This window comes from Symphodus melops (assembly GCF_947650265.1).
Source record: "Symphodus melops genome assembly, chromosome: 16".
Lineage (NCBI taxonomy): Eukaryota > Metazoa > Chordata > Actinopteri > Labriformes > Labridae > Symphodus > Symphodus melops.
The window spans coordinates 2,661,593-2,802,189 of record NC_136706.1 but is presented as its reverse complement, the minus strand read 5'-3'; the positions used below and the strand labels follow the sequence as shown (position 1 = coordinate 2,802,189).

Sequence of the window (140,597 nt, the reverse complement as noted above, 5' to 3'; positions counted from 1 at the left end):
TATAAGACTAAATGAGAGAAGATAATAGTGCAGTGGAGAGGAGTGCAAAAGGATTGCTTCTTACTGAGAAACTAAGAAATTTTATCTGTCACACTTTAAATGAAGGTCACAATATTCTTTAACTATTCGCGCATTAGCATGCTAATTAGTAGCATATTGGCGTCTTATTTATTAAGCAGTTTTTGTAGCTTATTCAACATGAGCAGAGTCTATCGCTAACAGGTCGTTAACATCGAGTTTTCGCTACCTTCTAAATACTGCTTACTGATAGTAAGTTAGGAAGTTGTTAAACCTGAATTATGACCTAGCATGATTTAGAAAGTAGCATTTCCTTATTCGCTACGTCCACACCCACCACCCTCCCTTCTGTGCGTCCTTAAAAGCCACACCCCTCAATCCCCGTACATGCACGAGCGCCGTTGTTCCAGAAGCAGACTGGAGGAGGAACTCAACTTAAAAATGCTCAAGACAAGATCAGAAAAAGCACAAGAATGAACGCCCAACCATACGATCCTGACAGGAGCTTGAAGTTGCATATTTGCTTAATGGGGGGAGGGGGGAGTTGATCACAAGTTTCTGCTGCTACTTCTGAAATACAGACTTCAGGTGAGCGCAGCCTCTTCTTCAGTAAATGAATATGCAAACAAACGTCTCGTGTCAATCTCTGCTCACTCATGCAGAGTGAAGGCCAAACATTCAGAGGAAGTCACAATAACGACAACACACAACATGTCAGGGTTATTTTGGATTTTTCTTTCTGTAAAACAACAAAAGGTTCATCTTTCTGGCATTTTTTCCGACTCGCACAGAGAACTTTATTCACGCTCAATGCACACAGCAGCAAAAGGCAAAGAAAGACGGCTCCTTTCTCTTCTTGGCAGGTTGCAAAGAAGTTACCTTCCCGGGTCTCAGTTCAGTGGTTGTCTTTGTCATCCTCTTTATTAGGCGCTTGAAAGAGTTCAGCCGTACCGTCTTTCTCCTGTTGAATGCTTATAATACAGGGAAGAACCTTGAAGAATGTGACAACACAGATTTTAATATATTAGTCAAATTTTCGAAATTGAAGCTCGTGCTTTTTGTTCTGCATTTCTCTCCATTTATCACAAGGGGGCAGTAGAGAGACACAGAAACCACCACCAAGGGGCCTCTTTCTTAAAAAAAAATGTGTTTAGCCCTTTTTTGTAAATCTGCATACTATCATGAATGAAAGTGAGTCTGAAACAAATGAATATTGTAAACAAAGCATGCTCTCATTGACAAACACACAGACCGTGAACCTGCAGAGAGACAGAGACAGAGGCAGGCTGCAGGGCTTTATGTCGCTGCAGGTCTTTTATGTGGGCCGTTTGTCCTGTTTATGTGCTCCTGCCTCTCCTCTCTTCTCTACGCTCTGCATTGATGGCAGCGTGCCTGTAATTGATGGCACCTTATTGCTGTGGTGTAGCAGGTTTAATGGGGCTTGACAGAGCAAGGGAAAGCAGCATGCAACCAGGGGAGGGAACTTAACCCTTTCGCTTGGTCTCTGTATGACACCCTCGTCTTGTTTTCCTACATATCTCTCCCTCCCCCTGCGGTGCATGCAAACACAAATGGGAATACAAACCGGCCCTCTGTGATTGAGCTTGATTCCCACTGTTATCAGTGGTTTTTGCTAATGGCGGAAGGGACGGGAAAGCTAAGACACCCCTCTGACAACACTTCCCAAAATAAACACTTCCCAGCTGTTGGTGCTCGCTGCTGTTTTGCTTGGAGGGAACCTAAATGTGTTTGACAAAGCTAAACAGCTGGGAATTTATTCCTTCAAACTTGCAGCCAGACTGCAGTTCCGTGTGCGACCTCTAGGGGCCACTGTGGGTCCAAGCTTTTAAGGTCGGGCCTTGGTTGTTCCATAGGCATCCACTCCTGCAATTTTGGATGTGTTTATTTTATTATGAGGGAATTTCATAGCAAGTGTAGACTCCTCCATTAAAAGAGGCGGTGTTATCCTTCACTCATGTGGACGTGTGCGCGCATGTACACACTATACGCACCATTAATCAATAGAGACGATGAAATGATGCTATTGTGTGTGAGGCAAGGCACGGCACGTTGAATAATGAGCTAGTCAAAGCTGTTGGCAAATCATTAATGCAAGGTGTTGGTCTAAACCAAGTTCTCACACTCTCTCCCTGCAAGCTGTTCCCAGGTGACAAAAACCTGGGGAGAGACACTATTTTAGGCGGCGATATCACACTTCTCTTTCTCTCTTTAAAAAAAAAAAGAGAAAGAAAAGAAAGCCCTCATCACTGCATGTCTGTCTCTGTGAGAGCACTCGGGTGGAGGGATATCATCCTGTTTTCTTTCTTTCGTTCCCTCAGGTATTATCCTCTCCTCTGAACTCTTCCACACATTTCTCTCTAAATTTATAGGCCACTTTCCCTCACTTGTTGTCCTCCTTCCTCTCACCTCGCTCCCTCTCCATCATCACACCCTCCCTCCCCGTCCTCTCCTCCTCCTCCTCCCCCTTGCCATCACCCTCCTTGCCAGGGCTGGCTGCAGATTGGCTATTTCCTGCACGCGCTCAGTAGAGCCCTTATCAGAGGTAGAGTGCTGATTGTTGGTCTGTCTCTCAGGCTGACTGACAGTTGGGGCTGCGCTGCTGAAATGCCTGATTTGGTCAATGTTTGTCTGTGGGGCCTTATCTCCACACCTTATATTAACTGCCTTGACAGTATGTGCAGGCAGTCTCTCTCCATCTTGTTGCCCCTCAGCCCCCCCTCCTCCCTACTCCTCCCACCTCCCTCCATCCTCTGTCTCTATCTCCATTCACTCTCTCTGCTGCGCTCTGTAGTCTTTCAACCAGCAGCTAAACACTCCTCCTTCCTCTCCATCAGTCTTCCTCTTGTAGCTTGATCAGCATCTTTAACGCCATTTATTTTGTTATTTATTTCACAAACAGTCATGCAGCTAAGATCCTTCAGGGTCATTTAACCTCTATTGCTTCATATTTGCTGTTTGATGTACAACGTGAATACATTTTTTTTTTTTTTTTAAAACCATGTCTGAGATTTCAGCTCCTGCTTCAGTAAAATTCAGTTTTTGTTCATCAAACTTTAACCAAAGTCCTTTGATAAAAAAACAAAACAAAAAAATCACAAACAGCCATTGTTTCCAGAAACAATGTCTCAGTTACTCTGGATACACCACAGAAATAAAAAATAAACATTTTGATTGGAAATGCCTCCTGCTGAAGAAAAAAAGTCTGGTTTGCTGCATAATCTGCTGAACATCCTGAGTACAAAAAAAATCTATATACATGTTTATCTTGGATATTTTGTAACACTAGACTTCCTATTCTACAATTCTAGTAATGATCAAACTCTGTGGATGCTTGTTTTCTCAGACAGTGGTCATGTATGATTAACATGAGCCAGCAGAACCAAAAAGAAGTTCTATAAGCATGTCCCACATTTCACTTATACAGAAGCCTGTAGTGGACATGCATCCAAACATTACATTTGATTTTTGCATTTTTTTCTGTCATATGTCTACTTCAGTTTTCTCCCCTCATTTTTGTAAATATCTCGAGATGTCAGAGCTGGTTTTTCTCTCGTGTTAATGGGATCAATTTACAATCGGCTGGTCACTGTGAGAGGCGGGACCACAACATGCCACTCTCCCGTTGCCCTCATTAACTAGCTTAGTAAAGTCTATTTCTGTTTGATGTCAAGAAACCAACCAAATATGACAATTCATCAAAACAGAGTCAAGAATCTGTATTTAAAAGGTACGTACTTTCATTCAAGGTGCACGATGAGAGAAATGTAAAGATTCTTTAGTACATGTTCTTAACTCTGTACACAAACTGTCCTCAGAGGAAAATCTGCTCCCTGTAACACTGTTTGAAGATAAAATGCTACATGAGAAGTGATGGCCACAGTGAAAGCGTCACTCTCCTGGTATCCTTTTAGCTTCCCCTGGTCAACCCAGTTTTTTCGTTTATTTAGTAAGAAATTATACCAAATCTACATTGTGCACTTACCTTTAAGAGGATTACTATATTCTTCAGTAAACCAGATATCGTGATTTCTTTACCGTGGTTGTTTCGTATCGTGAGTTACCCTGCCACTCGCTTTCACACAACACAAAACTCCTGTAGAACTCCTGAAGTTTTCGGGGTTAGCATGTAGTGAGAGTGCTGATGCGAGAACGCAGCAGGATGTTATTACTCGAGCGGTGATGTTTTATTCTCTGCAGTGGCTGCACGTGCCTGTGGCTGTGTGCGTTATGAAACAGCTGCATTGTGTACGCTGATCACCAACATGTTCTTCTTCACCTTTTCGTTAATATCGTGATTCTTTCCAACTACACACAGCATCGATATCGATGTGAATAATCTTATTTTAGCGTCGTCTAGCCTCCTTGTCTTCCCTCAGAAGACCTCCAGCCCCCCTCCTGTCTCAACGGGATTGTCAACCACCTTTGAGGTGCACGTGTGGACAAACTAATCAGGAGGATTTCAGGGACAGTCCCACTGAAATTCTCCATCTGTATCTTTGAAAAGAGCTTCCTTCAATGATACACCTCTCTAAATGGGTGACATAAATGCAGAGTATTTTGCCTGTTTTCAGATGAATATCACCAGGAACACAGCATACATTAGATTATCGAAGCTACTTTAATCACTCAGGTTTATACATGACATCTACTAAAGAGAGTTAATCCACATGTATACAGAGATTTAGACCGCAAAAGGCTTCCCCTGCTTTTTTTTTGTTAAGTAGCTTTATCGACAGAGACACTGAGGAGGTAAACATAGCCTCTTAAGCGTTATTTATTTATTCACTTTATTAGCAAGAAGCTGTTCTTTCCGTCTGTTAATAGCAGCTGTGGGAGCAAATAGAGTTCACACTCACTTGGACCCCTATTGTGTGGCAGGCTGTCAGGTTACACATCTCTCACACACACGCACACACATACACGTATAAACACTGATACACAAAAGGCGAGACATTGTGCACAGCTGTCTTCGAGTTGTGTCTTGGATTAATTGTTTTGCGTTGCTTGCTGTGGCTCAGTGTTTTTTGCAGAAAGGTGCCTCTAAGCTGTGTCAACAGTCTGCACTCGCTAATAAAACTATGCAAGGTGTGACGCAGCTGTTTGACTCCTAATCTCACCTGTTTGATTCGGTTTCCTCACTTGATGTGTTTTAAATTCTTTGATTCAGACGTTTATACGTTTTATTTACAGCCTGTTCATTTTGCTTTCTAATTAATTTCCAATTTCCACAATTTTAAGAAGCACCATGCTCATAATTTAGCACTAGCTAACCTGTTGATCCTCTTGTGTCCAACGTGTTAAACAAAAAAAAAAGATGGTGACAGCCACAAGAATACAACATTTTTTACAAGTTTTTATTTTCATTTATGACATTGGGTCAAATTCTAATTTGTTTTAAATTAATTTTCACGTCTGTTTGTTAGCTTATTTGTTTTTGAAAATGGCCGTCAGGTGATTGTTGATTGTTCAGTCAGTTTCAAACTTCTTTTGTGCGATTCTTGAAAACTACAAGCAACACTTGTATGAAGATCCAGTTTATTAACTTCGGTGTTTTGGCTTGTAGCCTTCATCACGGTCATCAGGAGACACAGCGCAAGCTTAAATTAAAAAAAGGTTTAAAGAAATGAATGTATAGGACAATTTTAGCGAAGAGATAAGACGTCTTGCTTTGTCTAAAATCAACTCATCGGGGGAGTATCAAGCAGGAAGTTTAAGAAAAAACAAGCTCACAACTTTGTGATATTTTACAGACTGAAGTATGTAAGTACTTCAGTTATCGTTTATACTCATCATCATACATTTATATCTCAATAGCTGCCTTATATTTATCGCGTTTCCTGCTTCCAAGAAGCTGTTCAGGGATATTTTTACCCACTTTGATGAAGTCAATTTGAAAGCACATTGTTACTCCATAAAGAAAAATGGTGTGAAAGCAGTTAAAAGAAAGAGAGGTAACAATCACTTTGCTGTGTATTATTAGCTGCTAATTGTTGACTGGAGAACAAACAAGGTAAAAAAAAAGGATGACTTTAATCATTCCTCAATTAAGACACCTGCAAAGGTGTTTGTGTGCATGTGTGAGTTACACGGCTCCAAATTCCTTTTAATTAAGGCAGAGGTTGGAACCGTTTCTTTGTCTCAGCTGTTGACTCGTGAATTTTGCATTTCACTTTTTTTCCACTGCAAAGATTTTAATTGCCTTTAACAATGTGTTTTAATTAATACACCTTCAATTTGCAGAACTTACTGAACTTTCCAACCTGTTAAGTTGGAGTTGTTTTTTTTGCTTTCTGCTTTTGTATTTATTTCCGTGTACGACTCAAATCAATGGAAGAGCTATGTGTTTCCTTTTCTTATACATTCGTTCTCTTTTTTATTCTTTGATCGCGAAACATTATTGTACTAAAACCTCCTTGTTGAAGTTCATGTGTGTGCGTGCGTGCATGCAATAGTCTTACTGTGCGAAGCTTCATACTCATAAGGGATCCATCATGTGTCAGTCAGTAGTGTCATGTCATGTCACTGCCCTGACTCGAGTATTTTGCATACGTTAAGGTGGATTATGCACATGTCTCTGCCCTCTTGCATTCACCCTGGTTTCCATGCACGCATGCCTGTGCGTGTCTGCACGATGTCAGGTGTCCTGTGCATGTGTCGCCCCGTGCACCCCGACACGCTGCTGTGCATGCTTGCCCATTGTGTTGGCTCCAAACACACTGGCTCCCTGGAATAATGCCAACAACTTCCCCCATTGTACCCCCTCTGAAAAGCATAAAAGAGCTTTCTTCCAGACACATTCACCTGTCTGTCAAAGCACACGGCAGAAGCCCATACGATTACCCTGTAACATGCTGAATATTTACATACACTGCTGATCCCGTTAAGGTTAATGCTGTTTTCATTCAGCTCCTCATGTGCCTCAGTGATCTGACCGTGTCCGTGTCGATGCACCTGAACTTATAGAAGTTTGCAATTAATTTAAGCTCGACAGTTTATTAATGAAGGCAGGAGCAATAAAGTGAGTTAGAGGAACATTGTGACTCCTATCAGTCCTTCATTTACTAAGGAAACTTTGTGATCTCCGCATTTTCTGGATTAGCAGAGTAGAAGAGGAAACGTCATGGACACTAAACGCATGGCGGTGGGCGTATGTTTCAAGCTGACACAAGAAATTGTTTTGATGTGGACTTCATAGACTGTTCAATCATTAGCTGTTAAATGTGAAAGAGCGTTGGCCTCAGTTCTGCGGCTTCACTTCACTTCGGTCAGAATCCCTTCTGCTCGTGTCTTTCCTCCAAATGAAGTCAACAGATCAACATGTCGGCGCCTGTAGCTGGCCGATTTCTGCTTCCATGTTGTAAAACAGATGGAGTCAGAGACGTGTTGTCCATATTTATTTACAGTCTATGGTACAAACATGATGCATCTTACTTGCTGGATTATTTTGGAATTGCACCTGTGGGTCACATTACATTCATTCCTCCTGTAGAGTATGTGCAGCTCAGGTTGATGCTGGGAAAAGTAGGAAAAACAGCTTTTGCAAAAGTGTCAGCTTGATTTTGAAAACTTTCTGTTGCAAGACTTTCCTGTTAATTCTGCTCTGAATATAAATATAAAAAAAATCAGGTGTCACTTTCTATCACTGTTTTTTTTTTTGCATTTCTTCTTGTCTCCTCTGACTTTTTTTTTCTATAAACCTCCTTCCCTCCTGTCTTTTGCAGCCCGCTAGCACACTCATATTTTGTCTCACTCCCCCTATCTCTGCCCCCCCCCACCCCTCCTCACCCTTCCACTTCCCTCCCCTCCCTCCCCTCCCTCTCACTTTTCCCCTGGCAGGCTGGTGATTGACACTTACAAATTACCCGGCGGCAGTGGCATTGTGTGTGACCCCTCTCTCTCATCTCCAGCCCGCCGCCGTTTTGTCATCTAATTACTGTGAATCCCCGGCCTGCTCCCCACTGCTGCATTTTTAATATGCCTCCCTACCCCCTCCCCCTCCTCCCTCTCTCTCTCTCTCTCTATCACACACACAGTCCTCCCTCCTCCATTCACCTGCAGCATGCTTTACCTGCGTCTCTGTCCAATACTTGGAGTGCAACCATCGTCTCTATATCCCTTCCTCGACACCCCTCCGAGTGTTTTCTCTCCACTGCCTCCATTATCACACCATCACCTCTCCTGCCTCCTCTCTCCTCCTCTCTGTGGAGTGTCACTCCGTCCCACACACACTCACACACACACCCATCCATGTCACTGTCTCTGTTTGCGTTTCAGTTTTTCAGGAGTATCATTAAAGTGTTTGGTAAACATGTTGTTCTGTTTACATGATCAATACGCGCTAATGAATTCCACCAAAGCTGTTACATGATAACAGGTTTGGAAATGTTCCCCTCCTGCCTGCCATGTTTTTTTTCCTGCTGCATTGTGTTTCTTGTTTTCTACTCGTAAAGTTTAAGATGCCCATTTTGCTTTTGGCACACCTGCTCAATGAAAGATTTTCTGCTGATGTTTTCTGTGATGCTTGCAGGATTTCTCCTGCTTAAACTGCTAGTACTCTTTCCTTGTACTTCTTTGTGTGCATGTGATACAAAACATCTCAAAGTATTTTTCTTCACTATTTTGCACATGCAACGTACGCGTATAGTTTTTTAAAATCGAGTTCTACTGCATTTGACAAAACAGAACCGAACACATACACTCTCAATCTTTGAAACAAACACGTACCTTAACTTAAACTCTCCCTTTACAATTTGAACACTTTGATCTTTGTATCTATAAATCGTAACTTTAAAACTTTGTCTTGAACATAAATGACGAGCCTTCGTTTTTTAAACCGTACACATGAGGACTATTAGATCTGTTGATAAACACATACCCTGACCCTTACATCCAATTCTTATATATATTAAGAAAATGAGGACGAGTGTATCTTTTTTTTAACACACAAAGACCCTAAAACTTTTATAATGCAAATGTATTTCAACATTTTATCTCCGGGGAAGAATCCCTCAGCTTTGTTGTTTCTGCACACGCTTCGAAGAGGACTATTTGATCAGTCAATCAAAAACAAACCCACATCTACCCCTTACTCTTTAATGACTCGTTGAATAGGTGGACTATTGGATGTATTTAAACAAACCCTAACACTATTTTGATGCTCTCAATGAACTTGTTTTTGCTCACAATTAAAAAAAGAGGGCCGTTTGACTTTGAAAATAAATCATGAAATCATCATAAAAATGTTTGACCACAAAAAAGGAACTATTTGTTCAGTGAATACCAGCCATAGACTTTACACTTGTTTTTTAAACAGTAACTAAGAGATCAATTGGGACGCCTGTAGCCTGGTGGTTATGTTATGTATCTCATATACATGTCATCCCCCGCTCGCTCTCTCTCTCTCTCTTTTCAGCCGTCCTCACCAATAAAGGCAAAAATGGCCAAAAAATCAAAAGTAAAAAAAAAAAAAGATAAAACAAGAGAACAATTTGATTTGTGAAACTAAAACAAACGTTTGGCTTTATATTTATCCACAAGGAATCCTCAAATCACACAGAAGACAGAACAAACCAACAGAATATTTTGTCTTAAAAACTAAAACGGACTCCTTTACTTGTTTTTGTCTACTGTACCAAAAACCTATTATCCTCATCGTCCCTTTTCGTACCAATCAGTGGTCTATTCAAGCTTTCTGTGTAGATGTTTGGTACAATTCCTTCCTGCCTGGAAAAAAAATAAAAACGGCTCCAGATATTGACGTGTGCAAACGGCGTCTTTTCACAAACGGTGTCGTATCAAATCCACAGAACGCCAAAGAGAGCGATGTGTTCATCTCAAGGTGACACATTTATGACAACATGACATTTCTTTACTAACGGAGGCGGTTTTCTTTTCTGAAAAGAATCAAATATATGATAATAAATTGAAAAATGTGTTCAAGAAAAAAAAAATCAATGCTCACAAGTATGCAGATTAAAGACAGCTGTACTGTAAGTCGTAACTGTTGAAGCATTGCAAGGTGAAAATGTCCACAGAAACCTAAAACACAAAATTTCTCTCATACCTAACTTACACATTTTTTCTTTGTGTGTGTGTGTGTGTGTGTGTGTGTGTGTGTGTGTGTGTGTGTGTGTGTTGTCCATGGCTCAGCTGCCCACAGCCAGACTGAGCTCCCTCGCCAATCCCCATCTTCCAGCTAGAAATCAGCAGAGCATGGCAGACTGCTGCTCCAGCAGCTCCATAGGACGAAAGGGGGGAAGAAGGGAGATATGAACAAACAAAAACAGAGGAGAAGAATTTATTTTGTGCTCTTTATTTGTTTTGAGGTTTTTTTTGGCAAAATTGTGCAGATCAGAAGTTTTATTTAGCGTACAGATGACGGCATATGCCTCTCGGGGAAACAGACGTGCAGGCAGCCAGGCCAGGCCGGGCCAGGCGAGGGCAGACCGGCCCCTCCACCTTCTGATGTAGCTCCAGGGCGTGGTAGGATTTAGCATGGCCTCATTACCTTGTCAGGAGTTTGGAGAAATATGGGCCTCCTGAGAGAGACTCAGGGACGTGGACTGATGGAAAGAGAAAAGGAACGAGAGCTGACAGCATGGAGAACACGCAAACACACACTGAAAAACAGAGGGAGGAAAAAGAGAGAGAGAGAAGGAGGGTAATTGAGAGAGAAAGGGAGGAGAGATGTTGGCAGAGCTGGAGAAACGGAGAGAATACAGGGGAGTATGGCGGGGAGTGGCGAAACTAATGGTCCTGCCTGGAGAGATAGTAGTCAATCAATCATGTTTAAACAAAAGCAGCAGGCCCAGGAGAATATTTAAGAAGTGCTTATTTAATTAAAAGTCCCTTTGCTCATATTTATGGGCCATCCTCCCTTCAAATATTAACCTTCCAGCTCCTGGGAGGCCTCGGACGACTCAGCCCGGACAGTACAGAGCTGCTCTTGTAGAGAAGGAACAGATGTGTGCCATTCACAGCAACACTGACTGTACTCTACTGTAGTACTAATCACAATGTGTCCCACCCTACTTCTTCCCCCTACTGAATGCATCAATTGTATTATAGTGGAAACATTAAGTCTGTGCACAGGAGCAGAGAGAAGAACAATGCTTGGATCAATACAAAAATACAGTCAATACTCCATTGCTAAAAAAAAACCCCTCCTGCATCAAAAGTTTTAATTCATTACAACATTAGTGGCAGCATTTTAGATCAAGTATCACTCTTAACAATTCTCAGATTGTCTTTGATTGCTTCACATTTGTAGTTTATTTTATTTTTGTAAAACAGACAGTATTGATGCTTTGACTTGTAAATAAAAAAGCTGAATCCTCTGGTGTTAAAATATGAAGCCAATGCCAAAGTGCAAAAAATGTGCAGTTCCTGAAGTGGCCACTTGAGGCTCTCTGCAAAAGCCAAGCATATTAGGTCCCATATTGAAATAACAATGTGTCCTGCTGAAGTAGACCTGCTTGCTTCCTGGTAAAAAAACAAACAAACAAACGTGACAACAGTAGTTTTATCATCATGATCTGTTTATTTCCAGGTATTTTCTCATGATCTCAACTCTTTTTTTTTTTCTCTCCTTATTTCCAGATAACAGCGCTGGTTTGTGCCTCATAACGGAGGAATATATCTCATCTGGAGATAACAAACTGGTTTTCATGTGATAACAGGATACTTTTCTGGTGATCATGAAAACACAATACTAAAAGCTGGCCATCGTTATGGGCCAGACCACAACATGCCACACGGCCATTTACCACACTAATGAGGTAAAGACTATTTCTAGGTTCGTTTGGTGCAACTCTTGAGATACGAGATAAATGAGTGGAGATCTTGTAAAAACATTTTTTAAGAACTTTATCAGAAAAATGCTGAGTTTTTTTTCTCTCTTCTATCTGAAACAACTTGCTTGCCCACTTTTATCGCTGCAACACCTTTTTTTGCCTTTTGACTGGCAAACTGAGGGGCGTCCAAAATGGCTGTGTTGGTGTGCAGATACAAAAAAAAAAAAATCATACTAAGTTTTGTGTCTAAGAAACGTGACCCCTAAATTTGTCTGCGTATTTGCTGATACTTACCTTACCTTATGTAAATACATGCTGCTGTTTTTTTTTATCCTGCGCTACGAGCCAATGCAACTAAACTTCGTTCTTATCTGCACCGTGAAGTTCAAGTTTGAATGACAACAAAGAAAGTTTACGTCTAATAAATACATGTTGTGAGGTGTAAATAAACTGAACTTCCCTAATCTTTCACAGATATGCGACATGTCACAGTGTGGTATCCAGCGAACGTTTCCTGCGTGTTCTCACCCGTAGCGCCGAGGCTAACACATCGAGACGCTCACCTCTCCTGCAGCCTTCATCAGCATCATCTCCTTCTTCCTCTGATGTTTGGAGCTGCCATCCGACGGAGGAGGAACCGACGTCTTTCTCACACATTCATGCACATCTTTAGACTGCGGGGACTATCGACACTTCACAGTGTTCTCAGTTGCTAATGAGAATGAGATCACAGGTAATGTTCACTTAAGACCTTCAAAAACACTCCACTTCACATAACTGTTTTATGAACTGGTGCTCACTTTGTGGAAGCACCTCACTACGTTCAAGCACCCACATGGGGGAGAAGCTCGTTCATTACATTTGGTGATACTTAAACATTATGCCTGCATTACTTTGGCTCTACATTTTAGTCATTCTTCTGTCTTGAATCTATTTAATGTGCTAATCAGTAAGAAATGTTTCAACATTTCATCCACAGAGAGGAATCGAGGAAAAATGCAGCATTAAAAGTACTTTATTTAGCTTCTTTTTTTAGCATTAGCATGTCAAAAAGATGAGCTACATCCCTGTTTTCAGGAATAACACAGCGCCCCTTAGTGGACATTCATATAAAGGCATATTTATGGACAGAGTGCGTGTGCTCTCACCAGAGTTGTGACTTCCTGTGACCTTTCAGCGTGTTGTCTGTGCCTGCAGAGCCTGTAGCTAAGTGTATGTCGCTGGTTTATTTATTATGCTAATAGGTTATCTACTTTTTATAAATGAGTATGCCTCTGTACCAGGGGTGTGTCCAGACTTTTTTGACTGGGCCCATCTGGGGCGATGACTTACAGAAGGGTGGCCTAAAGTTTGTGGGTACATACAAATAACTTTCATGTATGTATGATATGTACTGCTCAGTAACACCATTTGCATAATACAAATGTTCTTAGCTTGATTCTTTCTGGACTCCAAAACAAAGGTGTGTGTGCAAAGTATCAAAAGAATTTATTAAAGTTTACAAAAAAGCTACAAGGTAAAGAGGTAAAGACGCACAAACAACGCTAGAATCAGAGGGACAGACAGACAGACAGAAAGACTGAAGGAAGAGGGAGGGAGGCAGCGAGAGAGAAAAAGCGATTGCACCAGATGAAATATTGTCCGTACCCAATTGTATTTCATTATTAATATATGTACTAAAAATTATGACAACGTGTCTGGACTAATTGCCATTTTCAGCAAGTTCCGGGGTCAGGCTCATCAGAAAACGATCTTTTTCCCATTATTAACGAGTACTTTACATACAGTGCAAAAACAACTCTCCAAGCTCAGGGAGGGATGGAGAGAAGAAGACAGGAGGAGAGAGAGAGAGAGAGAGAGAGAGAGAGAGAGAGAGAGATGTACCAGAAGATAGATCTGTGTTATTTCATTATATACATAATGTACCCGTAGCCTGCATGTTTAATTACTTCACTTAAAAAAAATAAAAAACATGTTTCCATTGGACCTAAAGAGTTTTGCCTTGAGAGTAATTTAATATCACAAACATCTTCCCTGGAATATTTTCAGAATAAAAGCAGTTTATACAAATGAAGGTAATGCTTTCACAGACACTACTACTTTATTTTTGTCTTTTTCTTCTCCTTGAATTTAAATTCTTTACGTCCTCCGTCTTCTTTCTTTTCCTCCCCTTCCTTTTTTAATTGTCTTCTCATCCTATTTTTCTGCTTCTTGTCGATTCTTCTTCCTGCCGTTTTCTCAATCTTTTCTGTTTCTGCTTCTCCTTGAATCTTCTTTTACTTAATTCATCCTTAGTTGCCTCTTTCTATTTTCTAATTTCCTCCCCATTCTCCCGTATTTTCTTCTTCTTCTTCTTCCTTTTCTGCTGCTCCTTGAATCTTCTTTTTTTTTGTTTTCCTGATTATCTTTCTTTGCCTCTTTCATCATCATCTTCTTTTCCTTAAACATAGCTGTTTTTAAATGTGTCCTTTTTTCATTTCCTTAGAGATAAGATTCTTTGATATTTGCTTTTTATCTCTTTACGGATTTCCTAACATTTTTTAAGGAATTGTAACTCCTTGTAAAATGTGGCTTCCTAATATGATAAATAAATCCAGCCAGTGTTCGTATGTAAACAGGTAAAACCACCTTTCATACATTTCCCTTTAGGGGACAGTAAAGTATTGTGTTGTGTTATTGCAGTGTCAGCTTGCTAAATATGTTTAACACAGTTACATATTTTATGCATGCAATTTTTTATTGTGTTAACTTTGCATTGCACATGTGCCAGAGGTGGCAATTCAAAAATGTATGTACAGAATAGGAGGCAGGAAAAAGAGAGTAAACATTCACAGATAGAGGGACAGAGAGAAATTGGACAGCGGGTATGTATAAGTATTTGTGTGTATTTGTGAGGTAGGGACGAATAGACAAGGGACAGACTCACACACATAGAGAGGGAGGGAGGTGATTGCTGGAAAGCGTGAAGACAATAATGCAAACTGACACTTCAGAAATGAGATACCGGTTTCCTTGGCAACAGGCCCTGGGCTAGGGGCTACCGGGATGGGGTGAGGATGGGTGAGGCAGAGTGAGAGTGAGCAGGGGCGAGGAGGGCTGCAAAGAGGGCTGAGATAGTGAGTAAATTATGTTTGATTAGAATCATTTGAAAAGAGCGGAGAGAGAAGCGTGTGTGTTTACGTGAGCAGCAGTCAGAGGACTGTTGTGTCTGAGGACAGTGACGCAGGTTATAGATTTCTGTAGGATCTAAAGCTCTTAGACGTCGGCTGAGCCTCTGAAGGGTTCTTGTCACTGCTGATGTTTCCCTGAAGAAGCACTACAGCACGTCTCAGGTCACAGAAAACAAACAGACTGGCCTTTAATTGTGTTGCAAAGTGTTTGCAGTGAGACATTACTGTAAAAGATGTGACTTAAAGCACCGCATTATGTTCATGACACAATACAACAAAATATGGCACGACGCGACAAAATCAGATTCTACCAGACCTGAAAGACTCAAAATTTTTCTAATAGGATAAATATTTGAAATGCTTAAGTTTAAAGAGGTTTCAAGACCGAAGCCGAGCTTAACACTTTAAGGAGTCCCATCTCAAACGTAAGGTTTACATAGTGCTCCTTTAAGTGTCTGAGCAAAGAGAATTTAGATTGACTTAAAGCTCCTGTGAGGAGTTTTTAAATAATACAGATGCTTCTGCGTGAACTTAAAAAACAAATGTGACCATGAGAGAGAAAATTGACTTTTTCTTTTGAGTAATTTTAAAAGCATGAAGCTGCTGGGGGTAGGTGTCAACAACATGCTGCAGAAATAAACTCTGTCTACATGTTTCATTGCAAAGATTGTCGATTAGTGTTAAATTGACTGTGAGAATATGGCAGGATCTTTTTTTGATTTAAAAGCCCTATATATACATCAGCAAAGAGATTAGGCATACTGCTTTGTCCACAGGGGGCGCCAGAGTCAACTCAAACCAAAAGTTTCACACAGGAGCTTTAATGCTGATTTCTTCAGGACGTATAAAAGCATGCTAGGCCATCAGCAACAAGAGGGATTATTTGATATTGTAGTGTTGAACACCTGAAACTGCTGCCCCGGGGATGTGTCAGAAAAACATGTATTTGTACTGTGGAAGGAAACCAGAGTACCCGGAGGGAACTCTGGTTTGCATGAGAGCATGCACACTCTGCACAGAGGGCCACCAGGAGCCTTTTTTTTCTTTCTGTGAGGCCACTACAGCACCAATTTAATTTGATACATACACACAACGCTGCACATGTGATATGTAGAATAAGTGTTGGACATTTTGAATTCTGACATTATGTGTTACCTGTGAGGCACCATGACGATGCTGTTGTCATCTTTTTTTTTACCTTTGAGGAAACACAAGTCGGCTGAAACGAGCAGCCAGTCAATTAAAATCTCTAATCCTTCATGAAGCCGGAACAGAAACAGAATGATCTTTGTTTTTCTTTCCTCCCCTTTTACAGCCATTCGAGCTGCTTTTCTGCACAAAGAATAATTTTCAGATGCCTTGTGTCGAGTTTGTATCTTGTAAAATAAAGTCTATTCAAGATATCAAAGATGTGATATGAAGATCTGAATAAACACAGAAATGCAACATGCAAACAACTCTGGCATCACTAGGCCAGTTTGTGACACGTGAAGCTGGTGTGGGAAGTGTTGAGACCGCGTGCACAAAGATTTCTTGCTGGTTAATAAAACTTATGTGAGTGCATAAAAACACTTCAAAGAAAATTCTTTCAATAGATTTACATCTTTTTTATTTTTTTATTTTTTAAAGCCCCACAGAGAGGCAGAGATCAAAAAACAGTGAGCCTCAAATGTTTGAGATATTAATTGACGTTTTCATCAAGGTCAGAAAAGTCAGAGCAGCATTTTATTAGCAGCAACAACAAAAAAAAACACCTAAATCTACTGACACTCAAACTCAACCTTTTCTCAAACCTGAACTCACCAGAACCATCAAATAATTAAATATAAAAAACAAGCATGTGGGTCATGTTTGCCTGATTCGAGCCTACATAACTTCACCGCTGCAGTGATAAAAACGTCTCTTCCTCAGGTCTGTTTCGCCCGTTTGTCAGTTTGTTTCTATCGGGGCAAACGCTGCAATGCTTCCTCCTTGCTGCATTGGTGGTTTCACACATACAAGATATCTTTCAGCCCGACTTTACCTAGAATTTTTCATGACAGTCCTTTAACGCCGTCCAAATGTCTGTGTGAAGTCTGGGTAAGCTGACGTGTGAACACAGCAGGAAATCTTCAGGACAAGTCACCAGGTTTAGGTGGGAGAAGGTGATGCCAACATGACCGGTGTGATTGTAATCATGCGCACAAACTACTTTACACTATTTTTTTTTGTGAGTATTATGTTCTCTCCCGCTCCTTAATGCTGCGTCTTTTTCAAATCTAGTTTTTCCTTCGAAGACCGCCCCCCCCCCCACCCGACCCACATGGAAAAACGAGCAAGCTGCCCTGAAATGTTTATAGAAATGTTCGAAAGTGTGTTTGAGGGAACAGCTTGAAAGAAAGACGAATGGCAACTCCTGATCTGCTGATATTGACACGTTAAAAATATATTCTACACAACAGTTGTGCAAAATAAATCTCAACGTGTGACAGGCATGCTGCACTGTCAAACTACTTAGCACTGTGTGAACATTCTGCAGGAGACGAGTCATTATGCAGCAGACAAACATTACACACCTGGACCATTTAAAACGCTGATAGCATGTTAGCATTGTGCTGTTTACTTCACAATACACATTCCAACAACAAGGGAACAAAAGGCAGACTAAACAAAAGGCTCATTTAAAAGTGGGTGACAATTCTTGCAACAAGCGATGAAACCGACTCGACCTGATTCAGGATGAGATCACATCCAACGACATAAAGTTCAGACAAAATGGAAGACACGCTCCTCTTTTATAACCTTTCAGAAGAGCGTACATGTATAAGACTGTTGGATCTCTAGACTATTGATCGCACTATAGTAAACCATTTACCTCACAATCAAAATGAAACCTTCAGGAAGTTCAATTACATCTTGCAAATAAACCTCGAAAGAAATGAATTAAAAGCAAACTAGGGACTACCAACATTTAAATTTAAAACATCACGTTTTGCATAAATTTGAGAGTAAATATTATCCTAATCATGTGTATGAAGTTTGTAATGAGTTTTGTGTTGCCTCCCCAAGTATGGTTTAGATGCACACACACACACAGACACACACACACACACACACGCATGCCACTATGTGTAACACACATGTACACAAACACATGGACACACACACACACACACGCACGCAGGCAGCAGAATTGAATGCGATAGGGAAGTGAAAAATGATTAACCCGGGGTCAGCTCTCAGCCTCAATCTCGGCAGCGCTCAAAGAACATCCTCGCCTGATTTACACTCGTCATGTTCCACAGCACACATTTGCATATATTTATTAAATTCACCACGCGTTGGAGGATAAAATATAACAGCGTGGAGGGAGGGTGGGAGCGTGAGGAAAGCAGTGGAGGAGGGGAATGAGGGAGGGGGTTATTTAAAGGAGGCGTGTTTCTGATAGATTTGCCTTTCATTCATATTCATTTTCTCTCTGGCTCTCTGTGTTTTGTTCATTAGCATGGAGGTCATCGCCGGCATCAGATGGGACTGCTTAACGCTTAGGGGGAAACATTGCTGTTGGTCAGCCATATTGAATTGACCTTGTTATCATTGTGACAGACTGTGTTATTTATCAGTTAGTTAGATAAGCCAGCATGTGGGATGGTGATAGTCTTCCACATGAAAATGAGTCTCGATAGTGAATCTGACAAAACACAGAAACACAGCCCCCGGGTGTTTTCACATGTGCTCACCTAACTCTGCGAATTACGCCATAAAAGTGTGAAAGTAAAAAGGCCTACCCGTTGTCTTTGAGAAAGCACTGAGATGTTGTATCCTGTTGTTGTCACACTTCTTTTATTCTTTGATATTTTATTTCTTGAGCATTTTGACCTGCCCGCTGTTGGTCCATTATTTTGATGAGGGCAATATCTTAAGAAAAAACATTGGTGTACCATTTGAGAGACATTATTAACTTTAAGTTAAAGGGAAGTCTGCAGGGTTGTCTAACACACATGTTCACAATGATTTTAACAAAGTAGAATTTAATTATTGTTACACACACACTTCCTCTACAAACAGTTTTTTTTGCATCTAGTTCTCCATTTGCATTATCATTCAAAGGTCCCCCATTATGACCTTTTGGGGTTCATATGTCTATTTTATATGTCTACTAAATAGAATAGAATAGAATAGTCCTTTAATGTCATTGTAACCAGTACAACGAAATTGACAATGCTCCAGTCAGTCCAGGGGAGCCTGGGCTTGCTACAACGAGCCAATAGGCTTGGATCAGTCTTGTGATATCACAAGACAATTTTCCAGCGAGGGGGGTTCAGGACCACGGCTTTTGCTACTGCTAACAGGAGAAGATAGGACAATCTGCGAACTTTGAATTTCTGCAAACAGATTTACCTAAAGATACACAAGACACGTGGAAAACCCACCAAAGAGCATCTAAAACCAGAAAAAGAAGAACATGGGGCCTTTCACACTTGTTTCTAGTTGAGATTTTGACAGTTCATGAACACAAAACATGTAAATGAATCACTGAAAGTTCACTAAAGTTCAAACCATCCAAGTGTGATAGCACCTTTAAAGCCCCCTGCACGCTCCCTTCTTACCCCCCTCACACCAGCTGAAGTGAGCAGCCGTGGCAGGTGAGATCAATAGGGCTGAAACCTGTCCAGAGCTTTAATCCATCAGTGGTTAGCTGGGAGAAAAGACAGGGCAAGGAAGCCATCAGTCACACACAGACCCCGGCCCCCTCTCCAGCTCAGCCTGCTAAATGGACATCTGGAGAATATTGTCAATCAGCAAAGTCTGTTTCTACACTCAAACGTGTCTGCATGCAAACTCGCTGAATTTGTATCCGTCAGTCTGCGATGCTTTGGGATCATTTCTTTGTGACAGAACAGAGTTTATCTGCAAGAACAACAACATGCATTTACACACACTTACCGAACTGTTATGACAACGACAACAAGAATATGATCTGATTATATTTAAATCTTTCCAGAAGTTGCTGTCGTTTCCTGTCTGAGTTATTTCTTTCACTCTGAAGACAAAGCTTCAGACAGAGCTGCTGACTGTCTCAACCTCTCTCTGCAGTTTCACGTCACCTCTTTCTTCTGGCCTCAAAGACGGAGAAGTGTAAAAGCTGTCAAAGGAGAGAAAAAAAACATTCATAAAGGGGAACTTTTTCTTTTCCAGGATCTTTTTTCTTTCAAACATGAACAGATTCAAAACATGTATTCATGTTTTATATATGCATGTGGGGCCGTCTGTATGAGCCATATATTTTCTTTTATTCATGTGAAGAAATTTATAATTGCTTTTTTTTTTTGACAAGTGCAAGCCAATATGAAGGACTGTGTGTATATCAAACAACAGTTAAATATATATTAAACGTATTGTGTTTTTTGACGTGCTCGTACTGTATCTGCAGGATCATGAAGAACAGAGCCCCCCAGGCCTCCTGCAGCCCCAGAGCAGTGACTAACACAGCATCAACATGTCGTGGTGAGGAGGTTAAATCTTACACCAACAGTTGATGAGATGACAGAAATTATGATCGACATGATTTTAGATACGACGGATAAAACCCAACAAAGTAAACGGCATTTCAAGGCTGTAGATTTGAGTTTTTCTTGCACATTTTACAGCTTTGATTTAGTTGCCACAGTCAGTTGTTTTTTTTGTCGTAACTTATAATTCCTCTCTGTTCTTTAATAATTGCCTCATGAATGTTTGTACCTGCTGACCTCGGTCTGATGTCTCCTGTTTTGATGAAGATTCACCTGCAGCTCTACTTTTTCCTCGTAGAAGATTCATTTTTGTTTGACAGGACAGTGGGCAGAGCAGGAAATCGAGAGAACGCGTGAAGTGAAGTGCAAGAAAGAAGCCACAGACCGGACTCCAACCCGCACAGCCTTCCTGGAAGACCACAGCCTCCAAACGCGGAGAGTGCGACCCAACCTCCAGGCCCTCGGCGTCCTTTACATTTTGAAACACGACGACACAGGTAAGCAGGCTGACTCTGATCAGCAACAGATTCTGTAGACTGGTGTCTCTTTTTACTGTAAAAAACAAACAGATAAAAGATCAGCGCATCAGCACATAGATCTCATCGGTTTGACACTCTGGTTTTCTGTGTTATCATGAAGTCCCAACTCGAATGGACTTATTCACAGCATCGTCTGCTTTGCAATGAGATGATCTGACTTTAAAACTGTCACTGGAGAAGATACTGAACATCTGGAAACAGAGGAGCTTCTGTTGCACTAGCTAAGCCCTTTATTGACTGTATTACCACCCATTGGCATCATGTCCCATGTTTCATGATTCTCGTATGATGATCTACTCCAGTCGGTGTTTGGAAACTTTTTACTAAAATCATACAAAGTGCTAAGATTGTTGTCTCAGTGGTCCTACATGAGCAGCTACCATGTTTGTGTTGCACAGTGACGATGAGCTGTGTGGGCTCAGGTTACTGAGACTGGGTGGACCACACTTGATTCTGATTGGCCACACTTAAATGTTGTCTTGTTTGTCATCATGTGTTTGTTTTTGTTCTACAAAGTTCTATTTCATTTGGTTCTGTTCTGTTCCACTCAATTGCATTCAATCTGTTCCATTCCGTACTATTTTATTTTATTGTGTTCCGTTCCATTCTGTTCTGTTCTATTTTATTCTATTCTGTTTTATTCTGTTCTATTCTGTTCTGTTCCTTACTATTCTATTTTATTCTGTTCTATTCTATTTTATTCTGTTCCGTTCCATTCTATTATATTCTATTCTGTTCCATTCTGTTATATTTGGTTCTATTCTATTCTATTCTGTTCCATTCTGTTATATTTGGTTCTATTCTATTCTATTCTATTCTGTTCCATTCTGTTATATTTGGTTCTATTCTATTTTATTCTATTCTGTTCTGTTCTAATCTGTTCTGTTCCTCAGGTGTCACCTTTGCTGTGATGCAACAGACTCGTGTCAGTATACACACAGTGTAAGATATATACAGTATAATATGACGGAGTTGGCTGGCCTTCATTGTCTATTCTTCGATGAAGACATCACGTTGGCTCATTGATAAGACGATCCTGACAGTATATTTCTTCCCTCTGTCCCCAGAGTGAGTCTGAAAACGGGGAAAAGAAGTTCCATGTTGGCTGCAGGAGAGCTGCTCTCTTTAAACGTATTCATATTAGATTAAAGACCTCGGAGTCACATTGTAGATGCTTTGATGACTTATCTGCTCCGAGACTCTGCACATGTTGTCCTGTGTTTCTGCTTTGTGTTGTCTGTGTGTAGCTTGTTAAATGTGCTGCTGCCTGTCTTTGAAAATCAGAATCTTAATCTTTGAGAGGTTTTACTGGCTAAATACATCTTCGATAAAAGTGTTGAAAATAAAACGGCACATTTCGAGTATTTGATAATTATAAACAGTAAATGCAATTATTTCAAAATGTGACTGACTATTCTGCACACATAACAAACAATTATTAACATATACATGCCCAGTATATGAATTTGTGCAAATAGGCAGAACAAATAAACACGACCGAAACAAAACAAACAAATAAATAAATAAAAACAACAAAACATTGGATAAACTCCACAGCTCAGGTGGCGAGCAGCCAGCCTGCCAGCCTCCCTGAAGGCCCCGTCTGATACGTAACACAACAATTGGCAAGACGGATGTGAATCTCTCCCCCTCTCTTCCTCTCTGTGCCTCACTACCACACACACACACACACACACACGCACAGTCACACACACACACACGCACAGTCACACACAGAGGGGTAGTGATGGCAGCGGACCAGCAGTCTGTGCCAGTGGGCGTAGCGGGACTGCTGGGCATGCTGGGACCAGCCTCAGGAGTTAAGACTCGCTGAACTACAGCTGCAACCAACCTGGCCACCGCCAGAGTGAGAGAGAGAGAGAGAGAGAGAGAGGGGGGAGAGCGGACGAGAGACACAAGCTCCGACTCTGCAACAGATACAAAGACCCTCCATCATCACACCAGCCACACACACACACACACACAAAGGCGTCTGTCTCGTCCTGTGATATGTCTCAGCTGTGCCAGCGTGGCCGTCCCCCCTTCAGGCCTGGACCTCCCGCGTATGCCACCCCTCTCCACTCCTCCTCCTCCTCCTCTGCTCCTCCCTGCCGGTAGCCTTTGTGGGCTAATTAGCGGTGAAATTGGTGAATTGCAGGCTCGGGCACACACACACATACACCCCCTCACACACATACAGTGGTTGAATTGCAGGCTCAGGCACAGCAGTGCAGACACTTCAGCATAGCCAAGCGCCACTTCAGACCCTGAAAAGCCTCTGAAATGGGGCACACAACACAAAGACAGGAGTGGAGAGGAGAAGAAAGGAACGAGGGGAGGAGAAGGAGAGAAAGACTTAAAGAGGAGACAGGAATATATTTGCTGTTTCTTCTGAAATCTGTTCTCACTCCTCAGACATCGAATACAGCCGAATATGAAGCTCTCGTTACCCTTCTACTTCCTGGATACACTTTTTTGTTTAGATGTGGCTTTGAAATCCACTTCGCAAAAACTGATGGATTGGTCTATCAAACGCTGCACTTTTATATCGGAGTTCTTAGCTGGTCATAGAACAGACTAGAATTAAGATTTTACTAGAAGGCTGACAGGAAACATTTCGGATAAGGTGAGATAAGATAAGATTTGTCCATTTGAGTTCACACATGGAACATTTCAGGACATTTTAAAGGTCGAGTCAGGAGCCATGTTTGTTGCAGCTTGTAAACATTTAAATCGGGTCCCTGAGCTCACACTTCTCTTCTTTACCGCTATGTCCACCTCCACAAGATTCACCAGTTTGAATGAAGTCTTATCACTCAATTGTCTCCACTCCTTAAATCACCTGCACACTGTCATTGGCTCCACTCCCCGCCCTGAAATATCCCAAGACCCACAAGTGACGATTGAGCGGCGGTACTCTTGTCTATATTTAATTTTTCATCCCCGTCTTTAAGGATTGTATTGCATGTGTGAATGCAGCTTTTGATAACATTTCACTTAGCAAAGACTCCAAGGGGCTGATAAGTTTGACTTTTTAAAAATAGCCGTAGGGGACGCTGATGACCGAGTGGTTAGTTTAGTCCTCAAAGAGGGGCAGCACAGGTTTAAATCCCTCCTCTGGCTCCTTTCCTGCATGTCATTCCCCGCTTTCTCTCACCCTGGTTTTCGACTCTATCCACTGTCCCGCAACTAAACTAAACTAAACTAAATAGGTTTTTATGTTAAGGTGAAGGAATGCAGACAACGAGTATGTCTGCATGTGTGTAAGAACTGTTGTAGTTGCTGATGTGTTCCAGCTTCACACTTGAAATTTCTCTCCCAGTGTGAAAACTAAGAAAAGCCTTAAAAATGTCGGCCTTTTCCTGAAGGCTTAGCATTTCTCTGAGGTTAGCTGGACGCACCTGTGTGCCATGCGTCTCTCTCTCTCTCTCTCTCTCTCTCTCTCTCTCTCTCTCTCTCTCTCTCTCTCTTTGATTGAGCCACAGTGACAGAGAGGCTTCAGTCTCTAATGATTTCAGTGATGGACGACACTCATTCCATCATCCCTCCATTGCGCACACACCCCATAAATTACCTCCCATATTAACAGGCTGTATTAAAACCATGCAACGTGTTAGGGCTCTCATTCAAGATTAATAAGTGGTAATTATGGAGGGAGAGAATCTGATGAGGAAATAAGGGAGGCTGGAAAAGGAGTCTGCAGTAATTGAAAGAAAAAAGAGAACAAAATGAAGAGACTTTGAAATCAGTTTTTTTTTTTTTTTAAATCACAGACTTAATGGTCAACAAAAGAATTTGAAGGAGAACATCTTTGTTCTGCACACGTGTGATCAACTGTCCCAAAGACAACATGCATGGCCTCAAAGCTCAGCATGAAATGAAATAAGAAAAGTGTGAGTACGACAGGAGGACAAAAAAAACATCACCATAGTCGTCTTGAGATTCTCACCACAGGCACAGAATAAATATCAGACAGGAAAACAAACACAGTCAAGTCATTGAACACTGTGAGCAGAGCAACCGTTCCTCATCATGAACCTCCATCTTTCTTTCCTCCTTTTTTCCCTCCAACAATAGGAAACTATTTCATGTAGATTTTTTAACGGGACAAAATAAAACCTAAATCTAACGCGAGGAGATGAGCTGTTCTTCCTTTTCCCCTCCCTTCATCGCTCTCTTCTTGTATGATACAGCCATTTTTTTTGTTATTTTGGACGTCCTTCTATCGTTAGAAATGTGAACGCCACTAAAATGAGTTTTGAGCTAACTTTGAGGGGACTTGAACTGAAGAGTTGAGATGTTCAGAGACGTCGTTAGCTCCCCAGTAACAGACAAACGTGGACATAAAGTTGTACTTTAACGTGAGCCACCGAAATCAAAAAAAAAAAAAAAGGCAAATTTAAAAAAAATCCCTCTCTGTTGATCCATCATCAGCATTTTAAAGTGACTGAGCTGAAAATGAAGCGGGGCAGTGTTGTCTGCTGAACTGTCCTCCTCATCCTTCTTTGGCCCTATACTGTCCCCAGGGGACACATTAGTCTCTTAATGCTTTGTCATCAGAACAGGTTAATGGACCTCACAGCAGTCTGTTAAAAAACACTCCTGATCGATACACTGTGTGTGTGCAGAAAAAAGGATGCCATCCAAAAATAGAGCTACTGGACTTTTAAACAGGGATGAGTTGTCAATTCTTAACGACTACTGGGTACAAATAATTACAGGAGATGACGGCTGTAAACATCGACGGACGTGTCAGGAGACTCACAGTCTCTCAGTATTGTTCAGAAATGTGTGAACATAAACACAAATGTTTTATTATATTTCATCTCAGACTTATTTAAATATGTGTATCATCATTTGAAGTGCGACCCGAACACTTTTAGGAAGCTGACAGTTCCATCCAGGAGACTGAATTTTTAAGTTTTTTGTGTGATCAGAAGTCAGAACTGAATTCTTCTAACCAGCATTAGGTACCTTTAATTCATTTATGTCACTGAAATGTCCTCCTTCTTCGTTCTCATAGAGTTAGACATGTGACGTCATCTTGGTCAGTCTCCAAGGCTGAGACATGAAGCCGACATTGAAGGTCAAGAAACTGCATTTCCTCAAGTTGTCACTTGAGTCTGAGGTCACGTGACTGTGGGAATTTATGGGGATTCCTCAGGGCAATGTTCGTGGACGTTCAATTTCAGTTTTGAGTTCATATTGAAATGCTGTGTTCAAGGATGCATGAAGCCGAGGACAGCTGAACAATATGAAGGTTGCAGTACAGTCACAAATTAAAAGAACGTTCACTTCTGTCCTTTATACAGTCCAAACAGATGAGTTTTTTTGCACTTTCAACACTGCAGGTGCTTGGTTGGACTCCCTGTTGAAGCCAGCTCCGTGTGGCCGCTGGAGGAACTGCAGCTTTATCTGCCTTCAGACAGGACTAAAGCAGAGGCGCTGTGCTTGACCAGGACAGAGATTCTCCATGAGAACGTTTCAAGGGGACAAAATTCATGCTGGTACCACAACAATAAAAAGGCCTTTGAAAGTCAGGCACAATATATTCTACCCACTTGAAATGTGCGCAGACTAAAACATAAAAGGAGCAATTTGTGACCAATTTGATCAATTTTTTTTTTTTAGACCTAAATCTTTACTGCACCATCATTTATGAAGTTTTAAGGAAACAAAGAATCCTTTGATTTGCACCCAGTTAAAATGAGTCCAGCACACACTCAAGTGCAACACATCCCTCATCCGTGATCGCAGAGTGAACACCTTCACTCACAGACATTAACTCATGATCAGGAGAGGTTTATTTCAGGGAGCTCACCTCAGCTCGGTTCAAAGACACAAAGAGATTTAATGCTGCTGGATGTGAAGGTGGTGTGGCCGCAGGGGAAAATAGAGCTATAAATAACGAACACCAGAAAATCCGGATGGCTGAAATATGAGAGCATGTGGGACAAAATAAACCATAAATAACAAAGAGAAGAAGAAATGGGAAAAACCAAGAGTATCCCGCCTTTAAAGGTGCTAATCAGCCCATTTTAATAATAAAATGTTAACAGTATCATTCAGGTCTTTATTGATTTATTTTAAAATCAGTAGCTAGATAGACGATGAACATCTGCTCTGTTTCTCATTTAAACGCTGTGTGACTACTTGTCGCACCCTCTTCTTTACTTTCTAAACAAAGCACCTGTGAAAAGCTAACCATTGATTTATTTTTCCTGACCATTCAAGGACGCATGAAGCCAAGGAGAGGGGAACAATATGAAGTGATGATGGTTGTGTTCGTAGTACCTGCAAGACTTACTGTAACCCCCGGCCTTTTATATTATCCAAACGTTTGAGATATAAGAGACATTCATTCCCACAATGTGTGCTGATAAAGACATGATCTATTCAGGCGCACTTTATTATATGAACCAGACTGTAAACATGTTTATTACTGCTGGAAAAAAAAAAGCATTTTATAGTGGGTGAGTATGAGGTGCAAGCCTCAAGTGGACACTAGAGGAACTGCAGGTTTTTGCACCTCTGGATTGGCTTCTTCTTCTTCTTCTTCTTTTAACACCAGAGGATGCTGCATGATTTATGAACGTGACATTTTTTAAATGTTTTCAGATTTAAAAGAAGCCACAGGAGAACCATAGATTGATTACAACAATACAGCGATAAATCAGGAATACGAAGAACTTGAACAAAGTAGCTTTTCATTGGTTCAATTCTTTTTTTTTCTTCTTTTTGTCCTGACATGTGTTGACATTATTGTTTAGGGTCATTCTGTTTTGTTTATCACCAGCAGGAGACACAAAGCGGAGCACGGAGGGGGAATCTGTACGCTGAAGCGTCTGGGCGCTCGTTAGCACTTTCTGCAAAGTCAAGCTCATCAAGCAAAGCAAGGTTGGAGGGGGACAATCAACAGAGTCCAAACAGTGAGTAAACAAGCTAACACTTGGATGAGGAAAAAAAACACATGGGTGAATGCTCACACACACACACACACACACACACACACACACACACACACACACACACACACACGAACACACCTCCAGCCCTCCTTTACATCATTATTTCTTTCTTCCTCTCCATCTCCATCTCCAGCAGAGCCGGTCCCTGGTCTGGCTTCGAGTGTCTGGCACCTTTTCTGCAAAAATCTGTCTCTGAGCGAGGAGGGGGAAAAAAAGAAATGAAGGAAGGAAAGAAGGAGCCAGGAGGGAGGAAGACAACGTGTTAACACCCTTTTCAACACCAGAGCCCCCTCGCACAAACCAAGCAGAGAGAGCCGGCTAATTGTAAGGTGTGTGTGCTGGGAAGTGTGTGCATAAATGATAGTGTGTGTTTGTGTGTGTGTGTGTATTTTTAAGACTCTCTATGATGCTGTTCTTTGTGGGGTTTTTTTTCTACTTATCAATATATTGTAGCTCCCCAGCTATTTACAGAACAGTTTTGATCCTTTGCTTCATTTTTCAGTTGTAATTTCTTCTACTTATTGTTTCTCTGCGGCTAAAAAAGACAAACAAGTTTCCTCTTGCATTTCTCTCATTTTCCAATTCCTTTTGTCTCCTTCCTTTCCTTTGTGCCTGCTGGTGTTCTGCCTGCTCACCTCTTACCAATATACCCAGACAATCTCTTTATTTCTCATTAGTGAGTTTTGACAGTTAATGAGTGGACTCGTGTTTGTGTGTGTGTGTGTGTATGCGTGTTTTTCGTGTCCGGGGGGCGAGAGAGAACGTGAAGGAGGTATAGGGAGAGAGAGAGATAGCAGATGAAGAGAGGGGAAGGGAGGGAGGGGGGGGGTGAAATTCATGTTGATAAATCATGTGGTCAGTCGCACAGGCCTATGTTTATCTCCTGCTGTCAGTGGAGTATGGGGCCTGAGATACCGCTCGCACATTCAAACACACGCACACACACACACACACACACACACACACACACACACACACACACACACACACACACAACAAGGACGACAGAGGACTGTCGGTACCTGAGATTTCTTGCTCTCCCCCTTCCCTTCCTCCCTCTCTCCCCTCCTCTCCTACTCCATCAGGGGGGGATGTGGAGGCCAGAGATATAGCGAGCCTCCCCTTCTTTCTCTTGCTTCGTACGAGCCCCTCTGAATCCCATCAGTCAGCTGTTTGTGCTGATTACTGCTTGACTAATAGACTATAAACTGCCCTTTTTCTTCAGTTAAAGACATTTCTAATCCAATACAATTCCGTTTGTGCACAAACACACACTCGCATTATTTCATTATTTCCTGCACAAGCTTTGAATTGGCCCCCACGTACGTTGGCTTTGAAAGGCCTATTTTATCGTGCATTGTACACCCATGCTGGAAAACAATACAACCTCGCCCGCTTTATGAAAATGTATAAGCTTGTAATCTGAAATTGGATGAAAACGTGAGCGTATAGCTGCAGGCAGTCGCTCAGGTGTTCAGGGTTCTGTTTCTGTGATTTGTGTACAAAGGTCATTCTGTAACTGCACACAGAATCTAACACATCTATAATCATGGAGATGTGATGTTTCTCAAAATGTTTTAACTTAAGAAATACAAATTCATTCACACTGTTGCTTACCTGTGAATGGTGTTACAAAAAGCAAAACACCTTTTAAATTCCTGACCGCCAAAGTTTTTTCCCTTTTTAAACCCTGAAACATTTTATGTATGTTTGAAGGTTTCACTTGAAGGTTCCTGCAGCAGAATGACTGAATTCCTGCAAACTGACTGACACAACGATGAATTCATATAGATCTTTATAAATGCTGCTCTTTAGCAGAGGAGTTTTATTAACTGATCCTTTTGACCAAATGAAAAATGGGTTTTAATTTCTTCCGTGCATCAAGTAACAAACTAGTGCATGAACTAACAGTAAAAAGAGACTGTTTATTAAAAAGTCAAAGTTAGTTCATTAGTTCACTATACTGTAGATCGAGCTTGTTGAATACTTTGCTCATGTGTGGTTCATGGTTAAAGTAAAGTTTCTACATGTAGGCAGAGCAGAGTATTTGATTTTTTTTTTTGCCTATGGATCGATATTCAAATTTTAAATTAAAGGACACTTTGAAAATAATTAGGAAAACTAACTAAACGAGTACTTTAAGTATATCTTGCTCCTAATATTTCCATTGAACTGGTTCTGTTCATGTTCATCCTTATTAAAGTGAAGCGTTTATTTGCTGTCTTCAACACTGATGATCACAATAAACAGCACACATGATCTATACTGCACACGCTTATTATTGTTAGAAGTGTGTTAATATGTTGTACACTACATTGATGTGTTTCAGCGCGTGCTCCTTCATGGAACAGCCTGTGCACATTATGCAGAGTGTGTGCATTTACATGTGTGTGTGTGATGACACATGACCGTGAGTGTGTGCTCTCACACTCCTGTTTGACAGTTGGGAGTGTCTCTGTGACATTGTGGCCTCTGTTAAAAAGACGTGAGGTGCAATGTGTGTGTGTGTGTGTGTGTGTGTGTGTGTGTGTGTGCGCGCTGCAACAGGCCGGTGGGAAGAGAGACAGATTGCGTTTTAACAGCCATCGCTGTCATCTCCAACAGCTGTCCTCTTCTCATTCTCTATTCAGAGGGGCTGTGTTTGCATTGTCTCCCTCATGACCTCCCTTCAAAGACCCACGGAGGAGAGAGAGAGAGAGAGAGAGGAGCAGAGAGAGGGGAGGATAGGGAGGGAGGGTGAGGGAAAAAAAGTGAGACCAATGATTGGACAGTGGAGAAGAAAATAGCGAAAAATGCAAATGGAGCCAGAAAAAAAAAAGCGATTTAAGAAGCAGAGAGGAGTGAATGGAGAGACGGAGAGAGAACATTTGATGCCCCAGAACTGTCTCCCTTCTCTCCCCGCCATCCCTCTCAATTTCTCCTTCTCCTCCCCTCTGCTCTCAATGTACTGTACGCTCCTTTTCCTCTCCCTCCCTTCTTATTACAGCTCCACCGCCGCCGCCTCCCACCTCCTTCCACCCTTCACCCCTTCCTCCAGTCTTGTATCTCTCCTCCCGCTCGGCTTCTTCCTCTACCTCTCCATCACCCCTCTCCTCCTCCTCTGCCCCCACCTCCCTCCACCACCGCTGCCCCGTCTCTCTCCCATGTTGTCTCTTATCAGGTAGAGGAGAGATAAGGCCGCTATCTCTCCGTGCCAGGGCTTTGACATGACGCTTTAATGCATAATAAGTTCACTCATCTTTTAATCAATGCGGCCAAATGATGAATTTCTGAAGGGTTAACAGTCGTTCATTGGCAGCTTTTCCTGCTAAAAACACACAGAGATAAGGTCTGCTCCGCATCAGACAGCAGAGTGTTGGATTTTGCGCAGACAAATATGCAAATCAGACACGTTCGCTCGCTGTCATATTCTGCACAGACCTCAGGAGCATTGTCTCTGTCTCAGCACTTTCCCGACACATCCAAAGACATTTTTCTATCTGCTGCTCCGTCTGAAATCTCTCGTGGAGTAGCTGTTGCGATATCGTTGACAGATGTGAATGTATTCTGGCTTCAGTCGGTTTTTGACAGCATGCAAGATTTAAATCACAGCATTTAAATCTTAATTTTTGAGTGAATTTGTCACACTGCAAAACATATTGATGCGTCTTAAAAACATCTCTCCTGTGTTTTAAATGGGACTTTGGGAGGCCCACACTTGTCTTTGATCTATCGCCAGAGCTGCCCAGTCAAATACAGATAAGATCACTCTTATCATGACAACATTAGTCGCAGGATTCATTTAAAGGACGTCCCGTGTTTTATGATTCAGACTGAAATTGAATTCAATTTTTGGACTAAATCTGTAATTACTGCATATCCTGTTCGTTTGCATGAGTTGCATTGCTCAACATTGCCGACTTCTGGTGTTGTCTTTGATATGTGCATACGTCAGTCTCAGCTGCACTGGGACAAATTGAAAATGAAGCCGTGTCGATGTTTTTCCTTAAAAACTAAAAGAGAAGAAATCAAATCTTAGTTTGGCTTTAAAGGATCTGTAGTGTTCAAAGACGGGTACTGCAGTCCAAATTCAAAACATTGGAGAGAGCTGTTTCTCCACCTCCCTAGAGTTGATTTGTGCACAGGTTGCCATATCGACTGAAGACTGAAGCTTCAGTGTTTAGCCAGCTCAGCATCGCTCTGTTTAAAATGTTCTTTTTTTTAAACCTCCCTCCATTTTTCAAAAGCGTCTCCAATACTGATCCTAGTTTGACCACAGTTGTAGAAAAATGCCGAGGCGTTTTAGGTCGAGGAGGATCAGTTCAGAAAGTTGCCCGCGTTCATCACTGCAACTGTTGGTTGGTTGGTTTTCATGATACTGTAACTGGTGTCATATCTGGTAAGTCGTGGGGCGTCCAAAAGGGCTGTGTAGGGGGGCTTTAAAACCGCCTACCTCCCCTGGTTGAAATAAAAACAGGTCATTCTGGACCATAATCTAAATAGCCTGTATGGAGGACATACTGGCTGCTGCATTGTTGCCAGAGAAGCCAGCACTACAACGTTGCATGATGAGTTTTAATTCAGTAGACATCTTACTGGTTCCTTTAACTTTATTGTATTAAATGCAAGTCAATCAGTTGGATTTTAAACGATCCCAAACCAGACAGCATCCAAACAGAAGCCGTCCTCACTGCACGCCACCCACACTGCCTTTCACTCGTCCCTTCTCCAGTCACCCATTCAACGTCCCCCATCCCTCCCCTTCTCCTCTTGATGGCGAGTTCATGGGTCAGCCGGGTGACAGGGCCTGAGTCGGGAGATAAGAAGAGGCCAGAATGGCATTACTACACCCCGACACTCTGAGGGGTGACGGCTGGATGCAGAGAGGGGATGAAACAGGGAGTAGGGTGGGGGCGCTAATCTGCCATCGTTTGATGTAATAATACACAAGCGATAATCATCTCTACATGCAGAGAGAGAAGAAGGACACACACACACACACAGATACACACAAATGGAAGCTGCACACAAAGACAGAGAAGCAGCAACAACAAACAGAAATACAGAAAGATTCTTCTTCTTCTCTGACTGTAAATCACAGCTCTCTGTACTTCCTCCCAGCTGCTGCCCCTCCCTCCAACCCTGTGTGGATATCAGGCTGGTGCAGAAGGGCTCAGCCCAGCTGATAGCAGGTCCTCTGGGGGTTGGGGGTGGAGTGCAGAGGGGTGAGACATGGGTGGGTGGGTGGAGGTGGAGCGGTGTGTGTGCGTGTGTGTGTGTGTGTGTGTGTGGAGAGGTTTGGGAGCAGCAGCAGCAGCTCAGGGACTATAGGAGGCTTACTCTGCTCCCTCAGATATGGAGGTCAGGGGTTAGGAGGGGCAGTGGGCAGCGTGCTGCAGAGAAACACCACTGCTGTGTTGATGTGAGAGCTGGACTGTGTTGGTAGTGTTATTATAAAACATACACCAGTATCAGACGTTGCTTTGATTCTTCATTAACAACAGGATTGTTTATGTTTTCACATATACACACGTTTCCTGAAGTTCCATTGTTTAGCGCAAATTTACCACATTTTACCACCATGACTTTTTTCCTGCTCCATAGTAAAATGATGAGTGAAGTTAGGGAGAGCCAATATGTGAAAGCAGCAGGTAATATTCAAAGAGTGAGTTGGACTATGATGTTTATATCCTGTAACCACTGAATGGCTGCTAACCTAAAAAAACAAAGTTCTTCTAGTTTTTATTTTGGGATTTTCGTCTGTTGTTCTGAATTAAAATAACTTATTTTCTTTATTGATCCTTTTTCAGTTCCACTTCAGCAAAAGTCTATATATTGACAGGCTGAGACAGATTTATGATTCATAAAATTAAATAGGACAACTTTAAATAATGAAGGAAATTTTTGCTGAAAGTGAGAAAACTTTAGTTTGCTCTAATGTAGAGCTCCTTTAATAGTTTCTACAGTCACAGACTGCTTGAAGTCTGATTATGAACTCCGCCTCACGGTGAGTTACTGTGCTCGATTAGTTGCCTTAATGATTCATCATCGCAATCGGTTCGATTAAATATTACATTTTGTGTGAAATCAGGCCATCACTCCTGGTGAGATGTTGTGTGTTTGGTGGTTACTACTTTAGTGCTCTACTACCTGGATGTAAACCAGCACAGTGGACTGATGGCATCTCGTAGTGCGGAGCAGCTTTTCAGCATCATGCTCTAAAAAACGGAGGTAAAGTTGTTTTGTTAGCCGTTTCAGGTACAGCTAGCATTTCAACCATCACAGGCCGTTAGCCACTGCAGGAAAAGCAGCTTGACCTTGTTCACCCACAGATGCTGTGGAGCTGTAAAATTGTACTCAATTTAGACTCGTTAGTGTTTTCTTGACTAGTTGATATAGACTGAATCTTCATTTGCATTCAATCAGCATTTTAAATGAGCCACCAGGAAACATCCTTAGTTACCACATTTATAGTTCAAATCAGTTTTGTAGCCGTGAAAATGATGCAACATAAACGTAAGAGATAATTCCCCTCAAACGCTGACAAGCTGAAGACATGAGCCTTCTAAAAACCTAAGAAAAATGGAAGTACTGATGTTTGTGTTTTGAGACTGTCGGGAGTAAAAAAGCGAACATCTGTCATGACGATGTGCAGTTACCCCCGCCGATGCTTCGTCACAGAAACCTTTTGGTTTCTTGTCGATGAAAAGAGGAAGTGGAAGGATAACAGGTGTAAACAGCCAGACTTCAACAAACGTGCATGTCTTGAGTTTGGAGGTGCTCGCTAAAACATAAACTGCACATGACGATTTTAATAATACAGACAGATTTAAAGGCTCAATGTGTCCCGTGTGTCTGTCTGCAAGTCTGACGCTCAGTTAATCATAACTTCTGTAAATCTCAGCTCTGACTGACGCTCTGCAGGCCGTCGGTGGTTTCAGATTCAGACTGCTCACAGCGGTTTCCTCAGCAGACGAGCGTGTGCGCAGGTGTAACAACTCATAAAGAGAAATTGTCCTCTTTTCTTCTTCTTCCCAGAGTGATTGTGGAAATGTAATCAAGTCCGGTGGACACTTCATCTCGTAGCAATACGGCAATTTGACCCCCGCGGAGAGCGGGTCTGATGTGACAGTGAGCGGCGTATTGTCACAGGTGCAGAGACGTTTCTGAACCACATGCCAGCATTAAAAAGACAGAAAGCAATTTCCTTTGTTTGGTGTCCACGAGCTTTCCTCCTCTCGCTGGGGTTTGAAGGTGCGGGTGTGAGGTTTGTACAAAAATTAGGGAACGTTTATTCTGTGATTCTTTTTCTAAGTATTAAAGATAATAATAAAACCATTTCTGCCGTTTCACTCTTTAACAGCAAGTCCTCCAAATTAAACAAACAAACTCATCATCTGTGCCTGCAGTTTTATCATCTGTGCCCTCCAGAAGCTTTGCAAATCACAGCTAGAGTTGGTACTTGAGTCTGCCGTCGCTGTCACAGAAGTAAAGTTAGGTTTAGACATCAAAATGATTCAGATTGCGGCGCTTAAAAAACATCTTTTCACAGCTTGGTAAGATTGCTGCATTGTTTGTTTTGAAAGAAAAGTTTCCTTTTAAAAGATAAGGCTGCTTGGATTAAACTTTACATTTCTTTGAAAACAACAACACGGACAGTCATGAGAAGTCAAAAGGTTTGTCCTGTCTCTGAAGCTAAAGGAGCGTACAGCTGTCTTTAGCTCTGTGTTGACAGTCAGTGGTACAGTTCTCTCAACTGGAAGGTCGGGGGTTCGATTCCCATCTCTTGCAGCCACATGTCCCGTGTGCCCCTCGGCAAGACACTTAACTCCAAACTCCTGCCGCTGCTTTGTCGGCTGCCTATGACTGTGTATGAATGGGCTTAGTTAACACTGATGGACACTTCACACAGCAGTGTGTGAACTCGCTTTGAGAAGTCACAAGAAAAGAAAAGCACTATACAAGCTCAAGTGCCATTTACTATAATAATATACATGCAGCGACGAGTAGCATGCATGTTGTGGTGAAGCTGTCATCTTTGTGTCAGACTGTTGTATCTCAGTCGGCCATCTTGAACATGCTAAATGCTTAATGAGCTTGAGCTTGTATATTTCTTTTCTAGTCTCCTGACTACTCAAAATGCTTTTACACAGAAGGTCACATTACTTAAACTGAGGATATTCTCAATATCTACATACTGGGATACTTTTAAAATGAAGGGTGATATGCAGTAGTATGCAAATACTCAAAATGCGGAGAACAGTACTGCACGGACGAGAGTCGGCATTGAAACGAATATATTGAATAAATAGTCTGGAGTATTTATAAATGTAAATTTCAAGGGATACTAGACTAATAAATCCTCACGAGTACAGCCAGGATAATGAATCTGCTGCTGAAAAGAGTCCCTAAATAACTGCTCTTTAATGTTTGCATGAAGCACATCTATAAGTACATATCTCAAACATACAAAGGCCTATGTTTACCATCACGATGCACTTCATTCAAGCACACTCATACAATCTCATGTGATCCAGTAAAACTCCCCTGCACGAATTCTGCTTCAACAAATGGAACAATTATTTTCTGGCAACCAGAGTTGAAGGATATCAAATGAAAAATTCCTCATTTTATACAATTCTAATGTGATAGGAAATCCTTCCCTGTACATCAAACACAGTTTGTTGGAGAACACATTGAGATTGTTCAGGGCTGTTTTCAGCAGCAGATTAATAATCCTGTTCTCTATTGAGTATTTATTGGTCCACTATCTGCAGTTCTTGGGGACTGGAGATTGGTTGATTCTTACTACAAAATGTTTATTAATCCGCTGTTGAAAATTTTCCCCATTAAATGCACGTCTCCTTTTTTTTTTAAATGTTTACTTAAGTCTACAGTCCCACTGAAGTCAGACAGTATCCACTGGCAGATTAACAATGGTGTTAGTCTTTTTTTTTATGGAATTTGCTGACAGGAAGATAAGAAATTGGAATAACAACAGCCTTATCCTATCATGATTTCCCTTCTCTCTGCTGGTTTTTCCCCCGTGTTCACCATTTTTCCCTTTACATTGTCATCTTACTTCTCCCTTCCCTCCTCATTCTCTCGTGCCTCACAGCTTCTCTCTAATATACCTTTACCACGCTCCTTCTTGCTTCTATAGTTTTTCTAACCTGCCCCCCCCCCTCCCCACCCCCCCTCGCCATTTCAGCTCCTGCATTCTTATCTCTATGTTGCCGTCCTCAGTAATTATTATTATGTGCTGCAGAGATAATTCGAAAGCTGTGAGGAGAGAGAGGAGGAAAAAAAAAGGATGAAAGAAACAGTGGCTGTGGCTTCCTGGGCTGTGCTTCTCTTATCTGACCTTGGGCAGAGCCACTTATTGTTAGGCAAATCTCATGTGCAGAAAAATGGAGTGAACGGCTGTGAGAGCGAGTGAGGTGGTGGTGGTTGGGAGTGGGTTGTGGGGGCTGCCGGGTGGGGATAGAGAGACAGAAAGGGAGGGAGAGAGTGAGTGAGGAGGAGATGGATGGAGGTGGAAGGAGAGACGTCAGTAAGCAGCGGGCGGAGGGAGTGTTTTATGGAGCGATAGGGAAAGAAGCGAACAGTAAAAAAAAAAAAGAAGAAGAAGAAGAGAGAGGGATGGAGGTGTGAAAATGCAAAAAAGAAAAAAAAAACAGGCAGACATATACAACTGTGAGATATGGGGAGGAGGAGAATGGAAAGAGAGGAGAGGCTGACGAAGAACATGAAAGAAAAGTGGAAAATGAGAAGACAGAGATGAAATAGAAATCATTTTCATGGATGGAGAAAAGAGGGAGGGTTTAATATGGGTAGAGGGGGGTATATAGTTTTTATTGCGTAGTGGAGTAGACACTTTTAGCTCGTTCAAATAAATCCCACAGCTGAAGAGGAGTCATAAAAATCAATTCACTTTTGTTTGGGGAAAGAGAAAATTTTGTCAATGCTATAACTTGTACCTCTGCACTTTGATTTGTGCCCTCCAAGTGAGAGGGATTTTTATTTCCCTTTTGCTTTTATTCTCTCGGGTTTGTCAGAGGCTTTAGCAATATTAAAATAAGAAAAAAATATATGTGTGATATAAAAGTTGCACGTCTTCCGAATCATCCATCCAAAAGAACTGAGTGAAAGTCAGACTTCAGAAAACCTTGTCTTGATAACAGCAAACTCGACTGTTTGGACTTTTTTTTTTTTAAGACTCTGAAGGTGAAGCTGATCGCACTTTGATTGACATCTGCCCGGCACGTCACACTGCCAATGTGACAATCGGAGAATTGCAGCTTTCTACAGAGCATCTCCCTCTGGATATGATTCATTTAGACCATTCACAGCGTGGAAAAGTTAAAGAATTATTTACTACCCAGATGGCAGCAAGCATTCAAATACAACATTAGCTATATTTTCCTCAGTGGTCTTTATGCATTGCTAGTGTGGCTGATTTGTTGGCTATTTTACAGTCGCTTTGAAGACACTCGAAACCTGCTTGTGGGGAACTTACCTGGATGTCACCTGGCAAATACAGGAGCCAATAGCAGTGAAGAGGGAGCATTAGCACAGAGCAGACATTTATCACATACATTCTTATAAAAAAAAAAACATCCAACATTTACCTTATGTCAGAAACTTAACATGCAATGTTAAAACATTTGAGAGCAGGCCCTGAATTTTTAACTTTCTGACAGTCGTTACATCCCCGTGTTTTGGTTTCTTTTAATAAACTAACCTGACAAAGTGGCAACATGCAGATCTGCTTTAATTCATTCTTAGAATATTTATTTTTAGAAGTCAGATTACAAAGTATCAGCAAAAGAATCTGTGCGTCACTTAAATACTTCAAAAGCAGTTTGCAGCCTGTTGAAACAAGACCGTATAAAATATGGACGAAGTCTCAGTCACCCACTCAAATCACCCATTTGTTTCTAAATAGGTGCTATGTAGTCCAACAGTGACAGACGCCATGTTGGATATGCCCACTCAGACATAGAGGTGGAGCTTTAAGCCTTCTGGATAAAAAAAGCTAGAACAACATTTTTTTAATTTGTGACCTGTAATGAGGAATTCTTGGCTTTTGGAGCCAGCCTCAAGTGGACACTTAAGGAACTGCAGCCAATTTGCTCTTCAGCATTAACTTCATTTTTCAACACCAGAGGTTACCTGTTAAAACGTAGTAAAAGAAGTTGGTTTGAATATAAGTCCCGCCTCTCATGGGCAGACATGTATAGTTTACAGGATGGCCAACGCCACACCAAGTCAGCCCCTTGAAGCACCAATGGCTTCAAATACGATTAAAAACATCAGTAAAGCGCACTGACTCACCCTTAAACGTCTTTACATCCAAACAGTTAACGATGATTCGAAAGTTAACACGTCTGGATTCAAAGCTGCACAGTAAGCACGTACACCGGCGAGGAGAAAACCATAAATTCCCATCAATGGCGTCCAGACGCACAAGGGGGCTGATGTGTGGCCTTTTCCACCGCCGCAGCTCAGCTTCCCTTTAATTACAACCCATTCTGCAGGAACAACAGGCTGTCCTTCCACCAGATTTAAAACGACATGCAGCTAGTAATTAATCGGCTGGCGCGTCCTTCAAAAGGTGCAAAGACGAGCGTGTGTGTGTGTGTGTCATACCCTGAATCGAAAGAATAAGAGATCACACCATAAAACATGAGGTGTTTTTTTTTTCTGTGTGTGGTCAAAGAGAATTTTTGAGCTGCATGTTGCAGAGATGAAAACATTTCCTCATGTCAAGGTAAAGTCTAGAATTTCTACCTAGAAGGGATGAAGTATTCACATTCCTCACCAAGTAAAGCCAGTGTTTTAGTAAAAGAACGTAAATGATGTCAGCAAAGGCTTCAACAAATCAACATAATCTGGAAAAACAAAACTGGGCAGACAATCTCTCTTACTTCCTTTAATGTTCGGGGAGATTCTTGCTTTATGAAAGTATTGTTTTGATAGTGCATTGAGTATATCTGACGGGGAAAACGTCCTCTGATTCTCCTACAAAGTTCTCGAAGCACTTTGTGAAATATCCATTAAAAGATTGTAGATTTGCCCTCTGGAATACCGATTTGCCTTTCATGGGTCATTCAAAACAAAATCCTTGCAAAAAATGTCAAAGAAATTGTGGTTGAATTGTAAGTATTATGCGTGCCTGGCACGCCAAAGACTTTTCTCTCCAGTCGTGGCCACGTTATACACTGGTGGCATGAAAAAAAACCTTCTCAAGCAGCTGCCAGGAATTTCTGTTGGTAGTTGTACTTATTCAATTGTAACAGTCTAAGCTCAAATAATGAAATTTCTTAAACCTGGTGTCATAATGTAAAAGTAAATTGACGTAGTTTGGTCAGTTTTAGGTGCCTAAAGTACTTTGTAAGGATTAAGGAAAAAAAGCAGTTTTGGTTTGCCCATAAGCCAAGTGTACTCTAAACAATGTATAATGAAGGTTAGGTGATTTTCTGCACCCAGTGTAGCTGTAATGATGAGCTATGATTCCTGTTATCATAACTGCTGCAGTCGACGTCCCATGACCTCCCACCCTGTGATCTCTGATCCAAAAGGACCCCGGTGCACAAGTCTAAACCCCCCCCCCCCCTTCCCCTTTCAGGTCCTCCATTCCCTGCAGTCCGTCCCTGCCTGCTGCTCAATTCAGTTTCTTTAACGGAGCAACAAACAAACAAAACACCCCAGGGTAATGAGGCCACCTCTGGGAATCGACAGTGAAAGGAGCCCTGCGTATTGATGTGGGATTGACCATTATTGAGAGAAAGGGAGTGAAAAGGGGAGATATGGAGAGAAGCGCTTGTGATCTGATGGAGTGGATTGAGCTGTCCTCTGCAGAGGGAGTGAAAAAGAGGTGACAAGACAAAACCCTGATCAGTGACTCAGGCGACAAGATGACCACCTTTTAAGGCATTGTGCTCAGCTTGCTGGTCTGGATTCAACTTGGGATTTCCCACACTATGAACAGGACCAAGCATTGTTTGTACGCCTGAGGTGTGATGTGACCGAAGTGACCCGTTGGGTGCAGAGTTGATGAGGATGATCACAGCAGGATGATGGTTCATTCAGTCAAACACAGCAGGAGGTTCAGTGAGATAATGGAGATGCTGATATATGGCTTGATGATTCATTAAAATATTGAAATCAACCTTCAGCACTGAATATAAAGACAACGCAAAAGTGCTACAAGTGCAGTTCCTAGAGTGGCCACTCGAGTCTGTCGCCGAAAATGACTCAATCCCAATCAGAAAACTTCTGATCGCAACACCTGTACCTGTGCCCAGATTATGTAATTTTATGCAGAATCTAAATGAGTTCTTCATTTAATAAGACTAAAAAAAGTCTGAGCTCTGATTTATATTTAAAAGAGATTCTTGTTGTCTGTTTTCGAATGTTGTTGAGCTTAGAGAGACGTCTTTCTGTGTTGTAAATAAATTTTTTTCTAGTAAAAAAAGTCTTGTTTGTTGATAGTAATGTTGGATTTTGACATTTAAAACCACTTCCTCGACCAAACTCTGTAACTTCTACATTTAAAAAAAGATGCCAAATGTTAGGCTTTATACTTGCCACAAACCAAAGGGTGAAGTGACAACAGAAAGTCCACTTAAAGTCCATTATTTAATCCTTGGCGCTCCTTCATAGTACGATAGAAACCTGTGATGTGCTGTGACATTATTTAAAATCGCCTTGACTGTATGATTCGTCTTTAAAAAACCACAACCTCGCCATCATCGTCTTCTCTCGTTCCTCAGATGCCGAGAAGCTAACGTCCCAGTCGCCTCAAAAAGTGACATCACCTAATCTGATGGGAGAAGCTAAACGCTACGTGGGGCTATTTTTGGCACTTTTTTACATGCTTGGAGTGAAAACACTCTGCGTGTTAAATTTTTTTCAAGCGGTATTAATATGATGTGTTTATTACGTCTCTTCGTGTACCGATGAATGAGAAACTGTAACTAATTTTCAACCCTAATGCATGTTGTGGAAAAGACATTTTGCAAGGCTGAATTTTTCTTATGACTCCTTCTTTATGATATTGTTTTCACATTTCAGAAGCTTAACTCTTTCAAAGATGTTTTCATTCATCAGCTCAAACATTTCCGGTACATGAAGTATATCTGAACATGAAGGTGTTCTGTCAATCTTGATCCTTTTAATTCTCTTAATGAGAAACACGTTGGCTGCAACAAGGATCACAAAACTCCCCCTGAAACACCATTACACCAACTGTATCTAAAGATGAGCTTAAAAGCTTATAAATGTGTACACCGTAGTAATAAGCTGCTAAACACTTGTGTTACATTAATCAAACTGAGTTGATAAAGTAATTGTTTTTTTTTGTTTTTTAAGATAGGAGCTCAAGTATCAGTATCCTGTTTTTTGTGTAGCTAATTAACCTCCTCCTACGATGGCTTGTTTGTTTTTTTTATGTGATTCCACATAAGTACTTCAGGTTCGACCCTCTTGGATTACAAGAGTCATCGTCTTTTTTAAGCAGGAACCTTTTTTATCAAGTACTGTTCTCTGTTCGCTCTGTTCTTTTTTTTTTAAACGAGGAAGTTGTAGAAATCTTACGGTAGGTTGAACTACAATAGAAAGCATCACAAATGTTTCCAGTGCTCGATTTCCAAACATTTTTTTTACTGTATTTTTACAGCAGCAGAATACAGGAAGTAGCATGCTCCTGTCATCCCAACTGCTTGGTTAAAGAACATAAAACTGATATAAGCGAAGTAAACACACGTTGGTTTCTTGGCTTGATGCACAATAACATCATACAGTTTTTTTTAGTCTTGGCTGATGCAACATGGAGTTAAAATGTGTGACGTGGGTCCTGCCCCAAACAAGAAGCAGGTGAATAAATACATAGTAAACATTGTTGGGACACTGCTTTAATAGGAAGTATAACGACCCAAAGGCAGCACATAAAAGAACACGGATCGTTGATAATGTATTTTAGTCAAAGTTCTGAAAAGCAAACAAGCGTGGTATCTACATCGTTTACCTCGATATGTTGGGTTGCAGCTGTCAGCATGTCTGTACTGGGCCGATACAGCGAACTAAACCCAGAAAAGGGGTGAGTGTGATGCACTCACATTCACACAACAGTTCATGGGGCAGCAGGGAGGACACATGGGTGAGGACCAAGCGGGTTTGACACCACAGTAATAGACAAACAATACAGTGAGGAGGAGAGGCAGAGGACAGATAGAAACAAGGCAGAGGGTCTGGGAACCTGCAGGTAGGCACGCACAATGTGTCAAACAGGGTCCACAGGTATGCGCTCAATGTAGAGCAGTGACGAGGAAACGCCAAAGAGCCGAGGGGAGAGGCAGCCATGACTCTGAGGCAGAACTCGTGGTTAGAGTCCGAAGGATGAGGCGTGATGGTCAGAGGCCGGCAATGGAGAAGCGCATGTCTTGCATGATCGCCGAAGAACAATCTGGCAATAAGTGAGTGAGCAGGAGAGGCTTAAATGACAGCTGCAGAGGACTGCATGCCTGTCCTAACTGCAGTTTCTCTTGCTGTTTGACACCAGGCTAGCACATTAAAGTGGCACTTCAAGTAAATAAGAATGAAATGCCTCGTTAGCAGCCTGACCGTTTTTAATGCTAATCTAGCTAACATTTTTGACTCTAGATTTAAGATTATGCAAGGACATATACGAACACATCGGGCTAACAATCAGTACGTAGGGCACAGGAAGTGAAATAGGCTAGCTGTCATGAAATCCCTGAAACAAACCTTGTGATTTGAATGTAACTTTCTCAGCAATGTCAAATGTCTTCTCTTTTGTTTTACCTTTTGATATAAGCCGCAATTACATGTTTTTGAACCCTGCTAACTAACTTTGACTGTTTATCTATACCAAGAACACCCATCTTTTTCTTGTTTAAGTTTCATGAATGATTTGACCTTTTTATGGCTCGAGCCATCGTTTCGACATGCAATTAAGACCAAAGAAAACAGCTCAATGCGTTGACGTCTACTGGGTGATGGACGCAACTTTGTTCCCCCGGACATATGTATTTAACGGAGCATCACAGCTGTAACACATGATGTGTTTATTTCAGTGTCAGGTTGCTCTTTGAATAGCATTCATTCACAGGAATATGCTGTTTACTGAAGGACAACACCGCTAATACTCTACATAAACATGTGCATAAAAAGGTTTTCAACCTTGTCAATACAAATCCAGTAAACAAACTCTGCTCGGACCTGTGATCCTCATGGTCGCCTTCCTCGTGCCGCTGTATGGAGATTATTTGTAACACTGAATCACGGGGTGCTGTAGTGAAGGGCAGCTGCCAAAGCTGGATCCTGTGTGACAGTTGTAAATGCCCAGTGTGATCGGCTCCTTGTAGTAATTATCTAAATGGGCTCATTCAAAACCTCTTCATTGTAGAATCAGTTAATTAATTAGCTGTTTCACTGACAGGATAATGGTGAGAGCATGCTAAATAGATTAGTCTGGAACTTGATTTATCGTTGCAAAGCAACCCCCCACCCAACTCTGTTTATCACCACCTCTAACCCCCCCATTCTCTGCCTCCCTCTCTCTGTTTTCCTCTTGTCTTTCGAGCATCTGTAACGGCCGCCCAGCTTCTCCCTCGAAAACCCCCATAAAGATACAAAGCTGCAGAAATGATAAGGTAAACACACTTGGAATCGAAGGCCAAAAGGAAGAGATATATTACAGAAGTGTGTTTATTGTATAAATTGTAAGGGATACAGACACACGGGTAAGATGTAGAAAATGTTCTGTGTTTACCAAGCCGTCTATTTAAAGGGGAAAAGACGTGCTTTTACATTGTGTTGAATTTGAAAGATATCAACTATTCATCCATCAAATGTTGGAAACGTGTAAAACTAAAATGTGAGCTTCATCTTCCAGCAGGCCTTCTTTAAAGACAGTCAGAAATAAAAATCTGAAATATAAAAGGTTCCGAGCCGAGGCAGGTAATGAAAATATAATTGTATAATTTGGTTTGTCGGCTCTTTTTTCTTATGCATCTGCTCCACAGCAGTGTAACTGAAGACAAGAGCACAAATGTGCATACTTAAAGGACCTCTATAAAAACTGTTTTGAAAATAATTAAATCCCTTCTTAAAATACTCAAAAAACTATGACCAGTAAGAACAGCTGAGATATGATGACAGGAAATATAAGTGAGGAGCGGCGTGCAGTCAAGTGGTCATTTCATGAAAGGTGTAATGTGATAAAAGTTTGCAGAGAGGTTTCGTGATTCAGCTCAGTATTTGACTCTTTTATGGAAAAGCCTCCTCACAGAAGGTCATGTGTTCAGTTCCATGAGCAACAAAAAAAAAAAGAGCCCGTTCTTACAGAGCGGCAGTGTGTTCGGTCCATGGTACGCTGACGCCGCTGTCACATTTTCTCCGGATTAACACCACAGTTACCTCCTTTAGTGTCTTTTGTTTTTACACCCTGCTCATCTGTTAGCTGCATACAGACTAAGCTCTCTGCTGATCCCTCCAGAGGACGCCTCCAGCAACAGGTGGAGCACAGACTCAAGTATTTGAACAATTACATTCATGACACATTTGGTCTGGTACATGAACGCAGTGTTAAAAAGCAAAGTGTATCATCAGCCTTTGGAGACAAAAATTAACAACGTTAGATGTTTGGTTACACGTTCTTTTACAGCTTCGCCTAATAAAGTGACAGTAAAAGATTTTTACAACTTATTCTAACATGTCAAGACATCTTATAGAGTGTCTGATTAAAAAACCACAACATGAACCGAGTAAGTTACTGGGCTCAGTATTCCTCTGCATTACCAGACTTACTTACATAATCCTCCTCGTCCCCTGTGGAGGCTGCAACTATCTGCTTCTAGTTAAGCCGACCCTGTGCTACATGTTGTGCCGTCCACACAAGTTCGGTCAGTTGGTTTTAGATCCCAGGTCACGGTTTTCCCTCAACTTGTTCTTGGCCTCCATCTTTAGCAGATGGGGTCCACCTGGAGGAGGTTTTAGGAATGAGGTCCTGGTGCTTTTTTACGGCCGTGTCTGAGTCAAGGAGATGTGGATGTTTGACTTCCAGCTCAACATTGCAACTCTTCCTTTGTTGTTAATATAGCTCCTCTTTGGAGCTCTCCTGCCAAAAGATGCAACACATCTTCCACAGACAGCAGTTTTGGAAAGCAAAGATCTTTTTTCTTGTTACTTTCTAGACTTGCCAGCAGTCTGAGTCTGCACAGCAGAACTGATTAAACACCACTCTTCTACAGTCAAACCTTGTGTTTTGAAGGCTGTAGTGCTTTTACCTACAGATGGTTTGAAGGCTCTGATGTCTCTGCTTTGCATGCATTGTTTTTACTGACGAGACTTCCCAGATATGTAAACTCCTCGACATAATGGAGGAGTTGCCAGAGCTCAAGTGGATACAGTACGCTGACCTGTCAACCACTTAATAAAAATAAACAGAATTTTCTCCCTCAAGTGCTCCATATCTGTGTTATATCCTGCGCACTGTTCCCACCAGCAAACGATAGCTTTTAAATTGAACAGAAATAAATCTAATTAAATTGAATTTTTTTTGTCGCAGAGTCTGCATGCAGCATCAGGAATAATGACAATCAGCGGAGTGTGACCACGTTTCGATGCATATAAATCTTATTTGAGGGCGGAATCATGCACGAGTTGAAGAGATTTGTATTTAAAACGGATAACAATCTCATCCTGTAGAGAGAGAGAAAAAACGAGACACTTGTGTTTTGAATGACACTTTGGCTTCACTCTTGGTCAAAAACAATCTAAATTAGTACGGCTAATGTTTTCATGTACTGGCGGTGATAAATAGAAACACCCACACATCAGATTAGCACAAAGTCACACGAAGCAAATTAACAAACCTGATGAAAAATATTCTTCACTCGGGGACACAGACGTGGTGGAGGTGTAGGTTTGTCGTGGGGGGTTGGGTGGGGTCTTCAGGGGGAGGAGGATGGGATTATTGAGACACAGAAAGAGTGTGTAAAAAAAATAAGAAGGTGTTATTGAGAGCACTGGAATCACTTGATTAATCAAGAAAGAGAGGCAGAGCTCTCTCCTGCCGATGTCCAATCAAAGCTGGAGCAGCTCTGGGGCGCTGCACGGCGGGCCAAATCCTCTTGTTGCTCCAGCAGGAGCATGAAAGCCAGGAGGGGAGTCTCCTTTTGTCTGCACAAAGGCAACCCTAACGCGCTTTCACTGCGACAAGGAATGGGAGGGCTGTTTTGGGGGGGCTGAAAAACAGCCAACAAGAGGTGCGAATAAGATGCCCATTCATCTCCCGAGCTTTACACTAATTCCCCGACCGTCTCCTTTTCTTTCCTTCGTCTGCTCCGCCACAAAACAACAAACAGTGAGAGGGAGTGAAAACACTGGGATCTTAGGGGGCTTAGAGCAGACGTGTAATCCCTGCCACTTCTGACCCTCCATCGGTGTGTAAGTCCCTGACCTCCCCATTGAGGGGCCGGGATGTGTGACTAAGGGACGGGTGACCCTCCCGCACACACATCTGCACCGGTACACACACCCTATTGCCCCCCAATGCAGCCCCTCACTCACACACCCCACACTCCAAGCCTTTTAAAGAGCTGAGCTAAGGAATTCAGGCTTTGGAACACCTCCGCGGGCTCAAAGGAGTGAGTCTGTGAGGAGTCTATAAGTAGGGCCGGGCTTGATCGTGTTTCTTTTCTCCCACCATTTAATTCGTCTTTAGAGGCCATCTCGTTAACACGATCTTCCCTCGCTTTTTTCTTACCTCCGTAACAGAAAGACCCCCCCCCCCCCCCCATCCCCACAATCTCCGTCTTGCCCAACTTCAAAGGTCCCTGCCAGCCGAGGAAAGAAAGTCACCTCTTTCTTCCATTCAGCGGCTCTCCCTGCTCCTCTTTTCTTGCCGTGGCTTTCTTTCTCTCCCCTCTCCTCGCTTCTTCCCTAAAGCGGCCGCCGAGAAATCATCTCACTTTCTGCCGCTGCTTTGCATTTGAAAAAAGGTGTAATTAGCCAGAGGCTTCGAGGAGGGAAAGGAGGGTGGGGGGGGGGGGGGGAGACGGGGCTGAGAGAAGAAGGAGGTGTTGAAGGGAAAAGAGAGGAAGAAGAAGCAAAGCGAGGCTCCTTGCTCCCTGTGTTTCCTCGCTTGTCCGCCATCAAGCCAAGAGGCCAGTCTGTTCTACCTTAACATCTTCGACCGACAGTAACGTACTAGTGGACGGGTTTATGGACCCTGATGCACCTGGAGGAGCTCGTCCAGCCTGACGTGCCTTGTACCCCTGCAAACTTACTGAAATTTCACGCTGAGCTGCATGTGTGAACCCAAATGTTTGAATAGTTCAACCTGTTTTCCTGTCAGCTTTCAAGCAAACGATTCAGGCTGAACGCAGGTAGGAGTCAGGAATCCTCACTGCGAGTGAGCAGGCTGGTGCAACGAGAAAACATTTGGGATTTACTCGGGGTCTTTTATGCCTTTTTTTTTTTATCGGACTGTGGAAAGAGGAGAAAACCTGGTTGAGAGAGAGCGTGAGGACACGCAGGGAAGGCACCACAGCTCAGATTTGAACCCGGGCCGCCCGCTTGGATGACTGAAACCTCCTTCTAAAGGGTCCGACCTTACCGCTTGGCCATCGGCCGCCCACCCTTTAAGACAGGGGTGTCAAACTCATTTTAGCTCAGGGGCCACATGGAGGAAAATCTATTCCCAAGTGGGCCGGACCGGTATAATAACTTCAAAAAAACAACTTGTTACGACCCGCCCATAGGCCGCATCATAAAGTGCCCCTCTTACTACTCACTCCCAAAGATAAACCACATGAATATATCCAAAATGTTCCGTTTCCATCGTGTTTTTCTTTATTTTGAAACACAATTAAACAAGACTTCAGGGAGAGCGCCTTTAAAATAACAAACAAAACTTCTGGATTCACAAAAACTATACCTTACCTGATTCAAAGAAAAGAATGAAAGAAAATGCAGGTATCTGACCTACCTCCCTAGAAAATAAACAGGAGACAAGAAAAAGAAAATAAAACTTCTCTCCCCTACAACAGAAGTGAGAACATCTTCGTGTCCATGACCATCTTCTTGAGTGTGAGCAGCACCGTTCTCCCTTTTGAGGTCTTCCTTGACTTTTCCAACCAATCCGAGAGCTCCCGCCCTAAAGGGACACAGAGACAGATGCACAACACAGAACGCAATCACAATATTCACCCACAAATGACCCTCATTCATAACAAACGGATGAACACTTTCAACAAACCAAACTTATGAGCTGAAGTGACTGACATCATCACAGTAAATCACACACTCTTGTGTTGACTTTCTTTAACTTTGTTGCGCCCATGCAGCTGTTTGTTCAAGTTATTCAGGTGCTCTGTAACATCCACCATAAATGCAAAATCCTGCATCTATTCTGCGGACTGAAATTCAGCAGAACTGTTCTGTACTAACGGCTGAAGTGCCGCTAGCATCAGTTAGCCGCTAGCTTTCGCTAAGGCCCGAACACGTTTGTTTTAAATGTTGAAAATGTTTGATGTCGCTTTCTCCATTACATACTGCACAACACAATTCACAATAAAATTCCAGTATCATGTTTAACTTAATTTATTTAAGTCTTGGTTCAAACGTAGCTGTGTGGACTCCAGCTCGAGGCTGCACAGAATGGAAGATGGAGAACCTGGAGAACCTGGAGATGAGTGAATGTGGAGAACATGCAAACTCCAGAAAGGACCAAAGGAACTTTTTAGACTTTGGAGGACGCCAAAGTTTATCTGGACCATGGGAAATCCGGAGCACCCGGGGGGAACCCAAACACCTTTCTGGAGTTTACTCAAACTGATGCCTCTTAATCAGAAGTGTTTGTGCTACATTTGAAGTACTTCATAAACCTTCTCAACAGTGAAGGTCTTTGGGTGTGAGACGGCTCGCTGTATGATGGGATCTTCATTTTATTTTTGAGGACGTCGATCTCTTCTTGTGTTTTGTTCATGGACTCTTGTAGCTGTGTTTGTAACTGATTGTTTTTTTCAGTTAGTTTCATTGCACTGAAGACTTCATCCTCCACCATGACCTCGCCATATGATGGGATCTCATGACTCTGCCTTGTATTTCTGAGGTCGCCCAGCTCTACCAGTTTCCCCATTAGGTACTCATGTAACTGTGCATATGACTGATCGTTTTCTACACTAAGTTCCATAAGACGTTGCACGTCACAGTACAGTGCGTTTAGTTTTGAGTTGTCAAGAGAGTCTTCCATTGCTCGTGCCATCTCTGTTTCCTGTTGGGCTCGTAATGAATCAACGATTCATTTCGGGTTTAAGTATTAAGATTTCAGACAATGTTCTGTGACATCATCATGACATCATTGCCTTTGAAGTGAGTTATTCACCTTTGTGGTATGTGACATCATCATGACATCATAGCCTTTGAAGTGAGTTATTCACCTTTGAGGCACGTGACATCATCACCTCTGGTTGTTTTCGTAAATAAACAAAATGCTTAAATAAACAAACGTTGTTTAACCACAGCAGTGAAAACAGTTAAAGAAGCAGAAACTAGAAGTATAAAGTAAAAATTAACAAGAGGTTATTTTTTAACTCCACTAACTCAACTAATTCAACAATCTAACTGAAGTAGACGCTTGCCAAGTAACCCAAACATTCTCTTCTACTGCAATGGACTGGGGGAAAGAACTGCAGACATATTTAATGACTGTGTATTGTTAATTGGAGTGTTCAACAATTAAAAACTTCATGAGTATTGATGACTATCAGTGGGCCATGTGTTACTTTACCAACAGAATGATTGCATGCTCAAACAAACGCAGTCTTCTTTAGCGGCATTGGAGGTCAAGATGTGCTAATAACCTCGGAGGGAAACTGGAAGGAGGCTTGTGCTTTATTTTCCTTCCAACTACGATGAGGGCTGCAGTCTGAGTGGTCAACCACACTTTATGTTGTTAATAAAGGAAAACAAGTCTTTGTTTTAAGATTGACTACATGCAATATTTTCAATAAATAGTATTTATTTACAAGATGATGCTTTTTATTATTTCTCTTCATTTCTTTCAATGAATACACACATTAGCACAAAGACACACTTTCTCAGTGGCGATCTAACTGGATTTGTCAAGAAAAATGTGAGTAAAATGTCTATATTTCTTAACAATATCCTGCAGATAAAATATTCAGTGATCCGAGGGAATAAAGACGCAGCATAGGCACCTTTCGTATTGAATCAGACCGTACTGTGACTGTTTCTGTGTCAGAAAGAGATTTACAGTGTCACTATTTATTGCTCTGTACTAATAACCACTTACTTTTTCATGCTATTAAAGTTAATTTGTATTTGAACCTGAGATAGAGTGAGACATACTGTACTTAAAGATAATCCTGTAGCATTGAAGCTGTGTCATACTCTCTTCTCCTGAACATGCTTTGTTTTGAACTTCTCTGTAAATACTGTGAATACATCCAATTGAACTTTGCCTTAATATGAAGACACACATTGCCATCATCGCACCGCAGCCTTGGACTCTTGAATGTGTCATAAACATTCAACTGAAGCGTCCTTTTCATTTCATGTCCTGCCTCCTGAGACCGCCCCCTACACCCTCTCCCCTGTTGGACTGGAGATGGGACACGTGAGGAAAAGATCAGGGGAAGACCATGCTGACATTTTTGAGAAATGTTTATCGATGCAAGAGTAAAGGAAGCTACAGACAATGAGCTAATCAACACTCACATCCAGTCACTTAAAACAACGTGTTCAGTGGATTTATGCTGCAAAATCTGCCGATCAGGAAACCCCTCCAGAGTCAGATTTGTACATGCGTGGCTGTGAAGATCCAATAAGTAAAGCAGAGTCATCTCCATACTGTCAGAAGTTGAATTCGTCTTCTCCATTATTTTTTGCGTTTTGGATGTGAAAGGATAAATGTAGCTTTACTTTTACAAAGTTGCATTTTGGTTAGGTTTACCAGAGCTTTTTCATGTTTTTTTTATTTGCCTTTATTTTAACTAGAAATATTGCAATCAAGATCCAAAATCTGTCAACAAGTTGCTTCTAGCATAAACAAGATGAAGACAGCAGTTTAAAGCAAACACAAATCCTTAATCCCTGAATGTTGACCACGAGTATACGATTAGTTTCAGGTGATCCCTGAGATGGTTTACACCAAGATGATCTGAAAGAGAAAGTGAATTAAGGCGTTATTATTCATTTGTAACAGTTTACAAAGTCGTGAACAAAAAACCAAAGCGCACAAATGTATTTCAGCACAAACACACAAAACCAGACAAATACATACAAAATAACATAAAACTGATGACTAATTCAAAAAACTATTTTACTCATGTCACCTTTTTGAGATAATCGCACTGATGCTCCAAAAATAGAAGACCCAAAGAAAATCCCAAATTGATTCTTGTTTTAGGAACGCAAATCCGATGTCATGGATGAGAGTCCATCAACACATTAGTAGCCTCCTCAAGTCGACTTTTACCTCCTTTGTCAAGTGAACAGGACAGAGATTATTAAAATGTTCACTTTAAGGAGCTTTTTAAGGCATCCATGATTCTTTACAGCTGCCCTGGCTGTCCCTCTGATTTAGTATCTTTCTGTGAATAAAGCAAAACAGCACACTGGGACTTTATTTTTTTGGGGAAATAAAATAAATCGCATGCTGGGATTATACAGCACATTATTCTGTCCGAACAATGTCAAAAACCAAAATCCTATCATGGTTATCTCACTTCAGTGTTTTTTTATTTCTGTCCCCGCGGTGTTGCTTCTATTCATCCTCTGTGTGACAGTCTATTTCAATAATCTACATGCGTATAGCCAAAAGGCAGCGATAGGCTCAGCCCGAGCGTATCTAAAGGTGCAGTGTAATCCTGTAATATGCAGAGTGGTGAGGAAAATTCATTCTCCCCTCACGCCCATCGGGGTCTTAAGCCCCTGATGCATCTGATAGAGATCGGCTGTTATCTCCGCAACACAGAACAACTTAACACTCTCACTCTGCACATGCACACGGACACACACACACACATGCACTCGCATGTAAAAACCAACCCCGAGACCACCTTCAGTGTATGCACATGCACATTTGCACACAGCTGCTTCATGTCAAAAGGAATATTCAAATGCACACTCACACTTACTCTCTCGATCTCTCTGTTTGTATCTGCAGCACACATTCACCCTCTCTCTCTCTCTCTCTCTCTCTCTCTCTCTCTCTCTCACACACACACACACACACACACACACACACACACACACAGACAAACATTCCCTCTTATACAGATTCACCAATTTAAAATACATCAAAAGACAGGTGTTAGAGCAAATAAAAGATGATCATGTGTTTGTCCTATCTTCCATGGTCTGCTTTATTTTGAAAATAAAAAAGAGGAAGGTGCAGATTCTGCTGATTTGATGCAAAAGAGGACAAACAAGAAGGCATAGCTGAAATTAAAGAAATGGAAAACAAGAGCTTATGTTCATGTACATAAATTAATTACTTTGATTTAATTGTCATTTCTGATGTGACATGTACAACTCATAGACTCTAACAATGATACGTGATATTTCAGCAGAATCATCAGACGCCTTTCAAACTATGACAAATATAGCATGTGTGTGCGTGCACTGGCAAATTGAAATCAAATTAATTTATTTTAATAATTTCATACGTGATGATAACTAAAGTTTAATTGATTTGATGTTTTCTTTGTAAAACCAACCTTGTTAAACAAATAAGACTTTAAAAAAGACGTTTCAAAAGATTCTAAGTTGTGTTGTCACTTTGCTTTTTTTGCGAAATGATCAGATTAAATTAAACACTTTAGTCAATTTAATAACCTGGTCCTGAAGCAAACAGGTGAAATAGAGGGGAGGGGGACGGCTCTGTGATGTGACGCATACATTAGGCCTGTGTGTCACTGCCAATGCTGTTGCATAATGCATATGTTACACATTCCCGAAACTGAACAGCTATACAGCCTGCAGAGAACATTCCCAGTGAATTACCTGGTTTTGAAAAGTATTTATCAAATCAATCACAGTGTGTGCAGGCTGAAGGCATTAACATGTCTTGAAGTATAATGGTGTGCCACAGGGCTCAGTCTTGGGGCCGCAGTTATTTATACTTTACCTCAACAGTATCGGCCTATTTAAATGTGGATGATTCTACTTATTGCTCGGCTCCCACACAGCATGCGACTCTCTGTCACTTAGAAGAGACCTTTGTTACGGTGCATAAAACTCCATAAAAATTTTTTTTACTTGACGATAAACATTTTATTTTGAATCCCAACAAAACAGAACTCATGATGTTTTCAAACCTGCTTTCTATGAATATGTTTCAGGGTGATGTTATTGAGTCTGTACCATGTTGTAAATAACTAAATGATTATACTGTATTTTAAGCTTCATATTCTAAGTCGCTGTGGTGATTCAGCATTTTTATAACAATAACAATCAAACTTATAGTACATGTAAAAAACATGATCAGCTGAAACATTTGTGTAAAGAAAACTTGGACTTTTACGAAAGATAAAAAAAAATGGAATAGTAAAATCAGATTTCAAAGGAGCACAAAACCTTGAAGCTTTCTTTCTAAACTCAAAGCTGACTTCAGGATAATTGTGCAAAGTCCAAAGAACTAAAGTTTTGAATCCTATCCTGTACGCTTAAAGCAGTCTGGTTGATTTTACAATAAAAAAAAAGTCTGATTGTGAAAACGAAAGCCTCAGTTTGTGATGAATCTTGATACACACTGCCCAGCCTGGGAAGAATTTGAGCCATGCATTCTCGTGTAAAATACAGCAGCATAATCATGGACAGGTAAAAAGGTAGAGTCTTTGTCACATAAAAAAATAGTTTCTATTGTAAAATCCAGTCAAACCTTCAGCTTTTCAGTAACATACTGAATGTGATTCCTCAAAATATCAAATGCATGCTGAAGATTTGTAAAAGCTTGTGCAGGTGTGCAGCAGTTAAGGAGAGTGTCATCAGCATAGAAATGAAAGCAGCTCCTTGAATAATCTGTCCAAGGCAAGTGAGGAGGCAAGGAAACAAGGAGAGAGGATAGGAAACAGGAGGAAATCAAGAAAGAGGGATGAGAGGAAGGTGGGATAGGAAGCAACACAAGGTGGGTGGAAAGAAGAAAAGATGGGAAGAAACATTAGATTAGAGGAAACATGAAAACTCGGGCAAGGAAGCAAGAAAAGTACAGAAAAAAAGAAGCATAGGGCGATGAGTCGACATGAAATGAGAAGGCAGGAATGAAGGGAAGGAGTAAGAGGAGAAAAAAGTGTTGAGGAAAGGAAACAAAAGGAGAAGTATCAAGAAGAGTTAAGAGAAATAAAAAAAAATATATAAAATACATCTGGGAACAAGCGAAGAGGAAATGAAAATAAGTGGGGGGAGATTAAAAAAGAGGAAAGGAAATGTGAGAGTGTTAATACCTTTGAAGGAATAGAAACAAGACGAGAGGAAAACAAAATGGAGAAAAAATAGGTGAGAGAAAAGATAAGAGGAGGAAAACAAAAGGAGTGAGAGAGGTGAGATGAGTGGGAATCAGAAGAGACACGTGGAGAGCCTGAGGGTTTATCCACAGAAGGAATCAGGGGACCTGGATGTTGGTTTAGTCTGGCTCTGCGTGTTTGTTTTGTCTGGTTTGGTTGCTGCTGATGTTTACTCGCTGCGTCAAGCAGGATTCTCTCTTAAAGTCCCGAAAATAAGCCAAAAACACCGACGCAGATGCGAAGTGCAGCGATGTAGCTTTTTATTCACATGCACAAAACCCAAAGACTGAGCTGAGTATGTAGCTACATTTTTCACCCAGACTTCATCCTGATTTTGTCGTGCCAGCCCCCAGTGAAAAACCTGTCATACACACCGGTGTGACCAATATACCAGTATAAAACGCTGACACATGCGCCGTCCTCTTCGAGCCTGCAGCAGCCACCATCACTGTTTGTGTATTGCAAGCTGATCGCACGCTGTGTGCGACGCAGAGCCGGCTGGCTGCGTGACTTTTTCCACATATTTCCTCCCTCACACGGTCATAATCACGCATTTACAAAAAACGTTGCTATATTGTTTTGTTAATAAACAATGTCCACTTTTTTCTTTTGATTGAAGGAGTCCTCGATTAAAGTCAAAGAAAGACCAGCGGAGGCTGAGAGAGCTCAACTAACGTATTACAGCTCGTAGGAGAGCAATCTCCCGAAAGTGAAAACAGATGAAAACTAAAAGAGCGACACAGCTGCACAGAAACTCTTTAGCTGTAGCCTTCGCTTTAACATCGTACTGTCAGACTCCGTTGGTGTGTTCGCCATCTTGGATATTCAGTAAACATCATACAGTGACTTCTGGAGCATCCTCTTTCCTTCGTGTCCTTCCTCCTGAAACCTTCTCTCTTTCTGTTGAGACGGTGAAATTCTCCCTCTGTGATGTGCATGTGTGAAAGATTTCAGGGGCAGGCTGTCCAAATAAAGATACACTGTAGTGTATATCTGGTGTGGTGTTTTCAGTTACTGTGAAAGTTTATATCTACATGTTACAACTGCTTTTCTATTCTTGTTTTCCTTATTTTGCTCTATTTCCTTGTTATGTTAAGCACTTAGTGTTTTAAAAAGTGTATTTAAATAAAGCTTTACTTACTTACTTACTGACTGTCTTTTATTCATGTTAATATACATTTTAATTAATTCGACTACTACAGCGTATTTGTCCAGATGTATCATGCAACAAGGAAATTTTACATTTGCATGATTCTGAATGCAACTGATATTTGACTTTGTACTTTGCAGAATTAAAACATGTCTGCTTTTCTGTTGGGACATGGCGGAGTGACTCTGCAGCACACCTCGAGGTAAGTGGACACAAACCAGTGTGTATACATAAGATGTGTGTGCTGGAATAGAGCTCCTAAGTGTTCAGCCATGCTACTAAAAGGTTGTGTTAACCATATGTGTGGCCTATATATGTGTCCGTATGTGTCTGAGCGGCTTCAGTCTATTGCTGACACATTCAGGCTCACATGTGTTGTGTTTTGTGTCTTGATGCATATTTGACTGCTGCTCTGAATCTGATCGTCCTCTCTGGCATTTTCCAGGACGCTTTCATGAGCAGCTCTCCAACTTACAACCAAAGATGATGCTCTTTATTTATTCCAGAAGCTTACATTTCCATGATAATTCTCCCCGCGTGTGCCTAAATCCACCTCGTGTGTGGTTTGCCTCTTGGAAGCAGATGTAACTTGGCACAGGAGTGAGGCTGAGTGTTGATCCTTGTTATGGCACATATGGGCTGTGCTGTTCATTCTTAGATCCCGCACTGTTGATTGTGTCCAGTGTTGACTCTGGAGGAACGGCGCTTGTTGATTCGGTTGTGTACATCTGCTGTCAGGGCCCCCAGTGGTGGCCTGCTAAACGGGAAGAGCCTGGCTGGCAGAGCAGGGTTGTTTGTCTGCTTCCAAACATATTGATCTCCTGCAGAAGGGAAAACATTAGTGATAGCGTCTGCACAGGCCGGGGCTGGAGGTGGGTAAATAGCTTTGTCAGGTCTGGCGAGCCTTCTCTGCCTTGTAGGAAATGAATAGCAGGTGTATTTGCTGAGAGTTTGCGGGAGGGAATCTCCTGGCAGGCTGACAGGGCAGGCAGAACGATGGGATGTCACAGCAGCAGAACCCCTGATGCTTTTCTGGCCGTCATTGTGTGTGTTTTGTAAGTGTGTTTGAAGAGGTGGGTGGCGTGTCTGTAGATCTGCAACTACATGCTAACATGACAAGCGGATTTAATTTGTTGGCATTGTTCTCAGCAGGAATAGAAAATCTGAACATTTCAGTTTAAATGGCTTGTGATTTAACATTGTTAAAAAAAAAAACCTTAACACAGCCACATGTGCAAGATAGTATGAAAACAGGTGCTGAACTCAGACCGAACCAAGCGTTAGAAAGTGACCACACTTGATCCAGTGTAAGAAATAAGGGGGAAAGAAACGTTTGGGCAGGTGAGAGAGAAAGAAAAAGGGCCCATTAAACATCGGAGAGTATCATGATACAAACTAAAAACATGTGTTAGGAAGAAAGAGAATAAAATTGTAAAGGGTGCCCTAAAAGAGAGCGAGCATCTTGTTAAAAACTAAACATATAAAAAGCCTAGAAATGAAAACTGACATTCAAACATCTCTTAAAGGGTAACTGGAGACAAAGAGTCTGTATTTGATAACAATTCATGGAATTAGGTTTGAAATGTGTGCTTTTCTTTTGGTAAAATTGTCAACAAACTATTGTTTGAGGACACACTAGATTAATAAAAAATAATATTGTATTGTGTTATTTTCTTGCTCTGCCAATTTGGTGAATGTAAATATTCAATTTGTGGGCTTAATGGTTGAGATAAATGACAAAAGCCCTCTCTTATTGTCTTTGCACATTACTTCTAACCTCGGCAGACACACACACACACACACACACACACACACACACACACACACACACAGAGAGAGAGAGACGAGGCAGAATGACACTGAGAGAGAGAAGGAGTCCTGGATATGAATATTTAACAGTAGCCTCTTGCAGCACAGAGCCTGCCAGTCATTGTCAAATAGGACTTAATCTTTTCAATTTCTGGGTGCAAATATTCACACTGGCCACTGTTTGTTGCCCAGATTAATGAGGCTCTCTGCCCATAATCCTCTGCTGCTAATTCAAGTGGCCGCCGGTGCGGTTAGCCAGGGGAGGACGGGATGCTGAGAACACATACATAGCTGAGATTATTTCCTCCCCCTCTCTCGCCCTCTCCCTCTCTCTCTTCCTTCCTTCCCTGCCCAGCGGCCCCACTTTGTCGTGCTGGGTCCAGTCTAGCTCACCCACAAACCCTTTTTGTATGACCAGTGGAGGAGGTTGTATACTTTACATTTTGTTCGCATTAAAGTATGATTATTTGATCCTGTCTTCATTTCTTTTAACCATGACGTGTCACATCTTGTAGTAAGCATTATGTAATCATTGTATTGTTCCTGTAGCTGGTTGTGATTGTGCAGTTTTTCACCTGGTGACCCTTGAAGGAGCACATAGTAAATCCGTTTTTTAATACCAAGAGCACTCAGAGAGCAGACATCTGTCAATGTCAAAAGACCTTCACTCTGTGAATTGCAAAAGTGCAAGAATCAAATTGCTTTATATGTCTTGAATATTCTTTTGAAAATGTGAAGAATGATGTGAGAAGATGGTTGTGTCGAGCAAGAGTGTCATGATGTCAACTGTGCATTCATTACACACATTTAAAATGGAAATATCTCGCACACTTTACATGCATTTGCAAAAAGCAGAAAACACTTCTTTTTTTATCATGTACTTACTCTCTGTATTATTTTAACTGTGTCATACAAAGATAACTTAGCAAAAACAGAAACTACTGTACGTTTACAAGGACACAATCTGAACTCCACTGTGAGGTGGAATCGCTCTGAATGTTACCACTCGGTCAGTGTTTCTCATGAGTGATCAAGTCCTGTATTAAATGGGGTCTTCCTTTGCTCGAGCTTTACCTTTCTGCCAAGTTTCATGAAAATCATGCCAGTAGTTTTTTTTTTCCCATAATCCTTCTGATATACAAAGCGGCAAAAAACCTTCGAACATGAACCCGGTGCTGAAGTGTAACATCCTGCAGATCATCAAGTGTCCACTTGAGGCTCGCCTCAGAAACACCGGAAGTCACAAACACAGAGCAGGCGAAAAAGTGGCCGTTTTTACAGCCTTAATAGACACATTTACAGACTGGTAGAAAAAGGAATAGACCGGATTATTTATTGTCATAAGAGGTAGACACTGTACGAGGGGGTGAAGTGTTTTAAACGCCTTCGTTTTGACTTTGAAAATGATTTGTGTTATCCAAAGATATGATGATGACATGATTGACAGGTGGGCGTGATGTAACGATTGGTCAAAAGGCTTAACACCCGCCTCAGCTCCAGCTCTCAGCCTGTCGTTACGTTGACTGGCTGAGACAGGATTTCCAGCATGGCGGCTGCCGCCGATGAGCCTCCAGAGCTCCCTGCAGGAACAGATGGCCGACGTCACTCAGGCTTCATCCGTTAATATTTACAGTCCGATGAGATAAACACACAATCATAGATGAATACAAGCCTTCATGTTTTCATACATTTTTTTGCAATATAACAATATAACGTTACAATCAGCATTTTATGAAGTGATCTGTTTGGGATTTTTTTACGAACTTTTGAGCGATGTGCACAATACTTGTCTGTCCAACATACCAAATGACTATTTTTAATTAGGAAACCTTTTCTTTAACATCCCGAGAGTGAACCAGAGTTGTAGAATTGATCTTAAAATTACATGTGGCATCTCCTTTTTGGTGAATTGTATTCTGTGTTTGAGTGAGATAACTCATATTTAATTCAAATATCATCCATACACCCAACAAAATGGGAATAAGTCAAATGAAAGAAAGGATCATAACTTAAGTTCAAACATGCTCACTTAACCTTCTGGTCTCTTTTGGCTCATTCTCTATTTGCTCTTGATACTCCTCCAGCTTCTGTTGGTCATCCATTTATAAATCTATTCCTTACATCTACCCTGCTCGCTTTCATGTTTTACTACCAACACACTCTTTCTCTCTCTTCTTCTCGCTGTATGCCTTTTTGTGCGGACACTTGGCCTCAGAGGTAAAATCTTATTACTCTTGTTATAAATACCTTCTCTTCCAGCAGCCCTATTGGATATTCAGATATTTTATTCTCCCACACTTAAGCCTGTGGAGCAGTGGTCTCTAAGCGTGCTGTTCAACCACAATCAGAACGATCAGAATGTTTGAATCTGATGGAGTGGTAACCTTCAGGTCTGAGAAATTAAGCCACTCTTCCAGAGGCAAAAACTGCAGTTCCTCTAGTGTCCAGTAGAGGCTGGCTACAAAAAGCGAGTAACCCCCAGGTAATCTAGGAATGTAACACAGTGATGCTGTCCGTCATTGTGATTTGTCCAGGAAATGTATGTCAGTTGCTAATGCTGAAACTTGCGGTCCAGATAGCCAGCTGACCCTTCTGCTCCTTCCTCAAGGTGCCTCAGAGGAGACCTAAGGTCGACGTCGCACTCCTACCACCCCTCAGGTGTAAAAGCTGCTTCTCTCTCTGCATTTCCTTCTGGGGAAACGATGCCATCCCTCTCTTCTTTTTTTGGTTATTAACCACAGCTCTTTAACTAAAAGCACCTTCAATCCTTCGCTTGGTCCATTAGTGCTGCCAGATGGGGGAGGTTGGGTCCTAGCGGCTGTGTGTGACCCTACTCTGATTAATAGAGTAGGTGAGGGCAAAGGTGCATTGCACACCCCCATTCATTACCTCATTAGGATGGCCCACAGTGAAAGGTGATCTGCCTCATTATATCTCAATGACAGGGGCTGAACTGAACGCAGTGTGAGGCTTTTACTCTCTACAACCACCCAGGTCCCTTCCACCTGTCTTTTTACACAAAGTCACAGCACTTTACCAGCACTCACTGCAGAGAGGACATGCAACTTGATGAACAGTTAACCACAAAGACTGGTGACTCCAGTTAAATTTTCACAAGTGTTACACGGGATGCATCATGAAGTATATGTGCATATTTGTTCATTTTCCGTCATTGAATGCTCACAGGGTTGAAGGTGAATCTGTTTGTTTGCATTTGTTCTTTAGTCTGGGTATTTGAGACTGTTATATTTGCAAGGTTGAGATTCCCACCATGTTTGTTGTCCTTGATTATAGTTCTCATTCTGCGCGTCCTTGTAATGGGAACAACTGCACAAACACAAGTGCAGTTTCCTGTTGCACAAAAGCACTGCACACTGCACACAATAGCTATTTCCTGCACATCTCTCCAAATGAGTTACTTGTGTTGTTTTTATTATTTATTCATTTTCCAAGAGAAACCCTGAAGTTGCAGATAAAAGGAACTTTTTTTGTGGTAACAAAACCGTGACGATGGCATTTTAAAATCTCCAAATGGTAAGAAATTACATGGGGAAAATCAGCATAATTACTTCTCTCATTCATTTAATGGAACATGTTGTTTATTTAGACCGCAGTCGAGCTTCTGTTTCATTTGACACAGGTTCTGCTTTAACGATTTGTATGTACGTCATCGTGTAACCTATAGATCTCAGTGATGTGACCCATTGGTTTCTGAATCGGTGCTATCTCCTGCTAACTTCTGATCAAGCTAATAACAGGTAAAGAAATGGAGGTCTGCCAGACATTAAGGATACTGGCAAACATCTACAATGGGTCCACCTGTCAGTCAAATCCCAGATTAACCTAATTTTGCAAATGTACACTTAGATTTATCATATTCAAAATAAATAAGCTGAATAACAGAAAAAACTCAGCTGTAAACATGTTTATTTCTGCTGTTCAAAAATACATTTAATATGGGCTCTAATGGGGAAAAGTTGGCTTTTGGAGCATCTTCAAGTGGACACTTGAGGAAATACAGTTTGTTTGCATTCTGGTATTAGCTTAATTTTTCAGGCGATGTATGAAGTGAAATCTTTACTGGGGTTAACAGCAGGTTTGTCTAAATTGTCTAAGGCAGGACGTGATGTAAAAATGTCAAAGACAAAAAATACAGACAAAGCAGTGTCCGGCACTATAATGATGAGAGTATTCTGCCTTTTTGCATTAGAGTGGGAAAGAACCCTCGAGCGGGCAGAAAGAGTGCTAAGGCTGCTTCACGTCATGCATTACAATCACGACGGTTGCTCAGTGGCCGCGTGCTCTCAAACATCATCACCATGTTCTCTCGCTCGGAGTTCACACCTCGGCTCACCGAAACTTCCCACAGACATTGTACAAGGGGACTGGCAGGAAAAGTCTGGGTAAAGTCGGGGAGAAAAAATGTGGGGAAATCTTCAAGAGTTTTGTGCATGTGTGAAAACACCATAAGACGTCTTTAAGAGTCTATTCAATGGTGGACAAATGTGTTTCTTCACAAAGTCCTTTCAATTGAAACAGCCTATCATCAAACTGGGCACTGATCAACTTCAAGTGGCTCATGCATAATTGATGTTAATCCAGCCACAGTTTGTTTGGGTTTCCCTTGTTTGATGGGAGACATGACAGTGTTTGGTTTTCCGACATTATCTGGGAGGGAACATATTCTCTGCATTAACAACTTGTGCTAACCTATGCAAATAGAAGAATGTGTCATTGCTTCTTTTTCAAAAGCTCTGTAGTCTTGATGTGTTAATTTATTTCAGCACCAACAGAGAGATACATTTGAAATGTCCCAGACGACATGTGTGTCGTGTGTGTGCATGCATGCACCTATATGCATATAGGTGCATGCATGCTGGAGTGTAACGGAGGCCTTGAATATTTATATATTTGTGTGCTCAGGGTTGGCTGCATGTAGTGGGACGGAGGTGTCGGTGGAGCTGAGCAGGAGACGACAGGAGCAGGAGGGGGGGAAGATGGAGGGGAAAGAGAGAGTCCCTCAGGCGTGTCCGGGCTCTGATGGCTCCCCTGACAACCTCCTCTGTAATGGTCTCCCTCACTCTCTGAATGCTGTGAAATTGCAGGCCGGCGCTCTACAGCTGAGGACTCCGAGGAGACAAACGGCCTTTTAATTCAGAGCGCGGAGAGGTGACGGAGAGGGAGGCCCTAAGGGAGGGCTACCAATCAGACATCCATCATACTAACCTCTCCCTTGGGACCAGCCCTGCCAAAGAGGGGCCCTGGAGGTGGTCTTGAGCGTGCGTGTCTGCGTGCGTGGGGTTGGGGGTGACACTGCGTGTGTGGAATGGCGGCTGCAGGGGAGAGAGGGAGGAGGAGGAGGAACCGGTCTGCTCAGGTGTCCGGGCTGTCACTGTGCAGGGTGGAGCAGAGAGGAATGAGGGGCTGATATTTTCTTTTTTTCTTTTTTTGACATACATTTTTAGTCTTTACCTCGACATGGCTTCACTTCTGCTTCGACGACAATGCCTCTCCACTGAAAAAAAAAAAAAAAAGTGTTATGTGCTTGTTTTTAATCATGCTTTCTATTAGTGCAAACACTAACCTTTATTCCTGTCCTTAAATTCCACAGATTCTGTGGAAGCTCAGGGGACACATCAAGTTCAGGGTTTGTGGAATTTGTAAGAACTGTTTACTTCGCCTGAATCAAAATAGTTTTAAAAAAATGTCTTACAGAGAGAGACGGACTCTGCAGCTCTACAGATATTTCCTGAAGGCCTCACAGAGGAGCAAAGAAAAGGGACTGATGTTCACTTCAGACGCAGGTCCTTGAAAAAGAGTAAGTGTTGTGCTGGTCAGTAAAGTAAGCACACATAAACAGTACACATCTCCCATATCCTCCAAATGAATAAATACGTATTCTATGCTTCTTTTTTTTTTCCAACAAAATAACTCTTGTATGATTCTGGGTTTCTTTATGAATCCTGTTCTGTAACTTCTACTCGGCTTGAAGGCTTTCTGATCTGTGTTTCAGATGCTGAATAACAACAATCCATACTTCAGAGCTCCAACCTGTGAAGGCTTCACTTAAATCTTTTGTGAAGAGGAAGAGTGGACGAGACTTTGCCACTCAGTTGAATGTGTTGGTACTTCACATGGATTCCAGGTGACTGGTAAATTGAGTTGTACGCCAGGGCTTGTAAAAAGAAAAAGAAAAAAAAAAGAAAAAATCAAAGGATTTCTAATGTTTAACTGCTTTAAGGTTGTTGGGACAAAAGGATTCTTTCAAAGAAGAATGTTTCACGTTCAGACTTTTCTGGGCTTCTCAAACTTTTCTGACTGTGCTCCAGTCGGTGTATAGCAATAAGACGAGATGTCAACGACCTGCAGATTTCAACTTTTGTCTATCAATAAATGTCTATAAAATCTTCCTGAGCGCCTGGTTCACTGGCTGTACGCACCTGACAGCAGGAGACTAGAGAGAGGAGCACAGAGTATCAACGAATGAGTGGTAAAGAACAAATCCCCAAGAAGAGTCTGAAACAGCTTCACTCCATGCACGCACAAAACACTCACTGATACAAACATCATGAACATTTAATACCACTTTTAGTCAAATACTATAATATTGTCCTCACAGTAAATTTACATATGATCACGTTACACAGTTTGTCATGTTTACATCTAAACTGAAGCCTTGCACACAGAACAAATGGGTAATATATCTCAACGTCTTCAATTCCTTCAGCTTTACAAACATCTGCATCTTAAAAACACGACAACAAACCTCAAATAGAAGTCAGAGGGATAATGTCCTTGAAGGGAGAGGGATACAAAGTTGTTTTTTTTATGGGAGGGAAAAATGCAGGTAGTCGCTATAAGAGGCTGAAGTGTCGTGCCTTGTTATTGTGATGACTGGCCTCAGGTCCAAGTTTCAGTCTACCAGAACATCAACGTGTGAGAACCTATTCAACATGTAGATTGTTGAATAGGTCTGTCATATGACATATGCGTATGACATATAATGTGACTGTGTAATGCAGGATTCCCATTGAAAGGAGAAAAGCCTTCTGCTGTCCTTGGTGCTTCCTGCATGTCAGCACCACGGACAGCTCTCTCTGTCTCTCTCTCTCTCTCTCTCTCTGTCTGCACAGGTGAGTGTCTCTCGCCCTCTGAGTGCACAGCAGAGCAGGGCAAACAGAGCTTTTTATTCTTTTTGCACAATGTGATGGGGCTGCATTCAAACACGGCTTGGAGCATTTTCCCTCACATGTTCTTTTTCCCACCGTCTGCTCTTCAGAATATCTCTCTCTCTCTCTCTCTCTCTCTCTCTCTCTCTCTCTCTCTCTCTCTCTCTCTCTCATCACTGTCCCTCTCTCGATTTTTGTGTCTCCCAATCGTTTTACAGAAAAAGGGTCCAGTTAATTGGGGGAAACTCATTCAGCCTCTACAAAGGACTGAAATATACAGGGTAAACCAGAGCTTCTCTGGGCAATGAATTCTCCTAATATTGACATGAAACCACCTTTAATACCCAGAATAATAGTAACAATTTTAAAGTCCATCATCATAGCACTTTGGGAATTAAAAAAAACAACAACAATACAATGAAAAAAACACAAACCGCTTAAACCGTCTGAAATCATCAAGGACGGCGAAGGTAAAATAGAGTTCAAAGCAAAAAACTCTTTAACACATGCTCTTATTTTGTGAATGTAAAACATGCAAGTGTGAAAGACTTTTTGGGCAATTATAAGAAAATTCATCTGAGGAATTATTAAAAATGTTCACAATTAATCAGAAAGAAAATGAAATTGCAAAAAAAGTCTCGGCATTTTAAATCAATTCTCAAAATTCAAAATGAACGAGATAAAATGATAAAAACAAAAATAATAAGAACACATTAACAATGGTTTTTTTTTCTGAATTTCAAGATTATTGTCAAAACTTCAACAACTTCTTATGTTTAGTTCTTGGGTATATTTTAAAATGTTTTTTTTTTCTCTCATTAATTTTAAAAAAAACTTTCAAAATGCAATTAAAAAAAGTCCTTGTTTTTATTTCTTCTTGCCTGGCACTAACAACCCTCCATATAGGGTGGTGTAATGATAGATAGATAGATAGATAGATAGATAGATAGATAGATAGATAGATAGATAGATAGATAGATAGATAGATAGATAGATAGATAGATAGATTTGCCCCTTTGTTAACCTCTCCTTCTCTAAATGTTATCAATGATTTGTCAAAATGAGTCAAAATTCACACCTCTTGCCATTCACATCAACCATCACTGAGGTCGAAAAAAAAGCTTAAACAAGTCCCCTCCTCCATAAATTAACGCATCGCCTGTTTGCTTAACTGGAACTAACAAAACGCGTCTGTTGGTAAATATTTGAAATCCCTCTTCGATTGGAGGCCACTCTGTTAAAGCAGCGACTGACCACCAGCAGGCTCTCGCTATTGATGAGCTGCAGCTAATCCATCGCATTTCCCTGTAAATAGCTTTCTGCATGAGAAAAGGCCCCGCGGCCCCCTCCTCTGCGCACTGTAATGCACGAGCGTTTTGTCACAAGGCCATTATAAGGTTGTGTAGCATTAGCCCCTTGTTCGACTACTCCCACTCCCTTTGCAGCTATTCACATTCAATCCAGGAGCCTTTTACAGACGGCCTCCCCGTGCCTGTTGTGCAGGTATTTCCTAACTTTCATTGTATCTTTTTTTAGTGGACTTTAAGGTCTGACCAGAATGCTAAAGGGAGGTTCTTTGGTTGCACTTTAACCTAAAATAAAAAAAATAAAAAAACTCTTATATGTTTCTATAAGCTTCCACATCCAGACTGGGCTCTAAAAGCTGGAAACAAGCTGCATCCTCGGCCCTGGTATTTCTCTTTCCACGGCGTGTGGTTCATGCTTCGCTTGGAGGCTACAGCTATGATCGTGTAACCATAACAACTGTCCTCTGATTGGCTCCTCTGGCACGGGAATTAACAGGGGCGTCATCCAATGTGAGCGCAGGACGCGCGCCGCGCTGGCAAAACCTCGTGATAACCCAGGCACAGTGATGCTGAAAGTGGCGACGTGAGGTGAGCCCGGAGGAAATGAGTGGAGCTCCAAAAAAACAAAGCACGAGCGAGGGATGAAACATCAGAAATAAACACGTTTGAATGATGTTGTTTGAATAAGTGTGAGCACGTGAGAAACCATGCTGAAGCTCTCCTGTCTCTCCTCTCTGGATTTTGGATTGTGACAAGTGCCAGGACTGGAACCCAAACAGGACCAGGACTACAATAAATCGTAAGGATTGTTGTCACCCTCTTTCCCTTTGAAGGTTCGTCCAGTTTTCGCCTGACAGCACACACCTCCCGGAGCCAAGACGTTGTTCCCCGTAGATCCGGGTCGCCCCAGTCCGAGCAGCACAGTCAGTGTGGGCAGGTCGGCACTCGGCGTCCTGCAGGCCGGAGACATGATGGTCCTCTGTGCCGGCTGCGAACGGCCAATTCTGGACCGGTTCCTCCTGAACGTGTTGGACCGAGCCTGGCACGCAAAGTGCGTCCAGTGCTGCGAGTGCAACTGCAACCTGACCGAGAAGTGCTTTTCCAGGGACGGGAAGCTCTATTGCAAAATGGACTTTTTCAGGTAACTGGACTGAAACATGTTTTTAAAATATGCTCTGGTGCTTAAGCACACAAAGTGTATGCAATATGTCATGGATAAAATATTGATTCAATAATATAGCAGGTCTACATGCTTAAAAATGAATACAAAAGAGAAAAAAACCCAGAAATAAATTATGGTCAAGTAGCCAAAAATTTTAAACACACATTTTAAATTGACGATTAAAAAATTAGACACAATTCAAAGAGGAATTGTTTCTTCTTTTAGCAAAAACAATGGCCTGCTGACCTGATCTTATGCGTGCACATGAGGGGTCAAAATATCAAGTCAGGGGTCAAAGCATTTTAGATAAACCTCATTTAGATCCACCAGCTTTAAATAAAACACCTTTACATTTAGAGCACATGCAGAAAGAGCTTTTAACGTGATTTTAGTTCACTCACTCAATTCAAATATTGGTCACATCGTGGGTCATAAAACCAAAGAAGGGCAATTAAAACATATAATCTCACTTTGTAGGCACGTGTGATTATTTTTCATCTATTTTCCACGTGCAGACAACACTTTCCCAAACAGCTATTAGGCCATTAACCGGTTCACAGTTCCCAAAAAGTGTTTCAGGTAATTGAGTGATAAGTGAAGCCCTTGTTTGTCCCGCCGCTCTCTCTGTCTCTCTCTTAGCATCATTTTCATTTCTATGTGTGCGTTATTTTCTCCCCCCAAATTGTCTAATGACATGTAAGACACATTAGCCCCTTTTTTTAAAAGGGGGACGGGCTGGTTTTGGCCTCGCGCGGCCTTGGCCATCATATTACCACAGGTCCCATCAAGGGCTGGATTTAAATGGACGAGCCATTAGCCGGGCGAAACAGTAATCACCCTAATATGTCCATTTGTTGTGTAAGTAGAGTTGTGCCCTTTTCGCTGGGGGGGAGAGAGGAGGGGGGGGGGGGGGGGGGCTCGGCCATGCATGTGAAAAAAAGGGACAGTGCAGCGATACCATTGCAAATGGGGAGACAAGCCTACATTAGTGTTAAAACAATGATACACAAAGGGAGTGCTTGCTGTCACCCAAGGGCTTAAGCACCCCCCTTCTGGATAGGCCGGCTGGAAATCCAGGTAGACCGACCAGTTTGAGCCTGAAACATCTTTAATATGGGGTAAAAAAAGACAAACTGTGAAACACCTTCATGTATCAGGCTTAATCTTTTAGCACTTTTATTATTACCTAAACGCTTCTTCTTCTGATTCATCCTGTCAAACCAGGAGGGGACTTCATCTGAATTATAATATTTTTTTGTTGTGTATTAAATTGATGAGTTCCCACCCAGTGAAGCTCGTATTTAAGCGGGTGAATATGGATTAAGAGCAGATTTTCACGCTAAAATGCTCCCACTCTGCCTAATCCTGTAATATATCCTCGTCTACAATGTGTTGATTGTCACTAATACGTTTTGCGTGGGGTTATTGTCAGAGCACCTCCATCAAAATAGAGAGCAGGAGGTTTAAAGCCTTCGCGGTTATTTTGCTTCTTTTTTTTTTTTTTTTTTTTAATTTCTGCTCCTTTTTACGCAGCTGTTAATAATTTTCTCATTCAGACGTGTCAACAATGTTTTTCCATTTTTGTTTATTGTAGAATTAGTTATGTTATCCATGTAACATTAATACTGAAATATTCTCTTAATCTGACAATAATTACAGGGCATACTTTTTGGAAATTGTCATTTAAAAAAAAATAAATAATAATAATTTACGATTTTCTTCATGTATATTTTTCCAAGGAAGAAAGTTATTATTCAAGTTATATTTAATATTATACTGGTGTGATTCGCTTCATCAGCTGCATTTTTATAATTTAATTCTGATCATCAGCACAGTTTAATGTGCATGCTCTGATATTGTTTATACCGAAAAAAAACATTTTTAGAATCAATATATTTATATTGCCAAATATTGTCATTGATAGCATAGATATAAATTCTGTGTTATAACCATTAAATGGCATAATACAAATCCCATGTTATGGCCATTTTTTATCTCAAGTCAAATAATAAATATAATACAATATGTCTTTTGATTATGAAAATTAAACTGAATATTTGTTTGTGTCGTTTATATTTCTATAGGCGGTTTGGCACAAAGTGCGCGGGCTGCCTGCAGGGAATCTCGCCGAACGACCTCGTGCGTAAAGCGCGCAGCAAGGTGTTCCATCTGAACTGCTTCACCTGCATGGTGTGTAACAAGCAGCTGTCCACGGGAGAGGAGCTCTACGTGATCGACGAGAACAAGTTTGTGTGTAAAGAAGATTATGTGAGCTCCGGAGCCATAAAGGAAGTCAGCTTAAATTCAGGTAACATATATATATGATACAGCGACATGTGTGTGCGTTTTATTCTGTGTACATACAAAAAACTCGATAAACATAACCTTATAAATAAGACGCCATACTTGAAGAGATACCAGAAAGATAAGGATGGAGGCTTGGAATGTAAGATTTTTCAACATTTCGAGGAGTCCATGGAGAGGATTTCGCAACAACCTTTTTTTCAGATGAGTGCTTTCAATATTTACCTTTCACAGGACAACGGCTTTCTGTTATTGTACGCCAGTGTCCGCTGGGAATGTTGGATTGTCTGCTTGCGCGTGCTGCTTCTGTTTCCACAGTCTGTTCATCCTCAGAGAAAGCTCACGAGGACCCTGAGCAATACTCTCTTATTCTATAGAGCCACATTGTATCACGGTTTTTTTTAAAAAAAAAAAGATCTTTATCTAAATGTAATTATCCTAAATGTATAATTTTAAAAAAGATTATATTTTTTCCACATTAATATGCGCATTTTTAAAAGGCGTTCTTTGGGACCAAATCTGCAAATAAACAAATAAATACCTCTTGAAAAAGACAATGTAAGAGAGATATCTGCTTGGGAAAGAAGCGCAGATTAATCATACAGATGACTTCATTTTTTACAAATTCATCCACAATTTCAAACATGTTTTGGCGAGATGTTTTTCCAGTGTATATCGCATCTCAAGGCCTGATTTAAGCCCCCCCCCTCCCTCCTCTCTGACATTTCAGATCGTGACCTTCCTCTTGTTTGTTTCCCCCCTCAGTGTCGTCGTGTACGGATAGGAGTTTATCGCCGGATCTGCAGGACCCGATACAGGACGACATAAAGGAGACGGACAATTCCACGTCCTCAGATAAAGAAACGAACAATATTGAGAACGAGGAGCAGAACTCGGGCACCAAAAGGAGGGGGCCCCGGACCACCATCAAGGCCAAGCAGCTGGAAACGTTAAAGGCCGCATTTGTGGCCACACCGAAACCAACCCGGCACATCCGGGAGCAGCTGGCCCAGGAGACCGGACTGAACATGCGCGTCATCCAGGTGAGGTTCAGCTCAGTGTGTGTGTGTAGGTGTGTGTGTGTGTGCGTGTGTGCGCGTGCGTGTGTGCGTGCGTGCTGCTGCTGAGGCAGGCTGTGGGTCTTTGTGTGAGAGACAAAGACAGATTTGAGAGAAACGAAGGATTATAAATCAGTGGAATTACTTTTTAATTTCGCTCAGGGATTTAATTGAAGGCTTCATTATCTGCTGGAGAAACGTCCAAACATGATGTGATCTATTAGCAGGATAGAGATCCACTTTAAACGTCTGCAGGGGAGACTGATCTTCGTTGTGGTTGCATTTTATAAACTTTCTTATATGCATCATATACATGAGAACAAATTGCATTGCAACAGTTGCCTTCACTAAAAATGTGCATTCAATCTCAGTTAAAACAACATAATGTGGACTGTTCGAGATGCTTAAACATGACATTTACTTAAAAAATAAGGAGAGAAATATATCTAAATGATTACATGTTGCCTTCAAAGACAATTTGCATTTGTTTTATGTCAAAAGAAATGAATCATTTTTTACAAATCCTGCATGTTGACTCTTGTGTTTTATAGAATTCCCCCTGAATTTAAACTCACCTGAAAGATTCAAGTGGCCTTTACAGGCAATGTGCATTTGATCTTTAAATAAACATTTTATTATGAAATAGACATAATGACTATTTAGGGTGTATTTTATATAATTTCCTCAAATAAAACTGATAGAAAATGATGCCTTAAAAGGTAAAAAAAAAATACCTTTACCAACAATTTGCAGATCAAAAAACAAGTTAAATGAATAACAACCGTGAATTTGGAAGCTATGTGTTTCTAAAAGAATGAAAAAAAAAAAAGTACCATTTGTTTGTTATAGTCCAAAAAATACTACTTTCATTTCACACCTTTCATTCAACGTTTTCTTCGTTATCCAGTGTAATCCTGCATTCCTTTTTGCTTACAAGTTTTATCTGCAGGCGTTTATTTCTTCTGTGAAATTGGGACGTTGTAATCCAATTTCTTGATGCACAGATATAATAGTGAATACGGTGTTTTGTTGGGAAGATCACACATGTTTTGTTTCAGCTCCACAGCCATGAAATTAATGAAAGGTTTCATTTTGTTTTTGCCAAGAGAGAGAGAGAGAGAGGAACCCCTGCAACACACATCCAAACAAACATGTAGTGCAGCACAACACACTGTTTTTGGACCTGTCTCAAACACACACACACACACACACACACACACACACGCACATACACACACACACATGATGTCTGGGTGCAGGCTGTGTCAGGATGATTAGCACCATCTCTGCCAACTGTGATGTGGCTTTTTGTGCACTCGCTGTAATTATTGCTGATTTCACAGATTTACATACCACCCCCTTTCCCACCTCTCTGCTCTTACTCACTTACAGCCTGCTGCCTTTGCTTGTTAAAGTAGACCTCATCTATATCATGTACTGCAGACTGTGTGTTTGTTTGTGTGTGTGTGTGTGTGTGTGTGTGTGTGTGTGTTTGCATCAACAGAACTCAATCAATCAATCAGGCAGGCCATTCCTCCGTCCGTCTGTCTCTGTGTTTTTGTTGCTTGGAGCCAAAATGGAGTCTCTGTTTCGTCATCCTCCTCCTTGCTCGTTCGCTGTGTGTTAAATACCACTGCTCTCAACACAGGGAGCCCTGCGAGCCACACATGCACGCACGCACGCTGCTGCTGCTTCTCCAGCGTGTGTGTGTGTAATCCCTAAGCAACGCTCTCTGGAGGGGAGCGACAGCATTTCCATAAAAATGTACCCTACAGTTAGACGATTGTTCTCAATAAGCAGGTGTCGCCTTTGCCTGCTGGAGCACACAGAACACAGCCTAAGTGGTTTTAGGTGTTTTTTTTTTTCTCTCCCCGTGTGTGTGTGTGTGTGTGTGTTTTTGTTAATCTGCAGCACAGTGGGATTCTGCCTCTGGTGTAGCCTCGCTGGGGTTGAACATACATCATTATTCAGCAGTGATGCAAGATGTGTTATGAGCTTATAATGCAGACATTCTTCCATATGGCGTGTGATGTTTCCACACTTCCTGAAATCCTCCTTTGTTCCCTCTTCAAAGACGGTTTATTTAACACGAATGATGATCCTTTTTAGACTCTGATTTATAGCTTTGACTGTTTATTCAAACTTGTACTGAGGTGCATTAGAGTATGCATTTATGCTGCCATTCAGTACTTTGGCTGTTTACTTGAACTAACGCTGCAGTGCATTCAGTTGAACATTCATATTGCTTTACTAATCATCTTAATTTAGAAATGTCTTCACAACTGAGACGTGTTGCAGAGTGTGTGTTTTTCGCTCTCGTTTCATTCTTGAAAAGTCTTTTTATATTCACACGCATAGATATGAATAAGACTCTCGTTCGCTGATCTTTCCGACGCTGCCTCTTTAAGAGTTATATTTTGGAATCACTGCGAGAGCGTCCCGATGAAGAAAATCATCATTTTGGGATTAAAATGAAAGATTTTACATTCTGTGGAAAGATTCAGGATTAGTGGGGAAGCTTGTTTTGCAGCTTCATTTTTTGTTTAATTGAGAAAAAAAAGGAAACAAATCAGGAAAAAGGTGACATCACGTATCAGGTTTTTTTTTGACAGCCCTGTGTTACACATGTGACCTGAGCACATAATAAAAAGCAGGCTCTGAAATGTGGATATTGCACTCGGCCATGATGTGACTTTGATTACAACCTGACGTCCTATGATGTGATGACAAATATAAATGGAGTTGTTTAGTAGTCAGTACATTTTGGGACTAAAATGCCTCTTGCAGAATAAGACATGCAATGCTGATATTTCTTTAGATTTATCTGAAGATTTTCACGTGTTTGCTCACTTCTAACCTTCTTGTTAATACTTGTTCAATGATGTAACACGTTTAGTTAACTTTTGACACAATCAGTTGTTTTTACGAGAGTGCAGTGTGGAGATTAAACAATTTAAACCCTTAGTACTATTCGTCATCGTGAGAAAAGGAGACTCTATTGCGTTTTAAATTCTGATTGTGTCATGGCTCCAAAGCAGACTCTGTAACAGTGAGCATGAAATTGAAAAGATGAGAGAAATCACCTGAAGTGATCAGGATTCAAATGAAGACGATACATATTAATTTGTTTTCAATTCTACCTACCGTGCTTCAGTTGTTTTTGTTGGTGCATGATGCAACAGACTGGATCGTGTCGTGATTGTGATCAGAGTCTGAATCTTACAACAGCGTGAGTCGTGTCTCTGCCGTGACATGGATGACGTTTGAGCGAAAAAATGGCGTCTGACGAATAATCGCGTGCATTCTGAAAATGTCATGCAAAATGAAAAGGCTGGAAACTCTTTTTTTTTTTCATTTTTTTTTTTTCATAGCTGATAACCTTGACTTCCATGTCTCTGGTTCGATGCAGGTTTGGTTCCAGAACAGAAGATCCAAAGAGAGACGAATGAAGCAGCTAAGTGCACTGGGGGCCCGGCGGCACGCCTTCTTCAGGGGCCCGAGGCGGATGAGGCCCCTGGGAGGCAGGCTGGAGGACCCAGACATTTTAGGACCTGGGGCCTACGGTTACTACGGAGGTAAGACATATTATCTATACGCTTGTGAGCATACTGCAGGGTCATAAACCCTTATTGTTTTTTGTTAAGTCAATGTGGATGTCCAAACTGAGGCAGAGAGAGTCTGGGTCACCAGGTTCTGCGCTTCAGCTCAGGGATCAAGATTCACCCTCCACACTACCTTTAAACTGATGATAAACAGCAGCTAAAGGTTAGCTTGTGAAATACGCTTGAAGGTGTGTTTAAAGGATTCTTAAGGATATACGGCACCAAGGGATACCTTGAAACTGGTGCAACAACAAGATAGAAATGGGGTGCCTTGAGAAGAGGAAAACATGCAGCTAATGTGCAGCACGTGATCCATCATCGTTTTGTCTTGAACCGTTGGTATTATTCTCTCAGTGTGCAGACACTTTTCATGTCTAGTTGGAAAGTATTCTTGAAAGGACTTTTTCTTACTTGATCAAAACATAAAAGTCTCGTCCAGCTCTCGTCGGCGTAATCAGAGGAATATGTTGGCATTCTTCGTTCATCTTTTCGGGCTCAAAAGACTCGGTTTGAAACGATGTAGAAACAACAGTAAGAGCTGTCAAAAAGGATTCCTGAGAGAAGAGTCATGCTTTTTGTGTTTCAATCTCAATGGAGCTGTGCACTGTAAACTTTCAAAGGTTACAGCATTTGATTGGACCTCTGTGCTCACTTCTTGAGTCTCTTTCTCTTGAATTGTAAATATTCTACTTGAACTACAATTGCTACGTCTACCATGAGTTACTCCAAGAGAAGAAGAGGAAAATGTATTTTTAATGGAAGTAACACATTGGAGTTGATTCAACAAAAGACATTTTTTAAAAGCAGATAAGTGAAGATTGACATGATAAGTGTTCTGAAGAAGACTCTGACTCTAGTGGGCAATATACTGACACTGAATAGACCATCATTTCTTACACCCTCTTTGGCAACAACAAGCTATCTGACCTTGAAAATGCAAAAACATATTCTTGAAGAGGAGTTTAAGCACTTGACTGGTTAATGACTTATACATTAACAAACAAATGAGATAATACATGATCAAAGCAGTCAATCGTTGGGTGTCTCATGATCGATTCACGATACGAATCTTTGTTCGGTCCAAAAGGATTCATGATTCAAAGTCTAGTTTTGATTTAGTACATACTTCAGGATCTACTCCAGTGATCTGTGACTGGCTGAATGTCTTTCTGCTCCATTTCTACTTTTTTAAAGAGCTAGCATTAGCACTAAGCAGGGAGTGAAACATTCATGAAAGTTATGAATGTATTTAAAAGCTCAGAAGATAAGAATATAGATGTTGACCTAAATTGCACAGTGGAGGGAGTTTGTGGTCTGCCGCTGTATTAAACACTTAGTATGTTTATTTTACAGTGTTATGTTGGATCTGAGGACTCATATGTTTGAGCTTCCCCTGCCGACTAGCTGCAAGTGTAAGACTCCGCCTCCTCCATGCTAACAGATTTGACATACTATCAAAGTGAATGCTGTCAATCAGGATGTCACATCCGGTTTGAACTACTTCAAACAAAAAGAGCACTAAACATCAATCAGCATGAAAATCACTAACTATCACAGCAGAATCATGCCCGTCCATCTATCATCTTTTCCCGTTCGGGGTCGCAGGGGAGCCGGCCCTTACTGTCATTGGGCGAGAGGTGGGATACACCCTGGACTGTTCGCCAGTCAATCAAAGGGTTAGAGACAGACAACCAGCCGCATTAACATTCACACCTTTAGGATGCATTTAGAGCCACCAATTAACCCAACGAGCGTGGCTTTGGACTGTGGGAGGAAGTACCCGAAGAGAACCCACGCAGAGCAGTCCTGTCCGACGATTCAGACCAAAAACCTTCTAGCTGTGAGGGAACAGTGCGAACCACTGCACCACTGTGCCGCAGATTCATACCTCGAAATATATTTATTTGAGCTGTATTTCACTTTTCCATTCGGCCCTAGGTTCCATCTGTTAACATGGAGGAGGCGGAGTTTATATTCTATACTTGCAGGCAGCCTGCAGGGGGAGCTCAAAAACCTTTTGACTTCACTCCCAGGTTAGAGTTGGTGGGGGGGTTTTTTTCTGGGTAGTTTTGTTTCAAGTAATTCATAGATGAAGAAAGGATCGTGTGTAGCATCGTCATTGAACACTGCATCGTTCTCCAGAGTAGAGGAGGAAAGTCAAGAGAAAATGTAACGAAAGAATCTAATAAAACAGGCTGTAATCTTTTCATAGACATGCTCCAAACTGACACTGACGAATCCATTCTGACCCGATATGTGCTTCGATTAGTGGAAAGAGGTGTGCAGTAATCACATGGCTCTCCTTTGGCATTAAAACCCTCTAAACATGTTTTGAAATGTAAAAGAATTAAAAAAAAAAAAAAGCCAAGATTTGAAAAAATCAGAATACCACTTTGATATGTTAATTTCTCTTCAAATTTCACATGTGATTATTGGAAATATCTGCTGCTACCAAACAACTAAAGATGCTTCAGAAGCTGGAGTGAAGTCATACCTGTGTTTCTGTTTCTTACATGTATAAAGAAACTGAAACTTCTTCTTAAATGACTGTGCGTGCGCTGGCATACAAGTTGGTCTCCAATTGCTACGAAGGCGTCTTAATCAATACTCTTTCAAAAGAAAACCCTCATCAAGGCTACTTGAAGAAAACGAGGATTGTAGCGTCGTCTGTATCGGTCACATGGATCAGGGAAAGAATCTTTTTGGAGACTAAAGGCAAGTGGGCAGCAGACAATAACACCGCGCTAACGCAACATCAACCTCACACTGAAGTGGAGGAAGAAACAAGATTCACCTGTCATTTGTGTTTCAGAAGTCTGATTTTATAAAAAGTCTGAGAGTCGTGGTGTTATATAGAGCTGTTGCATGTCAACCTGAAGGACCCAGGCTTTGAAGACACAATAGCCTGGAGCCGTCAAGGCTGCAACACAGGGTGTGGGAGGGGAAAAAACAGAGGACAAAAACCATCATCCCTCGCTCTCATCTTTCTTTGCATTCTGCTTTCACTCCCTTTTGTGCTGCAGCAGCAGCAGCACAGAGATCGCCTTTATCTGAGCTCGCTGCTTCTTCATGCACCTGTGCTTACAGAGAGGAATGCCTGTGTGTGTGTGTGTGTGTGTGTGTGCCTGTTATTATAGTTCCCAGAGCCAACGCAAGCTAGTTGCTTAATCTCAAGGTCAGTCAAACCAACAGGGGCTTGTTTGTGATCAAATAATTAGCTTGTTTGTCTAAGTCATGTCAGGTCTTATTGTCTCTACTGATCATTTTCCAGCAGCCGTGTGCAGCGGCTAATGAAATCAGGTGACATGTTTTCTTAAAATCCAGCCTGATAGCTCAGTTGAAATAGGAGGGAGAGGAGCATGTGTCGGGGTTGGAGAAATGCTAGTCCAACATTAGTGGCGCCAAAAATGGTCGGTCAACAATCCTAGATGAAGGTGGTGCTGGAACAGAGAGGGTTTAATGTAGCTGAAGGAATTTCGAGCGCAGGGAGGTGGGGGGAGATTTGTAGGGGAGACTATGAAAGAGGTGAGAAGCAGAAGACAGGTGGCGGTTAGTAATTGTTAATGGATGCAAACAGTGTGTGAAGTAATCAGCACCATGTGGAGTAGAAGGTTTACAAAGTGTTTTTTTTTTTTTTTTTCTCTTCTGAAATATACTTTTAGGGAACAATTTGGCAAAATCCATCATCTGACCAAAATGACTTTGCTGATACTCATTAGAGTGATCTACCCTGGCGTCATGTGAAAGGAACATTTGTTCAGTCTGATTAAAACAAATAGGAACCTCTGGTGTTGATAAATATGGCTGATACAGATGTGCAAAAAAACCTGCAGTTCTTCGAGTATCCTCTCGAGGCTTGCTCTAAAAGTAAAGAAATCCCCATTAAGCTTCAGGTTAAAATGAACATTTAGATATTAGAGATAAAAATGTTCAAAGACATAGCTAAATATAGCTAAATTCTTTTTTTCAAGAGTTATAATTAATGGCATAATTAATGGTGCGGTTGAGTTAAGTGGTGAAGAGATGAGCGCATCGTAGTTGTTTGCTAGAAGGCTAAAGACCCGCCTCAGCGCCAACTCTTTTTCTGGATTGATTGAAAGTTAGGTTGAGATAGCTTTTCCAATATGGCAGCTGCCATCGCTTGGCTTTAAAAGGCTTTATTAACGGTGCGTTCACTTTGATTTTGGAAGTCAATCCATCATTGAAAACGTCCTCGGACGTTAGAATTCTGAGAAAGAAAACTCGGAGTAACTTTAGTAGCCCGAGTTTAAATCCAACATGGCTGCTACATGCATCAGAATCATGTTTAATTGTTAAGTATATTTACATATACGAGGAATTTGTCTTTGGTGTTTTGGTGCTAAACAATGAACAAAGGAAATCAAGCAGGACTATGAGTAAACAGTAAAGTTAAAGCTGTACACCATCATGTTTATTGACAACTCTTGTTTTGTGTAACTGAATTAATCACACTGATAGCATGGTTCAAGTTCTATCTGTTTAACTATAATAACATGTGGTTATGTTACTATATACATAGAATCAGAATTGTTTTTTATTGCCAACTACATTTACATATACAAGGAATTTGTCATTGGTGCAAAAGAATAAACAAGGCTAAAATGTTAGCAAAAATAGCCTGCCTGACTTAGCTGAGCTTAGCTAAGTGTTGCTCAAACAATGCAGCCTCTCTTAGTTGTCTTGGTGTAAAAAAGCCCAGGATGCATTGATAATGTCTTTGGGAAACCGAGGCCAGTCCTTGTGTGACAACAGCTGCATCTGTGAAATGGAGGTGTACTCAACATGATATTTTTAGATTTCTATGACCATAGACTGAAAGAACCAAACAGGGTGCCTAATTGCATGACCAAAATCCTTGCCAAAACTTACTTGATGGATTTTTTTTCTTCAATGGAGCATATTGAAAAGTTTACACAGAGAAGAAAATAAACGTGTGCTGAATGGATGTCAAAGTGTACTGGATTTTTTTTTTTTGCACTGCTTCGTTACAATAAAGGGTCTTTTCAGCCAAAGTACCCCAAAAAAAGCAGAAAAAAACATTATTTTTCTGTTTTTACCAACATGTACCTTTGGCTACAGTTTACAAAAATATATGATTTTTGTCTCTAAAAATTCTGTCACAAATTGGCAGCAGGTGATTAGAATTAAAGATGTTATGCTCACAGTGTTGAGGTCCTGTAAATCTCTTTTCAAAGAGCTCTCCATTCCTCTGTAAACAGCTTTATAGGAAGTTTGTATATTTCCCAGAGGAAATAGCTGTTGTGGAAATTTGAAATGTATTGTCCTCATGCGATGAGCAGAATCAATATTCCTTTTCCGTTCTTTTGTTTTGAAGTTCATGGAAAAATCAAAGGGGAAATCATCTTCAAATCCAGGTAAATAAATGCACATTTGCATACTCAAATCCTGGCACCCTTTAACCGATAACCAGCGCGTTCATTTTTGGTCATGAACCCTGGTTGTAATGCAGAGCAAAGGAGACTTGAGACTATGTGAATGAATAAATAATTCATAAAAATGTTTGACGTATCAGTGCGAGTACACCTGCAGACATCAAATATTAGTCAAAGCCCCAACTTCTCTCAGAGGCACAAACATGTCACTCAGCGTTAGAGGTTATTTGTAAATCCGAGCGTGTGCAGGAGATTTTCTGTGAAAGCAAGGAATTTGAGCTGTATTCTGTCATTATTGTGTCTTTTTTTTTCTGCAGCACCTTGAAGTGAATTCATGCTCAAACGTGGCAGAGAAAAGGGAGTTTTTCTAAACCTGACATTGAAGCTTCAATAAATCCTTTTTTTTCCACAAGATAGATGATAGAATTTTTCCGATCACCTTTGTGGTCCTGATTGAAATAAGACAACAAGTACAAGTGCCTTAGACCTTAATTTCTCTCTTTTTAAATGGAAAAGTCTCAGAGAAAATGACACTTTTTCTTGTGATTTCATGTTCTTCATCCCAAGTTCAAGTCTTCTTCAACACAGCATGAAGTTCTCTTTGTAAATGATGTTCCTCTTTACAGTCAAATCGGCTTGTTAATTGATAAACCCCTGCTGTATTCAACTGTTACACAGGTTAGAGAATCTCTTAGCATTTTCACCTCCTGTTCACTTTGTTGGGCCAAAAACCAAAAAGCGAAACTAGAGGCTTCTACGAGATGGCAAATCTGTGGGTGACATGTGCATACAAGGACTTAAAGGGCTCGGTTTGAAACATAGCGTTAAGTGACAGCCCTCAAAAGAGATTTTATTGATTGATTGATTCGCTTACAAATAAACTGGTGTAAAGGTTTTTTTTTGATAAAGAACCATTTTGTCTTGTGATGAAGCATAATTGATGGTTGAACCTTGAGTTTAGTAAATTCATCCTGAAGGCTGCAAAACTCTTTGAAATGTCTGAAGTTTTTAGAGCCGCTGCATGTATACGCCAATGGACGGAATTTCTCCCCTGACTTATCGAGATTTTTATTTTTTGTTCAGCCATCTTGCCATTGTCTCCTAAACTTCAGTCATTTTGTGAGATAATTTTGGGCTTTGAAGCAAAGTGAAAAAGGTCAGAGAGGAACCGTGACCACACTCCGAGGACTTTGGTCTCTATAAACGAGACAGCATTTCTAATATGGAGACTTTTCAGAAAGCGATGGGAGATTTCACTGCTGCTATGTTTAATGCAGTTTATGAACCCTGATCTCTTGTCTTGTGCTTGTCCATATGAAAACATTGACAAGCAGATGGAAGAGAGACTCCCATATCTGCAGGCTGGATATCTACTGGTGAAACCAGAAGCCTCACTATATTGACTCTTTTCCCCGAGAGAACACATAGATGGGTTAGATAATGAATTGGTTGATTGGCAAATGTTTGATTTTTAAGCCAAAATACATCGATTGGTTACAGCCAATGGAAAGTGAGGATTTGCTGCTTATTTCTGGTTAGCACCTTGTGAAATATTATTTCCCATAACAGGGCTACATCATGTTTATTGTAACGTGCAATATTTTTTTCAATATGACGGACCATGTGCATAATGTACAGATCCATTACATTCATTATTACCATTTGCAAAACTGAGTGAAGTAAAATATATAATAATTGTGATTTTACATTCATTATCTGGGTCATACAGGACAGGTGCCATGACTTTTTGCTTAACTTATCGTACCTCTATTTTCTTTTTTTAAATCAAATCACAGTGTCTTTACATTTTACCCTTATAATACATTTATGTCTTTATAAGTCACTTGGTGCTCTTTTATGTGATTTTATTTTTTACTGCAGTTTTGGAGCTTTCTGCCTCTAGATTTTTTTTTGGTGGCCTTAGGAACCTCTCATTGGCACTATTTTCCGGGGTGTATTGACAAAACGATTCATCAGAACATCAGCTGGTAATGTAAGTAACAGTTAGCTGCAGCTTCGCCTGGATAGCGTGCTGTGAATAATGGGGCGTGATCAGTGGAGCTCAGGAAATAGCCACAGCCCAGTGAGGTGAGGCGTCAGGATGTTGCTGGAAGCTGCATCAGACACGAGGGAGCAGAGAGAGAGAGAGAGAGAGAGAGAGAGAGAGAGAGATTCAGCACACAGGACCTGGCAGGGCTGCAGGGAGGCTGGAATCTCATTTTAGAGTTTGTCATCCAGATCCAGAAGTTTGAGCGGGGGAATCCATCGTGGTGCACGCATGGCTGCGAGCTGATGGCTGAGGGAGACGAATGCAGTGTGTAAAAGATGAGAGAACTGAGGTGGAGAGGTGTGGAGTTGTTTATACACTCAAATGAGGCTGTTGGAGAGCGGTTGGTTGGAAATTGGACATGATCAATTTACCCACTTAGGTAGAGGTGGAGGTGGGTGTGAAATCATACGCAGCTGTGGGGGACTTGGAAGGTTTTTATGCAAATTTGATATGATAGAAACCTAACCTTGTGTGATTCTGTCTCTCCACAGAATACCAAGGTGACTATTACGGACCAGGAAGTAACTACGACTTTTTCCCCCATGGCCCTCCATCCTCACAGGCCCAGTCTCCAGCCGAATCCCCTTACATCCTGGGCTCTGGACCCGGTGCCATGGAGGGCTCGGGCCACCACCCTTCAGATGACCAAAGGTTCACGGACATGATCTCCCACGCGGAAACGCCCAGTCCGGAGCCCGGCTTACCGAGCTCACTGCAGCCTGTCCCCGGGGAGGCTTACGGAGGCGGACCCAGTCCTCCGTTCTCTTTGGCCAGTAACTCAAGCTACAGCGCACCCATGTCCCACCAAGGCCCCGAGATGGGAGAAACCGCAGCCTGGTAGAGGGCGACAGCACCACAGAACATGGACCATTCCTGGGCTGACAGTCAGCCTAGTTAATTCAGGAGAAAAAAAACCCAGAAACATTGTGGAGTGAACAGTACAGCTGGAATTTCTACAAAGGACTTTTTAAAAACCAAGACAGATTTTCACAACTGGTGGACTTAAAAAATCGGAGTAAAGAGTGGGACAGCTGGCTGGAAAACCTTAATATTTGCTCCTTGGTAGAGCATATCCCTACCTGGAATACTGGACTTGAATTATTTTAAATAAATGTTACGATTCCACCCAGCAAAAACACTTCATTCCTGGCCTTCCCCTTTATGAGGGGACATCTTTACGTCTCTTCATTTGTCACTACATGTTTGTTTTGTTTTTTAAACGTTGCTTCAAAACAATATCATTTTTCCATTCAGTTTTTGTTGCCTTTTTTTCCAAACTACACTTCATGCGTTAATGCTCCTATAAGAACTTGTATGTGGCAAGCTCGAGTCAAAGTCACGTTTTTTTTTGTTTTTTTTGCTTTGAATTCTCTCATCTTTATGTCAACGTGTCAAATCGAAGACTGTTTTTTCACAGACCCCACACACACACACACACACACATTTAAAGATGCACACACCTCTGGTATTGACTTCCTCAAACACACATCTCAGCTATAAATCCCTTAATGCACAAAAAGTGTTCTTGATCATAGCTCAAAAGAAAGATGTCTATACCATTATTCAAAACACGCACACAATTATACAGACACTTGTACTCACTGGAGCACGCACACGCACACACACACACACATTAAATCTCACACCCATCCAGCCCGGCCCTGATAGTTCTGCTCCACAGACTGCTTCACCTGACCTTCCTTTTGTTACTGTCCCTTTTAAAAAACATGTTTTAATGGAAATGATTTTCAAAAGAACATTGAACCCATAATGGAGAATCTCCTTCAACAGCTGAGGTCTCCTTCGTCTAAAGAGAGAAAACAAAAGAGGGGGCAGGCAACATCTGTGACATTACCGCTGCATGTCTGCTCCGAAGCACTCATTGCCATCTAGTGGCCTTAAAGCACACAGAATTAAAACATCTCAGCCCCGTCGGGCTGTGTTTACATGAACATCTTTGTTTTACAGAGGACATATTATGATTAATCCCCCCCCCCGTTAAATAATGCCAGTTCATAATTCTGTGTTTCGGGGCCAAGTGTCATCGGGGGCCTGTATTGGAGAAGTCAGAAGTCCTTTAACTATATTAAAGGAAACAATATTTGAATCCCTCCTTATTATAACTGCGTCAAAAAAAAAAGGAGAAACGCATCTCCCAAACATTCCCATTTTCAGTCTATTTTTTTTCCCTCTTTCAGCTCATTTGCATCATGCACAACAAATGTCTTAAACAAAACACATTTGCATCTCTGTTTGTCCACAACAAGCTCACTTGAATATTGTTTTGGAGTTTCCTTCAAACATTGTATAAGATCTAGAGAGAGTGTGTCTTATTTCTGATGTATATGAGGATACAAAAGTGAATGTGTGTGTGCTTCTCTGTGTGTGTGTGTGTGTGTGTGTGTGCCTGGATGCCTGAGAGTGTGTGCGTGTGTGTGCTTGCCTGAATGTGTGCATGTGTGTGTGCATTAAAGAGGGGGGGGAAAGGGGACAAGGCTGTATTATTTCTATGTAAATAGCACTCGTAATAAAACCTTCTCTTACAACATTTAGGATCTGGCTTTTTCATCCTCACACAGACACAAAACATGTATCAGTACAATTGGTCCCAGTTTAGAGAGAATATAGTTTCTACCAGATATAGTTTTGTCCTTATTATTACCTATGATTAAAAAAACAACATCATTTTATATAAACAATAAATGCATTGTCATGTTTAAAAAACCTAAACAGGAGCTAATAAAGTGATTGAAATAATGACAACCAGAGATGTGGATCAATTCACATTTAATTCAAACCTTTATTTATTCTCAAAAAGGACATTGAGGTGTCAGTGTTTCAAGATTAAAGACGTTATATAAGAAGAGTTTAACGGTGACGTCACATAAAGGCAGTTTAGGCCAGTAGCTTTCTTTTGGTTTCTGGAGCCAAAAGTGAAAAAATCACCATCCGAAACACGAAATGGATTCATATCATGTTGTTATATTGTTGTCATTATAACTTAAAGTAAGACATTAAAACTGTTCAACTGCAACAGACGACACATATATTTACCAACAAGCTAAGTCAGGCTCTTTTAAAATGGGTCCTGTGACCTATGACCTTTACACATTTCACAAAAGCACCTAAATAAGTTCTGCCGTCGTTACGTGATTGTGTTTACACTTTGCGTCTGCAATGGTGTAATACTGGTGTCCCAGTGTGTCACTACACACACACAGACCCACAGTGTGTTTGTTCGTCCTGCCTGATCAGGGGTGGAATGACTTCGCCCCCCCACAATCCAGCACCAGTTGTTAGATTTTGCAGACGAGGTGGAACAGGGGCGTAAAAATATCCTGCCTTAAACTGACGCAAAAGTGACTGACAGCTACACGTAACTTCAACCCCTGTACAGTTGTCAAAAAATGGAGAGTTGGCAACTGTGCTAGCAAAGCAAACGGCTTCATTTTGATGGTATCAGCAGGCTCACAATAACGGGAGCATCCATCGCTTAAGATTCACTCAACTTTTACCATCTGATCTAAACGCCTGGGAATTAAGCAGCTCAGCAGCTAGCTTTGTCTCTCTGCTGAGGTCAGGTGGCCACAGTGCTTTAATATGAATTCTTATTTATATTTTATTTTTGCAATGGCAACTTTCTGCTGCAGGAGTACGGAGCATTGAAGGCACGAAGACAGAACCAAAACAGAACATTTTCGGGCCGGAAACAAAAACAAGAGGCTTAAAGAATTAACAGTGCAAAAACTTTAAACGCTCATACAGCTTACGAGAGGAAATACAGAATGGTGGGATAATTCTCTATCAGTTTGTGACTTCAAATTAACACTTTGGCAGTCATTTTTTTTCCATTTTTGATTTGAAAAAAAGTATTGTGAAAAGCTGTTTTTGGTTGAATTCTAAAATTGTTTGTTTGTATTAGTTTCTAAATTGAGCATTCGCTGACGCTGCATTAAGCAGCCGAGTCCAGAGTTCTCCGCGGTTCAAACTCCAGATTTCTTACTTGCATGACCGTGACGTCAGCTGAGTGCCGTTGGATAGCCCTGGCCCTCACAGGGTCCCTCTGACCCCCCCATAACTCCTCATCCTTTTATCCTCCTCTTTATCCCCTCCTCTGGCTCCACATCCCCTCCTCTTGTTGTGGAGCCAGGTGGGCCGGCGGTGGCCCAGGTCTGCAGTAATTTTCCCCCTGACTGGTTTTAATGTAAAGGGTAATGTGAGAGGAGACAGGCAGACACTATGTATGTGAGGATATATATTCACACACACACACACACACACACACACACCGAAGGGGGATGTGGTCCTCAGCATCCACCAGTCCATTACCAAAGAAGTATATCCTCTTTATTTATTTCTTCTTTGCTCCCCTCTGTTTACTCTCAAGAGTATTTTCCTCAACTCTGGTTTTATTACTCCATCTCCTCTGAAACACATTTCTCCAGGAGAGCTACACACACACACACACACACACACACACACACACACACACACACGCACACACACACACAAGCTCGCGAGCATGCACACTCGCAAGAATATATAGAAACTTGTGCTGTGTCTTGAGCACCAGTAAACCTCCACGAATCGCCTTCGGTAACCTTCACCTTTCTTTCACCTAGTAGCATCTGGTTATCACTTTCACACACACATACAGGTGCATACACACACATATTCACTTGTGCTGCCTCTGTATCACGCACACACACACACACACACACGCACATGCACACAACAATCCCATTAACATCAGTAGTTTTGTAATGGATGTGTTTGCGGTGCTGCTGTGGGAGAGAGGAGAGACCTGGAGTAGCTATTATAAATCATTCGCTTGTTCCCCCTCCCCCCATCACACACACACACACACACACACACACACACACACACACACACACACACACACACACACACACACACACTCAGGCCCTCTATTGGCATCACTACATGGGGCTCCCATTCACTAACACTGCAGACAAACACACACATACATCCGTGCGTTTCTCCCCCTCCCACTCTCTTTACCGCCTGGGGTGGGGAAATCCTATTACCCTATGAAGAGGAGGAACACATCATTAATTACACTCACATACTCCTTTAGACACACACACACAAACATGTCTATATGCCAAGCTCAATTTCAACACACACACTCACCCACTTAGAGTAAATCACAGCAACTCATTCTTACACAAAACTCTTATTTTCAGCTGCATCATGCTGCTATATATTTCATTTTTTGTTTATTCCTCTGTCAGTTGCTCACTGACAGCTAACATTAGAGCCAAGCTGGTTTATCTGATAGCACACAAACACACACACACACACACACACACACACACACACACACGCACACACACACACACACACACACACACACACACACACACACACAAACAGAGGCCTCTGCTTCAGCAAGGAATATGTCAGGAAGCGCGAGAAGAAAAAAAAAGTTACGATCGCCGAGAGAGATTTCAGGCAACATGGACAGGCAGGCAGATCAGGGAGTGTCAGAGTGTCACCCTCAGATTTATCCGGAGCCTCAACAGCCTTCTCAAGGTTTACAGGATAGATGGACGCCATAAAGTGATACATGCACGCTATAAAATGAACAGAGGAGGAGTAAGCCATGCGTAGCTGCCGGGCTGTCAAAGAGGCTGTTTATGCACCCAGGTGGGCACCTTTTGGACACATTAAGTCGTGGCTGTCAGAGCAGAAACAGAACGAGAAACTTTGCTCCAGTGACAGCGACACGACTGATCGTCAATGTACAGATTTATCACAATCCTATAACGGTTAAAATAACAACAGATTACAGCAAGTTGTAGGCTAGTTGCCCTTATCCCATTTTAAATGAAATGACTACAAGCTTCCCTGTTCCTATTTATGACTAACGTAAAGTCTTTATTTAATTTAAAGCTCCTGTGAGGAACTTAATTTTGGCGACTGTGGGCAAAGCAGGATGATTGATCGCCTTGCTGATTTTAGCCTGATAGGAAACATGTATTTACTTATTTTAAAGGTTGTTCCTGCAGCGTGCTGTTAATGCCCTCATCTGACACCTACCCTGCGGCAGGGTCGACAGACACTTTAAATAACTAAATAGAAACAATCAAAACTTCTCGCTGATGGTCTGGTTTGCTTTTAAGAACATGAAAGATGCATCTGTATTCATTTCAATCAGTTTCATAACCAGATAAAAACTCCTCCTCACAGGAGCTTTAAATGAAATATTTGGCAATTCAGCAGCTCAATTCTCCGCTATACTCAACTGTTGGGTATACGGTAAAATAAAACAAAGATATTTAAGTACGTCGAAAATGAAAGACATGCTTAAGGGCATACACAAATGAGCAGCTTTTATACTGAAGTCTAAAAAAATGTACATGAACGTGCTCGTCCTTTACAAATACATGCAGTTGTTCTAATGAGGTCATCTGAGGTCAACAGTTGAATCTTTTTGCATCTTTCTTCACCTTTCAAGACTTCCTTTCCCCGTTCAGAGGCAACACGGCAGAAAGCTTGAAAATAACACAAAAGAAGAAAGCCGAAGACTTTCTGTACTGTTCCTCTTATACTAACACATAACCACAGCACCATCAAGTGGCTTCACACCGCTACTACATTACAGCAAAACGGCCTGGACTCAGTAAACTGTTTTCGTGCAGAATGAGGCAACAAGAAGATCAGTTCAAGTTTATATTTAGCCACTTTGAAAGACAACTAAACTATATCAAAGAACTGGCTTAGTCTACACACCCATGCTAAAACAATGTTATCTATCCATCCATCCATTTTCTGCCGCTTACAGACACTTCCTCCAGCTCTTCCGGTGGGACCCCGAGGCGTTCCTAGGCCAGTGTTTTTCAACCAGTGTGCCGCGGCACACTGCGTGAACACACGGAGAAACAGGCAACTTTCATGAGAAAAACCACAAAGGTAAATGAGAGAGCCCTTAAAGCGAGCTACCACGTTGCAGAACTTGTAGCTAAATCAAAAAAGTCCCTCACTGTGGCAGAGACATTAATACCTCCCGCCTGCAAAGCCATTGTAAATGAGATGCTCGGACCTGAAAAGAAATAGCCAAAGTTCCTCTCTCAGATAACACAATATCCAGACGTATTGATGACATGTCTGCAGACATCGAAAGTGTGGTTTTGGAAAAGATCCGTATCAGTAAGAAATTTGCTTTGCAACTTGATGAGTCTACTGATATTAGTGGACATGCTCAACTCTTGGCCAATGTGCGTTTTGTGGATGGAGACGCAATCAGAGAAAACTTCTTCTTTTGCAAGGCATTGCCAGAAAGAACAACAGGAGAGGAAAAATTTCGGGTCACATCAGAATATCTTGAAAAAGGAGGACTTAAGTGGGAAAACTGCACGAGTGTCTGCACTGATGGAGCGGCAGCCATGGTTGGGCGCACCAAGATGTTAACACTGCTGCATTGTGTGAGATAATAGTTAAACATTTGAAAAACTTTTGAGGAGAAGATGTCATTTTATTTCTCTTCAGCCTTCACTGAATGCCTTGACTGGGTTAGGGACCCTTATAGCTCAGCATCAGTTGTTGGAAAGGACATGACTTTACAGGAGCAGGAGGACCTAACTGAACTGAGACAAAATCGTGGTTTAAAGCTAAGCTTTGCAGATCTACCTTTGGGTAGTTTTTGGTTGGCTACTGCCAAGGAGTTCCCTATTCTGGCAAACAAAGCAATTTTGACTTTGCTCCCATTTTCCACGACATATCTGTGTGAGGTGAGCTTTTCAAGCCTGACTGCTATACAAACTAAAAACAGAGAGAGACTGAGAGCTGTTGAGGAAGAGCTTCGTGTGTGTCTTTCTTCAATTTCTGCCAGGATATCAACTTTGTGTTCATCCAAACGAGCCCAGGTTTCACACTGAGTGAGTAGAAATATTTGTATTTGTGTTTATTTGATACCAATTCAAGACACTTTGACGAGAATTACTTTATATTGTTAATATGGGCTACATAGTTTCATTTTTTTTAACATTATCGACTGGTGGTGTGCCTTGAGATTTTTTCAATGAAAAAAGTGTACCGTGGCTCAGAAAAGGTTGAAAAACACTGTCCTAGGCCATCCTAGAGATGTGTCCTGGGTCGACCCCGAGGCCTCCTCCTGGAGTAGAAGGAAAAGAAGGAAGTTCAACAAAAGAAGGAAGTTCAACAAAAATATGTTGATAGTTCAGCTTGAGACCAGAGGGAAACCAACAACTTCAGGTATACAAGTTTTTCTCCACATAGTCACCCTTTCTCCCGCAGTCGTCTTGTAATTTACTGTTACAGCGAATCAAAATAAATATGAACGTTATACAACGACAGGTTGAAGCATTGACCAAATACCTCCTTGAATAGCCCAAAAAAACACGAATCTCCTGATCAGGGAAGTTGACAGAGATAAAGACAGACAAATAGTGACACCCTCGTTGACCCGACGTGTCAGAGTGGAAACAGTGGCTGCTTTGTCTGCAGAGTAGAGATGTGTAAACGTCAGGCCCAACCTGAAGCATTCAGCGCCGTTTTGTTCAGCACTTGGTGCTTTCTATTGTGTTGCTCAGCAGCGCACATTGTTTGACTCAGAGGTGTTGGCCTTGACTTGTGCGCTGCTCGGCGTTGCATCAACAGATTTTTATTTTCACACAGACCGTAGTACCTCAGATGTGATCTTTCTTTACAGCAAACTTCTGCATTCAGAACATATTTTTGCAAAGTCCTTGAACAAGGCTTAACGCATTCTTTGAATCTCGGCTCAAAAACTTTGTTGTAGAGAAAAGAGGTGACATGTTTTCTCACGCTGTTGTGTCTTAACCTTTTTAACCACTTTCACATTACCTTCATCAGGTTCTGGTTTGAAAAACGATAGCGTCCTGCGCAGTCACAACATATTATCTTGTATTTATTTTCCGGGCTCGGGAGGTTCATCGACAGCAGCCGCCACGCTGGAAATCTTATCTCAGCCTATAACTTTCAGTCAACAGAACGACACACTTTGGGCCAAAGCTGAGGCGGCTTTTAGGCCTCTTGACAAATCGTTTCTTTGCGCCGGCCTAAAACGGAGCTGTTTAAAATAATTCACCCCTGTGCTGTTTACCAGTGATGACAATAGCTAATCCAACCTATTTCATTTGTTTTAATCAGGCTGTAAACATGTTTGTTATTTATGCTTACACTTGTGTGTTTGTTCGTGGGGCTCAAGCAGACACTCGACGAACTCTAGGATTTTGCACTTCCGCATTGGTTTCCTTTTTCAAGACCTGAGGTTGCCGCTTGGCTGGAACCCTAATGTGTGGATGCTTTAAAAAAAAAAAAAAAAAAAAACTTAACAAGCAGCCTAATTATTCTTGCTGACAAGCTTATCAGAACTTGTAAGTTGAATACTTATTTCTGAAAAGGAGATGTTTTTGACAAGAAATTGGACACATCCACTTCGAAAGATTCATGTTTTTAGTGTGTTGAGCCCATTACAACAGTGACCCTGTCTTCATTGTGCAGTTCAAAGGTTCTAGCTATGTTACATTAAAACCAAAAACAATATCATTAAAGTTATTTTATCTGTCCCAAGACTTTTTATGCATCCTCCAAAAATCCTTTTTTAAATAACTCCTGTACGTTTAGTAGTTTATCACACCAGGGACACTGGTGCTGTCTGTCCCTGTGTGCCTTTCCAGATAAACATAGGCTGTTACTAAGCTACGCTGTTGCTTAGAACAGGAGCAATGCCAGTGGGAAAGAAACGTGACTCTTCGAATGCACACAGGAAATCATATCATATATACAAATCAAGCCTTTCAGCATGACCCGTCTTTTTGTCTTAACCACCACCCTGCCTGTGAAGAAACCACTAACAATCAGTCCATGATAGTTCTAACGGCCTCTTAACCATCTTACTTTTATAGTCGTGGTGGATGTTAATCATTTAAAGGCTTTATCTAAAGTTTTAAAGATAAAAAAATACCTAACCTAAAAGACAAACGCGAAACGGAACAGTGAAATCTGTGCGAGAAGAAATGAAGAAGTTTAAGCGAGTGAGTGTGTAGAGGAAATCTGTCACTACAATATGTGCTGACATGGAACAAACAAGAGGATGGAGCGCTGTGCTGAACTCTGACAACAGAGAGCCAGACAAAGATTGAGCAAGAACAGATCACAGACCATTAACAGTGAGGACATGCGAACGTGCATGACACACACAGAGAGGGCGGCTGAGCTGTGCTTTGAAGGTTGCAGCAACACTCAAAGCAGTCTTTATGTTCACCGGTATTGTCAAAGTGTGTGTGCATCTGTGATCTGTAAAAAGGTCAGGTGTATAAAAAAAGACTCTGTTGTGTTTTTCGTTTCATTTTTGGGAGAGTTATAAGTAGTTCATGCTGAAGTGTTGTTGTGATGTGTTTGATTTTATAGTGTTTATTAAGCTACACTGAAGCGATCATGTTTCTTTTGCCCTACAGGGGTCTGGTCCAGTATTTGAAATGTGGCTCGTCCACCAGTGCCCTCTGTAATGAGGAAATATTGTGCATAGAGTGAGCAGCTTAGAAAATATTAACGTACACAAGAGTACATAGTAGAGAACATACCATGCACTTTGACTTTCATGTGTGATATTTGAGTCTCAGACACTAACTTAGGAAAAAAAATGACATGAAAAAGAGTCCGAGCCTGATTCTCAGAAGGTGATGACTGCCATCACCCTTCATGCTGCACGCTATGCAGTATCCCTCCAAAAATGGAGGACCGTTTCCTATGATTGAAGCATACCCTGCTTAATTTCTTTACTCTGAATGAGACTATTTCACCAAGTTAACCTCCTGCAGGAACGTTTTGAATGAGGAACTTCATTTTTGACACGTTAGACTTGATAATGTGCTCTCATCTCTGTTTCCTGTCACTCACTTTCTTACAATGTCATCATTGTGCCACTTGCTTTTTTTCACCCTAAACCACAGTGTTTACACCCACTTGTGGCTTTTACATAGAAATACCATGCAGTAGAACACCCAGCTATTACACTGTCAAGATGTGACCTTAATTTACAGTGTGAGGATAACTAAAGAAAAGTTAGTGGACAAAGGAAGTGTGACTCTCTTTCACAACACAAAGAGGGAAGCTAAAATGGACTTTATCATTTCCTCAGATGGCACACTTCTTTCTTTTCCCCTCACCTTTGTTGAGTTGATAAGAGAACTTCTGCTTCTTTGAGCGTGTGTGTGTGTGTGTGTGTGTGTGTGTTTCATGCTTGTGATGTTATTCTTACCTGGATGCTACTTTGAGGACGTTAGCGTGACCTCTTCGGACGTGTTGATGTCAATGAAGCTTAATCTGATGTTGCTCTTTTGGAAGTTCTTTTGGATTTCTGTAATTGTAAAGGCCTTGTTAAATCTGAGGAATACCTGTACTAATACTCACTGTCGTGCTGTTATAATTAATAACGAATGGTGTAAACACAGAGCTGAAAACAGCAAACCCAGAGGGAGTTTGACTTCACTCTTTCAAAAAAGTGTTTTTTCCTTAACGTGAGGAAACATTTGACAAATTACATATATGAATGTTTAAACGTTGCACACCTTTAAAGTGACATTTTGCCTCTTTGAAACCTCATTTTCATCTTGTCCAATGGTAACACAGGGAGTGAAGAATCAAACAGATTGTTGTTAAAAGGATCTTTTCTGAGTGTCATATCATGCCTTGCAGGGATATTAGAGGGGACATATGATAAAGAATTCACTTGTATTTAAACATGTATTTGAGCAACCGACCTACAGAACGTGAAATAAACCCATCCACTCCTTTGTTTGTGGTGTGCATAAGCCTTACAGCACAAAAGAAATGATAAGTTTCAAAATTTCTCAACTTGAGACATCTCAAAAATCCCCTCTGCTCCCCTGGTGTCTCCTCCCATGGACCCCACCCCCAGCCTTGAGCAAAACTTTTGAGCAGGTCTGCCATTTTTATTCTCACAAAAAAGGAGTGAAGGAACTAAGGGGTGGGGCTTATTGCATTTAAAGAGACACACACACACACGCACCAAAACGGAGCGTTTTGAGAGAGCTGGTTTCTACAGGTTCACAAACCTCCTCTGGTATCTGGTCATGTTATATTTGGACCAAAGCTCAGCACAGAAGTTTCATATAGGCCACAGGGGACTTATGGAAAAGGGGGAAAAGGAGTCTAATATGCCCTCTTTAAGGTCCAAATGCAGCGAATTCAGTAATCGTATTAGGTTACAGGAAACACACTTCGGTATGTGAATTTAAAGTAGAGCAGTTAGTTACCAAAAATAGCTCCCTCATAAAAGCAGTCTGTGAAGTAAATGTGGAGACAAAGACCACAATGTGTCTTCTACCGCAGAGAGTCGCGTCACAACAACACAACAGTCTCAAAGAAACTCACAGCTGAAAGAATGCAGACGGTACACGTGCATGTTTTCATTGTTTGCTTTGTGCAGAGGCTGTGCAGTGACTGCGGTTGACCTGAAACACATCATTTAACACAAATACAGATTCTTTTTGACATCATACCAAAGCAAACAATACACCCATAGGATCTTTGAAACTGGTACAAATGAACCAACAATGATCAAAGAATCAAAAGCAATATTTAATGAATCGTTCAGAGGATTCTTGATTTTGACGCCATCATGAAACTAAAATGTTTAGAAGATTATTTTGAAAAATAAAGCTGACTCAGAAATGCATAGAAACGCATGTCGGAGCATGTGTCATCCTTTATTTGGTGAGACATACGTTGGTTATTACCTATAACAAGTTTGACTGTGTCTGAAACCACAGACTACATACTGCCTACTAAACACTCAAAATATATTACACACTGACCAGGCCGTTAGGATGCTGTTAGCATGCTACTCAAGCTAGCGCCATGCAAACATTCATTACTAAAACAGCTACGTGGACATTTTAATATTGTTTGGCAACATGTGAATTAATTTTAGTACAGAACTTTTATTTTAGACTGCTAGTTTGCTGGCTGGCGAGCTCCGTGATTATAAAATCTGAAAGCAGCAGTGCATTGTGGGGTGGATTAGTATGACCAGTATGCACCAGTTTCATGCTTCAGAATTCTGGTAGATCTAGTAAACATGCGGGTATTTCTTGCATACAAAAAGTTGCGTACTATGATTTCGGATCATGCTACATACTCAATGTGTATGACTAGTATGACAGTGTAGTTTTGGACAGACTTTATTTTATCATGTGGCTTAATTTCCTGCATAGTAAATACTTCATATACAAAATCAGTCACAGTGGACTGTCAAGTCACGTCAACACAAGAATTCAAACTTGTGTATCTAAAAGAGGAATATTTTTCGTCTTTAAGGCTTGAGGAAACTGCGAGGATGCTGGTGGACGATTAAAGGGTTAATCAAGCATAGGATTCTCACCTCACTATTAAACACACCCAGGTCTGATCAGTCTACAGGGGATCCTGCCTCACCTGAGGGTGTCTTCATAAACAGCAAAACACCTTGAGGTTTCAAGACATCTGATGTTGTGTTTTGGCTTAATGTTTTGGACAGGAGGAAAATACTGTTGATTGGAAAAACTTTTGTCTTTCCTCCAGCCTCTCCTCAAGGCACTGAATTGCAACTGGGTCCACTTTGGGGTCAAACTTATTGGCAAACCAGTGACCATAGTTCAGTAACCAACGCATTTCTGCTGCACCAAAAATACAAACGCTGCGGACATGTTTCCCTGTGCATGGCGGGTATGCTTCCTCCTCCAGGTATTCCCACTTCACTAGTCTAGTCTTACTCATCAGGTCGGTGATATCATGCTCAGATCTGGGTACCTCCCCTGGTACACCTGGCATTCGCACAAGCGTTGCCCAGAAATGTTCATCTGGAGAGAAAGTGTCCTCTGACCAGTCCAGGAAATCCTTAACCACAGCAGAGGAGTCCACGTACGCAATAAAGTCTCTTGATAAGACAAAGTAGGCACTACCAGTGAACATCTCCGTACCATGTGGAGGGGGCGTCTTTATCTGCTCCGTTGCCTCTCGCCATTTGACAAATTCACTATTGTCTCTCAGCTCATGGTGGAAAGTAAATCTTTTCTTCTTGTACTCGGTAGGCCGACATGTCTCCAGCATGTTTGCTCCGTTCAACTTCTTGAGTTCTGACACCAGCTCGATGTTGGTCCTGAGTGGAAAATCCTGACCACAGAGGTTGATGACATACTTCCACTTGATTTCCGACCTCAGAAGGTCTGACACACAGTTGAGATCAGCTTTCAGTCGGGTGATGTCACCATAAAAGGCCGCTTCTATCTTGGTGGCAATAAAAACATTAGGTAAACACGCGGCTAAATCCTTGACGGCTGAGATGAACTGAGCTGAGGACTTTTCATCGTAGTGGATGCAATAGATGTTAGTTGGCGAGTAGATTGCTTTGATAAGCCTCTCCACCATCCATGCATATTTATGCACAACCAGAGAATAAGCAATTGGAAAGTCCTTCTCCTCCTCCGACACACACACCTGATCATAACCTCTTGTCTTCGTGAACATCGGACAGTTTGAGGTGGCTGTGGACAGACTTTCATCTGTGTCTTCAACAAGTTGGTTTGTTCTGGTGATGAGCCATTTCCCCACCTCCACTGGGTCCATGTCATATATTGCTTCACAGTTCACTCTGTACTTTTGAAACGTCTGAATGTCTACAGGTGGTGGTAAAGATTCAGGGATGTAGTTGTACTTCAACAGCAGGACACACAAAGTCAGCAATGACAGCAGTGAAAGGATGAACTTCCTTCTGAGTTTTAGTGATGAACATCTTGCCTTCATTCTACAGGGAGAGACAAACATAGAGAGACCTGAAACCAAAAGAATATCATGCTGTTTTCTAAACAAGGTATTATTTTATTCGGTTACGTTCTTAAAATAATACAGTAAATGCATTATGGCCCAGGATCACACACTGTAAATAAACGTGGACAAAGCCTGAGCGACGTCACCCATTGACTACAGAAGGGGGGCTTTAGAAGGAAATCAATAACAGTCTCCATGCTGGAAATGACGTCTCAACCTAACGTTCAGTCAACCTAAAGACACACTTCAGGCTGAGAGCTGGAGCTGAAGCGATGTACAGCTGAATTGGGTGTGTATGTGACTTCCACGGCTTCTGCAGCAAACCTCAACTTGAACTTGAGCTGCAGGTTTTTGCACTTCTAAATTGGCTTCATCTTTGCCGAGTTTGCTGCTTGTTTTTGGATCTAGAGTTCCCCAATAAGTTCCCCTGTTTGAATGTTAAAGGTGGCTTAAGATAAATTAAATTCCTCTTTTAGTCACATGATGCTTTAGTGTGTTTTATGAGCTTTCATTCTTCTGTGCTGTCTTGTAAATGTTTATATGTACTGTGTTTTATACTCTAATTACGAAACATATTCCTCTAGGGGCAATAAAGGTTTCATTATGAAGGTCATAAGATGTAATACTTTTGCCTTTAATCTACAAAGCAAATGAAGGATCAAATATGAGTAGTTTTGCAGCTCTGACATAAGGTCGGGATGGAAACAAATGAAATCAAGGTGGGAATGTGAGGGTTAATTGAACTACTGAGCTCTTTAAACAGGTAGAAATTGCTAAGATAAAACCATCCAGTAGTTTTATCTTTGTTCTTTTGTTTGTTTTTTTAAACAAAACTCAAAAAACAACTCATTTTTTTTTATTTTGTAATATCTGTTTCAGCCACATGAACCCAAACACCAAACATGGAGAAGCATTATGCGCTTATGAGCTTTTTTATTGTTCCTGATTTTGTTGCTAAATAGTAAAAACAAATAGAGAAATATGATAGCCTGGTGTCCCATTGAATGAATGCACATGCTTTCATTTCTTCTTTTCATGTCATTAGCCCAAATTGAAAATTTGATTATTTTGCAATGTCATTCAAACTTGTTTTTTTTTTTTTTTATCTCAAAGGCAGACTCCTCAACAATACCACGTGCAACAGACTATTATAAAAAAAAGAAAACATTTGTTTCCTCAAAATCAATTGTTAAACACTCTGCTTCTCTATTCTGCGTCAGACGTTTATAGGGAATTAAAACCGAAACTGTAGACTTTCATCAACATACCCGCTTTAGACACCACGTGTGAATCTGACAAACCTTTATTTGAATTAGTGGTTATAAACTCATCTTGATTTTAAAAGGCACGCAGCACTCTGCTGTCTCAAACCTAAAAGTTGGATGCACAGTTAAAACACAGTTCTGCACTTTGTATAATAATAATAGCGATATAACAATACATCTCTGACACAGTCTTTAGTTCAATATTAAGATACATGAGTGTGTGTAATACATGAGAAAACCTTACCTGTTTTAAGAGATGTGAATTTAAAGCTATCCGTGCCTTTTCACCTTTTTGTGCACGACTTGTATTCCATCGTAATTCAAATATCTCCAGGAAGAAGCTCGCATCGCAAACTACATTTTCAGCTGTCCAAAAGTGCATTACGCGTTAAATAAGAGTCAACTGATGTGTGTGTGTGTGTGTGTGTGTGTGTGTGTGGCTCCGATGAATCAACGCGGAAAAGAAGAGGGTGGGCCTCAAAGTGGTACGACATGGTACGCTTAACTTCAGATAACAGAATGCAAATATGATTCAACTCACTTCTTTTTTTTTTTTTTTAAATCAACGCCAGTGTTCGTCATACAAATAATATTGGACTATGCACTTACTGGAAATGTGATGGAGTAATAGTGTGAGCTGCGTGTGCGCAGCCCCGACCCATAAACAGATAATTAATAGGGATGAATGAAAACCGCGTGCAGTCATCTGATCGAGAATCACTTGAAGATGAGAGTTAAGGACGATGATGCACCCAGGACAAAGTTGAGGTTAACTTTGCACAGTGAAGTTCATTGTGAACCGAACAGTCCGGTCATCGGGTGAGACTGTTTAGACCAGTGGTGTCCAAACTTTTTTTCTTGCGGGCCAAAATTGTCACGTTAGAATCGCTAACGGGCCACAGGTTTTTTTTTTTTTTATATTGGAAAGAACTTTATGTATTTTGACCTCTTCAAAAAATTAGGTAAATACACAATAACTAATTGCAGTGGGAAACTGTTGTGTTCTAATTTTTTGGAGAGAATAGTCAGGCTTTTATAGGTCTCCCTCGCTAACATGAAAAAGAAAAAAAGAACGAAATATGCCATCTGATGAGGCCTGGGGCCAAAATCTTCTAATTCTTTGATTTGAAGTCAAGGGCCACAAAAAATCCACTCAAGGGCCACAAATGGCCCCCGGGCCGCACTTTGGCCACCCCTGGTTTAGACGGCTGAATGGACCACGATCGGCTGGCCTAAAACCTGTCAGTAACCAGATCCGGTTAATGAACATAATGATGGTCGCAAATGTTAAATCCTTTAAATGCATTGTTCGTGTTACATGTGTGATTGTGTTTTTGTGGGAACGAAAGGAATTAAGAAACACGAGGAAATGCATTCAAAGTAATCTGAAGTTTATGAGAGTGGCCTACTTAAAGCAGGATGAATTAAAGATCAGTATTTTGTTCTTCATGGCAACACATGTTCTAATAAGTTTGGACGTTGTGTAAAAATAGAAATAAAAACGGTATGTGTATGTATGGGCCACATTTATTTGAATATGCTCCAAAGATAAAATATCAACTGTTGTAACGGAGATGTCATTGTTCTTTTGAGAGAATCTGCCCTTTTTTTTTAAAATATAAAGATAATATGGGTATCTTTATAGACATGATTTAATTAAAGTGAGCTATGAGAGGACACATGTTTCAATACTAAAAAGTAGTATTTTATCAGTAGTTTATTGACTTGACTGCAATTAAACAAAGCTTCAGTCATAAATTCTGCCTGCAGCACGCAGTGATGTTCATAATGAACAATGATGTTCATACACCTTTAATCCAATCAAATCACACTGTCCATGTATACTTTCTTTTGTTTCTAACTTTGTAATTTTTGTATTTTAACTTTGTACTTACATCTTGACACTTTATTATTTGCTGATACTTTATTCTGTTTAAAAAAAAAACTTTTAGTATAGCTGCACTGTCGTTCATTTGATGCTCTGTGTGCTCTTGAATTGCCCAGGGACAAATAAAGTTTTTTGAATAGAATATAATTGAAACATGGTCTATTAGATATAGGCTAGTTTTAAATTGGAAAGTGGAACATAAACACTCAGTGCTCTTCCATATAAAACGGTCATGAAACAGTGTTACAAGCTGAATGGCCCTCTAAGTCAGAAAAGACTTAGAGGCCGATAAAATAAGTTTTGAATCTGGAGAAATGCCAAAGATTGTGGTCAGAGGGTTTGGTTTAAATTTGGACTACATGTGTATAAGTGAGCCTAGAGCGATGAATCACAGGTTGGGTCCACATCATGAGGAGGTCAAGAGTCGAAAGAGGGATGGATTGAAGATGTCTATGAAATGATCTTTTGAGGGGGGCTTTTGCACTGGGGGTTGGGGGGGGGGTGCAATTTCATCTGTGCTGTATGTTTAACATGGAGCATATTTGACAAATAAACAACCTTGAACCTTGAACCTTGAACCTTGAGACCTGGGTCTGTTCAGAAGGATTAACAGTGATTAAATCCTGCAGGTGGCAGCAATTCAACTTCTTGGGTGTCAATTGTCAATAAAACCGAAAGAAGAAGAAGAAGAAGACGTGGTCACGCACGGCACGTCACGTCACGTTACGCACAGTCGGTGTCGCCATGTTGGATCGGGTTGCGTCAGTATGAGGGGAAAGCAGCTAGCTGAGCGGCTCAAACTGTCACCATGAAAAGGACCTTAAGGACTCTCTGACCACAGGAAGATTTAACCCCATTACATGTACGTAAGTTAAACGATGTTATCGGTGACTTGTCATAAACGTGGCATGATGACGTGATGTTATATTAAAAAAAAAGACCTTTATAACGACGTAAAGAAAAGTCAGTCAGGGGTGTGTCGGCTAATGTAGCTCGAGCTAACGGATGCTAACGATGTCCTCTGTTATAAAATATCTGCTGTGCCAAACAAATACTACAAAAAAAGCGAGCTGACAGCCAGCTATGAAACCCAACTTAAACGGAAGACGTAAAAATGAAACTTTAACACCTCAGTTTGTTTGTTTCTTTCTTGTTATTAACCGACATCATTGTAAGCTAAACATCCAGACATGATGATTTGGCTTTAACCTGCTGTTTGATTGTGGCATCTTCCACCTCAAATGTAACCTGGGTCTTGTCATGTTTATGTATTTAATTTATTAATCTGTTAGGGACAGTGCATGTTAATGATCAGCTGTTAAAGATGCCAGATTAAAGCAGAAGTATTAGTTCATATCTGTTGTCTCTATAGGCAGGTTACAGAGGCAGACACTTAAATAAAGGGCTCACGTGACACCAGACAATAACAGAAGGTGAAGGTTAAAAGTTGTCACAGACTTGGTTTCTTTTTCATTCTCTGTTTGAGGTGTGTTTTGAAGGTTGGATAATGTCTTTTATTGTGAAAAGGAGAATATTCCAATATTTGACTTCCTTTAAATGACAGATGAGATTGTCCGAAGGTCGAGCGTCTGTCTGGGACCTCACAGTCTCCAGGCTGGTGCTAACACCGCCGGCAGACCTCAGCTTCATAACATAAAGTACTTCGAAGGAGGAGGAGGAGCAAGTCCGTGTGAGATTTTATATATTGGAGATGGTGTGTTGTTGATTTTTATCCTTGCTGTGTTTTCAGACGTGAGCCTGTGTGGGACTTCAGGTACGAAGGAGGGAAGGACACTCTGCTCGGACCATGTTAGCTCGACTGTTCCGGCTCCACGGCCTCTTTGTGGCCGCCCACCCGTGGGAGGTGATAGTGGGCACCCTCGCCGTCACCGTCTGCCTCATGTCCATGAACAGCCTGGCAGCCAGCAGCCAGATGTGCAGCTGGAACGAGTGCCCCAAAGTCGAGGAGGTGAGTCTTAAAGAGAGAAGCCTGCTGGCTGTGAAACGAGAGCTTTTCAGCGTCGGATGAGATATAGCAGCGCTGCTCACTCATGTCAATAATCAGGATCACTATTCTTTTCAATGATGTCACAGTTGTTAAACAGGATTACCCGTTGATTTTTACAACATCTGGATCACATGCATTTATCAAAGAGAGAGGACCAGTTTACGTCTCTCCTGTTGTGTGCACAGATTGAGGTGCTCTGCTTCTCTTTAGAGTTTTTTTTTCTGCAGCCTCTCTGTGATAGTTGTGATCAAGTCTTCAATGAAGGAGCAGTTGATGAACGTGTGTATTGAACGTGGTTTTTTTGTAGAAAATCCAAAGCAGTGACGTAATCATCCTAACGATTACACGCTGCATGGCCATCGTTTACATCTATTTCCAGTTCAAGAATCTCCGACAGCTGGGATCCAAATACATACTAGGTTGGTGCGATACATTGAAACAGCGCTGCTTTGTATCGGAGTCCCATATGTGATGAATTCAACTTTCAACAACGTTCTCTTTTTCAGGTATCGCAGGACTATTCACCGTGTTTTCCAGCTTTGTTTTCAGCACAGTGGTCATCCATTTCTTTGGGAAAGAACTGACGGGGCTCAAGTAAGTTCACTGAGAGATATTGTTAAGTAGCTATAAGAGCTCTTTAACGTCTGGATGAGGTGGCTGTCATATGTTGTTGTTCTGTCTGCATCCTGCACTGTTTATACACTAGATCAAAGGTACACGCACGCACACGCGCACACACACACACACCCACACACACCTACACACACACACACACACACACACACACACACACACACACATTGCTTTTCAATGTTTTTTTATTGAAAATGTGGAATCCACCACCAGGGGGCTCTCAGTCAAAACAATAACAAATTCTGACAACCTCAGAGCAGACAGAGCCTCTCCTAGAGGGGGCCGGGACCCCCAGGTTGGGAACCAATGCCCTAGAAAACAAAGTCAATGAAGAACATTGTATTAAAAGTAAACTCATCAAAAGTCTGTTTCTGATTGTTGTTTGACTCTCCACCCTGCAGTGAAGCGCTGCCGTTCTTCCTCCTCCTCATCGACCTATCCAAAGCCTGCACCCTGGCCAAATTTGCCCTGAGCTCCAACTCTCAGGTAAAAGACACACAGCTCACTGTTCAGTATGTACTGGAAGCTGTTGGTTTTGATGACATGGCAGCTGAAGTATCTCTGACCTGTGGTCCTGTGTGTCGTGTGCAGGAGGAGGTGAGGGAGAACATCTCCCAGGGCATGGCCATCCTGGGTCCCACCTTCACCCTGGATGCTCTGGTGGAGTGTTTGGTTATCGGTATTGGCACCATGTCAGGTGAATATTCATTTTCCTCCAAATCTTTGTTGAATGTTTCTGCACATACAGGAACATTTTGTTTGAGGAGAAGCAGGATGTTTTGTTTGTAGTGCTTTACTCCTCTAGTGTTTCAGAGGGCCAAGCAACAGAAGCAGAACACATTGACCGTCATGCAGTCCATGAGCTCGTAAATCTCTAAATACAAACACACCTCTAGATGTGAGAGGACTCACTTATGCTGTTTTATGTCTCTTCTCACAAGTCAAACTCAGAGTACAGAAAAAGAAAGTTCTGATCTGCTGCCATCACCAGAAACCACGTGGTGGTGTTTTTTTTTACTCGATCAGTCACGCTCTTGTTTGTAAAATACACTTCCTGTTGTTTCTTCCAGGTGTGCCTCAGTTGGAGATCATGTGTTGTTTCGGCTGTATGTCCGTGCTGGCTAATTACTTTGTCTTCATGACTTTCTTCCCCGCCTGCGTCTCCCTCGTTTTGGAGGTAAGGATGACACGTGCAGCTGTTCTGTCAGATGATACAGTTCAGAATGAGTAATTGTCATCCCATAATATTTCCCTGTGTGTGTGTGTGTGGGTAGCTGTCCAGAGAGAGTCGAGAGGGCCGTCCAGTCTGGCAGCTGAGCCAGTTCGCCCACGTGCTGGCTGAAGAAGAAGACAACAAACCCAATCCTGTGACACAAAGGGTTAAAATCATCATGGTGAGACACCAGCTTCAGCCTTTCACCACCAACGATAAATAAACATCTGATATACATCTGATATCGGTCTGTAGAGACTTGGGTTGGGAACCGAAGGCTCGCCTGGTTCAAGTCTCGGCATTGATCAAGTCCACATATTGGCCTGGTAGCTTAGGAGCTGCCAGTTTGCTTCCTGAGCACTGCCTAGGTGCCCTTGTGCAAGACCCCAGGGCAGCCCCCTCACTCTGAGACCTCTCCATTAATGCATATCCACAGGGTCCTGTTTGTGCATGAGTGTGTATTTCAGCCTATGTGTGTGTGTGTGTGTGTGTGTGTTCACGTCTATTAAACAGTGTAAACTGAATTCCCCCTTGTGAGATAAAATCTGACTCGTATTATAAAATCAATAACAAAACAAACTGAAATAATAGGTGAATAAATGATGATGGAATTGAACGCACAGACGGCGGTTGTGAGGCAGATTGAACAGCTCAGCTCTTCTTCTCCCTGTCGTCCTCAGTCTCTGGGTTTGGCGTTGGTTCACGCTCACACTCGATTAGCGGCTGAAAATCCAGGTCACAACCGCACAGGGGAGGGGCCCATCACCCAGAGGCTGGACTCTGCTGGTCCCATGCTGTCTTTGAAGCTCACCAGGTAAAAGCATGGCTGGAGGAAGATTCCTCCTTGTTGCTTGTGTTTGTTCAGTGAGCGGCTCATGACGGCTCCGTGTCTCCTGCAGTATGGACCTGGAGCAGCTGATCACTCTGGGTCTCGCCCTCCTGCTGGCCGTCAAGTACGTCTTCTTCGAGCAAACTGAGAACGAGTCCTCCCTGTCCCTGAAGAGTCCCATCAGCAGTTCTCCTTCGACGCACAAGCCGAGAGCCACAGGAGACTGCTGCCGGAGAGATTTCCAAACCCCGAGAGCCCAGAAGATACCGAACGGCATCTTATCGACCGATCCTTCATCATCATCATCATCATCATCATCATCGTCAGTCCCAGACTCTCCAGCTCCTCCTGACACTGACAAGGCACCACCAGGGGAAGGTAAGTCTTAAAATGTCCCTTCTCACCTTTATAACTGAAATAAAACCAAAAAAAAAGGAAATGAATCCTAGCATTAGCATTAGCATGAGCTCTAGACTTTTAGAATTGTACAGAAAAAAAAGAACAAGTCTGGTTTCAGGAGATAGTTGTGTAAGCAAATGGTTAAGGTTCCCCTCTCATGTTTTCATTGGTGATCAAAGAGATTATTATTATTTTTTAATATCACAGAGCTGTTTTTTATTTATTTATTTTTTTGTAAAGAAAATCGATGAAAAACTTGAGCTTCATTTTTGACTCTGCAGATTCCTCAACAGTTGGGACTCAGCCTCCTGCAGCAGTCGTGGAGAGTGGCCCCTGTCTTTCGTTTGAGGGAGGGGCCCCTGCTCCCGAAGCCTCTGTCCCACAAAGTGACTGTAACTCGGAGCTCCGCACGCTGGACGAGTGTCTGCGCATCCTCTCCGACCCTCAGGTGAGCTCGTCGCAGCACGCTGACGTCTTTGGTTCGGAGTTCAGCTGCAGGAGTTTTTTTTTTTTTTTTAAACTCTCGTTGATTTTCTTTTTTTTTTCTTTTTCAGAAAGGTGCCAGATTTCTGAGCGACGCAGAGGTGATGAACCTCGTAGCCTCTCGTAACATCCTAAACTACAAACTGGAAATGGTCCTGGAGACTCGGGAGAGGGGCGTGGCCATACGGAGGAAAATGCTTTCATCCAAACTGCCCGTTTCCTCCGCTTTGACGGGTCTGCCTTACCAGGACTACGACTACTCCAAGGTACGGAGAGGAAGAGGAGGGATACCTTCATAAACTCACCAGTTACATGGCAGTGGGACATGACGCCTGATACCCAGGATCATCTGATGATGTCATCAATCTGAGCCTGACAGAAACAAGAATTCTTTACAGATGTTTTATTTGTCCTTGAGTCTTAACAGCTGCTGGCTGAAGTGATCTGCTGAAGCAATGGAAAAAAATCTTTGAGCCTTTTTGAAATTTTCCCATTTTCTTACTTTTTTTTTTTTTTTTTTTTTTAAATATATTTTTGAGACGAAGTGTAACCCTTGTTGTTGTTGTTGTTGCTCTTGTAGGTCATGGGAACCTGCTGTGAGAATGTCATCGGATACATGCCGGTGCCAGTAGGAGTCGCCGGTCCCCTCCTGTTGGATGAGAAGCAGTTTCATGTTCCCATGGCGACCACAGAAGGCTGTCTGGTTGCCAGTACCAACAGAGGATGCAGAGCGCTTTCTGTGAGCGAGCGCCGTCTTCCTTTTTGATTCTGTGTATGCGTGTGTTTTTTTTCTTGCTGACTGTGATGCGTTTCCTGTCCAGCTGAGCGGAGGCTGCCGCAGCAGGATCCTGGCTGACAGTATGACCAGGGGCCCCGTGGTCAGGCTGCCCTCAGCGTGCCGGGCAGCAGAGGTCAAAGTGTGGCTCGAGACCTTGGATGGATTCAGTCTGATCAAAGAGGCTTTTGACCAAACCAGCAGGTCAGGAGAAACACACAATATTTCCACGTTCATGCAGTATGAAGACATTTTAGTTTCAGTGGGGCTGCTTGTGTTTTCAAGGATTCAAGGACCTGCAGATACTGAATCAATGTTTGTCCTCTCCAGGTTTGCTCGTCTGGACAAGCTGCTGGTGGGCTTAGCTGGGAGGAACTTGTACATCCGCTTCCAGTCTCAGACAGGAGACGCCATGGGCATGAACATGCTCTCTAAGGTATCAACGAGTCTGAAAAAGAGTCGAGAGCAAATCCTCTCCTGTCTCTGCTCCCTCATTTTAAACTCTGATGTGCGTCTTTGTGTTTTTGAATCAGGGGACCGAGCAGGCTCTGCACAGACTGCAGCAGCAGTTTCCAGACATGGAGGTGCTGGCTGTCAGTGGAAACTACTGCACTGACAAGAAGTCCGCCGCCATCAACTGGATCCTGGGCCGAGGGAAGTCTGCGGTGTGCGAGGCCACAATCCCCGCCAAGGTGGTCCGCGAGGTACGGACGACTTCAGCTGTGATCTGACCCCCGACCGCTGGATTTATCAGCTCAGTCTTCTCTGGTGTTTTAGTGACGCTGAACGGCTCTGACAACATCTTCCGTGTGTCTGCAGGTGTTGAAAAGCAGCACGGCCGCTCTGGTGGAGCTCAACATCAACAAGAACTTGGTGGGCTCGGCGATGGCCGGCAGCATCGGGGGCTTCAACGCTCACGCTGCCAACATTGTAGCAGCCATCTACATCGCCTGCGGACAGGTAACGTCCGAGCCTTTCAAACCGTGTTTCTCTACGTGCTGCATGTAAACACGCAGAGTCAGAACAGCTGTGACTCAGAGAGAGCGGTTATTTGTTGCAGGACCCGGCTCAGACGGTGGGCAGCTCCAACTGCATCACTCAGATGGAGGCTGCCGGCCCCGAGCGAGAGGACCTGTACATCAGCTGCACCATGCCTTCCATTGAGCTGGGAACTGTGGGAGGAGGCACCAACCTGCCGCCTCAGCAGGCCTGTCTGCAGGTGATCAAGGGCGGCGCTTTCTGGAACATGTCATGATGTGTTCTTTCTTTTCATTTTTAAAACAAAATTCATCTCTAAAGAAGACATTTTGGGGTTTGGGATCAAAATAGGACGAAAACTGAAAAACTAAAAAGGAATTATATATATATATTTTTTTTTTCTTTTTCTGAAGGCTGCAAAGTCCCTCTGCACCTCTTACTGTATCAGGGGTATTAACAGAGCAGTAACTTTCAGATGTGGATGTAAAGCTCTTGCTGTTTGTTAGCACATTGTGCCTCTTGTGCATCTGCAACATGATCACGCAGTGTGAAAGCACACGCTGTGACACCAGCATTAAGGCCTTTACACGATTCAGTCTCAGAGCAGAGCTAAGCACTGTTTCAGACTTCAGTGATTTTAAAATGGCTTTACAGATACAAAGGAAAACGTTCTGTGGCTCGTTTTGTTTTTCTGATGTGAAAAGTAACATCCGTTTACACGCGTGTCTTCAGATGCTCGGAGTTCAAGGTACGAGTTCAGACCAGCCAGGCGAGAACGCCCGTCAGCTGGCTCGCATCGTCTGCGGCACGGTGCTGGCAGGAGAGCTGTCCCTCATGGCCGCTTTAGCTGCTGGACACCTCGTCAAGAGCCACCTGACTCACAACAGGTCGGATATTTGACCCGCACGTGTTCTCTTGGGATTTAGACACCGACGGTTTTTCTGACTTTGTTCTCTTTATTTGCTTGTAGATCTAAAACGAACCTGTCGGAAACTCCTCCATCTGAATCAGCGGCGTGACACAAGCTGTCGACGGAGGATCTTCAGACCGAGCGAGCGCGGCTGCGAGGACACCGTGAGAACGGAGGGGGACTCTTGTTTTCTGAGCAGACGGTTCTGAAGCGCTGTGGGTGAAAAGGTTCACGAGGCCCAGCGCGTGCTGAAGGCCACAGACAGTTTGTGCTCGCTCGTCTCGCCTGATCAGTTGCACAAAAGACTTCATGGTCGAAGACGTTACTTTGTGTTATTTCATTTGTGCCATGTCTCTGCAGCTGAACATTGGAGCAGAGTTTTTTTGGGAAAACATTTGATATTGTTTTGGCACTGATTTCTGACTGTGAATTATTGATGAGGTTTAGATAATACTCAAAGGTAAAACCCTTAACACTGCACAAAGTCTCTGACAAGTACCCAGTGCCTCTTGACGAGCCTAACGGCTTGTTGCGTCCCACGAAGAAGAGGCAAACCGTGTGCAGAATAAATGCACGACTCTCCTGGTGTTCTCTGACAAACAATACTTTGCACTTGCCAAAAGCTCGCCTGAGACAGCGCCAGCGCCGCCGCTGCTGCTTAATGAGTCTTAAAATGCCTGAATGTATTTTAAACCAAGTCAGTGCTGTGGGTTCTTGAACTGAATTCTGGTGCTACTGTATACCGTGTATACTGTAGGAGTGTGGCTGCTGGTTCCAGGAAGAAGCTGCTGATGTTTTTTTTGTTGTGATGAGGGGAAACAGGAAAAGTTGAAGTATAAAGCCATATTAACTTATTGTAGTTTTTTTTTTTCTGGTACATTGTAAACATGGAGATGATTACATGATTGGACAGATTAGTTTAATTTACCACTGAATACAATGTGTGCAGATTTGTCCTTACTAAAATAAAAGTGGCCTTACGTACCAGGAGAAGTTCAGCCATAGCACGTTCCAACTAGAATATTTAATTTCAAGTTGCTTTTCTGAAAAACTTGTATTGTTTAATTTAAAACAATAAATAATAAAGGATGCTTCATTTACCAGGAGGGAAACCGAGGTGACGGGTGAACTTGTTTATTTCACTTTTTAAACAGCCGAAGAAACGTAATGTCACAGTACATTTTGTAAGTTGATCCCACAGCATTAGTATGAACATTATTTACAAAACAGTATTCTTAATTACATTCAGTAAGATTTTTTTTTTTTTATGACTACACACTTGTGTCTAAAAACTTTGAAATGCTTTGAAGGTGGAAGAGATTCAGCCCGGCTTCTTTCCACTCAACAGATTGAGCATCATATGGCTTCACACTCGTCCACATCATTCTGCAAGAAAGCTCTAAAAACTCAAAGAGCGGACACTGAAAACGGCTAAAAATCACTCGCATAACCAGAGAAAATGCATTTTGTGCTGGCCGCAGGTTCATCCATACTCCTGTTTTTAGAGAGTGATGCTTCAATGAGAAATGACCAAATCCTGTACGCTTATGAAACCAGTTCGCTTTAGTGCCATGTAAGCAGCTCCAAATGTAAAACTGTGAAGTCCAGAGTTAAACATCTTATTTTAAAGTCTGTGTAAAGTGTTTCTGTTGCTTTACACGGACTTCAAGTAAAAAAAAATTTAAAAAAAAAGTGCAAATAAAAGACGAGGACTCGTACAGGCTACATCTTTAGCTAACTTTGGACTTTGCAGCGCTGCATTTGTAAAAGCGACATTTTCAGACACAATCCATGCTATGAACACAAATCATTACTGCTTACAAGACGTTTTGTTTTTTTCATGCCAGCACATGTAACAGACACCAGGCACATGAACAGAGGAAGAGGTGGAAACTCCGACACTGAAAGAAATCTTGAATCTTCAAAGTAGTAGTTAAAAATATCCAACGCGCCCTCTGATTGAAAGTGTAAGGTGCTTGCTGAATATTTCTTTACCTGGATTCAGCTTTAACATTTTTGGGGATCTACGTAACGGTAAAAAAATGTTTTTTGATTGTTTTTGTAGATTGCATCGACAAAGGTCGACTAACGGGCTCGGAAAACATTCTGCGAAGGAAACCTGAAGAGATCAGCTGTCCCATTGCTCCCATAAAGCCACCAGACTGGTTCTGTTTTTAAAACCTGAAGTGTGTAACTCGATAAGTTCTGGTTCAAATGTTTGTTTTTGATGTAGATATATTTAAACACACACATACGGCTGTGTTGTGTTCTGAGGTTAAAGTACTCATTTAATCAGTGGAGTTTGGTGGCTTTAAAAAGAGTGATGCAATAAAACTCTCTCTTTTGTAATCTTGTCTTAACGGTTAATTTAAACACTGGAGCTCGTCAGTGGACCCAAAGTGAGTAAAAAGACAGTTCAAGTTAAAAAGAGCAGAATAGCCCTTTACAGGACTGTGGATCATAAATATGTTTGAATTGAAAGAATCGAATAAGAAGGGGAGAATAGCTACGAGGCACTTAACTAATGATCTCTTGGTGCACTCTCGATGTTCCTCTCACACTAAGGCATCTGGGCTTGACTCAGTCACAAAGAGACCTTCAGAGAAATGTTAGTGACACTATGTACAACATTCAACACATGTGCTAAGACACAAATATAAAGCAGAGACAACAATGTACACGAACGTCCTCCAGAGCCGTCCCTCCGTCAGCACCGGTCAGAGGTGTTTTCATTAGAGGGAGGCGGAGTCTTACATCATCAGGGTCATAGGTCAATGACAGCCCTCTGGACTCGGTAAAGGTCAAATGATTTTCAAGTCAATCAATGATGTCCCACTAGCAAACACGTCGGCAGCTTGAGAAGAAAGCTGGCAAATTGCTAATGATGGAAAAATGATAGTGATCACTCTCCACAAAATAGGAACTAGAAATGGCAAGAATAAAATATTTCTGTCTATTAGCAAAGATCTGTTTCCTTTTTACAAACCTCTTATAGAACATACTTACATTTATATATTAATATATCCGTAAGAAAAGAGACATGAGCATGAAATATGGCATCGACTGAGGAGCTGCTCTGAGAACTTTCTTTGGGAGGAAATGTTTTGAGTCGTTCTCGTGGTTCGGGCTTTTCTGTTAACAGTCAAATCGTCTCCGCTATTTTGTATTTTCTCTTTTTAAACTGAAAATAAGAGAAAAAAACAGAAAGCAGAAAGAAAAAATCTAGAAATGATAATAATCCATTATTATGTCACTAGCAGTTTACTAATAACTCAGGGGTAGCTTAGTTTTTAAATCCTTCCACCAGGGGGCACTGTTCCGACCCGTCTTTTTTTTCCAACTAACTAGTGTCACAAAAAATAATGGAGGGAAATATTCAGCTTGAAAGAAGTCGTCTCGTGTCACAGCAGCCGAGCAGCAGTGTGTCTGATTACAGCCGCCCTTCATGCAGTTCAGTCCTCGCGTGTCAAAACTGCAAAGGAAAAGAAAAGCGTGTTGTTAGATGGTGCTGGTGGAAAGCTGCAGAGCTGACCTGTCAGACGAGTGTTCCTCTGATCTACCTCTGGGCCTCAGAATAAGATGGGTTTTCCGGCGGTCTTTTCCTGCACGTAGGAGGTGAAGCGTTTCAGGAATTTGGGGTACTCCCTCTTAGCCACAGCACGGAGCACCGAGGCCGGAGCCCAGCCTCCAGGATTCACTGCACACACACACACACAGGAAGGAGCTTTTTACTCAGCAGGAAGGGTCGAGTTAACAAGCTGCTTTCAATCTTTAAAGTTTGTCTTTGAACATCAAATACTAAATGTTTTTCTGTGCACCATCCTTTGATAGTGTGTTCATATAAAAGGCTGGGTGCAGCAGATTATCAGAGTAGGAGGAACACTGAGAGGAAACAAAACTAACAAAAGACTCATTGAACTTTGCTTAACTGTAAGGGAAGCAGAAGGGGCGGGACTCAGACTCCAAATGACATTAAAAGCACGACATGACAGCGCCTGTCTGATGATGAAAGGAAGCGGAGATGTGTCGTCTAAATCTGACCTGTGACCCCTTCCCCTCTCTCTCTCTCTCTCTTCCTGTTTCTGACTCTGTCCACTATCCTGTCTCTCTGATAAAGACATAAAGAACTGGAAGAACTGGTCATATATCACTGACTCTTGACTTCACAAAAGAACGGGGAAGTTAAAATGTTTGACACTTTGAAATGAACAAGATTTCATTTCTGAGACTTTCTAAAAACAAGCAAACGACCCAGAAGCAAGAAGCACAGATGGACACGCACCATTGGCCACGTAGGTGATTTTACACAGGATGTTGTCTCTGCTGATCTCTTTGTCTCCCTCTGGTGGACTGACCAGCGTCTGACAGATAATGCCGATGTTGATTTTAGCTCGGACACACCTGCTGCTCGGCTGCAGAGTGACAGGACGGAGAATTAGAAAACACACTTTAACGTCTGAAAGCTGAAGCGAGTCGTGACAGGACCGCTCGGCTCACCTGTGCGTCGTCGTGGTCGACGGAGAAGTTGCAGACGAGCCAGGTGTCTGGGTCGTTCTCGTTGTTGGCTAAGATCTTCCTCATGGCGGACAGGTAGAGCACGTCTCTCTGGGAGGCCGGCCACACCCGCTGAAACACACATGAGACGTTATCACTGAAGATTCGACTCATCGTATGGAAAGTAACACGAGACAATCAGATCCATGAAAGCTCACCTTGTGTGTCTGATAAACAACCACGGCATTCTCCGACAAAGTCTCCACCACGTTGAAGTTTTCAATTGTTGCTAAAAGAGGCGAGAAACACATTACAGCGAGGCCGCTTTCATTCTTAGAAATCATTTCATATGAACTCAGGCAAGTCCAGGTTTTTAATTTTGGATTATTGATTCAAACTGAAAGGACTTACTCTCCCAGTCATTGCGGTAAGTTGTGTCCCAGAAGTAGTGACACACCTCGTGCCCGGTCACTCCCTTTACAGAATGAGTGGCCTTCAACGGGTCCAGGACGATCCCGTTTTCTTCCACCTCTCTCCTGTACACCTGCACACACGGACACATAGTTTCCTTATGTTGGCATAAGTAAAAGGAAAGAACACTGTGGTCCAACAGTTAGTTCAGCATACATGTTATTTAAGCTTCAATCACATTTATGTGTAGAGACTTAAACTAAACATTTCTAAAGTTACTGAACGATCCTCACCTTCATCTCTCCCTCTTCTACGACCAGCTGCCAGTTGGCGTCTCCTCCCACGTCCTGCAGCGAGTAGGTCATGTGATTCTGCACCATCTCCTCCACCTGGACACAAAAGACATTACGTGATGACAACATAGAAAAGGTCCTCAGTGTGACCTAATGGAGAGCTTGAATACAAGTTGCAAACAAACAATGAGATCATGCTTCATAAAACAGATCAAACTCTCTATCAGGACATCACATGTGAACTGCTAACTCGCTGCCTCCGGTCCCTCTGCTGGCTGAAACGTGCTAACCTGCTTTTCCAGTTTCACTGGAGCCTCTTCTATGTACTTTGGCGGCACAAGAAACAGGACTGTTTGTTGATACTGGACGGCTGAATATCAACAAGAAGCAGCCACAAAACAGCCGAGTAAAAAACACACAGGTCTTCATGTGACAGTTCAGAAAACAGAGAGTCAATGTGTAACTGTGACTACACCAGTATAATGTTAATGCTCAGGCTCGATGCTGCTGAGGAGGTTTAAAGGCTTTCTGTGATAGCAGCTTCAACAGTCATGCAAACTTGTTAAGTCCCAGCAGGTGAAGCTCAGGCTGCAGTGAGTTACCTCTGTGCTGAATCTGTGGTTGTGATGAGGAGGGGCGCTCACTATCAGAGCAGGGGGGGACTGACTAACAGACTACAGGGAGCGAGGATGAGGAGGATGAAGGTGATGGGGGAAAAAGAGACAGGAGTTGTAATTTAATTACTGGATGAGACGTGAAAATGAAAGACAGAAGTGGAAGGAATGAGGAGGAAGTGCGAGCGGTTTGTTTTTATTTGAAAGAATGAACAACCTTGTCGGAGAATCTGTGCGAGCCGGAGCTGGAGTAAATGTCTGCAGGGGGCACGGGGCTGGATCTCTGTATCCTCGTCTTGTCTGTGTGAGACTGGACACGGACACAAAGACAATTCAAATCCAGAGGAAAAGTCACGATTTTTCACACTGAAACATCTCCCTCGTGGTTTCTATCTTTGACCACTTGATGTGATCTTTTCTGTACCTGCTCTTCCATCTTGTCCTGCCTGTCGAGAGCAGCTTCAACCGCATCGAAAAATTCGTCCTCGTTGATGAGGCTGTTGGGACCCTCCTGCAGGAAGGTGGAGAGGATTTGATTGTAACATTAACACAAACTTTAAAGGGTAACTAAACTTCAGGTTTACAGATCTAGTGTTCCACTGTGGAAATTCAAAAAATGCTTTTAAAATGTCAACATATCAACTCACAGAGAGAGAGAGAGAGAGAGAGAGAGAGAGAGAGAGAGAGAGAGAGAGAGAGAGAGAGAGAGAGAGAGAGAGAGAGAGAGAGAGAGAGAGAGAGAGAGAGAGAGAGAGAGAGAGAGAGAGAGAGAGAGAGAGAGAGAGAGAGAGAGAGAGAGAGAGAGAGAGACTTTTAAGATCAAGGGCAGTAACTAGGCACATTTCTAACACATTTCAATACTTAGTACTCAAATGACGTGATTTGGACCTGAATTGCTCCTCTTAATATTCACATAGAGGTTTAGAGCTGAACAGTTTGGGTTTAGTTGCTCTTTGAGGGCTTCACCTCATAATCTGGACCTCCAAAGTGAGACTTCTTCTTCAGCTCATTGAGTGCCGATTTATAGCTCTCCTCGATTCTTCTTCTCTTGTCCATCTCCTTCAAAAGAAAAAAAAAAAAAAGCATTACAGATATGGAACTGTGCAGAGAAGGCTGAAGAATTCAATGCTGACAGGAACTTTTTTTTTTTACATTTCAAACAAGTGTTGTTGTTGTTATTTTTTTTTACCTTATCCAGTCTTCTCTGCCAGCTGTCCTCTCTCTTCACCATGAGGTCGATACAGTGGGACAGAGTGGCCAGGATCCCGGCTGTGGTGGCTTTGAACGTGATCGCCTCACCCTTGAAATCTATGCCATTGATTCCCTTGGGACTCAAGGATGGGAACACTGTGCACAAGAAAAACACAGGGACTCAGTCAAACAAACAGCATAAACCTCTATTAAATCTGTTTTATTGTAATTCAAGTTAAATCTTTGAAAAAAACAAAAAAAACACGTCCAGAGTTGCTACTAATGTGAAATGTTTAGTTTGTTTCTTATTAGATGAAGCTTTGACTGTTAGTTCAATTCAATCCTTTTACATCATGTTTATTTAAGGTTGTATACAAATATCGTTAAGAACGTTTCTGGGCCTGAAGGAACAATTCTGCATCACTCACATTTTTCTTTGCTGCCATTGTTGTTGTGCAGAAACTCTCCGTCTGTCCGGGTGTTAGGGAAGTCATCTTCATCATCCTCCACGACTGAACAAAGAAAAAGAAGGTTTCAGAGAGGAAACATTTACAGCTCGTTGCTGCACACAGGCCTTTTCCTTTAAGACCCCTGCTTAAAGTGGAGCAGGGGTCCAGGGCAGGGGGCCGCCTTGTGGCTCATTCACAATTTAAGCAACAGCACAGCAGACCGTCCGACTGACAGGACTCTGCTGTGCTGGACAACATGACAATGGCCTGGTTTCATCTTCCGAACGGACAGAGGGTGAGAGAGGGAAGGAGAGAGAGGAGGAGGAAGAGAGAGAGAGGGAGGGGAGAACAAAAGCAGGGCTTCATTCACTGCACTCATCCACAGGAGCACTCGGTTCAGGCGGCCATGAGCAAATGTCCAGTCGGCCCAGATGGGGTGAGGGCGAGGGGAGCTTGTAGAATAACAGCACACACAAACAGATTCCTTAAAAGAATCTCGACATTGTTCTCCATAACCACAAACATTCAGATTTTTCTTTCACAGGATAATTGAAGCTGAAGAGCTGACTTTAAAATGTTTTCTTTTCTTATTTTTGATCCCAAGTATTCAACAACTTCACTTGTATTGATAATAATTCAGAAAACGACATTAAACATCTGTGCCATTAAGTCTGCACACTGAACAAAGACACTTTAACATCACAGCATTTCAATAATGTTTCTGTGTTGTTGTTTTTCTTTATTTATTTAATTCTTGTTTTGTAAAATAAAGTCATCTCCCCCCCCCACGCGTGAAAACGTCACGCTGTCACAGACGTGTGAGGAAGACTTCAGGGGCAGGTAGTCTTTAAATGTTCAGCTAAGCATGAAAACACCGAGTCTTTAGAGGTGGAACCAGTAAGTGTGTCAAGCAGGAGTGGGCAATACAGCCCAACAAGAAACATCATCACATAAAGTATGTGGCTATTAAAAAATGTCAACAGCATAAAACTGAAGTCCAGTGTCAAAGTGTTACTTCTAGTGCAGTTTGTCCTGCATCTTGTGTGTTTTAACCAAAGTCCACACTACTGAAGCCACGCCCCTTTTTGGAAATAACTCATCCAACACAGAGATGGTACTTTCACTTGTTTGCTGTTGCTTTGATGATTTGACGAAGGAAGGAGGCTGCAATTATCATGATATTCTTTTTTTTGTTAATCAAAAGATAAACCTATACTATCATGAATGATACTAAATGGCACACATCTCGTGTACTTTTTATATTTTTTCTTTTTAAATGATGATGATCTTCAGTAGGGTGAAAGGGGGTGTAGGCATCAGTGATTCTTACTTTTATCTCTCTGCAGCTCGTCCTTGGACTCAGCATCTGCACAGCTGTCGAAGTGTTTCTGCAGCGTGTCCACCTGCCTGCACAGAATGTCTCTGAACGTCTCCATCTCTGCCAGCTTCTCTCTCAGGCTGTGGCCCTTCTAGGAAAACAACGCAGCGCGTCAGTCGTCTGTATTTGCATTCCAGGGTTAACTAAACCGGAGCCACTGCACATCTTCTGCCTGAGTTAACATTTACCTTGAAGGAGGAGGTGGAGGTGGCAGAGTAGCCGCTGGTTGCTGAGGTGAGAGACAACATGGAGCCATGTCTGCGCAGACTGGACTCTGAGCCGTATCCAGAATCAGCCTGTGAAGAAACACAGACAGAAGTTAGTCATGTTGTTAGAAAGGAGCCTAACTGAACTAAATACCAACTAATAATGAAAACAAAACTGGACAAAGCGAGACATGACAAGGACGTCCTCTTTGGCTTCAAAAACATTTGTCACACTCATTAAAAAACCCAACTAATAGATTATTTAAGACAATGAAATCAGCAGAAATAGTTTCACTCAGCCCTGAACATGACCTACCACATATTATTTATTTGCTGATATTTTACATTAAATGTACATATTTAGAAATGTTGATGTTTCAATGAACTTTGACAGGATGCAGTGATCTCATCACAACCCGACACGGATTGAGTCACCAAAGCAAGACAGCTAATGAATAAATCAAGTGACTTCTTGTAAACCAGACTGGTTCTCCTTTCAGCTTACATAACAGCCCAGTCCTCAAAATAGAAAGTCAGGGACAGCAGAGAGGAAAGGTTCAACAACGCAGACGCACACAGGCAGGGAAGGAGAGGTGCATTTCCCCTTTAAGAGATGCTTTGTTTTTTCAACCACCAGAGGGCAGGACATGTTCATGCACGTGACCAGCTTTTGCTAGAGCTGGGGTAACTATCGGTCAACGACCAGACGTAACTCTGCCCGTGTTCACATGGATTTGAGTCACTGCTGCTGCCTGCCCTTTAGCCAACATACTGCTGCTACCCCAGTGACTTCATCAGCACTGATAGGACTATCCGTCTGTCTGCATGAGGGTGCTTCATCTGTCTGATAGCTGGAAACCAATCAAAGCAGGCGAGGAGGTTTTTGTTGCCTGATAAAATCAGGAGATAAAAAAACAAAGAGGACTAAAAGCGTCATTAATCAACAGCTGGGAGTCCTGCCCTAATAAACATATTCACATCTTAGATTCTCTTTAGCACTGAGTGAGTTTGTTTGTGTGTCAGGATTAAAGCCTGGAGGGACACAAAGCTAGGTGTGCAGAATAATAACAGACATTATGTGTTACCCTCGTAAAATACAAGGCAGAAAACAAATGAAAAATGATTCCTACACGATAATTCCTGATGGGAATGTTTTTACAAATTCTGGCAATCCATTTCCCAGTCAGATTAAAAACACTTTCCATTGCATGAGAATGTGTAATACAAGTGTTTCATGCATATTTTTTAATGTTCATTTAATTTTTACCTTTTACAGTAAAACATGTACTCCCTGTTTATAGTGTTAACATGTCAACTATTTAAGCCTGACTACTAAAAAGGATCAAATGTGAATATAAAGAAAGATGTCTGAAGATGATTATTACATAACCACATTTCAGACCACATTGAGAATAAACAAGCCAAAGTTTACATTAATATACAGATAGTATCCTAGAAACGAGTGTTGTTTTCACATCTCGACGTCTCAAACTATCACATGATGATGTGATGTGTTAGCTGTAGTGTTTTGTGTCTCCCTGGAGACGCTGAGCTGCTGAGTGCTGCTGCTGTGAGTAATGTGGGGAAGAAGAGGAAGAAGGGGCTTCGAGGAAGAGGAAGAGTTTTCTGTGGTGAGTCAGTATGGGTGGGATTCTATAGTCTGGTGTGTGTGTGTGTGTGTGTGTGTGTGTGCACAAGATTGTGAATATGAGTCACGATACCTCCTTAGTGCTGGAATGAGTGAGCTGAGGAGAAGAGGAGGGGTGCAGGGGGATTTCCTAAAGTTTAGGCCCACGAGAGAACATGTGTGTGTGTGTGTGTGTTTCCGCAGACAGACAGAAGGTGTGGCAACTGACTACTCCTCGCTCATGATGTCAGACAGAAACCCAGCTATGGCTCCACGCTGGATTATATCTGCCTTAGATTAAGACTTTTAAACAAACACATTGTTTTGCTGCTGTTGTGTTGTAATTTAAATGGATATTAAAGCAACAGAGATTGCTAAATGTCACATGGGATTCTTTATTCTATTCTTTCTAATGTGTAAAACAATTTAAAGGTCTGGTGGTTGGTACTTCCTTTCCTCCATTGTCCTGTGCTCGGATTGTGACTTGCTTCCTCTGTCCTTGACACTGACTGAATACAAGGGGAGCTACTTTCGCACTCTCTGCCCTACAGGGCTTTTCAGTCAGCACTTAAAGGGCTTAATATATTGTAGCTCTGTGTGAAGCCCCATTGCACTGATGTTTCAGGGGTTTCTGCAGAAAATCAATAAACAGCAAATGACACAGCATTATCTCTCGTAAGTCTCCAAACTCTTTTCAGTGGAACCCTTTTCTTAAAACTCGGGAACATTGGCCTGGAAATATTATATTCAAATGAAGCATGTCATGTATCTGGACTCTTTGAAAACCAAGTTTAAATTACAGCTATTTCTTCTGAATAGAACACTTAATAAGAACATTTAGACCTGGCAGATGAATGCAGCCACAGTAGACAGATAGCCCTAAGTAGCTCAAAGTGGTTAGTCAGTATTTTAAAATAGAAAAGAAAGTCAAAAGTAGACTTTGTCAGATTAAACTGGCATGTAACCACACGACAAGAACAATGCATATCCAGCACAGACACGTGGACGTTAACCTGCACGGAGGACTAATGGCTGGCACACTGCAAACCAAACTGACATTGGTAGTGTGATTTCAGATAACGTTTGTGATGAATTGGAGCTCTATACGTACAGACTGACATTTGATTCATGAATCATTCTGAAACTAGCAAACTAGCAAACACTTGAATTTCCCTCGGGATCAATAAAGTATCTATCTATCTATCTATCTATCTATCTAAACTACTAAGTGTGAAAGTGAAAGTTACGTATCCAGGATTCCCCTCTTTTTACAGCACACATGCAGAAATCTGGCTGAATAAACACAGGTGCACATTTCAAGACAAACACAAACTTGGTTCTATGGTGTACTGTGCTAAAGACAGGTGAAGTCCTACAGTCCTACAGACTTGCCAACAAACGCACCAGTGGTAGAGGGATGATTATTGTTCCCTGGACTCCTGCCTTGTCTCTCCTCCCCTCTCTGATACTCTGATAGAAACACACACGCATACAATCAAAACACACACACATTTACAAATTCCAAACTTGCATTAGATGATTTGATGAAAGTGTGTTGATTTCTTTGGAGAGAAAAACTAATGTTAAGTATCTGCTGTGATAACAGAGAGTGCATGACTTACCCTGTGAAGCTCAATAGAGTCAATCCACTGATGTCTGTGCTCTGGGTCTTGTGCTCGCAGGTACCACACGCTGTCATTAACACTGATGTCCAGTCGGCACTCGTCAAACTCGTGAGGCTGAAAAGACACAAACAGCAGGATGCTAATGAGATGAGTGTGCATTGAATATATTCTGCTGCGAGGAGTTATTCTCACTCAGCTCATTCGGTTTTTAATCAAGAGAGGAAACATCTGCAGAGATCTCCAAAGCTTTTTCTGAATAAGTAACAGAAGTTTAAGAAGTGGTAAAAACCTGATGAAAGCAGCTTCACATCAAAAACATGAGTCTCTTAGGTACTTTCTATCGGACCCAGGGTCTTACACACAAACATAAAGGAGGTGTTATTTCTTTTATTTACTTTGTTCTTCTTAGATACATTTCCTTCTTTGGTTTTGATGAACTGTCAAACTAAATTATAATGAAACATTTGTTCATTTTCTACAATGACAGTGTAAAGCTGAGCCAGGCCATAAAAGACCATTTCACAACTTCTAATGAGGGTTAAACGAACGTATCATCGGTATGCTTTTGTTTGTTTTTGCACTGGTAGCAGACCGATACTCAGCAATGTCAGCATATCTATATTATATCTAACCACAAAGGGTTAGATATAAGCTACAACATGGTCAGATATGGGACAATTCTCTGATATCTGGCCTGTAAGAAGAACCCACCGTGTTTGATACGTTGTCATCCGTTTATCAGCTTGCTGTCATTTTCTCTTCATAGCAAGAGAAGGCACACATTATTCTTCTGACTCAGAACGAGCAGTGGGAGGCAAATATGTGAATGTGAGGCTGTCAGCCTTGAAAATAGCTATTAAAATGACACTGAAACAGCCTGAGACTGCCACTGTTTCCCTCCTGTTACATCGTGGTCGACAATCTGTTCATGACACCAGAGAACATGGTAATCCACGACAGCCACAGTGAAAAGAGTTGCCTCCTCACTCTCTGTCTATCTGTTGTTTCTGTCTCACAGAGTTATGGATCAGAGAGGAGCGCAGCAGATGCACAGCAGCCTTAGTTTTCAGACTAAGTCCCATAGGAGGAGAGGTGGCAGATAACTGGCCTTTTAAGGGAACTTGCAGGACAGAGCATATTCTTAATAGCCCTCTAGTGTATTGTCAGCGCTGAAAACTGCTGCGCCGGCATTGCCAGCAACAAGGGAGAGTGTGTTCCTGTGTATCTGTGTGTGTCTGTGTGTATCTGTGTGCACTAGGAAAGGCTGGAGGTGGAAGTAGTGGTTATGGCAGCTAAGGTATTTACCTGCTGTGAGGTGAATACCAAATGAATCAGGACACCTCTGCAGTTAGTCTCAAGGCTAAAACACTCTGAAGGTCTAATCACAGAGGAAGAGCAGCTGGATATATGTGTCTGGCTGCTTCAGTTGTACTCGAGGACACAGCTTGAGAAATGGAAACGACTGAATGAGCAGAAATGCCAGAGACTGCAGTAAAACTGAAAGCTGTAGAGAAAGCGAGCAGATAAGAAAGTACTGCATTCCTCTTTCAGCCCCATTACAATAAACACATCTGGTATCTCTGCCTTAGCTTGTATTTTCACTGCGTAATAACTCATTGATTTTGTAAGGGCCAAGAGTCTGCAATCCTGCAAAAATGACAGCAGCCATTTCAGCTGTTTCAGAATCCGTGATCCTTTAAATTGATGCTTTATTGATCCTTTTGTTTGCTGAGTCAAATCGAGTTTTGTGAGTATAAGTAGTGCAATTATACTGAATTGATTGCACCAGTCTACCAACTCTAGTTAATCTATTTAAGGCTACAATAATGTTGCAATCCCAGAGACAAGTCGAAACAAAACAAGCACATACCAAATGCTAACACTGCTTGTTATAATCCGGTGAGTGTAAGGGCATCTTATGCAAGAACTGAGGCTTGAGTTACTCTACAGGGTTAGTCATAAACAACAACTGCCCAGGGAGTAAAGGTGTTGGGATGTTTCACTATATCTTTTTGTGATGCTGCTCAATAAACAATGTTTTAATTATTTTATTAACAGTTCACATGCTGCGGTTTATTTCCTGTTGTTATCCATCTGCTTGTTGATATCTCACAATGCAGCTATTGTATGTAAACAGATGGAGGAAGAATTAAGCACAGATGAACATATAAACACACCTTAAATAAACAGGCAGAGTCATAAACTGCCCTGCTGGCTTCAGCAATCCCAGCTGACCAGTAATGCTTCCATCAATGGCTGAATGGGAAAGGATAACGAGGTCTCCTATGGCATATAAAGCTTAAGAAAAGGCTAATTTTTTGGTGGCACAGTGCACACGTCCCCATGTATCGAGGCGATACTCCTCACACAGGTTCACGTCCAGCCTGAGGCTCACTTCCTGCATGTCTATCCCCACTCTCTCTCCCTGATTCCCGTCTCTTTCCACCGTCTTTCTCATTTTGACGTGAACGACATAGAGGGCAAACAAAAATACACTCCTAACCCGTATACTGCTCGTGTTAAGTGCGATAAAATGTGCTTTGATATAACAAAAAGCATTGCTGAGAGTCTGAAATAAATACAACTAAAACTCCCCTGTTGTGATTTCATGACAAGTTTGGACTTAAGGTGAAGGCAAGGTGAACAAGACTGATATAACAGTTAAATACATTTGTCAACTGCTTGCTTAGATCTGAAAAATTAATCAGTCAATTACAAAAACACATTCAGCACTTATGTTAATATTTGGACTGACCAAATGCCCTGATGTGTCTTTGAGTATTAAAAACTAAAGCTTTTGTAAAATAGCAGAAAATGTTAGTGCTCCTGCACAGCACTCCTCGTTGCTTGGTGGTATTTTAGTTGTACATGGTTGCTAGGAAAGTGAGAAAATAGATTCCTTCAGGTCATCTCTAGACTACGCAGGGTCACGAGTAAGCAGGGAGGAGAAATGAAAGCCTGCACCGGGTCTGAGAAGGTGACTGGACTCCAAGGCTACAGTAAACAATAATCCATCACATGAAGGTCATTTTAGCAGCAGCCATGCACTCCACAAGATTACAGACATGCTGAGGATGAGATCTGTGTGAAAGGAAAACAGAGCAGAAAAAGACCTGCGTGGAGTGTGTAGTTTGAGTGTGGAGGTTGAAATTCAATGTGAAGAGCTGAAGAAATGCTGTTACCCAGTGTCAGCTAAAATAAAATCAAGCCCTCAGTGATCAAGCACAGCAGCTATCGGATCCATTTCAATTGTTGTCAGTAGTTTCTCTTCTTCGATGAAATGTCACTGGAACACGTCTTACAATTGTTGATCTGTTTTAGAAACAGTGCTAAAAAGTCTTTCATCATCCCATAATCATGAGCAGGCACCATGTCATGATCCAACACTACGACCAGGTCAAAGTTCATGAACTTAATCTGAGCCTGGCCTCTCTGATTACTGTAAAAAAAACACATTTCATTATACTTATTGGAACTGGAGTTTATAGAATAGACAATATTGTCTGTTTTTAAGCCTGATATCCTCCCACAGTTTCCTGAAGAACGGTTCCTCACATATAACTTTTACTAAGCTAAGTTAGCTCCCAGACTGGAAGCTCAAAGCTACTGCTGAGTGTAAGTGTTTGCATCCTTAGCAAAGGAGCTTTGAACCTAGGTTGGTGGTCCAAAGCTGATGGTTGGGAGGTTTTGCAGCCTGAGGCAAGAGGGATCAAGAGGCCACAGATTGAGCAACAGAGCAGGGCGAGTGGATAAAAGATAACCACTAAGTCCCAGTAAACATGGCCAAAGGACTCTAGTCGTAGGGGAGGGAATACAGTCTCAAGGTGAGATTCAGCAGCATACTAACCAGGGATCTAGTTCTGAAGAGAATAAAGAAAAGCTGTAACCACAAGAAGTCCAACTTGATCGTGTTAAAACTTCTGAGATCAATTAATGTGCTATTGATGGCGAGAAAGACTGGCAATCTTCCTGCCCAGTCAAAAGATAATGTCAGAAGTCGGAACGGAAACATCCTTCTTCCTCTCCTTTGAGGAAAAACTCGAACCAAAAACGGTTTAAACAGGCTTAAATGGGTCTTTCAGAACTTCAATGTCTGTTTGACAAAATAACCATAGAGACTGAACTGGTGCTCGGGAAGCAAATGTAGTTCTCACCCACTGGGATGACCACACAATAAAGCAGTTGTTTTTCTCCTCCAATGAAGAACCTCTGCCTGCAAATATCTCTGCCTCATACCCCACTCAGATAGTTCGTCAGTGTCTGTGATTCCACGGATTGGGATAGTTTTTAACGTTCATGTGAACAGGTGATAACTGAGAAGGTCAACTGGGCAGGAGAGTGAGAATCAGCAGTTTTACGATTTAAAATAATGTCAGTAACAGATTGAATCCTTCTGAAATTCTGTAAAGTTTTGGAAAAGAATCTGCTTTTGTCATCTCTCTTTTCACCACGTTGAGCTTGAACACAATTGTTCCCTTAAAAAGAGGGGGGTGGAAGTCAGCCTTTAAAAGACGTTGACAGTATTGTTTAAGAGAGAAGAACCTAAACCAATGCAAACTCTGATGATGTCTACAAAGCTGCACCACACTTATTTTCATGACTCATGATGTTTAAACTTGGACATATAACTATGCAGAGGAGATCAAGACAAACATAGTGTCTTGTTTATTCAGCTGCCAGGAACATCTTTCTGTGGCCTCTGACACCAAAACGGGCTCCCCATGGCTCCAGTGGCGAGGAAACACTGACTCACCAAACAGTCAGAGTGAAACTACAGGAAAAGGAAAACTAAAACACACACACACACACACACACACACACACACACACACACACACACACACACACACACACACACACACACACACACACACACACACACACACACACACACACACACACACACACACACACACACACACACACACACACACACACACACACACACACACAGAGAGAGATAAATGTATGGCAGTTGACCCTCCCCATAACCTGCTTAAGAAGAGGAAGTTGCACGCTATGAGGAAGAATCTCATTTCCTTACTGAAGAAACTTTGCAATTTCCACAAAGCCTGACGTCGATCTATTCAACTTCCACCTAACCTTGCGACTATCTCTCTTATGTGTCGGATATGATGAGGAAATAACCTTCCCATCATATCTGCTGTGATGAACTCAAAAGTATCCAGCAGCTACATACTACAGACCCGGTCTGCTCTACTACACAATACCACAGAGAGGGAATTATAAGTAGGCCAGTGTGCTCTTATTAACTGACCACGGAGCTAAAAATGACTGAGTATGTTTGCAGACTGCAAAAGCAGTGTTTTTGAGGCAAGCTAACATGGACAATCATATAATCATCTGCACCACAAAACTGTGATAGACAAACACATGGGCAGAAGTAAACTGTCAACACAAGGTGATGGTTTTACTTATTTACTACAGTAACACTAGGATGCCTCCACTTGACAGGTACAGGAATGGCATGATTTAGAACATTAAATGAAAAGGAATAGGTATTCTTGATGATAGTCTAAGAGTCTTGCATCGATCACATGAACACGTTCTTGAAGATTTTGGTGGCTCCATGTTAATATAAATAACCCTTTATGGTCAGGTCAAACCTTCCTGATGCTAATGCTAACGGGACATTAGTTATTTCTGCCTGCATTAACTCACAGAAAAGGTTGCATCTCATTAAATGGTGTGCAATTCAATAATGTCATTAAGTTCCTTTAGGATGAAGTCAAGGGTGCTTCTTAATTATCGTTCCTATTGTGTTGATAGGTGGAGGATGCAATCTAAGCCAGCAGCTCTGTAATGAATACCCTCTTTTATTTGAGACAAAGTCAACCAGGTGCTGCTGAAATTTGAGCCAGTATTTTACATTGTCTGACAGTATTATTATTTGGGATGTCCCTCCCTGTGTCTTGGGGTCTGCTTGGTTAGATTACATAGAGCCAGTTTTAGGAAACAAGACAAACTATTCAATTATGATTTAGTACACTCGGTGGATTCTACCTTAGTATGCCTCTGCTCGTGTTGCAATGCCGAGATCACACCTTAATCTACTGCTCAACCAAAGTTTCACACCTCACCAAAGTGCGTCAATGCTGAGGCCTGAAACTAGCACTGACTGCCTTCTGAACTTCACATTAATATAAAAGCTAATGTGCACACTAAGTCTGCAGCCATAAGCCAAGTAGTAAGTTCATGTTTTAAAACAACATCATTCAGCTACCATTGAATAACAGATGTCAATTGATGGTAAAAGAAATAAACAAAAGTGGTTCAAACATTAAGCAACAATCACACCATGTTCCAAATCTCCATAAACTCCCAATGTTCAGCCCCCTCATCCACAGCAACCAGCAACAATGAAAGCAAAGCAATACTCCAGTTCTCAACTTGCATCTGCTTTGAATGACCAACCTTCAAATGAGCAATGCATATTTCATAACATATGGGACGGTTTAATGGTTTACAGTATCACATACTGAACTATATTGAATGGCTTTCGCTGCAGCCTAAAGCATACAGTCGGAGTACAGGTTGGTACTCTTTTACTGCACTATTAAGTATAATGATAATTCTGTTTATTAAACAGAATTATCAACACTTATGCAACACTTATTAGTCTAATTTTCATACTAACCATCTCTAATTCAATCAGTGGTCAAAAGAAAGAAGCTTCAATACTGTAAAGTATGTTTAGAGTGTTTTTATTAGAAGTATGTTCATCCAAAAAAGTGAAGAAGCTGATAACTGCTCTACAATGACTTTACAATGGCTGTCTTTTCTTTTTACTTTAGCTAATTAAAAATATTAAAAGGCAGCTATTAAACATCGCAGGTCTTATGTCTGAGAAGATACTGTACCATGATGCATCTGTGTCTGAGAGTTCATGCAAGAGGCACGAAGATGGAGAACTCAAAGAAAGAATTACTGGTGAAAAAGGAAAATAAATAGTAAAGGACGGCAATAACTGTCTGTGCATGACCATCACTAACTTTAGCTCTTAATTATTTACGGCCACAACTTGTGACGCACATTTCCATTGGAATGAGAAATGGCTGGGCTAGATCACCACATGGAGGTTAATATTTACATAGGCTGGGAATGGATGAAGCTGAACAAATACAGCTAATAGAAAAGCCTGCTCTATGCCGCCTGGGAACAGTCACTTTTTTCATTTCCCTTGTTACCGCTTTGGGAGAAATGCAGACAGGGTTTGAGTCAATGACTGACCTGGGTTCAAACAGACATTTGATGTGAGGTAAAGCAGCGTGAACGTCCAGTCCTCAACACCGACATATCTATTATGTTTATTTTTATTTCCTATGTGCTTAGCCAAGTGTTGCAGCTCCATTGAGTCTCTGAGAAAAGATTTTAGTTAAAGTTCTATAGGAATGGGACTCTCTGTTTCAATGCTGTCATGCATGACTTGGTCTTTCCTTCATACTATAACAGTTGCACAGCCTAACTCGTCTCATGATGATGTTTTCAACAACCGTTACCACACAGTATGTTGAAACACAAAAATCACCTGACATGCCAGTGACCCTCCAGCGTAACTTCGGAAAGAATCAAAGAACTTTGTTTTTTAAGGTTGTATCTTTAAGTGGAAGAACGGGTTTGAGAAACTCCAGGGTGAAGTTCCTCATCTGATTATAATTGTACACAAGCCTCAAGCCAACATATGGATCCAGGAGGAAGCCGAGCCTTTCCTTTTGAATTGAAGAGAAACGTGCGGTGGATAGATGCCTGACATCTGAATCACATCAGACATAACACATGTGAAACTTTAATAACTGTGTCAAAGGTTACAAGCGAAAAAGGAGGAAGCTTGTTAAGATGCCATGGTAATAGAAACAGTAAGTTACTTGAACATTTGGATTTTCTGCCTAGATAAAAACAGAACTCTGGTCATAAAAAGACCCAGGATTTTACATTTCTATGAAATGTCAATCACACGCATCACAGTGTGAGATTTAATGTAGTGTGAGAAGCTACTGATTCATTTGTAGCTCGTGGTGAGATAGCACAAGATTGGAACGAAGAATGCAATGTGGAAGAAGAGTAAGGCAAAAATCAGTTAACTTTCACACTGTAGTCAATTTGCAATGCAAAAGAAAGAGCTTCTCCCCAAATCAGACAAGTTAACTGGTGCACTATTCTTTAATAGCTTTTATCACAAAAAACACCTTAGCACAACTTTCATCATGAGATTCACAGCCTATTAAGACGGATGAGTTAATCATTGTGTTGTTAGTGTCATCTGTCAAATGGGTTTTTGGTCTTTGGTCTTGAAGCTTTAACCGTATCTCATCTGCTTTATGACTCGAGGTGGAAATAAAATCGATTTATGCAAAATTCAAGATTCTTCCCTTCCAAGATTTAAAACTGATTTATAACTTCCAAAAATCGGCTACACATACAGTCCTTTAAAGAAAATCTCCTTCAGCAGGAGGTGAGATGGGAACACAGAGGTAGTTTGTAACCACCATTTGCTATTTAAATAAATATTCAAATAAAATAAACATGAGACTATCCTGGTACCCAGGTCCTGCATTGTGATTGGGTGTATGCTGCGGGAAGTTTGACTGTTTTGACTGTTTTGTGAGTGATGGTTCCTCTATCGAAAACAAACAATGATGTTTATTCTAGAAAGACACGTTGGCCCAAAAAGAACCCCCAAACTGCTAGAACAAAGGATGTGCATCAACTTAGTTCTGATGTTTACAGTCAAAAGGTTGTGGCACAGTTAACAGAAAGGAAGGACACTGCTTTGTCGGGAAGAATAGTAATAGTACTCACAGTAATGACAGCTTTGCTAAGGCAGAGGGAGCCCCGGCAGCCATACTCGGTCTCGTCTTGGGACTTGTAGTAGCTCAACGTGTTGTTTTTCAAAACCACCCAACGGTCCTGCCATCCATGGATGTAATTTGTCCACTGAAAAAATGAATACAATACCTTTATTACTATACTTGATTGCTGATGGACAAGAAAATAAAACATGTCAACAATGGAGTATAACTTCTTTCCAATAATCTCACACCTAATATACGTTAGTCTTACATAGCAAAAGACAAACTACAGTCTCAACAATCACCACGAAATCACAAAGAACATCAAAAGTGCTGCACAGAGTCTTTAATGAATTGAATTAGTTGAATTAGTTGAATTTCCCTCGGGATCAATAAAGTATCTATCTATCTATCTATCTATCTATCTATCTATCTATCTATCTATCTATCTATCTAATAAAAAGGACTGGTGTGTTGCTTTTTTCCCCCACTGGACATTAGTAGTGAAATTAACTGTGTGTACTGCCATCATTGCAGTACTGGGAACTGGTATCATTTTACTTAAGAAAAAACCTGACACACACACACACACACACACACACACACACACACACACACACACACACACACACACACACACACACACACACACACACACACACACACACACACACACACACACACACACACACACACACACAGGACCTTCCTTAAGGTGTACACTCATTAATCCTCACAAGGCCTATGACGTTTATTCGGCTTTGTATGATTGAACAGGTGAGCTTTTCTGGTTACAGATCTGCTTAATCTTGCAATACGCTTGGTTAGCAGGTCAGCGTGCAATCTGTTTACAGGAAGCCAGCGTACAGTGAGATTAATACCACATTAGCTTGCCAGCAGCTTAACTCATTAAAACTCTGGATAATGTGTCCAAAACAAAGTGTTGCACAAGTGCACAGAAGCATATGGCCAAATAGGTTACCAAGACTGTGTATAGCAGTAGGCTTAACTGTCCAGTGTTTACCTAGGAAACATAGAGCAGGTAATAAGTTGCAGTGTTATTTATATTGTGAACTCAGTTTACTTGTACAAGTGTCCCTCCCTGCACATACTGTTGTTGTTGCAGCGATGTTAGGAGTACCGCTGGACATTTGCCCATTAGAAGAACACTGTTTGATTTAGTCACATTATTATCAGAGAAGAAATGTCATAGGAATGTGTAACAACTCGATTTAACCCTTCAGTACGGGATAAGCACTATGATTTGACTCCTTTTCGACAGCCGTAAACTCAATAACAGATTTGATTCAGTATTCTGTTCATCTGCAAATACAGCACCACATCACTGAAGCCACTCAGTTGTTTTTCTCTGCGTCATATACAAACTTTGCAGAATGATTTTGAGCTGCTGTCATTAATTAATCGTAAAATATTGTACATGTAACATGACTAAACTTTCCCTGACGTTTCTTCTATTTGCACAAAAAACCTAAAGTCATGTTATCAAGAGCCCTATGGAGAGACTGAATAACAAGTGGGTATACCTGTGTATACCCTGCACTGCTACATCACTGCCTATCTGACAGGTATGCTATTAGCACCCAGCAGTGACACTGGCCAACCATAGTCAGTGAACACAGGTGAATTACAGGTTAACCAACCGGTTTCTTACCTTGCTGAGGACTCCGCTTAAGTCGACGACACCCACCAGAGGTCCAGGCTCCTCTCTGGGCTCCAAATCTTCCTCGGAACCGGAGGAGTTCCAGCTCTGGTTGTCTGACATTTTCGTAATTAGCTAGCACTGTAAAAGTTGGCTATATAAAAAAACGAAATGAGGCTAGCAGTATTTAAGAGCTGAACTGTAAACAAAAAAAATAATAAAATAAATTAAGGGGCAACCGCTCACTGAATCATGCCGTGTTATTATTGATTGACTAATACCTCTGAGTGCATGAGGAGTTAACCCAAATAGCTGAGAGCTTTGACAAGGGGTCGATAACCAGCTAACTCCAGCTAGATTAAAAGGTTGGCACACATTTTGTGGTCAAGCCGTCCAGGTAAATTAAACGTTAGCTACGTCTCCTGTGCCGTAAACTGTCAACTCGCTCTGAAGCCTGTTTTCTCTCCTCCTTCGTTAGTCCACAATAACAAAAAAAATGGTGAAATGAAAATAAAACGGCTAACGGAAGCGTTCAAGGGCCACAGCGTTAAACCGTGAGGGGCTTCAGATAAACGCAGTCGTCGTGTCGGTTGTTATCGTCCTCTGTTGACCGGTGACAGCTCTCCAGCTTAACGCCATGTTCAACAACTGACGTCTCGAGCTCCTTATTTTTCCGTCTCCTCCTTCTCCGCGGCGGTTGAGCGCGTGCTCCGACTTGTGTGGTGCGCAGGGGCGCTGGCTGGCGTGACGTCACCAAATCCACTCTTAAACAGGAAACCAGGCTCCTCCCCCCTGTTTATAGCGCTCTGAAAATAGACCAGGTATAGGACATCTCTCGGTGTCAAGGTTTTTGGCCACTGCAGGTGCACTTTTTTAGCCTCATTTGGCTTCATCGCACTAGTGGGAATTCCCTGAAACTAAATAAGGTCTCTTACCTACAAATTTTGCCAGCTAAAATAACTACCATAAATCTCGATTTAAAAAAATCAATATTCCAATTATAGTATAAATATCCATCCTTTTGATAATCCATCATGTGTTTCTCTTATATTTTCAATGGAAATTATTATTTTTCTGCCACAAGTGCAGTTTCTAATTATTTATTTTTAAACCTGCTTTTTATATGCCTAACCAAGCATACGTATCTTCCATTACACATTTAGGAATACAATTTGGGGTTTTATTGAAAAAATGTAAAATGTTGTGATAAAGATAAGAATTGCGATAAATAAAGAGTGACAAATCTGTCTGCTGTTCTTCTTGTTTAGCAGTACACCCATGTTTGTAGCATGTCTCTTCTAAATCCAAAAACAATTACATACAAACCTTTTTTATTCTCCACTAAAAGAATCCAAGAGTAGTTTATAGCCAGTTTTAGCCTGATATAAATGCTGCGAAAGCATAATCATTATACTCGGTCTTACAGGACTGGAAACATTTACACATGCTGAGTGAAAAAGCCTAGCTCCACTGCATTGTTTTGTTTTGTTTTGGCTTGGGTTTTTTTTTGATAAATGTACAGTTTTGTGATGTGTCTGCAAAGACTCCTTCTTGGGATGAGGGCCTTTAACATCCCATGCAGCAACACCCATTGTGGTCATTGTGGTCTCTTACTGTACATAAGGCCTGTTTACATTCAGAGAAACATTAGCAGATATGTGTGGTTAAGTCCTTCAAAGCTTTCATTTGCAGGGAGGGCTGACATGTTATGCCTCGAAAAGGATTTAGTGCATTTTATGTATACACATGCTTTTAGTGCTTTTATCTGCCTGCACTCACAAGAAAAAAATAAGTTTCTCCCAAACTTTAAAGCCGAAAGACATTATGAGCCAGTGTTTTTCTTATTTTCAGGTTTACATGATTCAGTGAAATAAAAAGCCAAATAAAGACATGCAGAGATGATAGGTGCTAATAGCATACCTGTCAGATAGGCAGTGATGTAGCAGTGCAGGGTATACACTTGTTATTCAGTCTCTCCATGCATTATAAAATAAATTACTTGACTAAGATGACTCGGATGGCTTTGTTACAATTTAACACTTTAAATATTTAACATCATTATAATTAGTTGCATAACACATTCTCTGTCTTCTTTACCTACTTGACTTAAGCCTGTGCTTATGTTAACCATGAGTCAGGTGGTAATCCTTTAACAATTTCTGAACACACACACACACACACACCTCCCATAACTCAAACAGCAGTGTTTCAGTGAGTTACTGGAGATGATAGCTCTCAGCCATGTCATGGGTTTAGTGAGTCGGATGCAGCTACATGGAATCATGAGACCTGAAATGAAATGTAGAAATCACAAGACTTCTATTAGCTGCAACAATACAACTTCTCTCCGTCAAACGGAAGAGTGTAAGTGGCTGGATGTGGTCAGAGAGAATGAGTTTTAAAAAACTAGAGCAGTCACAACATAGTAAACTCATTATCTCATTATCGAAATGTCATGTTATTAGTCTTTACTACAAATGTTCTTTGATTTCTTATTTCTTCCCTTTAGACAGGAAATGTTCCTTTATTATCAATTTTGGAGCCACTTGCAGAGACAGCAATATCTGCTGATCCTGTCTTATATCTGATAAGACATTTCATTGAGCTTTGGTTTAACAGTCTTCTGTATCACTCCTGAAGAATCTTTTTTTTTCTTGGTAGCATTTTGTGAGTTTTTTTTTTTTTTGACACCTACTTCACAGCAGTGTTTAAAAGCATCAACAATTTCTATCTACAAACAGTCTTTCTTGACGCTAATTGTCTCATTTACTTAGGTCATAAATAGGTATCAGTATTCATTTCTATCTGAGCAGGAAAACTCATGTCACAGGAGCTTTAAAGAAGTCATTTCAGGTATTAACATAAAGTATCCAACTTAGATAGATGTGTTAGATGTGAAAAAATGATCTCTACAGGAGGGGGAGTTCAGCGTAGGCAAATACACTTTGCATGTAAAAAGCTCTCTAATCTCTTTATTCCACTTTAATCCCCTGAAAATCTTCACTCAGTGTTTTTGATGTAAATTCTATTGTATATTTTTGCCTACCAGATCTAGCAAATCTATCTTGTGTGCTAATTCCAGCATATTTACTACTGTACCCTACTGCTGATATGATGATGAATGTGCTCTGTCCTAATTCAATAAATAAACAAATAGCTCAAACAGGACTCCACATAACCTTTGTCTGACTGGCTTGCATTGAAGCAGCTGATTTGATCACGTTGACATACACATTGTCCCTGCCTTGTGTGATTCATTTAGAGGCCAGAGGAGAGGAGGACCATGACTCAGGCCAGCCTGATCAGGATGTAATGTGATTAGATCACATCCACTTTCCAGTTCAGTGCTCCTCACGGGGCAGCTGCTACAAGTGGGTAAAAGTGAAAGAGGCAGCTGCACCAATCAAGACGTATCATTTAACTTCATGCTGGTGTCAAACACTTCCTTTACCAGCAATATTATTAGTGTTTTACACCAGATGCATGTGGACGTGACTGTCAAGCAGTATGCACAGAGTTGGAGGTTAGTGTTCGGAAAAGTATTGCATAAGAAACCTCAGGTAAGGTTGGAGCAGTGTGACCTGCCTGACACGTCTGCTGCGCCCTCTGCTGGTGGCTGCTGTGTTGACAACACTGACAATGTTTATGTGTGGGGCTTATCTCATCAAGTGCAACAGCTGTGACACTAATCCTGACACTGTGACAACACTGACCGGTCAACTTGGAAAGAGTTGCTAGGAAACCAGGAGGAGGAAGCAAAAAAGTGCAAACAGGCTGCATGTGTCTCTTTATGTCATGTGCACATGGTGTACTGCTTTATTCAAATGGCTGTAGACACAATTTGGAAACCCCCTTGATATAAGCTTCATTGGAGGATAACAAAAAACAGCCATTCTGCTGGGGATAAGAAATATTATCAAACTGTTTTGTTCATATAAATTTGCTATCTCAATCAAAACCTCTCAAAAAGCGTAGGTTTAAAAGTACTTAAACATGTTGATTGTACAAAAGGCAGAATTATCAAAAGAACATAAGAGTTCCCGTCTACTACTGCCTCAATCAGATAATATGTTTCGGTCATTGTGTGACTGTATTGTTTCAGTTGGTAAATTCTAGGAAGAAACAGTCAAATCCCAGTCTAACTTCGTTTTATAGCTTAAAGCAACAGAAGATAAAGACAACAGCCCCCTCTGCTGCCCAAAACCAGTACTTACAGTATGGATGTCATATTGCTTGAATGCTATAAATCTATAATGTTATTAAATAAAGAATAAATTCCCAACCTTTAGGTGTGTTATGCTTTTAGTTTCGCTCTCATTTCATGTGCTCTATCTGCACTGTTTCTCTGATATTAAACGTGTGTGCTCTGTGTTAGTCAAATGGCTTTACACTCATGACATTTCATTCATAGGTTTGAGTGTAATTGTTCAAATTAAATGCATAGTTGTTCATGGATCCCTGTTAGGTGCAGAAGGAAAGAGATAAACTGTGTAAAGAAATTAGAAATTTCAGTGGACCGGCTGAGAAAAAGCTACGTGAGTCCAGACAGTCAGACAAATCAAGACTCATGCATTATGCATGCTGCGTCCTCTCGCGCTCTCGTCCAGATGAAGAATATTTGCCTACGGTGATTTTCTACCTCAGCAACGGAACAGAAACTCTGCTGAGTGGATCTGACATGCTGGCCTGGTCAGGTGAGTCAAAGGGATTGTAGGTAAATTCAATGTACTCATTCTTTAAATGCGTTCTAATACAAAAAAATGGTACTGCAGAGACCGTTAAATTTCATGAACTTTTTATTTTAGCATTTCTGTACTTGTCCAATAAATCAGTTTCTCACAGCACTAGAGGCAGAAAGTGTCAAAGTACTTGATGCTGATTTTTTTTAACTTTTTGTGATGTAACTGCACGTTGAAATAACTGATGATGCATAAAGCTGCCCAAAGATTGATGTATTGTACTGTATGTTCTACTTGCAAAACAGACTTAAACTAGGAAATAAGTTTATAGATCTTCTATCTGTTAATTTAGAAGCCATAAACAGACTTAACACAAGTTATTTTCTGGTTGTTTTAATGTCTTCTGCCAAGCTTTGAGTCCAAGACAAATTCCCCCAAGGTGACAATAAAGTGAATTTAATTCAGCAAATGAACTGTTGAAAACAAACAGGTAGAATGTCTTTAAATCTTTACACTATAAAAAAATATTTTTGAAAGATATTTTAAAAAGCTTTTTTTTCCTTTAAAACTGGTAGTGAAAAAAGTGAGAAAGAGAGAAAAGAGACTCCGGGGGTCATGAGGGAGGCAGGTGGGTTCACGAAAAAGGTGAAAGACCAGAGGAAAAGAAATGAATAAATACAAAACATTTACTTGTTATAGCAATGATGCTAATGTTCATCCAAAATATCCTAATTTCTGCCACCCATCATCATTACGAGCATTAGTGACAATTAATATGAAGAGGCTTGGAAGCTGTAAGAACTCATCAGTGCTCCGATGAAAGAAATTCACCTGGAACAATCAGTTTGTATCACAAGGATTAAAAACAACAGGAAGCTGCACGTTTCCAACATGACCATTAGAAGGCAGTGTGGTATTTTCGTTGGAGGGTTTCTATTGTCACTTGTTAGGATGAGGACATGCAGCAGTCGACACAAAATCTATTTAAGCTTTCCTTACCTTTCTTCCTAATCCATAAAATATAGAACAGCACAAATGAAGGTAGAGTTGTCTTTATGTCCTTTTTGCTCAGTTAACAATTTGTTATTTACTTTCATAAGTTGTATTTTCTGATGAAAACACCAAACACCACATGGGTTGTGTCAGATCTGGATATCTGAGGATTCTCCAGTAGATAACTTGATTAGTCCCTCACAAAATATGTGAAAAACTTCAAATCTTCAGAGTCATTTTTTTGTGCACACATCGAAATGTTCTGGTGGGCTGGTTTTCTAATCTTCAGTTCAAGGCTAGTCATTTCCCCCTTGTTCTGGTCTAATCAGCTAACAAGGTGTTTCAGTTAACAATGTGTTCTTGTTTGCTGCAAATATTCTAGTTAGGAAAAAAGAAACACACCTTCACACCTGCAGATCCCCCCCCCCACACACACACACACCCACACACACACACACTCACACTCACTAAAGCACTTTGACACACTTGACTACACTTGTTAAGCTATTTTCCATAATTGATTTACAGCATCAAAGTTGTCTGCTGAAAGAGGAAACACTGAGCTGCTGAGCCGAGGGAGGATTTATAACAAAGACGATTTCTTTCACGGCTGCTATAACGAGTCTCCCCGTCTGAACACTTTTTAACTCGAGGAACATCGATGATCGTGCTAAATAAAAATGGCTAAAACACTTCGAGCCATCAGGTTAAGACATTGACTCAGTTTTACTAATTTTTCAGAGTCACAGGCTAACGCTAGCTACAGATGGCACTTAACTGCTAGCTAGCAGGAGGTATTTCTGCCTCCGTAGTGTTTCAGCTGTTTTTTTGCTCACATTGTGCTCAAAGCATTTAGTAAATCTATGATCACTTCACTTGATGACTTTGTTTCGTTTTGTGATTGATTGAAGTTGTTTTATGTACTTATGTGGTGCATTTGATTTGCCCAAACATGCCCCAAAGACTCATTGAATGCATTTGTTTCAGTGTAGCCAAGAAAGTGGGATTCTGGTTAAAAAAAAAGAAAACCTCCCTACCCCGGTAAAAAGATGGAAAAGGGGTTTAATATGTCCTCTTAATACTTTGCTGGGCTCTACGGTTACACTTTGTAACGGTAAATTGTGTATCTGGGTGACACAGTGGCCGCTGAGTGGAGAGTTAAAGGTACATTTTCAGTTTGTCTGATGGTGTGTGAGTGTGCGTTCGCTCTTCTCTCCATCCCTGTTGTAAAAACAACAGAGCAGAACGGCAGCCTGAAATACAGCTCGTTTGTCAGTGACACGGGAATGCTTTGACCTTCCCCAGACAGGCAGGCTTTACCAACTCAGCGGTTTCCCTTTTTCCAGTGGAATTACAGTCGTCACCCGCATGACTGAGGATGGTTCTCCTCTCATACACGCCAGAGCAGCACTGAACACAAAATGACAACCAGCTGGGGCGAAGCAGAACATCTGGGAGGTATAATACTTTCTCGGAATAATACTGGAATGGCTCTTTTTTTCTTTTTAGATATAATTGAGGCTTTTTGCCTTCATTTGATAGGACAGTGGAAAGACTATGAAACCTGGGATAGAGTGGTAGAGGATGGATTTGAACCCATGCCTGCTGGAAGGATGCCTCCATACATGAGGCTTGACCTGATCACTAGGCCATCCACGCCACTGGATTGGGTGTTGAAATGATTCTGAAACCGTATGTTTGCAATACCCAATGAATCCGTCGTACAGAGTAGGGGTGAGAAAATCCTCGTCCTGACTCGTGTGATACACTTATCAAATAAAATAGAAATGACTGTAACATAAACAGAAGTTATTTAGCTAAAGATTGAGATTGAAACTGCTGTTAGAAATTAAACAGGGAACAACATCATATCAATTAAAGTATAGTCTATCGAGTGGACGCTCATGAACACTACACTTTTGTTATGATAAATTATATCCTCTCGTGGTTGACAACACGTTTGGTCCACCAATGAGAGAGACTTCTAAAATGATATCACAGCAGGTCAGTGAAGCAGACATATCAGTGAGGATGTATACTGACCCCTGGTGGCTGAAAACATCTTCACAGCGTGTGCGTTCATAAAGTGGACTATTCTGTATGTCTATAGTTGAAAACAAATAAAATTGTATTGAACACTTTGTGCTTAAATTTTTATTTTTTAATTGTTGTTATTCAAATATGAAAACTCAGAACAGCTACCAGTCCGGGATCTTCTCTCTATTCCTCTTCAGAGGGTGTCTTCCTTTTTCCTTGTCTTTAAAATAAGAGAATGTCTTAAGGCCTGATTGTAAAGCTTTCCTGAGGACAAATACATCTTTGGTAGATTTACAGCGCCGGCTGAGCTCAGACAGGCTGTTTGTGTTGACCCGAGTTTCTGGCTGCATTGATGCAATGTAAAGCAAGATCGACTGGGCGCTGGGGTTGTGTAAATAATAAATGGCATCTATGTAAAATACATTAAGTCTCAATCATTATTAAAAAAAACAAAAAACAGACAGAACTATGAGTCCAAACTAGTGCTGCACTGCTGCTCTGTCCTCACATCATGTTCAACACTTCTCTGTCTCTGCCTGTAAAACTAAAGTGTTATGTGTCGTTTCACCTACAGTGCTTTCTTATAAGGTGCACTTTTTGCAGGTGACTTAAAATACACTCATTTGAATCCATTCAAGTACAACAAAGTGTTCAACAAAGGCCGTCCCTTCTATTCAGCAGAGATCATAACTCGTCGCAGCACGAGCTGTTCTTTGATGCCATTAATGCTGGATCTGCTCCACTGAAGTGTCCCGGTGATTTATACCAGAGAGGCAGCGAGCACAACACAACCCCGGATCTGTCAGACAAATTTAATCAACCACAGGTGATATTATTAATTCCAGCTGCGTTTGGCCAGTCTAAATGTCAGCCGTAAAGAAGCCTCTGCGTCGCTCTCCCTGGTGCTGAAGTGTTTAAAAACAGATTTCTCCCAATATAACACAGTATGAAATATCCTATTCCATTCCATGCTGGTGTTAAATAGGGATTTCTACCAGTCTTGAGATGTATTAAAAAAGATCTACACCCTTGTGTAAAGCTGAGTAAGATGCTATTCTTATCTTTTCTCCTATATACTGCAGTATCCACATGTTTGCTTATCTTGTAGAGTAGAAAAGTGGAGGTCTGGTAGATTGAGCTGGGCCTTTATTGGCTGCAGTGCATCAGGAAGCACATTATCTGCACACTTAGTACAGCAAAAGAAGCCCTGATGGATGCGACAAACCGCTGTGCAAACTAATAGGACAATGCAGTGTCCTCGCCCAGGCTTGCAGAAACTAATGGTCGCTTGTTATGGAAGTAATTAAGAGAGAGTTTCATTTATGGCTTTAACCTGTCAGCTCAATTC

At 41.5% G+C, this 140,597-nt stretch overlaps 4 protein-coding genes across 8 annotated transcripts; 2 read left to right on the top strand and 2 right to left on the bottom strand.

Annotated features, from left to right (window-relative positions):
• Window positions 1–67,544: 67,544 nt before the first annotated feature.
• Window positions 67,545–83,426, top strand: lhx5 (LIM homeobox 5). The gene is made up of 5 exons (XM_079364605.1): window positions 67,545–68,115; window positions 70,221–70,444; window positions 71,206–71,483; window positions 74,908–75,073; window positions 83,056–83,426. The coding sequence occupies exons 1-5, from the start codon at window positions 67,943–67,945 to the stop codon at window positions 83,403–83,405; spliced, it is 1,191 nt and encodes a 396-aa protein (XP_079220731.1). The 5' UTR covers window positions 67,545–67,942; the 3' UTR covers window positions 83,406–83,426.
• Window positions 83,427–95,275: 11,849 nt separating this feature from the next.
• Window positions 95,276–99,060, bottom strand: LOC306837082 (beta-1,3-galactosyl-O-glycosyl-glycoprotein beta-1,6-N-acetylglucosaminyltransferase 4-like). Of its 2 annotated transcripts, none has more exons than XM_079364560.1 (2): window positions 98,912–99,060; window positions 95,276–97,407 (listed from the first exon to the last, which is right to left on the bottom strand). In XM_079364560.1, the coding sequence occupies exon 2, from the start codon at window positions 97,397–97,399 to the stop codon at window positions 96,098–96,100; it is 1,302 nt and encodes a 433-aa protein (XP_079220686.1). In that variant the 5' UTR covers window positions 97,400–97,407; window positions 98,912–99,060; the 3' UTR covers window positions 95,276–96,097. The 2 variants fall into 2 exon arrangements, with proteins under 2 accessions (XP_079220686.1, XP_079220687.1); XM_079364561.1 differs by having other exon boundaries at window positions 95,276–97,379.
• A 2,215-nt stretch (window positions 99,061–101,275) lies between these two features.
• LOC306837227 (3-hydroxy-3-methylglutaryl-coenzyme A reductase-like) lies at window positions 101,276–109,899 on the top strand. 2 transcript variants are annotated; one of them, XM_079364796.1, is made up of 20 exons: window positions 101,276–101,417; window positions 102,306–102,524; window positions 102,871–102,982; window positions 103,070–103,157; window positions 103,598–103,682; window positions 103,788–103,893; window positions 104,267–104,373; window positions 104,471–104,590; window positions 105,090–105,223; window positions 105,309–105,616; window positions 105,919–106,085; window positions 106,192–106,386; window positions 106,701–106,859; window positions 106,942–107,099; window positions 107,226–107,331; window positions 107,429–107,599; window positions 107,715–107,855; window positions 107,956–108,114; window positions 108,606–108,760; window positions 108,844–109,899. In XM_079364796.1, exons 2-20 carry the CDS (start codon window positions 102,363–102,365, stop codon window positions 108,890–108,892), a joined length of 2,682 nt encoding a protein of 893 aa, XP_079220922.1. In that variant the 5' UTR covers window positions 101,276–101,417; window positions 102,306–102,362; the 3' UTR covers window positions 108,893–109,899. The 2 variants fall into 2 exon arrangements, with proteins under 2 accessions (XP_079220922.1, XP_079220923.1); XM_079364797.1 differs by having other exon boundaries at window positions 101,276–101,421.
• A 2-nt stretch (window positions 109,900–109,901) lies between these two features.
• Window positions 109,902–132,269, bottom strand: LOC306837228 (ceramide transfer protein-like). Of its 3 annotated transcripts, none has more exons than XM_079364798.1 (18): window positions 131,553–132,268; window positions 129,891–130,025; window positions 121,069–121,185; window positions 120,851–120,916; window positions 117,802–117,909; window positions 117,566–117,704; window positions 116,215–116,298; window positions 115,785–115,942; window positions 115,562–115,654; window positions 115,020–115,106; window positions 114,813–114,905; window positions 113,982–114,077; window positions 113,689–113,821; window positions 113,496–113,566; window positions 113,281–113,409; window positions 113,066–113,195; window positions 112,344–112,480; window positions 109,902–112,255 (listed from the first exon to the last, which is right to left on the bottom strand). In XM_079364798.1, exons 1-17 carry the CDS (start codon window positions 131,661–131,663, stop codon window positions 112,353–112,355), a joined length of 1,878 nt encoding a protein of 625 aa, XP_079220924.1. In that variant the 5' UTR covers window positions 131,664–132,268; the 3' UTR covers window positions 109,902–112,255; window positions 112,344–112,352. The 3 variants fall into 3 exon arrangements, with proteins under 3 accessions (XP_079220924.1, XP_079220925.1, XP_079220926.1); XM_079364799.1 differs by having other exon boundaries at window positions 117,566–117,701; XM_079364800.1 differs by lacking the exons at window positions 109,902–112,255; window positions 112,344–112,480 and adding an exon at window positions 112,724–112,782 and having other exon boundaries at window positions 131,553–132,269.
• Between the last annotated feature and the right edge of the window lie 8,328 nt (window positions 132,270–140,597).

Excerpts from the sequence above, each read along its gene's own strand:
- lhx5 (XM_079364605.1), top strand. The coding sequence starts at position 67,943 with ATGATGGTCCTCTGTGCCGGCTGCGAACGGCCAATTCTGGACCGGTTC. Across the intron at positions 68,116-70,220 it reads TGCAAAATGGACTTTTTCAG|GCGGTTTGGCACAAAGTGCG; the intron begins GTAACTGGACTG and ends ATATTTCTATAG. Across the intron at positions 75,074-83,055 it reads GGCCTACGGTTACTACGGAG|AATACCAAGGTGACTATTAC; the intron begins GTAAGACATATT and ends GTCTCTCCACAG.
- LOC306837082 (XM_079364560.1), bottom strand. The coding sequence starts at position 97,399 with ATGTTTGTCTCTCCCTGTAGAATGAAGGCAAGATGTTCATCACTAAAA.
- LOC306837227 (XM_079364796.1), top strand. The coding sequence starts at position 102,363 with ATGTTAGCTCGACTGTTCCGGCTCCACGGCCTCTTTGTGGCCGCCCAC. Across the intron at positions 103,158-103,597 it reads AAAGAACTGACGGGGCTCAA|TGAAGCGCTGCCGTTCTTCC; the intron begins GTAAGTTCACTG and ends TCCACCCTGCAG. Across the intron at positions 107,100-107,225 it reads GCTTTTGACCAAACCAGCAG|GTTTGCTCGTCTGGACAAGC; the intron begins GTCAGGAGAAAC and ends TGTCCTCTCCAG.
- LOC306837228 (XM_079364798.1), bottom strand. The coding sequence starts at position 131,663 with ATGTCAGACAACCAGAGCTGGAACTCCTCCGGTTCCGAGGAAGATTTG. Across the intron at positions 130,026-131,552 it reads TAAGCGGAGTCCTCAGCAAG|TGGACAAATTACATCCATGG; the intron begins GTAAGAAACCGG and ends TCATTTTTTCAG. Across the intron at positions 113,410-113,495 it reads TTGTTTATCAGACACACAAG|CGGGTGTGGCCGGCCTCCCA; the intron begins GTGAGCTTTCAT and ends TGTGTGTTTCAG.